Below are 143,765 nucleotides of genomic sequence, written 5' to 3' on the forward strand. Positions count from 1 at the left end.
TGCTCTCATAGCGTGCTGCAAACAACTTCTTTGTAAGTTGTTTCTTTCTCTCTTGTGAACACAACAGCAATTACTTTCAGTGGTTGGCCTTTGCACACCTCCCTTTCGCATTTCTTAGCCTGTCCATTCAGCTGCTTGGAGAAAGGAGGGGATTGTATTGTTTAACTGCAGCGATTTCCCACTGAGAGCGCTCAAGTCATTCATCTTGTGGAGTACAGGTGAAGTCACCCCACAAGGAAAATAATATGAACACTGACCCCGAGCAAACGGACATTTTTCTTCCCAACATTGACTGTGCTGGGAAGTTGAGCATATGAGGGAGATCGAGGGAGACGGAGAAAAAGGATATGTGTCCCAAGTGCACGGTTGGCAGTATATGAAATGTAGGCTACTAAGGTCACTGGGTTTCCAGTAGGAAATGGAAAACCCTAGCATATGAGAGTTATAGATACAATTACATGCTATTGTTGAGTTGAATCATCAAGGAGATGATACTGCAAAATACACTTCCCATCCCAAACCAGGAGAAAATATAAGCAAGATAAACACAAAAGACAGCAAATAATAAACAAAGAGAGCAGCACAGAGAGAGGCTGAAGGGTAGATTACCTCCTGGTGCTCCTCAGGTGTGCCTCTTGATCATGCTGTTGGCCTAGCTTACAGGATTTGATATGGGTAGTGACTGTTTATTAAAGCTGGCAGGTGTTCGGCCTCACATGAGCCTTAGAAACAAGCAGCGTGGAAAACATCCAGGGAACAGCGAGGCCGTAAACCATCATCTTGGCACATATAAAGGCTCACATAAACAGGCCTCTCACTCGTATTTCATCTCTTTATTGGACTCGACTTCATACCGAAGCACACCCAAGATATAAATGTCTGCAAGAAGATAGTCTACATTATCTCTATATCACTGCTGGTTTGTGTTACTGAGCAATTTGATAAAAAGCCAACATCTAAACATTCCTCTGATACAGAGCATGTAAAGTAGGAGTAGCATTAATGGCTCAAATTATTGTTAATCATATCTTCAGTATAATGTTTTATTAAATCTGCTTTTTTTCGATTAACCTTTTCTTCTATTTACATTGTTGCTACTCTATCAACAACCTAATTTACGCAATTCAGTTTACTTCACTAGGCTTGTATACTAGCCTACACTAATGAACATTAATTATTGGTGTGATGCACTGAAAATGACATATTGGGAAATTACATATCTTGCACTTCCTGTGTCTATTATTTGGCGCTAGAAAACACTTAAAGGTGGGGTAGGTAATTTTGGAGAAACCAGCTCGAGTGCGCTAGAATTTGAAAATACACAGCCGGAAAAAATCTGCCACTTCCTTACAGAGCCCCTCCTCCAACACACACGAACGCGCACATGACCAATGAGGGCACGAGATAGGTTTGTGCACAGATGGAAGGCTGACAGGCACGCAGGCCATCCAGTTATTTTAGCCGGCCGGCTAAAATGATAGGTCGTGCTTTTTACAGTACTACGGCTTCCACAGATGACATTTTTTTTTATGGATTTGTTGTCAAAGCACTTAAGATATTCATTGCTATCGGGATGTTAAGAGCATTCCATGGAATATAACTAAATGTATCTCGAGCCGGTTTCTCAAATGTACCTACCCCACCTTTCACAAACATTATGTTGCTTTATAACAGGTGTATTGTTAGAAATTTAAAATCAATGTTTTGATGGCATAATGTACCTTAAATGTACCTTCAGTTTAAATGCTGTTTTATACTGAAAAACCAGAAGTTCTTGTGCACAACCAGTTGTTAAGCTTTTATTCTGAAAATCCTTCATCTCCGGTTAGCATTTAGCATGAGGCTAATATACCATTTCCTATAGAGGTGAATTTAGCAGCGATATGATATGATGTTGCACACCGAAACCTACTAATTTCAACACTACAACTATAGACGTCGAGATATTATTATTGTTGGATATTAAATGAAGGTACAGTTTATTTGAGTACGTTATTGTTTACAGATGTGGGTAGCATGTCACAACATTCCAACCCAGTCTCATGGCATTTCTAGTTCACCAACACGATTTTTAATCTATTGATTCGTGTTCACCAACACGATTTCCCCCTTTTTTTCGTGTTGCACAGCACGATTTTAAAAGCAATGTATTTCTACTGGTAATGACGCTCATGGAAGCACGGCATTCGTTTGTGTCGGCTGCCCTTAAAGGCAATGTGAGCGTCCATTCTCATTGGATAACGGAGAATTGTACACCCGGAAGTAAGTATTCCCCTTACTGTCGATTGATTTTACAGTGATATCTGCACTACTCATCGACTAAAAAACACCAGATTATCCTTGTTAATTACACAACATTGATTGGTTTAAATTGTGTGCAATGCGTTTGTATTTTTCCCCTTCGATTCGGAGAAACAAATATTTTTTCGGAGTAAAGGATAGCAGAAGACACTACACTACCCAGAATCCCCAGCTATCGTTTGGACTACACCATGTGCTCTGTTTGACAAACCCCGTTTTTTTTCACCATTAATTCCAATGGCTGGCGTCTATGTCACGTGATCTTCAAATTTCTCCCTGCAGAAAAAAAAACATGGCCGACCTTCGTTTTATTCTCGGTGGAAAATGCCTATTTTAAAGTTAGTTTGGCCATTAAAATGCGTTTTGATGTCATTTGATGCGAGAAATATGAGTTGTTATTTCAGATTGTGTGCAGTGGATGTACATGATCTTTAGTTTGCTAGTTATGACGAAGATTACTTCAGGAAATTGCGTCCATAGAACGTTTTCATTGTTACCAAGGTGGTTGCTAGGGACGCTGCTATCGGTATTATTTCTGTTATGTTGTGTAACTGTTTAATGGTGTTATCTTTATTGCTACCCCTTCCCCGTCAATGTGTTGGTCCACAGCGCAAACATTTTAGCAAAAATCCGCATCTAAAGATAGCCTACGTTATAAAATACTTTATTCCGAGTGTGCTTGCTTTTCTCTTTGAAAGTCATCACATAACGGCATTGTAATAGCTACACGGTTCGGCTGCATTAAATATTACATATCTGCCGTAGTTCTGTATTTATAGAGCCCTGGTGAGAATACTTCTAGACAAACATGAGGAACTGAAAACGTGACGTGGATCACAAATATATCAGTAGTTAAACAACATCTTACATTTATTTTCACACAATACGTCTCCTTGCAGTATCAACACTAATTCGGCTGACTTTTATATTTGATCCAATTGGTAGATAGGCTGTATTTACACCATAAAGGTGCACAGCTGATATAAAGGGACAACTAGTGGTTAAAGCATGTTATTGAATTTCATTATTTTTATTATTAGATATTAATAGGATCCCTATAAAGTATATTCATTACTCATTATTCTCTACTAATAGTTCATTAAAGACTGTATATAATGACTATTTTGCACATCCCTTTCAAGATTTCAAGATTTTCTAAGGTTTATTGACATATCATATAGGCCTACACAACTATGGTGTAGTTATGCATTGAATGAAAAACTTGGGTCGCAGGTTCCTCAATAGTGCATTACAAGACATCTATCAATATTTGTGCATACCTCCAGCAATGTTAACTATGTTGAAGCACTTATTTTAACTGATATTATACATAATGTATTATACTCTTATAAGATATATGTAGATATTTAATCTCCAGCCTTGTCAGGTATTGAACAATCAATAAATAAAGAACACAGAATTGTTACATATAAAACACAGAATTTGTGTGATTATACTAAATGATTTACAAATAAACACCACTGCATATTTACAACTGTTACACATGCTGATGTAACGCAAATGTTCCAACTTGGGATCAATAAAGTATAGCTTATCTTAAGCTGATCGATGGCTACTGCCATATTTGCAAAATTTGCCTCTGAACCTTGACAAGTGCATGTTTCAGGCTTATCAATTAATGTAATGTAATGTTATCAATTAACAACAGGGGTCACAAACATAAGACCAGCTGTTAAATAAAGCTCTTTTGACCGTAGCTGGCATGTGTGTATATATATTAATGCTGCCCATTATGGGCACAAGCAATTTTCACCCATGTATTAATTATATGTTTTAAATTTGAGTGTTTCCTATCCCCTAAACCTCCAGGGATGTACACAGTTTAATACTGGCAACTTCTTATTATGGGAAATACGAAAACGTCTTTTAAAACTACAACTCCCAGTAGAGACGTGCCATAGATAGAGAACATGTTGCGAAACAGAATAGCCAGCATGTGTAGTTCTGGGGACGGGGTGGACCCGTTCAAATCCAGTTTTGGACAGTCTGCCATGGTTCCATCCCATTTCAAGTGCTGTTCGAGGCTCGGCGTAACCCTCGGAGCACACTCTCCAATCACAGAGCTTGAGGACTATCACGGGGTTTGTCAAACAGAGCACATGGTGTAGTCCAAACGATAGCTGGGGATTCTGGGTAGTGTAGTGTCTTCTGCTATCCTTTACTCCGAAAAAATATGTGTTTCTCCGAATCGAAGGGGAAAAATACAAAAACATTGCACACAATTTAAACCAATCAATGTTGTGTAATTAACAAGGATAATCTGGTGTTTTTTAGTCGATGAGTAGTGCCGATATCACTGTAAAATCAATCGACAGTAAGGGGAATACTTACTTCCGGGTGTACAATTATCCGTTATCCAATGAGAATGGACGCTCACATTGCCTTTAAGGGCAGCCTACACAAACGAATGCCGTGCTTCCATGAGCGTCATTACCAGTAGAAATACATTGCTTTTAAAATCGTGCTGTGCAACACAAAATGCCATGAGACTGGGTTGAACATTCGGAACGACCGGAAACCAAATTGCTGTGAAATATTTCCTGTATTTTTTGGAGTATTGATTACAGCGTTTAGAATGTGTTAAATGAAAAGTCATGAAAGAGTTAAGGAGGAGAAAAGGCGTGTTTAGATATATATATTGAATGTACAATGTCTGTATCCTGTGATATGCGTAACAACGGACATTAAATACGTGGAGAGCCGGCCCCCAGGGAGGAGCCAGGAGAGGATATATAAACAACGAAACCTGAGGGGTCGGGCCTCTTTTTCTCTGCTAGCGAGAGCCAGGGACAGCTGCTTTTCTGTCGAACAATATCCTGTTTGTGACTTTACCACGCTTTTTATTATTAAAGTACCAAATTTGAACCTCCAGAGACTCCATTTATTCTCCTTTTTAAGCCTCTCTTTCCTGGACGCTGAGAATAAGAACACAGTTAACAGTATATATCACATAATGTAGTTTTCATGTGAATCGGATGATGTGTGTCCCATAAGGCTGACTCTCTGTTGCCAGTAAATGTCACTATGACCATGATTCAATGGTAGCCTGTTAAAGGCTTTAGAGTTACACCAACTTCCTGTTTCATGAAGAATTGTGCAGAATCGCTAGCATGAAATGACGAGGGCGTATAGGCTACAACCAAAACAAAGTACTTCAATAACTTTACATCTTTAAGGTCTTCACATGGTACTGACCAAATGTAGATGGATAGAATACTGAACATGGTATTTTAAATAGACAATAAGATGATGACCCTGATTTAAACTTGTAGGCTACTATAGTAACAGTTACAGTATTCAATCAATCAATGTTTATTTATATAGCCCAATATCACAAATGTTACATTTGTCTCAGTGGACTTTACAGTTTGTACAAAATATCAGTATGACAATATGACACCCTCTGTCCTTAGACCCTCACATCGTACAAGGAAATACTTCCGAAGAAAACCCACAGTTTAAAGGGAAAAATGGGAGAAACCTCAGGGAGAGCAACAGAGGAGGGATCCCTCTCCCAGGACGGACAGACGTGCAATAGATGCCGTGTGTAAATTGAAAAGATAATACATTTGCAACATAGGTAGTCCAAATGTTTGGAAATGCATGTGTGTATAATAGGAAGATGAATCCACGAGGATATCCATCCAGGACCTATGATCCAGGACCACAGCCACGACTCGCGATCCAGGGCTCGCGATCCAGGACAGAGGAGCGCAGGATCATCCATGACTCCGGATCCCGGCGTATATAGACACCAAAAAGAAAGACATTTGGGGAAGCTGGGTTAATCGGAACATGAGAGTACACAGGTATAGACAGAGAGAAGGAAGAAGTAAGATGTCCCCCGACAAACTAAGCCTATATCAGCAAAACTAGGGGCTGAATCTAATCAGCCCTAACTATAAGCTTTATCAAAAAGGAAGGTCTTAAGCGCACTCTTAAAAACGGATAGGGTGTCTGCCGCCCGAACACAAACTGGAAGCTGATTCCACAAATGTGGAGCTTGATAAGAAAAGGCTCTGGCTCCCATTGTACTTTTAGAGACTCTAGGAACAACCAACAACCCTGCATTCTTGGAACGCAATGCCCTAGTAGGACAGTAGGGTATAATGAGTTCTTTAAGGTAAGATGGCACCTGCCCATTAAGGGCTTTGTAGGCGAGAAGAAGAATTTTAAATTCTATCCTGTGTTCTATAGGGAGCCAGTGTAAGGCAGCCAGAACAGGAGTAATGTGGTCCCTTTTCCTAACTCTGGTTAGTACACGAGCCGCAGCATTTTGAATCAGCTGAAGCGACTTGACTGACTTCTTGGTACACCCTGATAATAAAGAGTTACAATAATCCAGCCTTGAAGTAACAAATGCATGGACTAGTTTCTCTGCATCGTTTTGAGGCAAGATATGCCTGATTTTTGCAATGTTACGTAGATGGAAGTAGGCGGTCCTTGAAATTGATTTTATGTGGGCGTTAAAGGATAAATCCTGATCAAATATAACACCAAGATTCCTTACAGTCTCACTGGAGGCCAAATTAATGCCATTCATAGTTAGTATATCCTTAGATAATTTGTTTCGTAGATTCTTCGGGCCAAGTACAATAACTTCAGTTTTGGTCGTGTTTAACATCAAAAAGTTTAAGGTCATCCACGTTTTTAAGTCCTTAAGGCAGTCTTGAATTTTATTTAGATGATTAATTTCATCAGGTTATAAATATATAATATATAATATATAAATATAGTTGAGTATCATCCGCATAACAATGAAAGTTTACAGAATGATTCCTTATAATATTGCCTAACGGAAGCATATATAATGTGAACAAAATAGGTCCGAGCACTGAGCCCTGTGGCACTCCATGGCTAACTTTGGTTTGCGTGGAAGATTCATCATTGACACGTACAAACTGAGAGCGTTCAGATAGATAGGACCTAAATCAGCCTAAAGCAGTTCCCTGTATGCCAACTAAGTGCTCTAGTCTTTGCAATAAGATATCATGGTCGATAGTATCAAATGCAGCACTGAGATCGAGCAAAACAAGAATAGAGACACGTCCCTTGTCAGAGGCTATTAGAATGTCATTTGTGACTTTAACCAGAGCTGTCTCTGTGCTATGATGTGTTCTAAAGCCAGACTGAAAAGCTTCAAATAAATCATTGTTTTTTAAGTAATCACACAACTGTTTTGCGACCGCTTTCTCAAGAATTTTTGAGAGGAACGGAAGATTGGAAATAGGCCTATAATTGGCTAAAACCTCTGGATCGAGTTTGTGCTTTTTAAGAAGCGGTTTTATCACTGCTACTTTGAATGATTGTGGAACATAGCCTGATAATAAAGACATATTCATAATATTTAATAAATAAGTGCTAATTAATGGAAAAACTTCTTTCAACAGCTTAGTTGGAATTGGGTCTAACATGCACGTTGATGGTTTAGAAGAGAGAATCATTGAATTTAATTGTTCAAGGTTTATGGCTGAAAATCATTCTAGTTTACTATCTAGTGTAATATTAGAACTTACGTTTCCGGGAGCTGTTGATAACACTATACTGGTCAAAGGCAAGAGGTCATTAATTTTGTTTCTAAGAGTAACAATTTTATCGTTAAAAAAGCACATAAAATCATTACTACTGAGTGCTATGGGAATAGAAGGCTCAATCGAGCTGTGGCTTTCTGTCAGCCTGGCTACAGTGCTGAAAAGAAATCTTGCATTATTCTTATTCTCATCTATTAATGAAGAGTAGTAGGCTGCTCTCGCTTTACGCAGTGCTTTCTTATATTCATTGAGAGTAATATGCCAAATTAAACGAGATTCTTCAAGTTTAGTGGAACGCCATATCCTTTCAAGTTGTCTCGACTTTTGCTTTATTTTGCGGGTTTCGGCATTATGCCATGGAGCTAATCTGTTGTTTTATTTTCTTCTTTTTCAAAGGAGCAACAGAGTCTAATTTTATTCGCAGCGCATCTGTAGCACTATCAACAACATGATCAATTTGGGGTAGTGTACATTTTGTATAAGTTTCCTCCCTTACATGCAGACATGCTATCGAGTTAAGTATTGGTAGAATCTCTTCCTTAAATTTGGCTATAGCACTAACAGATAGGTTTCTGCTGCAGGAGCTTTTGACTAATGCTTTGTAGTCTCGTAACAGTACTTCAAAAGTTACTAAGAAATGGTCGGATAAAGCAGGATTATGCGGTTCGACTAATAGTTGCTCAATTTCAATACCATAAGTCAGAACAAGGTCGAGAGTGTGATTATAGCAGTGGGTTGGTTTATTTACACTCTGACAAAAACCAACAGAATCTAATATAGAGTTAAATGCAACAGTAAGGCTATTTTTATCATCGTCAACATGAATATTAAAGTCACCTACGATAATTACTTTATCTGTTTTAAGAACCAAAGTTGATAAAAACTCAGAGAATTCAGATAAGTATTAACTATAATAGGTGAATAAATAGTGCATTTTTAACAACATGTTAATACTAATTACTTTATTCTTAATCAGTGTTGGTTCTTCACTTGTGTCTCTTCATAAATAAATGTATTAATTACAGAACAGAACAATGTCTCTGCTGGTGGAGCTGCAGTTGTACAGACAAAGTTACTCACAGGAGTATTGCTGAGCTTGAGGCATGAAAAACAATACAGCATTTACAGCAAAACATTATGGTTTAATACATTTCCCTAAACAGTGAGAACTTGGCACAGGAAAAATGCTTTAAGGGACAGGAACTTTTATAAAAGTGTGCACAAATTCAAGTACTAAAAGAAAGGGTTAGACATTACTTTTACTTACTAAAATAACTGTGTTATAAGGAAGGAAACAAGACTCTGAAGTCCCCTCGACCATACAGAGCAGTTTGACAGGTTTCAAGTCATTGCTTTGGTTTTAAGGCTAAAGGCTTTACTGTTTTCATTCTCTCTCTAGTCTCACTGCTATCATCATAGTCACTTCCAGTAACAACAGGCAACCGTTTACAGTAAAAAGCTCTAAAACCCCCACATGCGCTCTATTGCCTAAATTGCGCCCATACAAAAGTGAGTTACAAGCAGGTGAACATAGAGCAGAATTTAGCTGTTATAGAGACAGATGTTTCCCTCAGGAGATAGTGGGGGTCAAACAGAGGTTGAAGGGAAATAAATATTGGATTTTCAATTATCAGGTGGACAGAAGCAGAAGTAAAAATGAAGGATAATGTTGCTCTGTGAAGGCTGTTTGTGTACGCTGGTCACAAACAATCTTTCTATTTCAACTGAATCAAGTTATATGTCAGTGTTCTGCTGTCAGAATGCTTTAAGTACAAACTTGCACTTTCCATTTTTTACTTTCACAACTATTGATCCTCCCTACTGTATGTTTTACTCCACAACATAACAGCCATTATCTTTTCGGTTTCGCACTTTCACATGTAAAAGCGTGTGTCCTATTTATAAGATAAAATGAAAAACTATAGTTTCCAACTACCTTACAGGATATCAATAATTGAATATAAGCTTCACATAAACCAGCTATAACATGCTGCTCAAAGGTTGTAATTATCCTTCGCCTATGCTTTATACTGCATATAAGTATGAGTATTTATTGTTGATACTTTAAGTAGTAAGCAACGATTTGACTGTTTTAGTGATTAAGTATATTAAAACGGTGCACAGAGTTAATGAATGGCATCGGGGTTCCATGTACCAAAATGCCCCCAAATATAATTAAAAAAGGGCCAACCTAATATTGTTTTGTTTACTGCTCCTGCTGAGTTGCCTTGAGAAAACACACCAAACAACTCTTTGCATACTAAAAAGGCCTCTAAACTACACCAAGTATGTGTGGAATAATAAAATCAATTAGGTTTACCCCAAGTGTTTTCTATACTGAGTTGCACACAACAGTCAGCAAATAGATGGAAGTGAACAAAAGCAGCACAGTGGCAAAGGAAGGCAGAGAGTTTAACAGATGCTCTCCGATCTTGATAGGGACTCTTAAGACAGACACCCACAATGAGAGTGAATTAATCATTGTCTGGGGAAATGGGAGACATTGTCCAATTTACAGGAGATGTATAGGTAGGAAATCAAATGCCACAGCATATCAATTAGCTGAGGTTACACCTCTGCAATCCAATGCATGGAGACAAAGGCTCCTGAAAAGGGAATGAAAGGGGTGGAGATGTCACAATTTACTGTAATATAGGACAATATTATTCTATTAGCTATAAATCACTTTAGCTTATTTGTGATTCCTTATGATGGGAATTGAAAGGCAATTTTAATGTGTGCCTTTTTATCAATCGGTTGTGGAGACAGGGGAGATGTACCTCTTTAGGTAGGACTAAGCAACCATTTTTCGTCCAACAGCTTGTTGAAGTCATGTGCCCACTACTCAACTCCCCATGGTAAAATACAAGAGTGCCTATTTCTCCTGCAAAACTCTATCATCTGGCAGGGAAAGCCTCTAAATCTTGTTATATGCTCAGAGAGGATAGAGTGGCACAGCATTTATGAACCCTGCATTAAAGCCTCGGGGATGTTATAAGAATTATTACTGCTTTTTTAGACGCCAGAAAAAACAATCATGACAACAAAACTGGTTTTAATTGTCCCAGGCTTTGCGTTGTCTGAAAGAAGGCGGCAGATACAGAGGTGGCAATCTGGAAGTTTGCCCTTTACCTCAACCTCAAATATGACCTCTTTCCAGAAGAAAAAAGACTACTTATTTTAGATACATTTTGACAGAGTAAAAAGCCTCATGAATGAAATAACCTCAACAATTTTTTTTAAAAGTGGGTTGAAGTCATAGGAGATGCATGTGCCTAACTATTTCTGTCCTGAATTATCTGCTTCTCAAAGTCATTGTGCCTGCCGCTTGGATAAAAAAAGCGTGGCGAACGTGCTTAGGCTGAGCCCTCAGTCACAGGCCCTATGAGGGTTTCTTTGAATGTCTTTCTCTCTATGATTTCACTATCTCATATTCTAACAATGGAAAACGGACTTCCCGGGAGAGAGAGACGAAAATGCTTAATATGTGATCAACAGTCCACAGAGAAGCTATATAAAGAAATGGGCTACAAACAGAATATAAAAAATAAGATGTTGTTTAAATTGTATTATTGTCACAATATAATGCTGTTTTAAGTTTAGGTTTATCAGGACACTGGTATGCAGTGTTATTGATTTATAGCTTGGCAATGCTGCCCTTCAGTGGCAGATGACTAGAACAACTTTTTTTCTGCAGTGTGAGTAGAATATATCACTGATAGGCATTGGCAGCAAGAGCAGAATCAACCCCAAGAAATATATCAATACATTCTCACATTATTATAGCAATCAACTACGTGCTGGCAGCATTTCAGAGTGATGAAATACTTATTCTGATGTTTAAAAGTCATTCTTCTCCATTATTTCCTTCCACAACATCAAGTGAAAAGCAGCGATTAATCAGTGTCTGTCAGCGTAAGCTCGTATCATTAAAGAGTATACCTCTCTGTAGGTCAAGTGCACTCAAATGTCAGGTTTTGTCCCAAAGAAATAAAGACAGATGTTTTGTGGCACTTGCCTGAAAACTAATCTAAGCTGGTGATACATCAAGCACCCAAGTTTCGTGCCCTGGTTTCATCATCTCAAGGCTCAAGGACAGACTGATCCATAGGCTGCCCCTGGTTCCTTGCTTCAGAGATCAAAGTGTCGACATCAGAAAATAACAAAATTAAGGGCGGCTTTGGATGTTCAAAATGTAGAAACCGCAGTGCCACATTCAATCTTCTTAAAGCATTGTCCTCAGCTGGCTTTTTCGTAACATAAATGTCAAAGTAATCCTCGAGTCCAGCTGAGTGACATGTGTTTAGAGTATGTGATGGTGTTGTACACAGAGTGGTGCTGACCTCACTGTGACTCTCTCCCAGGCCCGCTATCATACCGCTCAGCCTGACGGGGTCCAGATGCAAATAAATGTAATTGTATAATGTGTAGTCTGTTTAGTAATGTACCTTGCTATGCTTTGCCACTCTTTGATGATAAGATTAAACCATCAACCGTTGGTTCTTTTTCAACACTGGGAAGTATCTACCAGGGTTCTGAATCAATTGTTCACTCTAGACCACCACTCCATGTGCCACCCACATAACAAAACAAAGGTCCAAACAAAACACACCAATGGAAAATAGCATGTCCAAAGCCTATAACACATGAGTAAACACTCAGTGAATATGTTAGCCAGCCTCAAAGTGCCGCATAATAATCACACAAACACAAATAAAAAGGGGGATACAAAAGGGGGGATACTCTCACACCATCATCTCACAAAAGCTGCAGCTGCGCACTTTGTCCATTAGGTGTCGCTCAATTACTGCACCTGGTGCCTCCAGCCCCCAACCTCTGGCCCGGACTGTCTGGGTTCGTAATTGTCATCGACCAATCACACAAGAGGTAGGCGGGTCTCCATTGTTACTACAGATACTCAGAGAAGTTTGCACCGACCTGTTGCTGCACCTATGAGTCTCCACGTTAATGAATAGCCGCGGCCCGCGCGAGACTAACTAGCCGATTATGCCGAGATAAAGTGCCTCTGACTCGCGCTCTGTCCGATAATGGCATGCGATGGCTCATCCGCGGAGGATTTCCCGGACAAAGTGATGCACATAACAGCTCCCTGCACGTGCAACAAGAAGTGCAGGAGTCGGAGCAGCAGTGTTGTCTTCCTGGGATTATTCCTACTGTCGCTGTCTCTGCACGCTGTCACCCTGGTCTGCTATTTGGACCTGCGCTCCGAAGTCAAAAGGGAAATTATCCACCAGAAGCGGGATTCAATAATGACACTTGCCGGGAGTGACATGGCTGAGCCGGCGGCGCTGCTCTCACCCGGCCACCTGGACTCCGTCAGCAGCCGCGGCGCAGAGGGTCCACAGGTAAAACATATATTTTCAAAGAGTGTAACAAAGATTAAAAAGGCCGCTAATGGAAGGTGACATTGTTTTCATTCCTCACACTGAGGCTGTTCGTGTTCATTCACCTCTGCTCAGTCCTCCTGTTCCCGTATCAAGGTGTCAGGTTCTGTGCTCTGTCATGGCATGTTCCTGGGCAACTTATTTTACAGTAGCCTGTCACGAAGTTTTGCCAGTCTCAGTTTCCAGACAAATATGTTTTGAGTCACTGCTCCCGTGTGCATGATTTCTTGGACAGAGAGGTATAAACGTTAAAGTATGTCACCTGGCCAAAGTCTCATGTTCAGGTAAACGCTTCCAGGGAGGCATATCAATGAAGGTTTCAAATGTTGCCAAAAAACAAGAAACTGCAGAATGAAAACTCATCAGTTAACTCGGTTTTTTCCGAAATGAATTTTGCTGTAATCAAACTGCATTTAACTTGATTTGTCTTGTTTCCAGAGCTCCCTCTGAGCAGACAGAGGTAGATGCTTAGGCAGCCTGCCCAGCTGAATTCACAGAGAGGGGTCAGGCAATGTGCTGCAGCAGGTGGACGGAAAATGAACTGGATCACCAGCAGGTGCAAAGCCCAAGGGCTGATGTAAATTCATCAGGACTTAGATGGGGCAGTTGGTACTTGGAGCTAAGCCAGCCTCGTCTCACATGTGTTTTCTTTTCTGGCAGCGGCCTGATTGAATGTTCATTGTGTTGTCTGTGGCTTTGGCAACAGACCACCAGCCCCCACCAGCCCCCACCACCACACAATCCCTAATTTCATCAGTACAAAGGGACCAAGCGTAGGTCTCAACTCTGTATTACTTGTTCAATTAGCTCACATGTCATCGGTTGTGTAACCTCTTTGCAGAGAAAATGATCCGCTGTGTGGGGTATTGGCTGGACATTCAGCTAAGCAGAGAAATCTACTTGATAGTCACTCAGAGGATGGAGGCATTCATGTCTCTGTAGGAAACATTAAAAAGATAAATTGCTGCAAATGGTCTTTATAACATTTTCCTCTCACAAGTGGGGAGCTTAGCCTATTCATGTAGTTGTCAGTGTGTCCTTTGCTAAGCTTATTTTAGTTTGGTTTCTCTGGTTAGAGCCGAGTGAGATGGGCCTGGTATTCAACCCAGATGGGGACGCTTCATGAGGTGAAAGACTGAGGCCCAGCTGTAAATATTTAACAGCGCTGTGATGCTGTCCTTGCCAGATGTCTGCATTAAACAACTCTGATTACACATCCCACAGTTTACATAGTTGGAGAAACAGGAGCATGTGGCATTTGGACGCAGCGGCCACACTTGTTAGCTTTTGAGGCATTTCCTTTGAAGAATCTGCACTGTAGAGCTAAAGATTGTTTATTGGATTTTTCACACAAGTCTTCATCAAAGGCAGCATCAGTGTGATTGGATGTGATGTGCAGGTATACAGACAAGTGTAACAGAACATGGAAAGACTGTATATATAAAGGCACAAACGTACACCCCACAGAAAGACATACATAAAATAAACATACCAGTGTTTTAATGTAACCTCAGATGGACTTGATCCTCTCTGTATTTTGAAAAAGAAAAGTGTCTCGCTTCAAGGAATAACAGTAGTGAATATCGGATAGTCTGGTCAGTCCTTTTTTAAGAAGCTTTTTAAGTAAAGCACAATAGAAACAAAACTTTTGTTTAGATTATTGGTTCATGGAGGATTGACTTTCCTTTAACTGGAAAACAAAATCTAAAATGACATTGACATGAGTTCTATAACAGAAATATCTTTAAGTGGCTTTGAAACAAGCACAGGTGTTTTCTTTGTAGTTGGCTTAAATAAATTAAAACCCCTGTCCTCTTTTACTCCAGAACTAAATTAAGCTTAACTTTTAGTTATACAACATTTATATTTTGTTCCTATTTTAAGGTTGGTCAAATCTTAAATTCATTTTATCCCATTTTTGTCTTCTTCTATTCATTCATTTGTTTTCAGGAGGAAAATGATATCAAGTATCAAGGCATTTTTCGACTGAAAGCGTATCTCCAGAACAGATCTGAACAAAAGTGATCGTGGCTATTAATGTAAGATAAGGATCTAGGCTGTACACAAAGTGTCTGATCGGTGTTGTGTTTTGTGAACAGAGGAGGGACTGCTGCTACTTTAGTTTGCAAATATGGCAAATCAAACTTGCACATTTGTAACAATATATTTATATTTGAGTCTATCAGGATGTCCAAACTTTTTTTAAAGTGCAGTTTCTTCAGATGTAGATTCAGAATTTGGTAGCAAATTATTGAAATGTTTATAGAAACCTTGTTTATAGAAACCTTCTTTTTCTTTTTTAAATGGTAGGAGAAATGTACCTGTTTCCAGCTTGCACTTAAAAATAACAAACTCCTAAACAGCTCACACTGTGTCAGATCTAACTAGTTGCTTCTTAATGAACGCAGATGATGTGGTCATTTATGATCCGGGCCTGGGGAGTGAAGAAACAATCTTTCCCTCAACATTCACAGTCGGTATGCCGTAAATCCCAGCTGTCCAGCAGATCTGTGCAGTTCCCAACAGTAAAAGCCCCTCCCAGGTGTGTGTAGCTCTTAGGAGTGTGATGCAGGCCATTACTGAATTAGAGCAAGTGTCACTCACAGCCTGACCCTTAATCACCTCAGTGAGTGACACATCGTAAAAGTCAACCCATGGAATATTTAATTGTGTTAGCTCAGATAGCGTTTTATTCTTCAGCCTAACATTTTTCTTATAACCATTATATGAAATAATTTTCTCCTCTGATGTATGCCTTCAAAGTCTCACAGAGAACAGATGCTAAAACATCTGGAGTCTAGTTAACGGCTATTAAAAAAAGTCAGTTTGATGGGACACAAAGTCCTCAGCAGCATACAAACTGTGGGGCGCCGGGGTGGGCTGTCACCCACATCTACTTTAATTGTGACCAGTGCATGATTAGTTAAAACAGCAGTATGATATGAGCAGAATGAAGCAAGCCTCCATGTAAGGAATTAATCAGTATGGACACAAGTGTCATAAAAGCACAATGCAGAGGAGGTCGAAACATCAGAGATATGAGGCTGCAAACTTTTCCATATAAGACTGAATTGTCTTGACAGACAGATGGTGTAGACGCCCAGTAAAGTCCAGAGTCACAAACATCCACCAAAATAATAAATTCTCCAAGCATTCACACCATTCAGCTAGAAGTTGCTTTGCCTGCAGTGTTGCAACAATATGAAATGTGATTGGCTGCTGACAGACAACATTTCCCTTAGGTTGAGCTCCACAGTTTTTTTTAGATGACAATCTATGGATGCTGTTATTAAATTACCCAAGTTATGGTTTAAAACGCATGGCCTTCCAGAGAGCAGTGTCTGATATTGGCTGAGCTGAGGACACTCTATTTAAATGATATTTAAGAAGTGAACACGCTGTTACAGTGACAATTCTAAGCAGTATGCATGCCATTACACTAAGTAATGCTTGTACAGAAGTAATGGGCACCGAGTCTGCATTTGGCACTCGCAGCCACAAGCCCCGAGTTTCACCTCTTCTACTTTTTAACTTTAACCGCAATTACATGAATAAATTTAGTCTGAGACTGTTTCAGCAACCAGAATGTCTGGGAAACAGTATTGGTCCAAAAAACACTGAACCCCTTGCCTCTTATTTTCCTAAACAGCCTGAAAAGTTATGAATGTAAGGGATCTGCTGTGGTCTACGTTCAGGAATGTGTAGAGATACAAGCTATTGTAATAGTGTTAAAAACGTGTTAATAGGGCAAAAGAAGTCTTGTGATGACTAAATTACACATCCCTGGAGTGACTGATTTTTAGTCATATCCTCACGAAACAACAGGGAATCTCGTCCTCTGCGCGCAACAGCACCCCCCACGCTTTGAAGATTTGAAAGCCCTCTAATTAATAGCATTTTTTCCCTTGTGCTGAAAAAGAATGGTTTACTCAATAGTTGGCACTTGGCATACATACCAACACGTTGTCATCCTGATTTACTGTAACTCTGCATGCCTTTGAAGGGTAAGAAGGTTGTAAATGTTGTAATGAAGTGAAATGAAGCAAACAACGGCGCATAACCCCTTCTTTTTTTTTTATCACAGTTGCCTTCATCTGCAACCCCAGGCACACCAGTTTTGGTAGTAGCTTTGCAGATTGCTTGTTTGTTTTTTTGTTGTTCTGTTGGAGCTTAATTCCGGGCCAGAAATTGGCTGTTGAATCATGTTTGGCTGTCAGAACAGACGAAAGTGTAATGCCATATGCCTGAACATACACCCAGAATCCTTTGAGAGGTAAAAGCCCCCTATATGCCAACAGCTGGAGAGGAGATGTGGAGACACCTGCGCACCAAATGAACAGCGAACGTCGCTGCTCGCGGGAACATCTGGCTGTGTGTCGACGAACCGCTCCAACACATACTCCTCCATCAGGCTGGAACTCCCGTGCTTATAAGGTCAGACATCGCTGGCAGCTGGTCAGTGTTGTAGACTTTAACTACTTTGAGCTTGCCAGCGGGGGGTGTTTGACATGATAAAGCTCATCCCTCACCACAATGGCAGGGGGGGGGGGGGGGGGTGTTCCCCACATCTGAGACGAGGTATTGAAGAAACTGGAAACATAACTTCTCGTGTCTGTCTTGTCGGTCCTTCAGTGGCTCTGCCTGAAAACCACACAAAGAGGCACTGGGAGTTCACAGTGCTTTCCAGAGAAATACTTTTCTCACCGTCGGGGTTTAACAACTATGTTTACTTGAGCGCCACAGCTGGAAACGGGGAGTATGTCATCTTGTACGTACTCAACTGGGATAAGAAAGGTCAAAGTGTCTGTCAGTAAGCTTGTCTGATTAATTCCCAGCAGTAAGGAATAAATGATACATCATTATTTATTATCTTTTGATCCATGCTAAGGGGGAGCACGTGTCACTGCTTCAGAGATGTCAGTTATTCAAACTCCAAGCAGATGTCCGGTACAAATATACAAGTTGCCTGGTCGTATGTCCTCAGCTATCGAGAGCTTTATTCCTGACAATATTAATATTATTTATGCTGACTGAAAACTATCTTGTATATTAAGGAGTTCGACGAAAAGAAGGCTTTGGGTGGTCTTGTTGTGTTTCCACAGTGCCGAGTTTCTTTGTCTATCGTATTCTGGGATTCCTCCAAAGATGTGATCAGAAACTGGCAGTTGTAACACAAAGTGACTCTTAAACGATCTTCGTTTTTATACTCTGAATCCTTAGCACAAAACATATTTTGTTGTCAGAGCCGGTCTCGTCTCGAGCGTGCTACAGTCAGGTCAGCACGTCCTACAGAGTTCATGTGAATGTAGGTCGACCATAACCAGTCACTTAAGAACACAGGCATGTGGTTTGTCCCGCCACTCACTCGCCCATGGGAACACCCCACCACTGTAGCAAATCTTTTCCTGTTTTTAGGGATGAGCTCAGACCAGCTACATTAGATCCCTTTTCTTTGCTACCACTGAATAGGGCTGGGACCAGGTGCCACATGAATGGGTATTGCTCTCAGATTAACCACAATTCATGCCCTCCTTTTGTATAAAAAGGTGAATTTTAGAGCAGTCGTGTCCAGGTGACTGTCTCAAACGGCAGAAACACAGACAAAAGTGACTTGGGTTACAGGATGGGTTACAGCCCCAATGGGACAGACAATGACTTGGCCTCAAATGAATGTGTTGGCTGTCAGTGTCTCACATCTTTACAAATGCCCCAAGTTGTCTCTGTGCAAACATTATCCACCAAGAAAAGAAAAGGGCACTTGAAACATGGGTTTCGCTCTTAAAGACTTCTCCTTCCTTTTGTTTGCCCCACAGAATTCATATGGTGTGGTCTTGCCTGCCATTGATATTCTGAAGAGAGTCTTGGTGCATAAAGCTAGTGGCCCTCTTGAATTTTCTGCAAAACGAATTATCCATACTCATTACTATTACCTTTTTGTTTTTCATCAGGAGAAGTTACTGCAAAGAAATAGTGAATTCCACGCCACACAGGACAACAGGGGCATAACTCAGCGAGCGAAAAGAAGTCCCGGCAAGCAGCCAGAAACAGGTATGTTGTTTGGAATTATCCTCATCTACTAATGCCGTGTCTTGTCCTTACGGAAGTTGTATTCAGACATGTAATCTATCCCTTCTGCATTTGTCAGGCTCAAACTTCAATTTCAGTACCCAATATGACCAAAACTACTACTTTCGGGAATTGTATATCTGTTGAGCAACTGTAATTTCCGTTTGTTTGGAGGGGTAAATAACAGATGTTTGAAGGGGCTTAAAGCTCTTAAGTTTTCAAAACGGTTTGTTAATGGTTTCTCACTTTTCGTGGAATTGATTTTTGTTATTGCTTTGTGCCAACTTAACAAAGCAGCTCCACCACAAAATGTTACATAGTTTATAGAGCGAAGGATTAAATGGAATGGGATTGATTATTACTTGGATAGCAAACAAGGGGTTTGGGAGGGTCTCACCAATTTGAAACAGACAGCGGAGCCCGGGTTGAAATAATAATAATAGGTCCCCAAAATATATTTTCTATCTGTCAAATAAGCAGATTGAGAATTTTGTATTCAAAATGTGTTATCGGCCAGGTCTGAACCATCAGAAAAAAAGATGAGAAACAGAACCACTTTGTAGTACATAAAGTAACTTTAAAGAACCAGGTGGCCATTTCTGAGAATTAGATGGCTTTCATTAATCCCTCTGAAATGATTTATCGTAATCAATAGCTCTGCAGCAAACCATATGGCCAATATGTCTGAATTTGCTTTTGTAGTTTTTGTTTAGAATGTGAGCTATGCAAATAAAAAAAGCAAAGCCTTTGAAGTTTCATGTCTGAGTGCAACAAGTGCAGCATGATCACAAGGCATTCCAATGTCTGTGGCGTGACACTGAATACTTGGGGGGAAGTTTAGTGATTGTGTTTAAATTAGAAGAAAAAACTCACCTTTGAGACTTTCTACATAAATCAGTAAAGTCCCGAGCCTCTAAACACTAATCATTCCCAGGTCTCTCCTCTGCGCTCAGCCCACAGACAAAGGCTTTTGTAATCTCAGCCTTAGATGTGTGTTTGTGTGTATAAGTGTGTGTGTGTCCTGTGTTTGTGCGTATGCGTGCGTTCTGGGCACTCCTAACGGGCACCAGATTCCAGATAGGGCTGCTCGTTAAGAGAAATGTATGCGGATGCATCCAGTCATTTAGCCAGAGGAGAAACACTGGCCATATGTTTGAGGGGGACTCAAACTGTGAGGTTTTAAGGTTAAATGGTCTTTGTAGTTGTAATGATATGGTAAACACAAGAGCAGCAAGACGGCTTTTTGAAAAGGATTCTTCAGCTGCACACAGGGCATGCACACACAGACACACACCAAGTGCATTTTGTCTTTTAAGCACTGACATCAATGCCACACCAACATCCATGCACGCACGCACGCAACACACACACTTACACATGGTTGTAAAGGGGAGAAGCACACACACACACACATGTACACACACTTTCATCTACATTCTCCATCTGGGCCTAATTCAAAGAAAAGGATTTTGGCAGGATAAAGTATCTCTCTAATGATCTTCTCCAGTTCCACTGCCTGTGAAAGCTTAAGGCACTTGTTCATACAGAGGAGGTGAAACCACACTTACAAATTACTACACTAGAAGATACCACAGACTGACATACCTCCACTCCAGTGCCGAACATCTGAATCTGTTATTTTAGCCCATTTAGGATGCCTACACAGCGCGCTGGGTACTAGAGATGTTACCGGAGATGATAATTGTGCACGAGACCATTTCAAGTTCAATCACACTGTTTTCATTTCCTACAGAATCTACTGGAAGGGAAAGGAGGAAAGAGAAGAAAAAAGGTAATACATGATGTAACCAACCTTTCACTGATGGTTGGTCATTGATAAGACTGCTACCTGCTCATACTCTGTTAGTTCTCTTGGGATGTGGTCCAAAATCCAGTAACCTTGTACGCTAACAGTGGTTCAATGGTTGATTCAGTCCGTCAAGCATATTTTTCCTGCCTTTTGCCTATCTTCATATCAAGCTGTACAATCTGTATTGATAACTATTGTAAAGTTTGTGTAATGTTCGTTAGTTTGGGCTATATAAATAAAGTTGACTTGATAGTCAAAAGATTATTTTTCTCAGCTTCTTTGATTGCCAACCATTTTGCTTTCTCTCTTTACAGGAAGAAAAAGGTCTGTGCCAGGCCCTCCTGGCCCCCCGGGTCCCCCGGGCCCACAGGGGCCACCGGGCATCCCTGGAATCCCCGGTATTCCAGGAAGCAATGCTGTAGGGCCTTCAGGACCCCCTGGACCCCCTGGGCCGCAGGGACCTCCGGGTACTCAAGGTCCAGCAGGTATTAAAACTTTAAATAGAAATTACACGATAATGCGCTGAGATAGCCAAGTCTCCAGCAGGAGGACTGGAAAACACCCAGGAGTTGAGAGATTGGTTCTTAGATTACACTATTTTCCCGTATGTAGACACGTTCCCACACTAGAAGAGAGCTCAAGTTGTCAAAATCGATGAACTCATTGCCTTCAGTGAGAGTTTCTGATGCAGCATGTCAAACAGTGTGGGAGAGCAGTGTTCGTTCCTTAAACTATTTCACTGTTTGTTTTCTTTTAATCGTCATCCTCTCCTTTGTTCCCCAGCAGTGTTGAAAGCCAGAAATTCATCATGTCTGTCTTTCCATTTTGTTGCAGGGGTTCCTGATAAGACGAAAACAAAAGAATACCAGGTAGAGTATGTCAGCTATTAAAATTAAATGTCCCTGATGAAACAGATGTTCTCTTGTTTTAACTATGTAACCAGATTAGTCACCAGAGATCTTTATGTTTCAGCCTGCAGTGGTTCATTTGCAAGGGCAGGAGACAACCATCCAAGTGAGAGAGGGTGAGTCTTCTATTTTACTCTGTTGCAGTTACACCTCTGCCTTTTTGATTTATGAGGAAACCTAACAAAGATCTGCTACTGTTAGACTATACATAGACTTACACCAGAATACAAATATTGTAAAATATATTCTGTTTAGAGGGCTTAATGTGGTTGTAAATATTTACTTGAGGATTATTTAAGATTATAGTAACCCTAAAGTAATGCTATAGCTATCACAGGGTTAGGATACAGCCATAGGCTTACATTACAAGTCAGACCTGTGTTATCTCGGATTGAGCCTTGCTTGCTAGCAGGCTGCTAGCAGCAAAAGACTGCATGCGTCATTATCAGGTTTATTATGTTCAACTGAGCTCTGATCTGAGTTAACCACTGCTGAAAGCTGTTTATGTTGACCGTTTGCCTCTGGTTTGTTTGTTGTGACGTGTTTAGATCTGTCTGAAGGCATCCTGAGGAACTGGAAGATGGTGTCCATCCATCACCGCGTGTTTAAAATGCACTCTCGCTCTGGAGAGCTGGAGGTGCTGCTGGACGGTGTCTACTTCATATATAGTCAGGTAGAAGTGAGTACGGTCTTTGACGTAACTCTTATAATTTATAGACAAAATAACTGGCAGGTGCTCAGTAGATAACTTAAAAACCTGCTTGCTTTGCTTAAATGTTTTGAGTTATAGCGGAGGCATATTTATTCTCCCTGTGCTATAACTCATAGCCGTGTTGCTACTCTGATATTTCAGCTGTTCCAGCATTACATAAGCTCTTAAATATCACTACCCCTCTCAGTCTTGTGTGAATTTCATGTCTCCGCCAGGTGTACTACCTCAACTTCACTGACATCGCCAGCTATGAGGTGATGGTGGACTCCAACCCGTTCCTTCGCTGCACCTGCAGCATCGAGACAGGACAGCGCAAGTTCAACACCTGCTACACAGCCGGGGTGAGCCTGCTTCGAGCCGGCCAGAGGATTTCCATACGCATAGTGTACGAGGACACGCTCATCAGCATGACCAATCACACCACCTTCCTGGGAAGTGTCAGACTTGGAGAGGCTCCATCTGCTGGACAGAACTGAAAGCTACACAGCCACCAGCCCTCTACGTGAAATGCCCAAAGTCTTGCCCCCGTTTAGAGGAAACTTAAATCCTCCGGGTTTCAAAGTTGAGGACCCCCGCTGCAACTTTTGTTCACTCGTTCACAGTTCTCTATTATAAAAAAGGACAATATAGACGTTTAGGCTTCCCCCCACGAAGGTTCTGTGCAAAGAGATCAGTGTTGATGAGCCTCATCAAACAGACGTTTCTATTTATAGTCTCCCTTTTGTGTCAACACAGACGCTGGCATCTCTCTTTATAACAAGGAAGGACACTGCGCTGACATATACTTAATATTTACATATTTGTAAGTGCTGTTGAATGATAATCTTGTATCTCCAAAAAACTATTCAAAATGTTTTATTTGCAGTTTGTGTACTTGGCAATTTGTATTAATTTAATTATATTAACACTTGTAAGTGGTTTTACAAAAGGTTTTAAGCTCTGTATACCCCTAGGCTATACATTTTTCAATGGATCATATACAAGTTCAAAGAAAGTATAAATGAATCTATGCAAAGTAGAGAAACATTCATAAAACTGGAGTTATAAGGTATTCAAAGAGCAACAGCACTATATATTTTGCACACATTTGCACTACAGCATCCCTGCAGAATATCAGCGATATGTTTTGTTACAGTGCTATTGTTTAGTTATCGAATGAATGAATCCATGTGGGAAAATGATATTGTTGTTAATACGTCTCTGTACATATTGTATATAAAAAGGGATATACTTTTGTAAATGGAGTTGATTGATGGATTAAATGTTACATTTTTTTGTCTAAATGCTTTTGTCTTTCTCTTGTGGTTGTGTAGCGGGTGGTATTGATTTAAAAGGTTAATGCTCCTCTTTCATGTTGGAATCTGCTGGCAAAAGTATTGACAAGAACAAATGATGTTCTTTGGGTGAGGTGTTTGGTTTTATTAAAATGTGGCTTTTACTTTGAGTGCAAGTTTCACAATACACTGCAAATGTGGCTGTAATGTTCATACAATCTAAATGAGTTCCATGTTGAAAGGCAGAGGAAAGATAGTTCCTCATTTAGAAACACATTTTGAAACTGAACATTTAAGGTTTCTGGGGTTAACTGAAGTGACCTCATCCATTTGAATAACTTCAGGACATGCAGTCTGTCTCACGATGCTTTACAATGCTTTATTATCACTCACAGCATTTATGTTTTGTCTTTTCCTGGTGCACAGAGCCAGTGTTTTAGAAAATCATTTTCCAAAACTCCAAGGGGACATCATTCTACAATTAAATCAGCCACTTTCTGAGGGAGTCAATGGGAAAATGGCCAAGATGTCTCAAACAAGGGAGGTATGTCACTGATTATGCAGGATGGAGTCATCTTGGACATTGTACTACTGAGATGTATGCCATTAGTGAGTTCTCAGATAAAGCTGCAATAATAAATAGTCTCCTAATGCTTTGTTTTCTCTTAGGAGATAAAGCCAAGTACTTTACTAAAAGCACAGAGTTCTCTAAAGATGTTTTCTAGGAGAGTAAAAGGGAACAGGGCAGCTGCAGAGGTGGGTTGGAGCTGAGAACTGAACATGTTTCCATTAGTTACGGTCAATTCTGGTGGTGAGAACATTACCAGTACATGCTAAGTAATATGTTTGTTTTTTCTCCTATTGCTAGTTCCAACATCATTCCTGCAGTTAACCGCTAACACAAACAAACGGCCAGACCAGAGCCGTATAATAGAAGAGTTACGACAACGGAAGTCCAAAAACGGTTATCGTCACGTGGTTCATGTAGAAGAGGATCGTTCCCCGGAAGTTCATGGCGGGCAATGTGAATGCATTGATAACAGGAGATAGAACTACGATTTTTGGTAATTATTAGTGAATAAAGGTTTTGATTTGCAATATTTATACAACAAATCGATATGTGTATGTATTTACATCAATATGTTTTAAAAAATAAAATAGAATTTGCTAATATTAAGTGATAATATTAGGATTAGTGTGAACAACTAGTTTACATGTTAGGCTAACAGTGCCTTGGTTAAAGAGCCTGTTGCTGTTTATTTATAGCTTTGAATTCTTTAAAACCAATATTATCTTCTTAAACTTGTATGGTAGTCATGAGCATCACTTTCTAATGTTTATTGATATATTTAGAGGGAGGGGATCTAAAGTAATGCTTTAAAATTCAGATTAGATTAATGTCTACCATTTTCTTAAATTCATGGTAGTTTCAGTAATCCCATGGTAATTGAGGACACAAGTTATCTAAATGACTAATGTCATCTTTATGGCTTTCAGAAAGGACAGGAGACCGACAGGTGACTATCAAAGGACTAGCAGCAGCAGCATGATGATGTTAAATGTGTTGTTTTAGGAACATCCATTGCAAATACATGGAATTCAATAAACATTGAATAGTATATCATGCAGTTTGTCTGTGCCTTTTCCTCCTTGTTGTCCTGGTTTGCTGTGCTGCCTCCTAGTCGCCACCATGGTTTGTTGTGCTGCCTGGGGATGCTCCAATCGCTCCGAGAAAGGAGTACGAATGTACAGCTTCCCCACTGACACAGAGCGGAGGAAGCAGGAGCAATTTCACGACCAACAGCAAAAAAATATGTGATTTATATACAAACACTGCATTTGCACTTTTTCACAAAACGAAAACCACACCATTGGGAAAGCTTAATGTTTTGTTTAATACAAAAAACAGGGAAAGGCTTGAAAAACACAGAGTTGAGACTCAGGGTGCAAGGTGAGGGTCTCAGTGCAGGTATTCAGGCTCCATTGAATCCCCCTCTGGTTCTTGTGCTAAAAGAGGGATAAACAGACAGGTGAAAGGGTTATACACACACAGCACACCTATTGGATGGGAAATTGCCTTGGGGAGATAAGGTGTGGTCTTTGTTCCCAACTGAAGTTATGGAACTTTATTATTTGTGAGTTTAACAAAGTATGACAAATGGCATCAGTAACATATGTGATATGAATTTCTATAAAGTTGTCTCACATTCTTGGTCATATTGTATATACAGTATGTAATGAGTATAACATGTCCAGTAAGTATAAAGTGTTTCCTAATACTGTGTATTCAACCACTATGGAATATGTATGTGGGCAGACAAAACTGAGTTGTTCTGTGTGTGAAGTAACCTCAAGTCACTCCGCAGCCACATTTTGATGCAGACCAGTTTGTCAAGACAAAAAAGGGCAAGACTAGGCTGAGAGCAGAGGCTATACCCACCATCTTCGTGCATCGCCCTGTGGTCAAAAAGAGAAGGGCCCCTGCACCACGATTCACCCCGGGACCTGTATCTACAAAGCCCATAGCTCATGATCACAGCGATAGTGTGAAAGGTGACACAGGTATAATAAGTATGAACTCTTAGTAACAAAAGTAATATTTCTTATTTTTAAGTGGTATAATATTTTAAATGTTCGAACATTTACAGTGCCATGTCTTCTACTTACATTAGTCTCAAAGATTGAGGGAAGAAGGGAAGGGATCACTGCCCTCCACCTGCCAGAGGAGCGCAAACAACAAAAACAAGCAAGGTGTCCCGTCATGTACCTGGAAGTTTGGGTTGGCAAAATGGAGTAAGAGAGGGACTTGAAAAACCTTGGTGGCTCTCTACTCCTGTTGTTACAGTTGTCTTGGTTACAGCTCTCACGTGTTTTTTTGTTGCCATTTCCACATCTTTAGAAAATATGAAATAAAAAATTGAAGTGAAATCAACCTCATCTCTGGAGAACAAACTTTGATTTCTCTGTCTTGTGAGTTTGCAGTCTTGCTCCTCCACCTGTAACATCACTGCCCCTCCACCTGCCATACAGTAGGTTACTAACAAGATTACTTATATAATACAGTGATATAATACATGTTTAGTATGCTTACTTATATAAAACAGTAGTATTAAACTTACCTTGTGTTTTCACACTCACTTAAGTCCCTCTCCCTTTGCCATCAATCCAAAATCAGCTGAGCTGCAACATTATACAGACAGGTAATAATCAACATAATCACAAGGACACAATATGGCTCTGCTAAAAACACTCACTCTTACACGCACCAAAGTTATATTTATCTAATATTTAACTCCCTCCACCCCCGCATACAATCCCGTTTAAAAGCCCCTCTTCTCTAATTCAACAACGTTGGACCAAATGACATTAAGAGAACGGAATTTACAATTAAAAGGTTGTTCAACGTCTGTTGCTAACTTGCTTTGGTATCCTAGCTTGATCTGTTATCTGTAAACGTTATTTAGGGATAATCCACTGACATCCTTTAATACACATGTTCATTTGAATCAGATGTACTGATAATATCCGCAATATAAATCTTTAAACTTCTTCTTACCTTTAAAAGTCCGTCACGAACGGTTATTATGCTGCAACTCTACCGCTCTGCTAGCCTTGGCGCTAACTTCCGGGGAACGAATGAGAGGCTCCACGATCCGCCATTGCTGTAAAAAAGTGGTCCATTGGAGTGAACGGAGATGTCATAACTCTTCTATTATACGGCTCTGGGCCAGACATAAGAGGTAAAACTAAATTCAAGTAGGGGAGAAGGGGGTAAGTTGAACCACCCCCTGTAACCAGGCAACGACTTATAGTTGTAATCAAGTGACCAGAAATTATGCAAGATCCACCCATTTCTCATTGCCCGTGAAAGAGAGATACTCATTGTGGTCTGGTAAGTAAAGATTTTTACAAAAAAACGTTTTTTGCTTGTCAAAGTACATTTTCTAGATGTCAGCTATATCGGCTGTCATGTCAAAAAAAAGTATCCAGGTTTAAACACATATATTGTATTTGATGTGTTGGCAGCGTATTAAACCATGTGAATCATTAAGCTAAAGATGACTGAATTGTAATGCTAGGCTATTTTTTCTAAAATGGTGGCTGTGGGGTAAAGTGAACCATGGGCCTTGGGGTTGGGGTAAGTTGAGCCAGTTTTTCAATGGAGAAATGAATGAAAGTAGGCCAAGTTGATAAGAGCTCAGTGTAGGCTACATTTAAAGTTGAATTTACCCTGTGTTTGATTGGTAAGATGTATGAAATTGTATCACCATTTGTATGATTACTTTTCCTTTTAACATGTTAAAAAAAAATCAATTAATTCAATCGAAATTTATATTAAAAATATTTGAAAAACTAAGCTTGTATTTGGTTTGTTATTTATTGTTTATAGTTACCTTTAAGATTTGTTGTAGGTATGCCCAGGTTTGAACCGTGGTTCAATTTACCCCCTGACCTGGATCAACTTACCCCTACACTGGGGCAAGTTGAGCCACAAGACTTCTTTTTTTTAAGAAGTAATATTTTCACTGCCCTTGATCAAATATTAATTATTATCATTGCCATTGATAGGAGACATCCTGAATTATAGGTGTGTGTTTTAATTTTTACTATGTGTCATTTCTCCTTGCTTAGAGGACAGCATAACTAAAGAATGGCTCAACTTACCCCACTCTCCCCTACTTGGCTTCAGCATCGCAGTGTATGCCATTATTTTGAGTAAGTGTACTTGCCTCCTCCCATAGGAAATATAACAGTTATCCCTTGGACTGTTTCTGCGCAGCAAGGAAATGCAATTTCACAAAAGGAAAACAGAATTGTTGTCCAAGAAGATGGATTTGACTTGGTGTTTGGACAAGTATTGTGTCACTCTAATTCAAGCATAACTAAATTGATATTACATCTGATTTGTTACAACTGTTCCGCTGATGTTCTGCTTAATTCACAGGTTTTGTTCAATAGCCCAAGTACAGTTAAGGGTCATATCATTCGCAGTTGGGCTTTCAATAAAACTTGGACCACATCAACAGAGCTGTTGCGTTGCTTGCAAGAGATGGCTGATGAAACCCCTGCCAATACATGCTACACTGGAGGTCAGTGAGGCGATACTGTCGGCCTGCATAGTGGCAGCTTAAACATATTCTTCAATATTTGGGGGAAATAAATATGCCCTTTTGCTGTCTTGCCAAGAGTTAAACAAGGAGATTCATAACACTTTCATATCTGGTTCTTACATATAACGCTACGGCCACCAGGCTGTAAATCTGTATAAAAAGTTATCTGCATATGAATGTAGAATTGGCACGGACGGATTCTGGTTTCCATTTTCTTTTGCAGTTTGTAGTCCAAGTAGTATCATCGTTCACATAGAGCTGGCTTAAGTTGGATACAGGCAAACAGTCCATGTGGAAAGCAAAAAAGGCTGAAGGCCTTGGCTGATAAGCAATCTCATAATGCATTGGATAATGGATTAAAGCTTTGAGAAATAAACTGTAGCAGCTAGTGTAAACGGACTACTAGTGAAACAATTGGGTTGTCTTTCAATTCCAACTCTGTTCTCGCGTCTTAAGTTTCTAATTGAACTATAGTTAACCCAGCTCTGTCCATAGTTTAAACTACATTTGCAACCATTGTGTTTGATATATTTGTAAAAGCAACACATTGTGGTTGTACCGGACTATTTTGTTGTCACATTGACTCATCGTCACACTGAGGCGAACAGTTTGAATGAATGACATTATGTGCTGCTGGAAGAAGGATTGTGTTGCCATTGGACAGAGCTAGCTGTTTCCATCTGTTTAAACTCTTTGTGCTAAGCTAAACTAACCAGCTGCTGGCTATATTGTTTTATATGTACAGTTCAGGCATCAGAGTGGTATTGATCTTCTCACTGAGCTCTGGGCAGAAATTACGTTTGTGTGTTTTTCCCAAAATGTTGCACTATTTCATCAACTTTTGCAGCCTCTTCACCATTTTCTTTGAGGGGTCAACAAATATATCTTTTCATTGGCTTTCATTCCTCCAGGAACAGCTCCAGGGACTTGAAGAGTCTGTCCTCTCTTGGCCCTTGTCACCTATCTTTTATCTCCTTTGATTCGTTTTTTTGTCCTTTGCCACAGGCATAGTGCAGCTGCAGCTGCATCAGGATGATGAGCTGGAGTTGGTGATACCCAACAGGCAACACACCCTCATCTCTATGGAAGCAGAATCCACCTTTTTTGGTGTCATACAGCTAAACTGAAACAAGTCGGTCTGAAGATGATAACAATGCAGCTCAATGCTGCAGGAAGTGGGCAACTGACACTGAGCTGAGGGGATGCTGATAAAGGACAGAAGTGACAGCAGCAGGAAAACTGTCGGGACATGTCATTAATCTCAGGAAAATGCATTATCAACTTTTAATTAACTGCCCATCTCATGTGTCCTTTTCTTTCACAGTACTTTTTAAATCCTTAGCTCTAAACTCTTATGCTGTGTCTTTCAGGTACACCTGGGCCTGTCCTCTAGCATTGTTTATGTGTGCTACCACCTCCTTTCATCAGTCTATTTGAGTATGGCTCTTTATACCTTGCATGGGGCTGTCCTCCAGCTCAACCTCCGCTCTGTCTGTTTATTTGTTCCTCTCGTCTATTTTAGAATGGTTTCCGTTTTTCCTAAGACTATGTCAGGAACAAACAAAGGTATAAATATATGCAGCTCTGGCGGTGTTGTCCTGGTTAACACGAAGTTCTTAACACTGTAGATATTTAAAAATAAATCATGATCAAATTAAAGTAGTTATAGATCGGATAATATGTCAAAGTACAAATTAATTATCACTTAGTATACAAGTTTGTAACTAAAGATGTAATGTGTATAATTGATCACAATAAATAGAAAAAAACATGTACACACTTGTCTAAGAGCCTCTTTTTTATCAAAATTAAATATGTCGTTACTGAGAGTATTTTTTTTAAAGAAAGCAATATATCAGTGGTCAGGCCTTCATTGTCTAAATATATCCACAATGCCTATCTGGTGTCCAGCTGTTTTCTCTCTCGCTTTTTTTATGAAGCATGGCTATAAGAGGGTGTGTTTGAGCTCTGGCAGCAGTAGTGGTACAGTTGAACAGCAGCAGAAGCAGCAACAGATTGAGGATGGTCAGACATATGTTCTCTAATCTCCTACTTCTCTGGTCAGTCGGCTATGACCTTTATATAACTGGACTGACACATCACAAGCCCAAGGTAGGCCAAAGATTATATCATTCAAATGTTTTGTAATAGCAATTTATTTTCTTTTTGTTTTACTTTGGCTTTTATGGGTCCCTCTTTGATTATGATTACTTTTCCTTTCATTTCAAGGAGCAGTCCTGGAACAATCAACATCTCTATTCTGTCCCTCTGGATTTAGATGTAAGGCTCAGAAGACTAGATCTGTCCAATAACTTCATCACACAGTTGCACAGACTTGCTTTGCCTTACTTGGAACAGCTGGACCTGAGCGCCAACCAGCTGGATCTCATCTCCGAAGGAGCTTTTGAAAACCTGACTCATCTTGAGGAGTTGAATTTGTCCAGAAATGCGCTGAACAACAACCTTGGCAGTAACTTCAAAGCCCTCCAATCCATCAGTGGACTGAAGAGTTTGGACATATCAATGAATGGTTTGAGAAATGATGCAGTGGGACTGTACCTTAGAAACAAACCATCTCTTGGTCAACTTAAAATGACTGGTAATGCTTTAACAAGACTTTCACACAACTTGTTCAAAGAGAGTAAAGGTTTGAGGGCCATTACTATTGATGACAATCAAATATCGGTCATAGAACGGGGGACATTTGAACCATTGAGCCAATTAGAGATGCTTGACTTGGCCAAAAATAACCTTGCCCATATTTGTGATTTTAAATTAACTCAAGTTAAATATCTTAATCTCAGTCAAAATTCAGTTGAGTTCTTTGTTACACGTGACGATGACCAGTTGTACCGGCTTGAAATTCTTGATCTAAGTCACAACAATCTCCTTTATTTCCCAATTGTTCCAAAAATAAACAGTTTGAGGTATCTTTATTTACAGAATAATATGGTTGGTGCCCTAAATTCAGAGGCAACAATGGTATCAGAGGCCAATGATCTATATAGTGAAATTACACGTGAGAAAACAGTTAGAAGAAATATCCTACACTCAAACTGGAGGCTGATGCCACTCATTTATATTGACCTGAGCTATAACCACTTCAGGTCTTTCCCATTGGAGACTTTGAGTCGGCTCTTATCTTTAGAAACACTGAATTTCAGTTACAACTGTTTGCAAAACATCACGTGGAATATAAGAAATGATGAATCAGGACACCATCGGCAGCTTTCTTTCCCCTCCTTAAGGTACCTAGACCTGCAGAGTAATGGACTTAAATACATTTCTCCACTATTTCTCAAAGCACTCACACAGATAGAAACATTAAATCTACAAGACAATTCTGTGCAACCTTGTGCCTCTATGGATCAATCAACACAGCAAAACAATCTCAACATATCCTGTGTTATCTTTGGTAATTTAAGGACCCTTAAAAACCTCAATCTTCAAGAAAACAACATCAAGAATCTTCAAGAAAACACCTTTCTAAAAAACTCTTTGGTTTCTATAAACCTTGCAAAAAATGCACATATGGTTGTGCAGGAGGATGCACTAAATGGTTTACAAGAGACTCTTCAGTCTTTGATAATCAGTGAAACTAACATGACCAGCTCTGATCTGTCTTTACCCTGCATGCCAGCGTTAACTCAGCTAAACATATCCAACAACCGTCTAGATGTGATACCCAGCAGTTTGAGCTGCTCTCCTCTGAGAGAAATCGACATTAGAAATAATAACTTTGCGTCTTTAAACCATTCTTTGATTCTTGCTTTATCTCTGCATCTTAATGTTATGTATATTAGCGGAAATTATTTTAATTGTTGTGACAGTAAATGGCTGATAATCCTAGATGAGTTAAAGATTAAAGTGCTTGATGTCAATGACACTGTATGCTTTACAAGTGGTGGAAATGTTACGGTGACAGGTTATCTGAACAACCGTTCAGTGTACTGTTTGTTTCATATGAAAGAACAGGACATTCACTTTGGAACAGTGATCATAATCATGTTGTTTGCAACTGTAATATTAACAGTGTTCATTTTATTCATCAGGAAGGTGGTTTGCACACAGAGATCATTTATAGTGTGATATTGTTATGTATTGGTTTATTCTGTGTCATATGCACAGCAAACAAAATATAGTGAGAAACAGAAATTATGTAAAAAGGTTTATTCCTGTGGGTTTCATTTTGCCTGACCAATTTGACTATGAACAGAAGTGGGGTTTAATGGCTGCTTGGACTGTTAAAACTAGCTGACATTTAGTTAATAAAATGCATTTAAATCTTCATTGTCTGACATGATTCTATTCTCAACTCCATTCAAGACTTCCTTTTATGACTTCCCGCAAATTATTAGTCTTGTAAAACATGCATCATGCAGCCAAAATGTTGTGATTAAAATTGGCTTTATTGACTCCCAAGCTGTTTTTTATAGTGTTTGCCAAATCAGGCAGAGGTTTTTTTTGCTCATACTTCATTGTGAAATGTTTGTTTGAAACTAAAAGTTTAGCTTTGGCTCAATTTTTTATGACGTCTTTGAGGCCTTGCATAACACTCCCAGAATCTGAACTCCGGAACAAGCCTATTAGATGCCAAGAAGAGACCTTGTACGAGTTTCTGTATAACTATATAGTCTAAAAATATGTTTTGAATAGGTCAGGCTGTAATTTTTTTACAAGATACATTTTATCATATATCACTTTCTGCATCTGTATTTTGTTATGTACATTTGCTTCGGCTCTGACTCTGGTTGTCAAATATAATGCTAAATGTGGCAACAGTACAACGGATGCTGTATGTAATAAACATTCTGTTCCTACCAGAATATGCTGGCAATACTAATTTTTAGAATATGAATCCGTTCATTTACATACCTGCGAAATAGATAATGAGTAAAGTTTTAAGGCATATAGATTACAAATATATTAAATAGGAGGGGCCATTACCACTATACGTGAGATCCATTCTGACTGAATATAGATCTAAAACATTTAGGAAAATAAGACCCCTATATTTTTCAATATAAGGTAAACCAACTGCACTTGAGCTACCTTTAAAATGTCATCCCACAATGCTGATCCACTGAAAAGGAGGGGGCTGATTGTGTGGATAAAACTGTGCAAAAATACCTATGACATTGCAGTGTGAATGAATCCAAAATGTGAAGGGATTGTATTACAATCTGAGCAAGCAGCTTGGGTACACTACAGAGAAACTGCCGTTGCAGCAGGATATCCTGTCAAGCAATCCTCTTATTGTCTTCTTATTGCACATCCTTCTTCTTTAAAACTGATGCAAAGTGCCATTTTGTAATTTCTCGTGCCCATTACCACTCTGGGTAGAGCCAGGTCTGCAATGCCAGTGTTAGAGCCTTGGCAGCCAGATGCATATCAATCTGACTCATGAGCAATATAACTGTAGTAAATGTCTTTGTTGCCCCACCTACAAGATTTAGGTACTAGATCAGGTAGCAGCCTGACAAGTTCAAGCAAAGAGTACTGGAAGAAAAGAACACTGTGTGATTAGTATTAGGTCTAAAACCTTTGCAAGTAGCACATTGCATTCATACTTCTACTTTGTGGTTAATGGTAGCTTGAATTTAGACATTAGCAACAGCTTGTTTGTTAGCACAATAGAGGAAGTCAGACTCGCCCTAGGCTACATTTATTTTCCAGGAAGCATTTCAAGGATTTTCCTCTTAACATTTACAGCTTTTTATGTATTACTTTAACCTGAGACTGTGAAGGTTTCTTTTATTTTACATCAAATCTACCATATGGTAAAAAACAGTATAACTCAAGAAAAGACATTGCCTTGGCTCATAATACAGAAATCCTCAAAGTAATATTATTTACAATACATTGACATGCATCATTTTTTAAAGTGTTATTTATTATTCTTTCTGTGTCTTTGTATGCACCACATATACCAACGCCAATTCCTTGTAAGTGTAAGTGTACTTGGTAATAAAACTGATTCAGGATCCAGACCTCTTTTCCCGAGCCTGTTTTTCAGGCCTCAGGCTCGGAAATGACATTCCCAGAACAAATGACCATAACTTAACTTTTAAAAGGGGTAAATTAATGATATTTTTTCTCAAAGCAATCATAAACCTGTGAGTTGGATGTAGAAGAGTCAGAATCAATATAGAATTGTTTTATTTGAAAGTAAATTCAGATTGAACATATATAGTGTCCGTCCAAAACCATCAAGATTGATGCAAAACAAGTGAAGTTTGACCTTTTTAGAGAGGTTTAGAAGAGAAAAAAACACTTCTGGGGTCATTTGGGTGCATTTTCCATATGGCTGATATGGAATCGCACATACTAGGAATTTGACTTGATGTCATGGTGCAGACATAAAATATAAAAAACAAGAAATCTAATATAAAATAAAAAAATGTTTACACCGTAATAAAATATAGTTAAATAGCAATGAAAATAAAGCAGTAATTTACATGGAAATAGAATGCTATGAATGAATTTTAGAATATGAACTATGAAATGTGAAATAAGAATATTTGCAGTAATGTATGAACATTATGTGCATTAATGTAATGCATATAGTCTAGACTAGTCTACGTTCTGGCTGAGGTAAGTGTCAGTGGGGGGGCCGGGCCTTGTTTAAGAGGCCGGCAGCGGAGGGGAAGAAACTGTTCAGGTGGCGAGAGGTATTGGTCCTGATGGAGCGCAGCCTCCTGCCAGAGGGGAGGGGGGTGAACAGTTTGTGTCCAGGGTGGGAGGGGTCGGCCACTATCTTCCCGCCTCAGGGTTCTGGAGGCGTGCAGGTCGTGGAGGGATGGCAGATTACAGCCGATCACCTTCTCTGCAGAGCGGATGACCCGCTGCAGCCTGCCCTTATCCTTGGCTATGGCGTACCAGATGGTGATGGAGGAGGTGAGGATGGACTCCATGATGGAGGTGTAGAAGTTCACCATCATTGTCTTTGACAGGTTGAATTTCTTCAGCTGCCTCAGGAAGAACATCCTCTGCTGTGCTTTTTTGATGAGGGAGCAGATGTTCTGCTCCCATTTGAGGTCCTGGGCGATGATGGTGCCCAGGAAGCGGAAAGACTCCACAGCAGTTACTGGGGAGTCACACAGAGTGATGGGGACGGGCGGGGCTGCGTTCTTCCTGAAGTCCACGACCATCTCCACAGTTTTTAGGGCGTTGAGCTCCAGGTGGTTTTCCCCACACCAGGTCACCAGATGGTCCATCACCCACCTGTAGGCAGACTCGTCCCCACCAGAGATGAGTCCGATGAGGGTGGTGTCGCCTGCGAACTTCAGGAGCTTGACAGACTGGTGACTGGAGGTGCAGCTGTTGGTATACAGGGAGAAGAGCAGAGGTAAAAGAACGCAGCCTTGAGGGGAACCGGTGCTGATGGTCCGGGGGTCAGAGACGTGTTTCCCCAGCCTCACGTGCTGCTTCCTGTCAGACAGGAAGTCTGTGATCCACCTGCAGGTGGAGTGGGGCACGTGCAGCTGGGAGAGCTTGTCCTGCAGCAGAGCCGGGATGATGGTGTTGAAGGCGGAGCTGAAGTCCACAAACAGGATCCTGGTGTAGGTTCCTGCTGTGTCCAGGTGCTGGAGGAGGTAGTGAAGGACCATGTTGACAGCGTCCTCCACAGACCTGTTGGCTCTGTAGGCGAACTGCAGGGGGTCCAGAAGTGGGTCTGTGATGGATTTCAGGTGAGACAGGACAAGGCGCTCAAAGGACTTCATAACCGCAGAGGTCAGGGCGGCGGGTCTGTAGTCATTTAGTCCTGTGATCCTTGTTTTCTTGGGACCGGGATGATGGTGGAGGTTTTGAAGCATGCTGAGACGTGGCATGTCTCCAGTCAGGTTTTTTTTTTTTTTCAGATGAGATGTGCAGTGGCAGAAACTGTGGAAAACAGGTGTAATAAGTGTGGAGTAATGATTTAACCTTGGTGATCTTTTTGACTCCACCTTCAACCGATTGGATTTTTGTTTTGTTCAAAGCCTACTCTACTTGAGGCAGCAACGTTTTCTTTAAAATAACTAATATAAAGGATCAGCCACTGTGTCAGATAAGTCGAGGGAAGGCCAGGAAACCCACTAACCTTAACGCTATGCCACACCTTTCATTCAAATTCGATAACTACGACATTTAGGGTGCAATAACTTAACTGCTTATCCAACGGCAACATGGCGGATAGGATTGTGCACAGCGTGGCGGTGGTGTAGCTGAAGAAAGAGCAGGATACGTGTCACAGAGAGCACGGCTGGAATTACAAATCCCAGAAGACAAGAAGAAGAAAGAAACTGTGAATAAAGAGTTATGTTAATCCACATGTGTCAGGATATCGTCCATAGACTGTATATATAAGGTGCCGTGAAATCTGGTAATAACTAACAACGTCATTGACAAGTTTCTCTTGGCTAGCCCGAGTCAGCGCGGCGCTGGCCAGTGGTCCGAGTCATTGAGTTGGCTAGCTTCTTAGCTAACATTAGCCCCCATACGACGCGTAGCCCGGTCTCCAGTCTTCTCTGCCGACCATGACTCCTCAGCAGAAGGTTGTCCGCCGCCAGCCGCAGCCCTCCACCATGTCCCAGAAAGTGCAGTTCACTCTCAAGCTCTTCATGCTGGAAACTGCCCGAAGTAAACTCGAACAAGAACTTTCCAACTTCATCAAAAAGGTAATGTTAACACACCAGTTCATTGAAAATGTTCAATTAATGTTGCTAACTTAGCTAGCTCACAGGCCACATGGACAACACACTGCTGACTAGTCGAGAATGGGTGCATGCTAATTAGGCACACTTAGCTATAATAATTAGCATTATTTGGCAGGAACTGCTGAATTGTATACAAACGAAGCACAGTTTAAATATGTGTCAAATCGTCACCAGAGCTACAACTTCTGCACATTATTAATATCGGTTAACACCTTTCACCACTATCTTGATTGATAAATCGGAGTCATCAATGTTTCTCAGAGCCTAATGGGTCTTGTAAATTATTACATTCTCAATTAATGTATGTTACCTAAATTGATGAAGTAATAAGCACAACAGTACGTGTTTCTTGTATATTTGATCAACAAAAACAAATGTTCCTGCTTGAATTAAAGCTGCATTGAATAATCCAGACCCGCCTTAAACCTTGAAGTTAAAGCAGTGTTTTGTGTTCCAACTGTCTTCTGTGCCATGTAAAATACTTCATTGATCTCAATTAAAATTACCTGTTTAAGAAAGGCTAAGACAAAATAATTAGTTCACTTGTTTCATTTTGTTTCATTTTTCCTCTAGGCCTATGAAGAAGTTCAAGGTTTCCTGAATACATCTTTCCCCACAAGTGTCTTCAGTGATCTCACAAAGGCTTTAGATACAAAATATGAAGTCATTGACAAGCTTTCAGCTTCATTAAAATCTCTCACAGTTGGTAAGTAAAGAAATAATCATATAATTTAAGATGCTTATGTGACATTACATATTTTCACGTGTACAACTTTAGGATTTAGGAAAAATTCTCACTTTCTCCTTTTCTTATCTTTACAGAGCCACAAGTGTGTGACCAGCTTATCTCCAAGCCTGCAGCAGTCCAACAGGATGACATCAAACACGGCATCAACAGAGCGACTACGACCTCATCGTCTCACTTAGAGGCTGAAGAAAAAGAACATGCTGTTGTTTTAGATGAGAAACGCCCAACAGATGCTGTGAGTCTTCCACCTGCGTCCCAGAGACCCGAGATCAACCCAGAGAGGCCACCAATACTACTGCCTCCCCTACAAGCTTCATTCCCAGGGATCAGTAACACTAATCCAATGAAAATAACTCCGCTAATGAGCTGGGGATGTAAAGATGATTTCCAGGTGAAACACCAAAAACAAACATCATCTCAGCTGCTTCACTTCCTCAGAGAAAAAGCAAAAAAGATTGGAGTACTGGAGATCACTGTCATGGAGTGGAGTAAAAGTACCGTGAGTTCGCCAGAGCGGCCTGCCATCAAAACACAAAGCTACCAATTCAGACAAGCTGTGACGGATGATCTGACCAACCCACTAGAGCCGAAAACGTTATTTGCAGACATGGAAAACCAAGCCCCAGTCTTCAGAGTGAAAAGAGTGGAAACAAGTGGCTCTCTGACCTACACTTGTGTGATTGCAACAAAGACTGAATTATGGGATATTGGAGACATCTTCACCGAGGTGGGACGGGGAGACTTGAAAGCCATCCCCTTCGAAAATAAAGACTGCACAAATATTACACCTCAGGTGGAGCACAACTGCCTAAACGCCCAGAGGGAAAACCAAAGTCTTCAGAGCACTGATCCCAAACATGTAAGCCATTTTGATGGTGTAAAAACTCCAGCAATGAAGTGCATCACCATTCCTGAGTTCCAGACCTGCAGGTTTGAAGAGATGGAGGTAGTGGTGTCTCACATTGTCAGCCCGGGCAACTTCTACGTACAACACGCAGACTCCATCATAAAGTGGCAAACCCTTGTCCCAGAGTGAGTCGTTCCGAATGAATTATAATCTCTTGTCTGCTTTTTTTAAGCCTCACTGATTCCCTAATCACATTACCAGAACTTATATAGCCACTTATCCTTTAATTCATTTTTGCTTTCTTTGTAGATTTTTTTTTTCCTTCCATTTTTAATAATCCACATGTGTCTGGTTTCCATTTACAGCAGCTGGAAAGCCAGTAGATCATATGCCGCGCAGAACTGCATTCCAGACATTGGAACCCAAGTAATAGGTTGGTTCCCTAAGCAAGAACAATGGTGCAGGAGTCGGGTGACGAAGATATGTGGAGTAAGTGAAGGTGGGTCCAGTTTTGTGTATTGGAACATTCATAGATGTTTGCCAAAGCATACCTCTAGATGGTAGCAGTGTCTCTTTTTTATTTTACTTGCCATAATTTCTGCCTTTTGGTTTTCCTTTATTTATTCCACTGATGGTGGAGGGAGAGAGACATCCATCAAGGTGGAGGTGAAGAGGCTGGACCAGGGTGATACAGCCTGCTTGTCGCTGTCGGACATCAAGGAGCTGACCCCGGAAATGGCCGTCCTACCACTCCAGGCTGTACAGGTCTCACTAGCAAATGTAAGTGCTTCCCTGTTTTGTATGGTTAGGCCTCGTCATTTTTTCACATGTATCTAGAGAACCTGACGAACACGCTAAGATATTCTGCAGCAGGCGTGCAGATCATCCCTCCTAGGATTTGCATTCACGGAAAAGGCAAATATATTGTGTTCCTCTGTGAGAAAGTACGCTTGGTTACAGTTTTGGCGTTTGTCCACATGATTAGTCACAGCCTTATCTATTGGGATGTGATAAAGGAAATGAATTATCTCAGTTCATGGGGTTTTTTGTTTGTTTCCTCCCCCCTAGGTGACGCCTGTGAATGGGAGTGATTGGTCTGAGGAGGCGGTGGGCTGGTTCAGGGATATGGTGGACAACAGGACGCTTTATGCCAGGCTTTACCCACAGGGACCCAAAGTTACAGTCGAGTTGTTCTTGGAAAAAGGAAAGCTCAGAGCTATGAGGTACTCCAGTATGAAACAGTCAGTTGATTTTGAATTGTACATTTAAAAAAGCTGATAAAGTCAAGTTTTAATGACTTATTTACAAGTCTTTTCATTTGTTTAAATTGTATTGCTATCATTGTACAAATTGTGGGTTTTGTTGATAAGTATTACAGTGAGTGAATATATGTTGACTTTATTAAGGTTACAGTGTACAATTTCAAGCTTGCTAACGGCACAATATCCTAACAGTACAATGGTATTATTATTATTTCAGGAGGGGTGCATCACTGTCTTTGAGACTGGCCCAGAACGGACATGCCATCCATAGCAAACTGAAAAGTGTCTGTCTCATGAAAAGAAGTGAGTATAGCTCCAGTTTGGAAGTTGTTTGCCCAAAATTGTGCATCAACAGCAGGTGGCAGTATTGCCTCTGTATGAACAGAGCAGTGCTGATTTTTTTACAAATCTTGTGTTTTGTTTTTTAGGCAAATATCAAGATAAAGTGAAGAAACAGGACTCTGAGTGGAAGAAATACGTAATCTCACGCTAAACTCGTAATAGTAAGCCTTGATACAGAAAGCAGTCAACAAATGTCAAATACAAATGGCAGACAGGCCATGAAGCACTCAAAGCTAAACACCGAGACATTTAGTAAATCATCAGGGTCGTTTGAACACACGGAGGACTTTCAGGTTATACATTGACAAACTGCTTTGCCAGTACAAGGATATTTCATTAAACAAATAAAGTAAATATATATTTTGATTTAAAACCAGCATGTGTTTACATTAAGTAGAATGTATCAGCTTTTGTATATTTTTATGTTGTATCTGGAATTGAAACATTTTCAATATTTTGATTACCTATTTGACATATTAATCAGTTGTTGAGAGCAAAGTCACATACATTTAGAGAGCAAAGGAGGAGAATCACAGAGAAATGGTTTCAAACAGAACCCATGATCGGCCTCACAAATCTTGATTGCAGCCCCCTAAGTCAAAGGTACGTCTAGTGAAAGTTAATGTTACTTATAACAAATGTTTGTTTTTTTTAACACACATTTCGCACAAAATATAACATCTTTGAAGCACTGATCAAAATAATTAAAACATATTTATTAAATCAGGTTGTGCTTGTAAACTGTATGGGGACATGGATACCTAAATGTGGTGCTCTTTGTTTTAGTAGAACAATCCCCCCATGTACTTTAAAAGCAGCCTATCTCAAGTCCTTATCCCAGTCACTACACGTGCCAGTTCAGTTTGTTAACCTGTTTTGCATTAAGTGATACTTGATTTGTCTCTGTGCCACATGCAGAAGGTTTTGTTATTTAATGCCTAATTCCTTTTGTAATAGCTGTTGTTAAAGCCATGTTACCCTGGTTAATATTGAGTTCTTGTATAATGGCACATTTACTATTTTGAATTTCCAGTGTATATAGTTCTGCTTTCATAATAAAACTACAAATCTACTAGTTTGGTCTGTCTTTGTGTTGTAGAGTACTGTAGCTTCTATGAAGGAATAATAATTAGGTTAGTTCATTCAAAGAATTAGCTGCCCCCCCCCCCCTAAGCCTCCCACTCCATATGTCAGACGTGACGCAGAAATGCTCGTTGCACAGTGAATCGCTGTAGGTCATCTGATGGTACATGACAAATGGCCACATTGTGTTTTCACTTGCTACTGTAAATAATCTTTCCTACTGTTATAGGGGGGTGTTCGACAGGAACGAAATGTACAATCTCAGCTCATAATAATCAAAGTTTGAGCTGCAGTTCTGTAGCTCATTGGTTGGGACATTAGTGTTTTATAGCATATACAGTCAATGCAATAAACAACTATAATCAAAACTACTGGATATTTGTCCTAGTGTCTGTAGAGTGTGATTCTATTTGTTCCCACGAAGGGTTATCAAAACAAATCGATAGAATAAAATGTTATTTAAAATTAGTTATGGCCAAGATAATTAGTTCCCAGGCAAAATTTCAGTAAGAAAAGCACATGGCACAACAATTTAATTTAATAACAATTAACATATTTACAGTATTACAACATGTACAAATCAAAGAAAATTGACCTGTATGGTACAATAACAAAAAACATACAAATAAATGCATAAAACACTAAAGGAGAATAAAAGCAATATTCAATATTGGAAGCCATTGAATAGATATCTTTATTTGGGACATGGCTATTTTTGCAAAAACCACTGAACAAGTTGTAAGACAGGTTTTTATCAAATGGTGTGTATGAATGAGATTCACTTTAAGACTGGCTTTTTAATCTTCTCCTACATGTTTTGCGTTAGTTATACAGCTAATGTTCTGTCTGAATCTGCAAACCTCATGCAGGTCAAAATCTTCCTACCCTGACCAGCACAATAAATTGTTTTTCTGGCAGAGGCCTTTTGTGTCCACACAGATTCCTCCTTTTGCCCGGGGTAGGCGGAAGTCAAGGCGTTTGATCTGAATTCTAAAGAGTCTTGTTGCAGCACAATAAAGGCTGCCATTGTATGTAAATAGTTTATATAAGAGCATATGACTGCTACGGTGCAGGGCACTGGCTAGTGGCGGAGGGAGGAATGATTAGCATTTTCCAAACGCAGGGTGTTCTCAACCCAGCCTTTCGGCTTGCTAAAAAACACAATATTTTAATTCATTTCTTCTTTGTACACATTTTTGTGTACCAACACAACTGAAGGTAAAATGTTGATCATTTGTTTCTATTTTATACTAACATTCAGTGTTCAATGAGGTCTGATTTTATGTGAGTGAGGGCTTACACGCCCCATTGCCTCGACTTGACAAATACTTGCCGTGATTGTTAAACCATCATTACTATTTGAAGTGATTTTATTTGAATTAATCAGCTTCTAATGTTCGCACTAGGTAAATCTGGTATCGTCTGTAGCCTTTGTCACAAACAAAAGAGATCTCTCTTGTCTTGTCTTTTTTTTTTTAAATCTCATGAGTTGGTTGTCTTGCTTGTTCCTTGGAGGAATTTGCTGGCAGGATGTCAGTCTGTCTGCTTCTGGGCTGTGGGTCAGTTTGGGAGTACAGTATTAATACAGCGTGAGCAAATCACGTGGCTCGCCGAATCTTTCGCAATTGGCTTCGCCCTGTTGCGTATGGTGACGGCGCACAGCAGCAGGCCCCTGCTTTTATACGGCCAACTTGCTACTTGGCAATTATTTTCTGTTGTTCCTCACTCTGCCAGCTTGATGCTCAGGCCAAACCTCAAGATGGTCATCTTTGGACCCGGCGCTGCTTACGCTGCTTGCACCGCTGGCTGAGCCTGGTAAACCTCTAAAACTACTGTAACATCAGTTAGACTTTTACTAAATTACTAAGTTGTGGCCGATAATAACTAAGTCGTCTAAAGTGATAAAGCCATGTCTATGTAAGTCCCTTTTGTTCAATTTCAAGGACTAATTCCTGCATGTTTCTTTAAACATTAATATGGTTATAAGATTTCACTTTAAGCCAGAGATGTGACTTGGCTTACATTCATACAACCTTTCTTTTCCCGCAGACCTGGAGTCGAAAATGAACTGGGGAGCCTTTTATGCCGTGATCAGCGGCGTAAACAGGCACTCTACCGGGATCGGACGCGTTTGGCTCTCCGTCATCTTCATCTTCCGTATCTTGGTCCTGGTGGTGGCTGCGGAGAGCGTTTGGGGGGATGAGAAGTCCGGCTTCATATGCAACACCCAGCAGCCCGGCTGCAACAGCGTCTGCTACGACCAGTTCTTCCCCATCTCGCACATCCGCCTGTGGGCGCTCCAGCTCATCCTGGTCTCCACCCCCGCCCTGCTGGTGGCCATGCATGTGGCCCACCGACGCCACATCGACAAGAAGATCCTGAGGAAGTCGGGCCGCAGCAGCCCCAAGGAGCTGGAACGTATCAAGACCCAGAAGTTTCAGATCAGTGGAGCTCTGTGGTGGACATACATCCTCAGCATCATCTTCAGAATCCTGTTCGAGTTGGCTTTTCTCTACATTTTCTACTTGATCTATCCTGGCTTTAGGATGGTGCGTTTGGTGAAGTGTGACTCGTACCCATGCCCCAACACGGTGGACTGTTTTGTCTCCAGACCAACAGAAAAGACCATCTTCACTGTGTTCATGCTGGCAGTGTCTGGGCTGTGTGTGCTGCTCAACCTGGCCGAGATTCTGTACCTCATCGGCAGGGCCTGTCAGCGGTGCATACGAGGCCCCGAGGAGGGGGCAAAAGGAGCTTGGATAAGTCAAAGATTCTCTACTTATAAGCAAAATGAAATCAATCAGCTGATCGCAGACCATTCTCTCAAATCTAAGTTATCTGTGACCAAAAAGAGCCCAATTGAGAAAGATGAGAGGTGTTCTGCTTTCTGAGACTCTGCCTCTCCTGATACTTTTAACCTAATCTACAGTAACCACATTCATGGAGCATGTTGCTCTGCATTACTGGCACAACATCTGTATATTTTGGTCAGTGTACATACAGTATACATGATTATTCCATTGTTCATTTATTCATCTGTTTTTTTCTTTCTTACTGACAAGTATAGTTGCTGTTGAAACGTGTCTAAACTATTTGGAGCCGGTGGTGAAAGTAAAAGAGGTGTGTTTTGTTTCGGGTGTAGTGTACTGTCAACAATTTGCCATAGCTTATTTTGGTGTTTTTCGTTGGTATGCAGTATGAGAAGCAACCTGCCAAAGTGCAAAGTATCTTCAGCCAATGAAAAACATGTCTGAGCATCAAAACGTATTCAGTTTACGACGAAGTTGCTTGGTAATTCTATTTCAAATATGGATTTGTTTGAAAAGCGTGCAGGTTTGGTAAGTTGGCACACTGTTTAAAAACCACCAATTCCTGCCATACAGTTATAGATATATGATGTATTAAAATCATCAAACATTGATTTAGAAATATGTTACAGGCAAAGTGTCCCTTTTGAAAGGTTTGTGTTGGGAAAAGAGCTAATGGATCTCAGTTTCTCACCGGCACCTGAATGCAGGCCCAAAACATTAAAACAACACAATTTGGATTAATCCTAGTATTACAACTAAAGAAATCCATAATTTTAGATAACCCGCCATACTGTGCAAAAACAACGCTGGGGTCCGTACTCCGTAGGTGCAAAGATTACAGTAAACATTAATATGCTGGATCAAAAACATTTTTTTAATTTATATCAAACATGTTAATATGTACCATATTCAATTGTAGCCTGAATAAAAGCTGATAGAGTAAATTCCATTAAAGGTCTGTAGTAGCCCTTATAACAGTTGGTTTAAAATAATGTCTATAATTGAACAACTTTTATTAAATATTTTAGTTCAACAAGTGCATACAAAATAATAAAATAAACATTTGGAATTACATTTCCACAAACATCTCTGCTACTGACCCAATATTCATGTATGTATCATTAAGAATGGTGCACAGAGCACAACCGTTTCAATAAACCTTGAAGAATCATAGTACTGTAAATATGTTTTTGTGCATGTATTTAAAGGTGGGGTAGGTAAGTTTGAAAAACCGGCTCGAGATACACTTTTTGTTATATTCCATGGAATGCTCTTAACATCCCGATAGCAATGAATATTACATTACATTACAATATCTTAAGTGCTTTGACAAAAAATCCATAAAAAAATGTCATCCGTGGAAGCCGTAGCGCTGTAAAAAGCACGACCTATCATTTTAGCCGGCCCGGCTAAAATAACTGGATGGCCTACCTGCCTGTCAGCCTTCCATCTGTGCACAAACTTATCTCGTGCCCTCATTGGTCATGTGCGCGTTCGTGTGTGTTGGAGGAGGGGCTCTGTAAGGAAGTGGCAGATTTGTTCCGGCTGTGTATTTTCAAATTCCAGCGCACTCGAGCTGGTTTCTCCAAAATTACCTACCCCACCTTTAATTGTAAATACTGCTGCATACTTACCTTGTAGCTTCTGAGTAGTTGTTTTTGTTTGAGGTTTGCCTACTAACAGACAGTTGCAATTGTTTTCCCTAATATCCCTCTTATTATATTATAAATATACACTGGTATCTGTACGTACAACTGTTTCATTGTTATACACATTGTATCGCATACAAAAATTCAGATTCAATAGTTATGCTTAAATGTAAATATGAATTTACTCCCAGTTATGCAATCCGGTTAATAGGTTATGTGGGTTGAAACTATACTTGTACATTGTGTAATATAATGTAATAAACTGCCTGATAATTTATCATTATTTTAATTTATTTATACAACATTTTAGTTTTTTTCAAAAAGTTGTACCAAATTGTTAAAGAGTGACATCTGTCAAAAGAAGAACAGAAGGTTCATTTAGCATTATATGAACTGTGTTCTCCCTTTGTATACTGGGCCAACTCTCAATACTGAAATGTAGAAACAGAACTTTTCCCTCTCTGTCACTGTGATTGTAACTTGAGGATGCAAATGGCTACTCATCTCCAAATCATGCCCCCCATGATAGGAGAGACCCTCGTGCTATATTTAGATCCACTTGTGGCCAGACAGACTTAGCAGACACCTTCATTGGCCAGCTGCCCTGTCACTCACTCTAACAAGCGAGTAGAGGGGCTTTATTAGTTTACATTAGAGAGTGTACCCTGTGCCAAATTTAACCGCGGAGGGGAGGGGTGTTGGAGGCTGGGCAGCCGGACATGGTTGAGAGAGGGTCCAGCAGGTTACGTGTGTGTTGTGGTCAGTGGAAGACCCCAAGGCCTGGGTCCTGATTCTTGCCTTAGTTGTATTTGAGGCGAGAAGACTGAGTCGGTGGGTCTGTCGGCGTGGAACGGAGGTTGTGTCCAGCAGAAGTCCACTTTTCCGGTCCATTCAAGGGCATTGCTGGGGGCCCGAAGATCAGCTCTGCACTGAGGCCTGTCAGCGAAGCAGGCGGCCTCATGGACCCTCGAAGACGTGTAGGGCTTCACCGCAGGGGATGCATAAGCTGACAAGGTGGGTTTATCCAGTAAATCTGAATTCTCTGTGATTAGGTGTGGTACATTAAGGCACTGTTAGCGGTTAAAGTTTAGTATAAGGGTATAGAGGCTGTCATTGGTCATCAGGCTGTGTTGTAGGAACAATGCTCTGTTTTCTATTCATGTTCATGATCTTTTCTTCTTATAGGGGATTACATAGTCTTAAAGTCTAATATAGAAAGCAAATGTTGGTTTAAAATTACAACCCAGTCTACAGGTGTTGAAACACTAGCTAGATTTATTAGTGGTGGCTCCTAAATATCGTTTCACCTGCCACAGTTTTAGCAGTTATCAGAATTCATTGTCGCTCACAGTAGCAGACCGTGAATGTGCTGCTAATCCACTGCACAGTTCATATCAAATGTAGAATATATTTATAACAATGTGTTACAGGAGCTGACAGGAGCTGACAGGACCGACATTACTCAACTGTTTCTAATTCTCAATCTAACCACATCCGCCCGGTGTTTTATTTCACATATAACTCATGTAGTTGTGGCTTCAGCCACTGAGGCTGGGAGACTCAGAATCATGACTGGAAGCTGCCCCCCCCCCCCTGTCCACACTTGCCAAATATATACCCTCCTAAAGTAAATATAATCCTGTCTGCGTCCACGTGAAATATGCCACTACCTGCCCCCCCTGTTGTACACTTGGTTAGCAGCTTTGCTCTCGTCTTAGTAAGACGTTAAAGAGAATATTTAGATATCAGAAACCCTGTAGCCCACTTCAACCATTAGATTAATAATATTAAATAAGTCACAAATGACATTAAAGAATAATTTTTGACTGTTTTCATATCTCCAGTCCCAGATCTGAGATCACACAGCCATGGGGGACTGGAACCTGCTGGGAAAGCTTCTCGAAAAAGCCCAGGAGCATTCCACTGTGGTGGGGAAGGTGTGGCTCACCGTCCTGTTCATCTTCCGCATCCTGATCCTGAGCGCGGCCACAGAGAAGGTGTGGGGCGACGAGCAGTCGGGCTTCATCTGCGACACCAAGCAGCCTGGTTGCGAGAACGTGTGCTATGACATCACTTTCCCAATCTCACACGTCCGCTTTTGGGTGCTGCAGATCATCTTTGTGTCCACGCCTACGTTGATCTACCTGGGGCACATCCTCCACCTGGTGCGGATGGAGGAAAAGCAGACAGAGAAGGACAGGCAACATGCCTTACATTCAGACAAGCAGGCCTTCATAGTGGAGGGTAAGCCCAAGAAGCCCCTGGTGAGGGACGAGAGGGGCCACGTGCGCCTGCAGGGAGAGCTCCTGAGGACATATGTCTTTAATGTGATCTTTAAAACCCTGTTTGAGGTGGGCTTCATTGTGGCTCAATACCTCTTGTACGGCTTTAAGCTGAAGCCCATGTACAAATGTGACAGATCGCCCTGCCCCAATGTGGTAAACTGCTACATATCCCGGCCTACAGAGAAAACCATCTTCATCATCTTCATGCTGGGAGTGGCCAGCGTGTCTCTGCTGCTCAACCTCATAGAGATCTACCACCTGGGCTTCACCAAGTGTCGCCAGGGCGTCGCCTTCAGGAGGCGCTATCAATCGTTTAAGGGTGTCCACAAGGAACCCAGCGAGGCGGCGGTGGCGTACGCGCCGAGTTACGACGACTACTTTCACCAAGTGCAGCCGCCCTACCCCCCCCGTTCCCAGCTACAACCTCTCCCCTCTGTCCGAGGGCACAGACTCGTCCTTACACCCCTACCACAGCAAGGCGGCATACAAACAGAATAAGGACAACTTAGCGGTGGAAAGGAGCAGCAACAACCCAGAGGAATGTGACCTGAAAGCAAAGAAGGGAGCAGGATCGGCCCCCGGGTCACCTACGCAGGCCAGGCCCGGCCGCAGTGCCAAACACAGCAACAACAAGACTAGAATAGACGATCTGCAGATATGAGGAGGTTTATGTTTCTCTGGGGTGTCTTAAGTTGCTGCGAGGGGATCGTATGTTGTTTGAAAGCATTCACTCATGCTCAACTGACCCCCTTTTAAGATGGCGGATTGACTCATTCCAACTGAGAAAGGAGTGACACTGTAGGGTGCACCGAGCTGTTCAGTAATGTACAAAGACTGATGCTGGTCACATTTCTGATGAACTTCTTCTGTTCCACTGAGAAGTGTCCCATAGCTGGCTTTTGTTTGTATCCCTCCACGGTTCACTTTTGTCCCTGAGAACCTAAAATCAACAACAAATATAGTCGGCTCAGGTTTTATGTGAATTAATCCAAAAAACGCACCTGTGTGTACAAAGCTGCCAAAACGTTGGGAACAGAATCCAGGGTAGAGGTTTGTTCATGTCTGGCCTGACCTCATTTGAGGAAATCAGATAGGGTGAATAGTAACATTTAACTTCCTTTAACAGTTTTGAGGTCACCAGTGTAGTTCACTTGCTTAGGCTTGAAATGAAAAGTCGTGCGAACACATTGAACATTGGAAATACTCGAGCCCAATTCCAGGACGCGCCTCAAAAGAAATTGCACTGGTCTCAGGAGTTCCCACATTTGGGCCGCCTCCTTTATTGTGACAGCCAGCAAGCACATAATTACAAGCACATTGTTTTGTTGATCCTTGTTTATATCTCTGTTTGTGCCCTTTGTTTTTCCGTGAGGCACTTGGTGACAACCATATTTGTAAAACTGCTTGAAATAAATCTGTCTTAAATTTGCAAAGTTAGCAGAGGATTTATAATCTCAAGTCTTCCTCAGCAAAAAAAGGAGAATCACTTCAGTGGAACACATGTTGCAAGTGTTATTTCATACTCCTGGAAAAAATACAATCAACTCAGGAGTTGAAAGAATAATATTGGTCATATGTATAGTCTCTATGAACGGTAGCTCAGATAACTGTACTGTACATATATTAACTCTGAGTCTTTTATTTTTGAATCTCTTAAATGAGCATCTACAGTACCAGGTGTAGTTTGAGTCATCAGTATCCACCCAGAAACATTTGTTGAGCAGGAACAAACATGTCATGAGTAAAGCCTTTGCGGTCTGAATATCCCACACATGCACAACATGGTGTACTGGGAAAGAGGAGCCCCCCCCCCCCCCCCCCCCCATGGAAACCTTCAAATGAATGACATAGCATGTCTCATACCTTCGGACTCCATCATTTTCTGTCTATGATTTATGTGTCAAGGGGAATAACAAATACAATTGTTTCTTTATTTGCATTAAAAACGGACTTCTGAAAAAACAACTCTTTTAGTTGAAGTGTATTAATGTATTGAGATACGATTGAGTATAGTCATACTATTCTATACTTTAGGTTGCTGTGGTGCCAGAAACAATGTCTCTTATCTCCCAGACAAAACAGCAGGATTGTTATGTGTAATGTATGGCTCCATAAATCATAAAGTCATCCAGAAAGTCTCTGATTCTAAAAAACATAATCTTTCACAGATGGAAATAAAACACCAAGATGTTATAATGTGATTCATATCTTAGAAAAAGGGCTATATATGTTAATAAAATGATAAATGAAGATCAATAGATATGAGTTATGAGCGTTGACGGATTTCCAGCACTTTGAAATGAAATCCTTTTAGTGTAAGGCCAACATCTTATATTGCAGTTGCATCAGAGGATTGCAAGTAAAGGTTTTCGGTTTGTATGAATCACGTAATAAAGTCTGTGATTTCTTAACTTTAGATGACATTGAGTAATTATGTATATTTTGTAGCTCTACAAATGAAATGAATAACAGCATCACCATCTCAGACACAATACATTAGTCAATAATTGTGTTTGTCTGAGGTACAAAAATGACTGGTCGGGAGACGGGCTGCACATCATGATGTCTTTTGTAAAAAGCAAGGCCCTTGTTAGTGGTTTCAGTATTTTCTTAGAATCCATACCTGACTTCAGGAAAACTGCAACAATGTCCCTATAATATATAATGCAACACTTGACATAATAATGTAGACTAACTCTTTCAAACTGGCAAAATGTATTGTACTATTCATAGACAAATGTTTAACCTTATTTAAATCCAAATATAATAATGAACACATGTTATTTTACAGCACAACCTAAATGCAAAATAGAATTAGCCATTGACAAAATTATGGGAGAAATACTTAATCATTTTAACAGCTTTAAGTAACACATTCTGTAAAGGTGGAGAGAAACGTGAAGGTGGGGCTGTGGGAGGACATTTAGATTACTCACTACAACAAAACCAACACCCTCCCCCAACATGTTTTGTTCATTCCCTAAAAAGTGAAATTGCCTCAAGGGTCTTAACGTAACTTAGTTATTGAGAAGTAAAAACCATTTAATGGAGATTTGGTTTTATTTCTAGCCTAACTCTGTTCAAAAAACTAAATGTACAGTACATAACAGAAGCCATGCACCTAAACAATCAAAACACAATGGAATGTAAAGGTTAGCAATGTATTTCTAATAAATGGGCTTAACAAAAAATGCTGTAGTATATTGTAAACTAATCTAGAGAGTCAATAGCGATTATACACTTTACATGTATTACTTAATTTACAGTAAAATATTATTGTATCAATAAGAAAAACTGTTGTTCCTTCAGTGCTGTAGCCATTTTAATGGGAAATATAGTAACAGCACAGAAAAGCGCTCCCTTAGTTGTGTGTAATGGTGGATATCATTTGATGAGTAAGTCTATCACTTTATTCTGTTTTGTTGCCTGTGCTTCATAATATTTATCAGAAGCTATAGCACAGTCCTCTACTGCCCTCTCCTTTTGCTTTTACTTTTACACTGACATGCTGCTCCACTGAGGGCACGCCATCTGCTGGGCAAAGGAAATCAAGATACAGATGCATACTGATAAATAACTTCAGGATATATTAAATATCTGTGTTTTCAATTAGGACATATATATATAAACAAAGAGTCTGTACTGAATGTGGATTTCATTGTAGGCCACAAAGAACACAGTCATTGTTGTTGTTTACTTAATCCCTGTTTAAAGTAATTGTTCAGCACACTCCGGCCTGTTTCTCATCACACTCAGCCTGCTAATGTGTGATAAATGACAGCGCCAAAAGCAAAGCCTGCCCTTGCACCAGCTTTATGTTGCTGCTAGGGTAAGCTTTAGAAATATCAGCCAAAAGGAAAAACGAGGCTTCTGATGTTTGCTGACTGACTCAATCTGATTGCTTGCAGGCCTGTCACCTCATCACCAACACCAGCCTTGTTAGAGTCAATGCAGCCCCAGTTTCTGCAGGATAGAGCCACACTAGTGCTGTGGAAGAGAGTCCCACATGGCACAGAGGGGACTGAACAGAAATCAGCTGCTGACACGGTTTCTGAAGCAGAAAACGCCATCATGACTCAGCGTCTGTCACGTCTTGTCTTGGCCTCTGTGTTGGGTGGTCCATGGGGACGGGCTGGGGGTTTGTTGCTCCATGTGACAGCTGAAGCTCGGCCAGAGTCAATGAAGTAGGCCTTTTTTTATTTAATGTTCTTTATTGCAAGATTAATGACAACATTGGCAGAACAACACGAGGAAGGCAAAAGCAGTTGTGTGTGTGTGTGTGTGTGTGTGTGTGTGTGTGTGTGTGTGTGTGTGTGTGTGTGTGTGTGTGTGTGTGTGTGTGTGTGTGTGTGTGTGTGTGTGTGTGTGTGTGTGTGTGTGTGTGTGTGTGTGTGTGTGTGTGTGTGTGTGTGTGTGTGTGTGTGTGTGTGTGTGTGTGTGTGTGTGTGTGTGTGTGTGTGTGTGTGTGTGTGTGTGTGTGTGTGTGTGTTAAATGTACACATAATACATAATGCAGCTATTCTCACACATGGGCTGTTGGGGAGGGGGGGGGGGGTTACTGCCAAATGAATACTTTCCATGCACTTAGTCAGTATGGTGTAAAAATGCCTAGGGATTATATTTAGTGACGAAGAAGTTTTTAGAGAAGGACAGAAATACTTGAAAACTTAGAAGAAAGCTCATGAACTTTTGTTTCAGCAGACTTGAGTAATGTGTGTGTGCATGGCAACAATCTGGAAGTAGTTTGAGAAAGTGATTACAAAAATGTCACTGTGATTGCTGCTTTGAAAGAGGATGAATTAGGTAATCAATGTCAATATTTGTTGCCGTTATTTTGTTTTTGCATTTTAACTATGTTGCTTTAGTGACAGCTGAATTTGCTTCTGGGATAAACACAATAACAAACCTATTTCACAAAGAGAACCGCACAAAGACCATGTGCTTGAATACAAATCATGTTTGTTTTCAATGGAAGCTCTAACATACATGCATCGCTTTGCACACATTTGACTCTGGCTTGCACAATAGTAGAGTAGTCATGGCTTCTTGCGTGACACAGCTTGTTTACCAGCTCATTGACTCATTCATAAATCATATTCCTCCCAAATTCTACTGATTTTATTAAGCCACTGCTATATTTCATACACTGCAGGCATTTCCAGTTAAGCACTTAAGTTTTGTATCAAAAACTAAAAAGAAAATGTAGCAGAAACTTGATGTGACTTGTCACTTAAATATGTGTACTGTATATACAGTACAGTATGTATATATCATAGACTGTATATATAAAGGTATATATATATATATATATATATATATATATCTTGTTTTAACAGTTACTATATGACTTCCTTTTACATTTTTGTATAATTGTTTTACCTTGTGTGAATCTGTACTGTCCTGTTTTTCAGTCTCACTTTGTTGTTACTTTCACTCCTGAATTTCCCAACCGGGATAAATAAGACATAGAAATACTTTATTGTCATTTCAACAAGACACAGAGTGTACTATTAAAACGAAATGTCGTTGTACTGGCTTACAGGAACAGGACATTATAAAAACTTGCAAAAATTGTACATATAAATAAGTGACGTGGTGCTGATAAAATTAAAGATAAAGTGTGCATTTAAAATATAAACTTACTATACATATAAATAAAATAGACATACTATATAAAACATATGTGCTCTTTACACAGCGTAATGTAATCTTTATGTTACTGGTCTACTTGATGTTCAGCAGTCTGATGGCTTGGGGGAAAAAGCTATTGCAGAATCTGGCTGTTTTGCTCTTAATGCTGCGGAAACTCTTGCCGGAGGGCAGCAGGGAGAACAGAGCAAGGTGAGGATGAGTGGGGTCTTTAAACATGTTCTGAGCTTTTGTCAGGCAGCGTTTCTGAGCGGTGTCTCTGATGGGAGGGAGAGACACTCCGATGATCTTCTCTGCTGTCCTAACCACTCTCTGCAGAGACTTCCAGTCTTTGGCGTTGCAGTCAAATAAAGGTCCACCTTATCTAATACTAGCGAATATCTTTAGTAACGAAAGGATATACGTATTTCATGCACATTGAAATTTCATTTCATCCACCAAAAAAATAAGGAACTCCTGTTGTAAAAATAGCACACAAAACGTTTTGAAATGATGAGAAACAACAAATAAGATTGATTTTTTTCTATAGTTTATTTGAGCCAGTCAACATTCTCATCTGCATCACATTTCACAAACACGCCCAAATCACGAAACATCTTCAATACAAAACATTTCTTTAAATATAATTTAATCTTGCAACTATTTTTTCTTATTCCAAGTTCAAAAATATCACTGAACTACAAACACAAAGAAAGAAACAACACAAACGAGAAACAGATGTGTGATTCATTTAAGGACAAAACGTCATGAACATATTGAACCGAAATACAGCATGAAACTTACACACATCATGGGCTTAAATTAAAGTCATTATTCAATGTATGCAGAAGAATGGACATTTGAGGACAGAAGATTATTCAGCAGCGCAAAGAATGGACGTAGAGCATTTTGGAACCAAATTCTTCATACATTCACATTAAAAGCACATATAGTGTGTTCGCATCACAACTGAAGATGTTTTTCTACAGGACCATATCTGACCTGTGCATGGACTTGTAGCACTTATCTTTTTAACAAAGCCTCTTAAAAAGTGGCCTTCCTCCGTCAACAAAAGTAACATTTCAAGAGAACATGAAGTCAAAAAGCGGACCTGCTGAAGCTGGTAAAAAACACACCCAGCACTCCACTCCCCCCGCCAGGGAGTAATATAATGCTTTAACCTTGTGTTAGAGCCTAGACGCGAACCAGATCCCCTAACAGTCTGGTTGGTAGATGGTGCTGTGTTTACTGCTGGAGCCCATGGTGGTGGTGGTGGTGGTGGGGTACGATCCATGCCGCTTCTGTCCGTCTCCTCCGGTCCAACGAGCCGATAAGGACATGCTTTAATCGTGTTTGCCCTTCCCTTTAGGCGTGGTTCCTTCGTTCCAGGCCACATAAACAAACAACGCCAGAACTACATGCACAGCGAGCACTGCGACAATGGCTGCATAGAAGTAGCTGTCAGAGCTGGACATCTTCATGGACCCTGGGAGAGGAAGAGGAGAACAGTTAGCAGTGATGACAAGTAGCTGCCTATAATATGTTTAAAAAAAGACCACCTAAAAAAGAACAAAGCCAAAGTTAGATGAAAGTTGATAATGCAAGTCTCTCTTTAAAATAATCCTGATTCAGTCTTGCGTATATTACAAAATATTTTTGTATCACCAATGAAAGGTTGTAGAGATACACATTGGTACCAGCCTATCATCAGTATTGGCATAATGTTAAATGAAATACATGAATTTGGTTGTCGGTCAACAACCGCCTTTCTGTGGACAAAGTAATTCCATAATATTGACGTTGTTTGTCTTTCTAAAACAAAATCTTTCTTCTGGGTTTTTTCTACTGTTTCGCTTATCGTTACTTCATCGACTAGTCAGGCCTGCTTTGGATTTTAAATAAATTGATCCATAACAACTGTGATAGATCTTACGGTGCAGAGCCTGCATATCAAAACAATTATTTGAGTCAGGGAAAATGTTTTGCATCAATCAAACAATATATTGTGCAGCAGCCCTGAATAAATTGAATTACAGCTAGAAAAAAGAATACTGCAAAACATCTCTTTGCCTTGCACTACCAATGGAGCCTGGCCGGAATTAGTAGGCCTATAGATTTGATAAATGAAGCAAAAATACACACATACTAATAGGTTGGGTTGCAAAGCTTACCCTCAAAGAGGTACGCCTTGGTTGCAAAGTAGAGTCCAATGGGCAGAGTCACCATCATGATGGTGAAGAACAGCAGCGTCTTCAGGGCTGACACCAGGGAGCTCTCATTCCTGCAGAGGAGGGCAAGTGCATGGGTCAGAAAACACGGCAGCGAAATACTACAGGAGCCACGGGACTGCGATATACTGATGCGGGGATGTCCCATGGCTGTGTTTAATGTTATCTTCCAGGAATGTGCCACATTAAGTTAAAGTCAAGTTTCAAACTTTGACACATGTTCAACACCAAGCAGCTCGTCGTGCTACGGGCCGTCACTGCACGGACAGTAATGCTAACTGAAGGCTAGGAAGCTAGCTAGGCTAATATTAGCTTTTCATTTAAAGCAGCAGCTTGTTTTCTTCTCACCCTCTGTTATACGACTGCAGCCCGTCGTCTGCAGCTGTTCTGACAGATCCGTCCATTGCTGGGTTGATATGAGGCGAGATAAAGATAAAACAGTAAGGTATTACCGGTTAATATTAGCGATTTCCTTCACGTCTGCGTTTTGTTGTCGGTGATGAAAACTGTACTTCCGCATAGGATCACGGGACCGTCACATGACGAGATTTGACGACAGTTAGTCTCGCGTTGCTAGACTCGCTAGAGATTCAAACCGTGGTGAATGTCCTGCATTTGCAATAATTATACAAACATGTGTAAGATTGTAATATTGCTTGTTATGGTGTGGTGCTGAAATGTTCTATTATACATAAATAGTTTAACGATTTTAAATGTATAAATAACACATGTAAAATCCTAATATGCAAATTACCTAGAGTTTGCAGGTAAAGGAAATGGAGTAAAAGTAAAAAAGGTAAAACATTTCTACTTTTGGATAGCAAGTATTATAACATGGAAATACTCGGGTAAAGTGATAGTACCTTTTGTCCCCTCTTAAATATTTTATTTCCGGGGCCCCCACTTTTGTCATACACATTTTAAATAATTTTCATTATGTGACTTTTGTTGTTGTTGCATTTTCTGGTTTGGGAGGTTTTGTACTGTTTCTTTGCTAGGATTAGGTTAAAGAAATACCATTCTTGTCAACTGAAATCAAAATTCTTCTGAGTAATTCTAATGTCACTTTTATCTTAAATACACCCCCCCACACAATCCTGGAAAGTGATATAATTTAATTGAGGTCATTAAATATAAACCTATCTATTTATTTTTAACTATACATAAGGCTTACATTCATTTAGCTGACTCTGTGACCTGCAGCCTTACTGAAGTGAAGCTCAGAATCATAAAGTGTCTTCTTTGACCTTGAGGATAAGATGGAAACAATGTTAAGTATGTTGTCTAGACTGTTTATTGAGAATATCTATTAAAGTGAGTGCTTGAGGCAGGGACTTTTTACACCCTTATGGATTGATCATATTTATTTTCTATAATAAACTATTCAAGGTGTAAAAATAAGCCTTCAATAGTTTTAATTGACAATGGCAGATATATAATGCCAAAACATTGGTTTCTTTGTTGTTGATTTTTGCATCTGTTCAAATACAAATTGTTTAATAAAATTACCAGTTTAGACAGAACCTTTTATCAACATTTAAAATAATACAACATTGTAGACCATTTCTTGTTTAATTGCCGATGTAACAGAGAGCCATTTTGTGCCGACTGTACATTTAGTCCTGTGTGCTGTCTGTACTTCTGGTTGAGTTCTTGCTTCCCGAGTGTCGAGGAGTGGCACTTTCTGCTCCAGTTGGCTCTAGTCTCACCGGTCCCATGCTCAGCAGGTTCCACAAAACACATTTCATTTGAAAAGACTCAAAAGGGATCCGCCAGAACCACTTAGAACAATCCAGTGATGTGTGTTCAAAATAACCATTACGCTTTCTTTGGGAATTTTACCCTCATATAGTTAACCAACAAAAAGCCCATGATTGCATGTGTCATAGTGCATCATATTATTCTTTATCCTGTTGCAGAATGAACCACTAAGAGCATTACAAAAAAAATGGTGTAGCGGTATGCCCTTTTTGTCTTGTTAGATGATGCACTTCAGCGACAGGAAGCACTGGAGCTGATGACTTGCAACACTAAAAACCAAATACATGTATTTTTGTTCATCAGCAACACATAAAGACATGATATGGACAAATGATAATGCCTAACGCTATCCTAAATTGGTGCCAGCCAGATCAAAACCTTTAGGACACGAGGCAGTGGTTTTCATAAAAGATTGCCGATTTTATCAACTGGGGCAAAATCAATACACAATGAACATTCTGGGACGTTGCTTTGACTGTGTTTTAAAATGAGATGTTGTTTCATATCAAACACCTTTCTTTGTGTAAAACCCAATGCATGTGAAACAGTGTGTTGACTAGTCGTACAGAATATGTTGCGATAAAGGACTTGATGGGATGGGATAAGGAGGATTAATAAAACCGCAAAGAAAATTAAAGCTTAAAAAAGTTGTGTTCCCAATGGAATAATAGCGTTTTGGATCTGGTCAAGGGGTCTTCTGTTGCATGTTCAATACTTAATTTTCCTTCCTCTTAGCACTTGACCTCTGAACTTCTGGAAGTGTTTCCCATGCCTCCCTCTGTCTGGACTCCCCTAGCTATGCTTTTTGCATTCCATGTGTCTCCAGTGCTCTTTGTCAAACACCAGGCAGCGCACACTGCACACCTGTTGTTTTGACCAGGCAACAGTGTCCATTACAATTCAAAGTAAGAATACATTTGATTTTTTAAATAGTTCAATGCTATTCATGGCTCGTTTACTGTTTTTGCAACTGCTGCTTAGTGTTGGAGGATTGCTATCAGTAGTAATTCATGTTCAAGTATTTTCCATTTGTGTTTTTAGTGTTGAAAATGTACCACATACAATTCCCCAAGTACTGTACTTTATTGTCCAAATTGAATATTTCCCTTTTTAGCTACTTTTACTTCAACTGCACTCAGAGGCAAATATAGCACAATTTATTCATTTATCCTTTGCATGTATTTAACAATTAGACAGCAACAACTTCAGATTATGATTTTCCAATTCCAATTTCATCTGTATTTCCCTGTGTTGGATACCACTCTCTTTAAATATAAAAGTCAAGAAATCTGACATAAATAAACCCCATCATCCCCATTTCCTGTTTTCATTAGCTTACTTGGAACCACAATACCTAAAAGCTCCTGGTAGTTTTGTGACCCATTGCCCATCAGACATGTAGAGACGCATCATATGCATGAGAACACAAGCAGTGCTAAACCATGATGCACAAATCTATTAGGAGACTTGCTTTTGGGGCAACAGGCCTACTGTTGTGAGACCCCACCACTGGAAAATGCAATGATGTGCGAAGCTGTAGAAATTCCTCTGTGCAAAGATGGGAATTAGGGCTTCATCCAGCGGAGCGAAAAACCATCATGTCATGCAAGCCTCCGTCCACACATTGCCTCACTTCTCATCCATTGTGTGTTGGGGAATTAATCTATATCTCCCACAAATGATCACTTATTTCTTCGAGGCCTCTCCTCACACATCACTGAGGACACGAGGAAAATAAGCAAGTAAAGACCCCTGTGGCGGATGTGAAGTATCATATTTACAGACACATTCCAGTTTATGCCTTATTGCTCCTTGTGTGCTTGGTCCAGTTTTGGCAATACATCCTTAGTGACACTCTGTGGACGCTGGAAAGAGCTCTAAAGATCTTTCATTTACTGTGGCCTACAAAATATATATGAAAAATAATAAAAGATATCAGTTTTTTGACAAAAGAGTATTTGATGATATGAAATTCTGACAAATCCCTTTATGACAGCAGATGGGGATTTATGATGTGACTTCGCTATATAAAGCTAAAACACAAAGGAACAACCAAAGTAAAAGCAATCAGATCGGATGTTACAGAGAAACCAGCGAGAGAACGTATGTGAAATGTGTTGAATATTGTCATGAGTTATGATGGATCTTCTGGCATACGTCGGCATAGATACATGATGCTGACCTTGAACATGAACATGAAAGGAAATTGGTCTCTGCAAGCTATTAGCCTTCATATTGACTCACAGGCAAAATGACAGACAGTGTTGGTGGTTAGCAGTCATGCCAGCTTTTCATGGACTTGAATGTTTGTATTTTTGATTTATCCACTAAGAGATATGTGTTGTGTGTCTTTCGTCATTCATTATTGACTAAAACCATCAATCTTATCTTAAGAAATCTGATCTCTTTGCAAAACAAAGCTTGCATTACACAGTCGTGGATATAACATTGCAACCCAGTCTCACGGCATTTCGTGTTATAGTCACGACATTTAATCTATTGATTCGTGTTCACCAACACGATTTTCCCCTTCTTTTCGTGTCACACAGAACGATTTTAAAAGCAATGTATTTCTATTGGTAGTATGTTTCGTGCCTGCAGCACGTCTTTTTGTCCGGTCGGGTCTTGGAAGACCGGAAGCTGTGTGGTTCATAAAAACATGTTCTTACTCAATATCAAGCCACATGTTCTCCACATTTCTTGCTGAAATTCCAGCAAGCCTTAAATCACATTTCTTCTCAATTTCTTCTCAAGTATTTCTTCTCAATTTCTTCTCAAAATGCCCACAAGCTTCATATTTCGCGGACAAAACAGGAATGGTATGGATCCTCACATGAAAGTAAAAAAGGAAAGGTTCAATATTGTCACACTTATCCTTACAGCAGGATCATTCAATAGGGCTACATCTAAAAAGAGCAGGAAAAGGACAGAATGAAGAGAGGTAGGTGAGAGGGGGAGGAAGATGGATGTCCCTGCCATTAGTCTGTGACTCGTTGATGTAGAGCCGACTGTGTCATCTTCCCTCGAGCCCCTTTAGTCACTCATCTGTAGCTGACCTTGCACTGGCATGTGGGCCGCTTCTTTCTTCCACATCAGAGACGCTGTTTCGGGAGGTTGCAAACAGCACTGAACATTTTTGGGCCATTTTGCAGCTCTGCAACATGATATCACCTGAAACAAGTTCTGTTAGGGTTTTAAATTCCTTCTCATATATCTATAATTAATTACTTAGGGTTTAATTTACATCAGGCAGCAAGTCTACGCTTATAAGCACAGACAAAATTGAATTAGGCAATATTAATGCATGGTCTCTTTAACATTCCAGTAAGGATGCATCATTTCAAAAATGTGTCACATTGATTACTCTGAGCCTTCCTGTGAGGTGAACCGCTCACAGTTTGTGTGCTGGACTGGAGTTATGCTGGGAGGCTGTCAGAGCTCATATCTGCCAGGGTGACATGTGCCCAGGCACACTCGCACTAACACATAGTAACATCTCTGGCTCCTGATGTGTGTCATGTCCCCCATGCATTAAATAAACAAGAATGCTATATTTGTCTATCATCTGCTCTTCCCCTTTTCAAAACGGATCTGATTCCTAAATCATACAGGGATGTTTTTGCCCGATAAATTGACCCATGCGATAGTTTAGAGTAGACAGTTCAAAGACTGTAATGTTTACCAGAAAAATGTACTGAAACTTTGAGAGAATAAATCAAGGCACGTCTTTCTCTATTAACACACACAGCCTGATTATATATTTCTTCTCTTTTTTTATTAAAACCGGACCCAAATCTTCCACAATCTTTCCAATATGTTGTGTGAGGACATCGTTGCTCAGAAGACTGAGGGTGGATCAGCATCATGGTGAACTAATACAGGCTACATTCTAGAGAGAAAGAGTCTATGTATTCATATGCATCCAGAAGGATATAAGTAATGCACACTTCACTATAACTTCTACACAAGCTAAAATATGTTTTTGCTTTAATATTTTCGGCCACTAAAAAGTTTATAAATGATAGCGTCGAATCCTTTATAATTGAGCCTAGCTTTAAATAAAAAGGCTGCGGGCTAATATAAAAGTATATTAAAGGCATTTACATACTGGTGGCACGACAAGCATATGACAAGTTGTATTATCCTCATCTACATTATGTTTTTAATGTGTCCGTTCTGCTCAACAAGACTGGAAGATGCTTTTTCCAGCTCTGCAATAGCTTAGAAAAATCAATCTGTTCTGGAAAAAGAAATAGGTGGCTGTTTTGCTGCATAATATTACATTCTGCATGGAAGTATTTATGATGTAACAACAGTTCTTATAAATATATTCATATGTGAATTAATTGCACAGGTGTGTAAAGGCCTAAAGGAATTCATTTAAGGAAAAACAACCCATTTTCCCTCATAAATCCTCCTTTTCACTGTGCAGAAACAGTGGAAAGTGAAAGCTCCCATCCATAAGCAGTGGCGGTTCTAGACCAATTTGACTGGGGGGGCCAGGCTGGGGCCAGTTATTTTCTGAGGGGGCACAATAAATGCAGGACGAAAAAGACAAAGACAGTATGAAGTAATTGCGCATACACCGAAGAAAACAATGCAATACAGTTATTGGTATTTGTTTCATTACACATTATTATACGCTTACCTTTAACCTTTGTGTGCTGTTTGGGTCTGTGGGACCCGTTTTCAGTGTTTACTAAAAGAAAATGTATGCAATTTAATTATTTGAACCTGCTTCATTCGGGGGTGGACCTCACATCCTCTAGGGGGGTTAAAGGGTAAGTTAAATGCATCAATCTGGTGCACTTTGAGCACAAAATGAATTTATGGATACAGCCCTCAACACTCATGAAAGAGAGCTGTATACTTTTCAATAATCAACAAATCTTTAGAATATGATCACAACCAATAACAAATAATTTAAACTAGTTTATTCTTATCTTATGTTACCTATAGTTAGTATTCGTTCTTCTTTTTTACTGTCCTATATCATTGGAATGATTTCTTTATTTTTTACAACACATTACATAGATAAAGGTGTGCTCTCACTAGCTCTCTCTCTCTGTCTCGCTCGCTCACAGAGGCTGTGCGCTCCTCCGTGGCGATGACGGCTTGCGTTAAAAAAACAACAACATATTTGTAAAGTGGGGGCTATTGAGGGCTTGCGAGATACCGGTAGCTCGTGATCGACGTGTTGGAGACCCCTGCTCTAATGGGTCCGACTAGAGTGACACAAATGGTTACTTCCGCCTATTCCGTCAGCCAAGAAATCGTTTAATCATAACCTTTTTATTTTTTCATTTTTAGGGGGGCCACAGGGGGGTCCAAAGTCAGTGTTAGGGCGACACTGCCCCCCCTGGCCCCCCCTAGAACCGCCCCTGTCCATAAGATATACAGTGTCAATATCGTAAAACTCACTGAATAAAAGATTACCCTAAAGGGTCCAAATGTTTTTAGGTGGACACTGACTAGTTTCCTGTTTTCTTGGTGCTTGTTTACCAGTTGGTCTGTATTTAAAAGAGTAAAGGGGTCACAAAGGAATGCAACGTAACGGTGATACAATTGATTATTATGGAACAGTGGCAGTAGGAATACGATGGCAGTAGTGTTTTCTCCAAAATGAAACACATCTTGTGAGAAGGCACTGGGTGAGGTCACACATCCACAATGAGGCTCCACAGAAACTTCAACAAAGTTTCCCGGGAAAACATTACGTTTATACATTTAATTCTGCCACATTGTTGTTCGTTACAGCTGGCGAATGCTTACTCTTCATTCCGTCGGTGGCGCCCCTGGACGTCTCCATGAGGAGCAAACGTGGGATGCAAATAGCAAGAAGGATCGTCTTGTATTCTTTACGGAAGTTCTGGTTTAGCAGTCCATATATGACCGCGTTGAGGCAGCTGTTGAAGTACGCCATGAAGTAGCTTGTGACAAAGAGCCACTCGGGTATGTTGGGCGCAACTTTCACAGGATTTATAGCTACAGCCAGGCCAATGAGGTTCAGTGGAGCCCAGCAGAAGGCAAACAACACAAACACCATAAACATAGTCAGGAAGTTCCTCACATCACTAGGCTGCAGTTTGGCCCTTTGCTCCGGTTTAACTCGATGTTTCACTTGAATTACCAGCACCCATATCCTCATGTAGCAGTAGGACACAACCAGCAGCGGGATCAGAAAGTGAATAACGACCACAGAGATGGTGTAGTATGAGCTAACTGTCTGGGCGAAGGTGCAGGAGTAGATACGGGGGTCGTACTGCAGCGAGCCAACAAAGAAGTTTGGCACGGTGGCGAGTGCGGTGAGCAGCCAGGTGAGGCCCAGGTAGCAGCAGGTGTTCCTCAGACTGTACAGGCGGTCGTAGTGCAGGCTGTGGCAGATGTAGCAGTACCGGTTGATGGCGATGGCCGTGATGTTGAAGATGGAGCCGATGACGCTGAGGCCCATGATGAAGCCGCTGGCCTGGCAGTGCAGGTCGCCCATGGTCCAGTCATCGTGGAAGATGGCTGTCAGGACCAGAGGGTACGGGTACAATGCCACCACCAGGTCTGCCACGGACAAGCTCACAACGAAGATGTTACCTGGGGAAACAGAAGATAAGATTAGATAGTGCTTTATTGATCCCAATTTTGGAAATGTTTTAAGACTAAAAGAGGACCCAAACTTGTATATGATTAAAATTACAGCACAACCTTTCCAGTCCATGCTCCAGAGGAACATCAACTGGGTCAATAAAAGTACACTTACAGTTTATCATCAACATCAAAATCATAAAAGAGCAGCTTTATTGTGACCTCTCTGGATCCTCTTTTTCAGGACTCTAATTTCAGTCGTGCAATTTCTATATTTACGCTCCTGTGGGGTTTGTTTCTCCCCATAGTGTTCCAAGTCACATTTGACCAGTCTGTTTAAGTTGCTCTTACATTAACACAAAAACTGTTATTTCATCACCAAATTTTCATCTGCATTTCATGTGTTAGAATTTTCATTGTGAGAAAGCCAGAGCAAATCAGTTGACTTCTTGTTCGTACAAATGTGTTTCCCAAGACACAAGCCACTAACACTATTAGTCACAGGAACAACAGAGTTGTTGTATTGACAGTGTTTTATTTGGCAGGTCTATTCCCACAAAATGTTCAAATGTGGCTGTGCTTGTTTTAACGATTCCTTGCCCCCGGGACCTCCGAACACTGAGTTTAAGCACATAAATAAAACAGGACATGGGAGGTTTGAGCTTCCAATTACATCCAAACAAGTTCCTGTCCTCCTGAGCTTAGTGCGACACTGGACCTCCTCAAAATACATGAATCATAGAATATGACGTCTGATATTGATATGGGTGGAGGAGAATAGAATAATAAATCAAATGGTATTGTTGTCTCAGATAAGACGATAGATAACAGAAAACAGTTTAGTGGAGCAACAAAATTGAATTGCTGTTTCACAGAAGACGCATTACAGTAGCTTCCCATACGTTCTGAGTAGATGTTGTGCAATAAAGGGTCTTTTGTGTGGCAGCTACACATTTTAGGAGTCAAAATGTGTAATGAAGTGAAGAAAGTGCCCAAATAAACTCATAATTTCCCTCCATTAACCAGCTTTTTAGATTGAAAACTCTTCATCATACTCTACGAGTAGAATAAAGCTGATGGAAATAAACCAGTCCAAAAACATGATTACATTCTGCTTGTCATCACCAACTTTTACCCAGCTTCTCATAAACCATTACATCACTGGTCAGAATATAAACCTTTATGCTTTACGTAAATAATCTGTAAAGGATTATAAATAATGTGCCTCACTTCGTGTCAGATATTGGGGTAATTCCAGGGTTGATATAACATAGACTTCCTTCTGAAGTTGAAAAGTCAGGGCCGAGAGCCATCACTCATTCACCAAGCAGCTGAAACAACAGTAGTGATTGGCAGATGTGATGGGAGTGGATTCAAAACACATGTCGGCTATCAATCTCACCCAAAGCCCGTTCAATCCCTGTACTTTAGGGATAACACAGCTACAGTATGTCTATTTGAATTCCATTGCCTGCATTTGATTAATCTAAAAAGAGAGAAATGAGAAAAAAAAAACATATATTAATATCATCATCATTTTATTCCAACCTAAGTAAAGGGTTGTATAAGAAAAACAAATGTCAGTCACAGACCTGGCACAGGTATAACATTTCTACGTTGCTAAAAAAGCACAATGAGCCCTCTCTCAGGCCTTCTGAAATAAAAATATGAGCATTGTTCTTCATCCTGGAGTCAGCTCAGTGGGCAAATCTGTCAGATTGTATTTGTGACGCTCACAGTGCTAGCTGTGTGCATGTGTCATTGTGCAGCAGTTTGATTCCTCGCTGGCATCATGCGGCTCGGTGTTATCAACTGGCTGGACAGGGCATGCTGCAGCATTAAAGCCCTCTCTGGCTGAACCCTGTCTCCCCCTTATCGTCAAGAGGATGAGGTAAGTGCTAAAACACCACTGAGAGGATTGCTGTGAAGCGGCCAGATGACTGTCTTTGTTTTGTTGGCATCCATTATTAAAACATTGGACGAAGTACCTCTCGCTGTTTAATTAACCAACTTGGCCAGCTTGACGCTTATCACGCCCAAACTGATAGCAATCAAATGATTGTTTAAGTGTTTAACAGCCGACCAACAGAGATGTGTTCACGCCTGGATACCAGAATAGAGTCTTGCCCGCTGACATCTTTGGGAGCTATTATTAACAATGAGTGTGAGTTGAATAGAGCATAACCTGCATGCTGATTGGTTAAAGGCAGTCAGAGACAGCTGACTCGCAGACCTCTTTAATTATCTGATCTTACGGTGCACTCACACAAAACCGTTATCCAAGTATATTGTGGCATCAAATCAACTGATTCTTTAGAGTGCCTTCCTCCCGGGAGTTAACCACCCCATGAATTCCCCCAGAGTCTCCTTCTTTTTGTCGGTGGAATACTACTTTTCAGGCCAATGAAACATAAATCAAATCCGTGCAGCAGGTAGATAATCAGCTCTGCGTGAGTAATCACCCAGCGCACACGATGCTGCAGCACATTCAAAATCATATCACATAGAAACTGCCTCCCACCCAGCATATCAAATCGGTATATGTATCAAAATAGACTTGGAATATAACATATTTATGGCACTGTGCTGCATTGCAGCTTAATAGCTCTGAATAACAAAAGGAACATTATACATATAGAGCAACAATAGTCACATAACAAACATGTTAGGGCAAGAGATAAACAAACCAAAACACAACTTGATGAATTGCATTGCTGCGGATCTGAACATGTTGCTTTGTCAAACCCACCGTCACATCACTTTCACAGCTTGTACAAGAACACATATACACTTCTCTTTTCTTCACATTTCTTTATACTGTATATACACCTGTACATCTTTAAAATGTGTAGGAGGCTCGGCATCTTCTGGACCTGGCTACAAGTGCCCATCTAGTATTAGATTACATTCGACTTAATCGGTCATGTTATCAAAAACAAGCAATCATAAACTCTCGGCAAGGGCATTAACAAGGCTGACAAACTATTAGTGACTACTTCAGTGCTCGTGTTCAAGGGGCCAGAGAATGTTCTGGGAGGAGTTTAACATTCAAGTGACACAAGCTGCCTTTAGGTGATGATGAGCCTGGCTAAAACCATCATCATCATCATCATCATCATCATCATCATCATCATCATCATCATCATCATCATCATCATCATCATCATCATCATCATCATCATCATCATCATCATCATCATCATCATCATCATCATTCTGAAAAGCGATCAACACATCAGATCTTTTAAGCCTGAGAAAAAAAGCCTCACTGGCCCTGAGAGAATTCCGACCATCAGGACACAGGCGGCCTCTGACAGTTTACAGCATTTACCTTATCTAGGTGTGCTTTAGTCAAATAATCTAAATATAATATCCCATCTCCACGCTAACCATACAGAGGGCTAAGCCTCATGTGCTATTTTGTTATAAATAAATAAAACATGTTTAATGTAGTGTGCTAAATAATATTCCTTATGGATATGGGCTTTCAATTTATATTGGCCTCTGGTTTGAAGCAATAAGTCCACTGACTCAATTATCCTGCCTCTGGACGATCTGTTTTTAGGTTTTGATCGTGACTTTAGAGAGACTGAGGGGATGCAGCACATGGTTGGACAGAATGTATTCTCCTATCTGTACACACAACACACAGTTACTGCAAGCTGCAAACACACACACACAAACACACACACGGTCAAGCTCATTTTTTTGAGTCTGCTCCCCATCACCGTTTTATTTCTCTGTCCGTCTCCCTCCCTCTCTCATGAGTGCATATTCTGAGTATAACTCCAGTTTGAACACTGCAGTCGTACAGAGCCATTCCCTTCCCTATGAAGATTCACTGGATAGACCTTTTGACATGCGTACAGAGAACCTGCAAACGTTTGTGCATCAAACATATGGTACCAGTTCTCCCTCAAAACATAAAGATATCGGGGATGAATACATATCATTTATGTCAATTTGACCCTGAATAGAAGAGGTGTCTCATCTCTATTTATCAACATCACCTAATGGAATTTTTTTTTTTTAAATGTAAAGAGTAATTTAAGAAATGTTATGTAATGCAAAACTAATGTATTTTGTATATGGTGTTTTCCATGAACAGAAACATTTGTTTGATTGTGTATTTTTTGGTGAAAAACAAGTGAATGATCCTAATTGAACCATGATCAGTGAGTGGTGGTCAACACCATTGCACTAAATATTGATTGAAATGATAGTGATAACAGGTACAACAAACAAAAAAATATGGATTTTGGGGTTTCTGACCATTTTTGGATAATCCAAAACATTGATCCAGGAATATTTTGGCTGTTACAGAAACGAATATAACAGGAGGGTTAAAAGATGTACCGGTGTCTACTAAATGAGCACAAATGCATGTTTTTTGGGGGGGTTGTGTGGTGGAGAGTGGAGGGATATATGGAGGCAATGCAAGTGTGTTGAAGTGTAGCAGAGCGGAAGGTCCTGCTGCTGTGTGTGAGGGAGACAACCAGCTGTCTGAGTACTGTGCTATGGAGAGAGGTGGGAGGTTTTGAGAAATCTGCCTGACACACATTTAAAAAATAAATATGTATTTACCTGTAAATCCTACAGTATACACCTCACCTCAGTATGTCACTCATGATGAAGTTTGTTGGCCCAAAAGTGTGATTTTTATGGCTGACAGGTCTTGGCCGTTCTTCAGCATGCTTTCTCTCGGAAACTCTGTGTACAATTAAACAATCATACAAATTGAACCGCACCTATAAATATTATGTTAAGAACAGAGCAGAAATTGATGAACAGCAGTAACAGTTTCAGTCACTTAAGGACACACTTGGGAGAGAAAATAAATTCTGCTGCTTCAGGTTTTCTGCTCACACATGCAGATCAAATGTCCACCATGACACTGGCGGGGTCTCTCGTGCAACTGGACCTGTATGTCAGTCCAATTAGAGTCGGGGGAACGCTGACATGAGGTCAGTAATCACCACAGTGTGCATAATCCACTAGCATGAAGAAGACTTTTGAACGAGCCATTTACTCCTGCCCTCTTGTTTGAGACTGGTCGACTGTGGCATTTTTGCAAACCAGATAATCAAATTATTCACCGGGCTCCCTAACTACTTGCCAAACTGCTTCTGGCTGGTGGAATTCATTGGATGTGTTATATAATGTATTTAAAATTGTAATTGAAAGCTCATTATTCTAAACATCGGTTAAGGGGTTCAGATGTCCAACATACACATTTTCGATCTCTCTGCTTGGTTTTCAAAACATTGATTTTTCTCGGTTATAATTGGAAAGCAAAATCATGAGGTTTCATTATTTAATTAAGATGTGTTCTTCACAGTTCTTGTGACTGCAGAATAACATTATGCATCATGGGTGTTACAACTGCTTCGTGTACCCTGCCGGGTGTAGATAAATGTTTTTGGGGAGACTGCCCTGTGAATGTTGTCTTTGACCATTTTCTTTGTCGCTTTCTTCTGAGTATTAAGATATTATTATTTTCTAAAGGGGCACACAATTTGCAACCCAAGATTTTACTGATGATTACATTTGTATAGGAATTGGACAAAAGTGACGCTCTGCCCAGATATATCTAAACCAATAAAAACACAAGTAAAATTCAAACTATGGAATTTTGCATTGCTGTTTGTTTTATCCTTTGATAAAAACAGAGACATATTCATCAGGGACGATTAGAGAACAGATGAAATGTTCTGCATTTGTAATTCAAGTGCAAATATTTACTAACGTTAGTCAGCAAAAGCCGATGATAACCCCATCGACAAATAAGATTGTAGCAGAAAAAGATCTGAGTTCAATGAATTGAGCAAGAGAGCATTTCACTACTTGTGAATTAAGCTTTTTCTTTTGTGAAAGGAACATTTTATAATTTCTTTCAATGTATTTGTCATACTTCAGTAATGATCTTTTTTTTCTTTTTGCCACTAAAAGTAACAGCGAAATAAATAACACTTTTTATATAACTATTTTGATGTTCACTGTAACTGTAAAGGAAGTCTGGAATGAAATATACATCAAGAGTGAGAATAAAGAAAAAACGTCAAACTTATCTAACTCTGCACCCTTTATAATGTATAGCATCCCGTAGTCCATGCAGTTCATAGAGTCAACAGACTAATTACTAGCAGGTATTATATAATAATATAGGGGCACATTTTCCAAGGAAGAGAAAAAACAATCAAGTGACTACGATGAATACCTTCTTCAGCTTCACACTGCTGTCTGCTTGAAATCTAACTAATAGTACACAATAGTGCTTTTAACATTACAGCTATGGCTTTGAAACACCAGCATGTCTCACCTAGCTGCTCATGGGCCACTACACTTCATGATATAAGGAGGCATGATGGGATTTGTCTGCAATGGAGAACCAAGGATAAAGCCAGATAATGGGAAGAGGATATTATTATTATTCATGAAGAAATATGAAGGCAGACTGCTGTGGAAAAATCCAGCACACTAACGCTGTACACTAACTTTAAATAGAAGCCTTACTGTGAGGCAAAGCGGTCACACACTTATATTACACATTTTACAGATATATGACTAAAGAGAGGAAATAAGCCATGCCACATACTGTCATTGAGAAGGGTTGTTTCCCTCTTTTGGCTTCAGAGGAGGTGTTAAACATCATTTTGTTGTTCTTTTTGTGTTCAAATGTCTGGCTGATTGTCCCTAACTTGGATACATTGTGTATATATTCTACCAGCTGTTGGTCTACTCCCAAATCAACACGCTATTGGTTTGTTTATCTCTCACCTGCATTCCTGAGCTTTTTGTTCCTGTATACAGAGAGAATGACGAGGACATTGCCCAGTATGTCCACCACTATGGTGAAGATCAGCACGCTGGCCAGCGCAGTCGACACTCCGGCGGAGGAAGCGCTCAGTCCGAGGTCGCTCTCGTTCCGGGACAAACAGATAGATCCATTGTTGTCCATCACCTCTAAAACCATGTCCCCTCAGGGTGCATCGGTCACGGTGTGAATGCTCAAATGCTTAGCTGGAAACCCATAATATCTATAGACCAAACATTAAAAACGACTTTACTGGAAGGAGTCTTTAACTTTTGGATACTCCTGCACCGCATGTGGAGTAGTGGCAGGAAAGACAGGAACCGTGACATGATAATGAGAATATAAATAGACTTTGTGCACGCATGGACATCTGTGCAGTCAATCTGAAGGGTGATAAAGATGCCATGAGCTCGTGTTTCACTGATGTCCTCAGTGTGGTCCTTTCTGCGCGCAGCTCCATTCTGACAGAACTCAGGAGTCTAGTCCAGCAGGCATGAGAACGCTCTCTTGTGCGGAATGGAAATGCTCCGGATGCGAGACTCAGATACAGAGAAACGGATAGTCTTGTGCTGGCTGGCCATTAATAAAGATTATATGTGTTCCATTCTGTCTTGAAGCGCTTGTAAGATTGAGAGCTTTTTCCAAACTAAAAATGGTGAGCAATCTTTACATCGAAGACCTCTTGAAGGCAGCTTCTCTCATTCAATAACAACAATAGACTGAATGTGTTGTTAGGAAAAATCGTGCAAAGGTTACTGAAGCTTATATGCAGTATATATATCAACAGCCATTAACAACGTGTCAGGTTTACTGACAACAAACAGAGCCTCTCTTGCATGGAAATGGCGCCTTCCAATGGAGACTCTTGCAAACACAAAAATAAACGTTTTACTATTTATTTTATTTTACTATATATTCTGTACCATTCGGTTATTTTATTACACATTCTGTATTTATGTAATACAGAAGGTTAATGTTAAAATATGGACAGTTTCGAACAATAACTCATATTGCTTTCAACTAATACATGTATGTGGAACCTGTTGACATAACACATTTAATTCAAAGGAAATGACAAACACTCACTACAGCAGTTGATGGATTGCCTGACAGAAATGAAGTCCTGGCTGAGCAGACATTTTCTTAACCTTAACGAGAGCAAGACTGAGGTCATCTTTTTTGGACCCCAACCTCCAGCCTCTTCTGTTGACATTCTGGGTCCTCTTAAAACAAACATCCTCCCCTCTGTCATGAATCTTGGAGTGACCTTTACTAACACTTTTAAATTCGACAAGCAGTGAAATCCTGCTTTTTGAAATTAAGAGTATTGGCCAAAACCAAGTCTTTTTTATCTTTTAAAGACCTGGAGAGGGTTATCAACGCCTTTGTGACCTCGAGACTCGATTATTGCAACGCTCTATACGTGGGTATGGACCAGGCCTCAATTAAACGCCTGCAGCTAGTGCAGAACGCAGCGACACGTCTCCTCACCGGCCACAAAAAGCGTGACCACATCACCCCAATTCTGGCCTCACTACACTGGCTTCCAATTCTGTTCCGAATTGATTTTTAAATCCTTTTATTTGTTTTTAAAGCACTAAATGGGCTGGCTCCGGCCTATATAGCTGAACTCCTCCAGCGCTACACCCCAGCCAGAGCGTTAAGGTCTGCTGACCAGCTGCTACTGGTAGTGCCTAAAACCAGGCAAAAAACCAGAGGGCACCGAGCCTTCGCGGCGGCTGGCCCCAGGCTCTGGAACACTCTGCCCCTCCATGTGAGGTCGGCCCAGACCCTAGGGGTTTTTAAATCTAAACTAAAAACTCACTTCTTCACCCTGGCCTTCTAATCAGAGCAGAGCACGACTCATGACATTTCCCTGTGTTTGATTTTTATATTTTATGTTGTAATTTATTGTCTTCTGTTTACATCGGTAGGAATGTGTTATTTATTATCTGCATGTGCAGCACTTTGGCTCGACCAAAAATCGTTTTTAAATGTGCTATAGAAATAAAATGTGATTTGATTTGATTTGAATTAAAGGTCACTCACTGTTTTATTGTGTCAGTGTTCCTGTATTGTTCAAAAATACTATATACCATAGAACAGCATATTTTCCTCTAATGGATAAGAACACCATTTGAAATTGTAATTAGATATTGTATTTTTGGGTGCCTTTAGCTGAAGGTGTGAATACATGTCTAACATTTAGAAGGTCATGGGTTCGATCCCGAGCATGAAAAGGAGGCCATTGATGTTTGAAAGGATTTTGGTTGCACTACTATGTACAAGAAAAGTTTTCCAAAATGATGCAAAAGGAAACATTTCCTAAGCTTTGGTGTATAACCACGAGGACCCTGAATGTGTAAAGTAACTTTGGTTGCAATACACGGCACAACAGTGATTAAATATATCTCCAAACTTATTAGGATCTTAAGCATACCATTAATATGCATTAATGTGTAGCACTGCACTGTGATAACAGTGAGAATTGGCAATAAATATTCAGAACAAATATGCAAAAAAAATGGTTTAACCTTTTGGTGTAGCATGAGCTGCCCTGCGATGGGCCGGCCCAGCTGACCAGCGGAGTCCGAGGGCTCCATCACCATGTTAGCATTTGTGGTCTGAAATGTTCCTAAATAAATTGTGTATTGTGTTTTTCACAATGAACTGTGTTTTTAGCACTTCTTAACACATGGATTGTGTGGTCATTTACATCTTTTATGATTCGTATGACGTTTTAATGCTTTGTCAAGCACTTTTTGACTATGTCTGGGAAAAGCACTTGATAAATAAATGTTACTTACTTACTTGAAGCATGTTCATGAACCTCTTGGAAAGATGCTGTGCCATTTCCAATAGCTAACGTTTTTTTAATGTTTCAGTTTGGCTTCTCATTTAATATACACGGCTACTTACTCGGAATTATAATGCAGTCACTTCCCCACATTATGAAATTTGAATTCACTCCTGACACAACACGCTGTCTAATCACTTTAGCGTGGGGAAAATGTACAAACCTGTCAGTCAGTGGGAATGAGTCTTAAATGAACTGTGGCGTTTTTCAGTTCACACAATCACTGTGGCTGTGGTAAGTAACTGAACTCAACTTGTGTAAAAACTTTGGAGCCCTGGGGATAGATTTTTGCATCACTCAACAGAAAGTGACAGGTCTTTTAGAAACGTAGACATAAACACTCTCATGTTTACAACAGAGGCTTTACAACTGTCAAAACAGTGGGGCCATGTTTGTAGTTCTGTTCCTGAAAAAATATGGTCACACTGCAGATTTTAATGTTGCTGTCACCGCAGGCTAACATGTTCTCATCCCATGGTGTCAGTGAACACAATGTGCAATCATGAAAAAGTACCAATGCAAAGTGCTGATGGATTACATTTGTATTTAAGGTTTACACTGAGAAGCCTGTGTGTCATTAAAAAGTGTTGAGATCACATTAATCAAGCTTAATTGATATTAATAACGAATCAAATGTATTGCACTTGGCATTCTCAACTTCTTTGTAAGTTGATAGCTTGTGGATTCAAGTTTAATATTATGAGTGGATACAAGGGAAAATTGCCTTACCTCCACTTGACTTGACTGTATGAAATGAAACACCCAATGATTATTTTTCCTGCCTATTCATGCCAGCTGAGTGTAATGCGGGAGGTAATAATGACAAAGAGCCAAGTTAGCTTCACTGCCAGTGTCACGATCTGTCTGTGTTGTGTTTTGTCTTGTCTTGTTCTGTCTTTGGTTTCATGTTTTAGTTTGAAAAGTCTTCACCTCCTGTCTTGCCTGTTCCTGTCTGTTTTCCCTCCTACCTAATTACCCGATTGTGTTCACCTGGTGCCCCTGTGTTTTCTCCTCCCTCCTCACCTGTGTCTTGTTTGTGTGATTAGTCTTGTGTGTATTTAAGTTCTGGTTTTTCTGTCTGTCTTTGTTGGTTCATTGTTTGTCTTTGACTGTGTTCTCGTGTTAGTGTTCTGTTTGTGCCTCTAGACCTTGAAATAAAGGTATTTTTTCAGTTTATTCTGCATTTGGGTCCTGCCCGCTTCACTCAACCGTAACAGCCAGCACAATAGTGTTAATAGGTCAAAATGGTCCACTCCCCCCTTTAAAATACACAGAGAAACTTCTGAGGTTCAGCGTTACTGACTCAGACAGTATTGGTTAACCGCAAACATTTAAACCTCTCAGCACTTTAGCATAGTGTTACAACGCCTCAGAAATAGTGTTGGCTGTCTTTCACAATTTACCCTTCTTTATTATTATTTATGTTAGTAGAACTAGCAGTAAATTAACCTACAGTTAACCTTAGTGCCCTTAACAGTTAACACAAGAGCAAACACATGCGGCTCTGTGGTTTTTTTATGTAAATCAACTGTTAATTACAACATTTTAAGAAGAAACCTCCCCCTGACGTGGGTAGCTTATGGCTAACACCTTATTAAAAATTACTACTTACACAGCCACTAAACTTTAGCACCCCATCTAGTCATCTGATAAATGTTAAGTCCAATATGCACTTCCTTTTCATTTCCTAAATATGTTTTGCCTGTGCATTTCCTGCGATGAAAAGTCAAAATGGTTGCTATATGAAAAAGCTTTCAAGCCTAACTCAGTGTGTATATTGTTTATGCCGATAAGAAAAGTCTATAACTGTTGACAAATACAAATCAAATAGAGAATATCTATTAAAAACGTTCTCACCTCAAGGTCAATTTACTATCTGTGCTAAAGGTTTTATCTTCTAATATGGAATTATGCCATGACTTCCATGACTCTTTTATCTTGACCGTGGAAACAACCAAGGTCAGTAAAATTCCATCAGAGTTTGTCATCAAACTTGTTTTAGCAAGGATTATTGTTTCAGATATTCTATCAGAATGCAATCAAGAAAAATATCTGATTCAAAATGTATTAAAAAAAACAACTCAAGTAGTATCATTAATGCTTTCTCTTATCAAAAAACTCACTGTACTAAAAGGTGCCCCTATACCCAGAGCTATAAAGATCTCACACAAAAAAACCTTCAACTCACACACTGTTGACCTGTTTGATCAGCAGTGTATCTATAAGAACCACATAATAGTGATTGACATGAAAAAATAAGTCGTCTTATTGAAACTATTAATAATTGGAATCACACCAAGTCCACTTTATTGACTCTCAAAGTGCAAAACCAGATTCTTCATTTTGTATACCAAACATACCTTTCCGAAAGCACTGAACACACTTACCATCCGGTTCCATCCGTCCACTTACTTTTACACTGCTTATTGCATAACCTTCTTTTACCACATCACTGAACATTAAAACTATGGCTACGATTGTTAGCGTATATACTCGGACACAAAATGTGACAAACATCTAAGGCACTAGAAGTCCACATATTCTGCTGAAGCACGCTATTCTGAAAGTATGACGAGGGTAAGGACAAAATATTCACAGCAGGCTTTTCTGCTCAGCAAATAACGCAAGAGACATCACATTGAAAATACAAAACAAAAGCACATCTCTTGTTTCTGAGTCAAAACATAGGAGCTCATGAAGCAGTCTTTGTATTAAGATGAACTCCATTACAGTTTTGAGTATGAAGATGAAAGTCTATCTCCAAAAACGATTCACCCATATAAAATGGAAATATAGGCACGGTTATGTCCTGGCTTTTCTCCGATTGCGGTCAAGATTCATGTCCAACAAAGCCTGAGAACACAGGTGGCATCCATCAGTCACAGCCCCTGTTTACACATCTGGAACATCATGGTCGATATGTTTTGATTACGTCTTTGATGGGCCTCCTGCATATCGGACAGCACGCATTGATCTGTCTCTTCAGCTTCAGCCCACAGTCGCTGCACAGACACATGTGTCCGCAGGTGTAGATGACCGTGTCCACATCCTGGTCGAAGCAAACGGTGCACTCTCCGCTCTTCCCAGCAGGGGGCAGTTCAAAGGCGCTGAGAGTGGGAGAGACCGGAGGGCTGAGAGGAGAGCTGGGAGCAGTCACTAGATAAGAAGAAAGAAAACATGTGTGAGACCGGAGGAGGAGTAGACGAGGATGCATGTACACATTAAGAAGAGTATGCCAGGTTATGATCTTTAATATTGTTGCTTTTATACTCTGCTTTGGATTGTGTGTGTGTTTTGGAGTGTTTTACAATCTATGACAAATACAAATGTTACAATCTAATCTTTGCTAACACATAAAAGGAGTATGTAATAGGGTTGCAACCAAGAGATATTTCCATAGTTGATTTATCTGTTATCTATTTCCAAGTTAATCTATGTAACATCAGGACATAATTAAAAATGCTCATCTAATTTTCCTAGAACCAATGGTGACACCATGACAATACATGTTTTGTTGAACTCACAACAAATGCAACAAGAATACACATATTTTATTCTATTCTATTTCAACCTATGAACACACTGATTGAACTAGTGGGATTGAATTTCACTGGAATTATTTCCTTCATGAATGAATAGCTTTGCATGTAAATAAGTGATTGTCTTATCAGTTACTTGACATAATGTTGCAGCTTTGTATGCACCAAAACATTGAGGTTTATCTGTTACAAATGTTACATAGAATTCAATAAAACGTCTTTCTCATAACTCATGATGAATAAGAGCCTTCATGCAGCGACTTTCATATATTTTAGCATCAGGTATGCTGTCAACATGTGGTGACCTACCCAGAGAGGATTCAGAGGCGGAGGAGGATCTGTTGACGCTGAACGCCAGGTCTGAGTCACTGTCGTCTGGACTGCTGCTCTGAGAACTGCTGGTGGATGTGGAGGGAGGACTGGACTGCAGAGTTCCTGTGCCACAAAGATAAATACGCATGACCCAGATAATTAGACTCATGTAAGACCTTTAAAGGTGCCATTCAGACAAAGCGTATTTAAAACTATGGATGGCATTACAATTCAGTGACCTTGAACAGTTTGAATGTGACTCTACACAAACCATCCCTAAGCAGCCATATTAGATATATTTGTATTACTTGAAGTCTCAAAGAGAGATTTTCTTTTGCTTTCTGTTTGACGATACTATTGTTGGGTCTGTGCCGAGGGGAGTTTATGTGGGAGTAGTGGGACTAGATCAGATAGGTCACCGCTCTAAACTGAACAGACACATGCAGACATAAACTGCTAAACTGCATTCCTTTAGTCTGGGAAAAATACATTGCAAGGGCTGCCTCGTCTCAAAAATAGACTGATGATTATTGAAGAGCATGTCCTTTTCAGGGATTGTAACATCTAGACATATTTTGAAATGTGTTCACATGCTTTCTTGCAGAGAGTCGGATTGCGAGTGTGTTATCGCTGCAGTTTCTTTTTATTAAATGTGAAGTTACAAACAGGAGTATTAAGCTTAGTTTAGCACAAAGACAGGAAACAAGGTGAAACAACTAGGCTGGCTCAGTCCATAGGGAACAAAACCAGCACCTTACTGGAAAACACACTACAGAACAGACTGAAGACTGATGCAAAAGGCCAAGTTTTTTATAACATTTGTTTTATGCTTTTAAAGATGGCATCCCGACAATTGCTTTTGACAATTCCACCAAAATTGTAAAACTACAGGAATATTTGAGGTTTTGGTTCACATCTCTGTGTTTCTGTAAGTAGCTTACCTAGTATCCTGAGTCTGTTGACGGCCCCATGCAAGGTGAAAAAGGCCCACAGGACCTGAGAGGAGTCCACACAGAGCAGCCTGCCACGTGCCACTCCATTTACCCCATGATGCACCTCTCCACTGGGCAGCAGACTGAAGCTGAGCACGTCTCCAGAGCAAGGCATGGGGAAGCCCCGGTGCACCACCCAATACTCTTTACGGTCCAGGAGAACCTCAGGGTCCGCTGGTAGGTCCCCTGCGTGCAGACTTGCGGGGTCACATGATGTTACGCCAAACAACAGCGCCCCAAAGTAGGGCAGGCCCAGGTGGCCCACTTCCACGTACAAAGTCTCCCCCATATGCAGCGGCCGGTCACTGAACACCAGAGTCCGACTGCTGTCCAGAAAGTGGATGCAGGCTGCCGAGCGGTCTGCGGAGAGAATCACATCGGGGCCACGGACTGGGTGAAAGTGCAAGTCATTGTCCAGCGGGGAGGGAAGGCCCCGGGCCAACCTCGGGGGGCCGAACCCAGTGGAGGCCGAGGAAGATGGTGTGGAGGAGGAAATGGTGGAGGAGCAGCAGGGGATGAGCTGGTTGTAGTTATTGAGCTGGAGGGTGGCCATCTTGGCAGCAGCAGCCTGGTTGTTCTCCAGTTGGTTGTTGTTGTAATTTGCCGAGTCGTGGCTACTCTGGGGCAGATAGGCACTCAGACGGGCCGCACTCAGGCAGCTGGACGCCACACTCTCAGCAAACGCGCTTTCTGTGATGGAGAATATCAACATACAAGTTTCGTGACAAATGTAAGATACGACCAATTTAAGCACAGGTCATTTTTGTTCGCCTCCTTTTTTCGGGAGGACTTTTTTATGATGCCTGAGGAAAAGCTTGTTCCTAAGATACAATCTGCATGAGTTACTGCAGCCTCCTTGATGTTGGTTTCTTGCTCTATGAGCGCTTTTGTTTATATAGGGCATATTAAAGTGTTGCAAATTCTAGTGATTTTACAGATTAATCTGCTGATTGTTTTCTCAATTTATGAATTCTCTATAAAGTATGCCTATAAAACATATGACAAATGAGGAAAATGGAAGCTTAATGTCACACAAGACAAAAACATGCAGAAAATATTTACAGAAAGATTGACATAGAAATTACAAATTCATTTTTCGTCTCATAGATTCATTGAGTAATCGTTGGGATACTATACAGATTTATAACAGGACGTTTTTAAAAATGTATTATTAACACATATAATGTATTTATAATACTGTTTAATCTTGTTTTCCACTGAGACTGACAGAAGGCAATGATTAATGCATGAGAAATGCAAGATTAAACACGTCTTTTAGGCAGTAATCCAAGGTAATGCATGTTAATGGCCACCAGTAAAAAGGTATTTAGCTCTTGTGTTCATTCCCTTTTCTATCCTAAAAGGGACATAATATGAATAAATGACTTTGTTTACTGCCTTTGCACGTACATACTTTTGGGTATATCTGGAGTGCCTACCAACCCACGCAGGTCAGTTTTTTGTGAACGGCCTCAGTCAGAAAACATGGCATGCACCCCACCTCTCAGACACCCTTCCTGTAGGTCTCATGCAGGCTCATTTGAATTTACAAAACCCCATCTGAGTATCTACATCAACAGCTGGGTGAATGAGAGTACGCAGGAGTGTTCTTTTTAGACATTTAAGTATGTAAACATGCTCTATAGTAACCCAAATATACAAGTATGAACCTGAAAATGAGCAGGTTCCTTAAATATGAGCTCTCTAAACTGCAAATAGTACATAGCTGAATTTCTCTATAAACAGGGGGCTGATATAAAGAACTTGTCCCCCTTTGACTTACGATACATTCCTCGATTACTATTTCTAGTGATGCTGGAGCAGTTGAGAGCCCTGGCCCCTCCAAAGCTCATCTGCCGCCTTGACCAAACATGGCCATAGCTCTTGTCAGACTGAAGATAAACATATCCAGTGAGTACGAGAGGGAACCACAGGCGAGAGGGTGATGGAAATGAAGGAAGAGAGAGAAAGTGACAATGCGCAGGAAACTGATAATAAGACAGTAGAGAGCTGAGTGGGCGGTTCAGCGTGGATGAGATTGGTCCACATCCTGTTTATCTCAGAGAGATATGGTTTTGGTTCTCTTGACAAACATTTGTTGTCTCACAGATAGTGGATAATTGAGCCACTTTACTAGCTACTATATTGGCCTTCGCTGCTGCAGAGCTTCTTGGCACAGCTGCTTTCTGAACTCTGGGGAAGCTGTTTAAATTAGCTGTGAATGTGTTGACACTGTATAAATAAGTTCATGAGGTGTTGTGGTTGTCAAAGCCATGGTCAAAAAATACATCTAGCTTACTCTGACTTACACTTACACTGCAAAAACGATTTTACAGGAGCGATTTCTGGAGCAGGTAAATAACATAATGAAGTGCTTACCAAGCAGTGTGACCTCCTGGGTGAGGCCATAGATATCTATGATGGCCCAGAGGGGACAGCCGATGCTGAGCCCACAGTGGAAGAGGATGGGCTCTCCATCGTTGATGCTGTAGAAAACTCTCCCGTGGCGATCGGCCCAGAATGACAACACGTTGTCCTTCAGGGCCAGCCTCTCAGGCAAAGCTTTGGCCCAGTATCCGGGCCTAGTCACCAGGTCTGGGCAAGCGTACTTGGGGATGTCTGTAGTGACCAATTCACTAGGGTCCAAACTGGTGAAACCAAAGCGTAAAGCCCCACTCCATCCGGTGTGCACGCCACTCAGGCGGAGACGCACCTGAATAAAGAGAATGAATTAAGATTCAACTCTATTTAAATCTTTATCTTTTAAAAGCACAATGATTGAGTTGAAAACAAACCTTCTCATAGAGGTGGACCGGCCTGTGGATGAAAGTGATGCCATTACAGAAGCTGTTCTTGCGTGTGGCGCGGCGAAGCTGCCCATCCAGCCTGATGTTCTTGCCCTTGGCGTGGGGGTGAAAGCGGGGGGACTCCACGCTGATGCTGACCGGAGCAGCGGACGTTCTCCTCTCCACACCTGCCCTATTGTTAGGCAGAGTGTAGTACTGCCTGTTGGCCACCGGGCGGGGTTGCAGAGTCGCATCTATGGGTAGCAAAATAGTCAGGGGTACGGTGAGAACAGCGAATGATTGCACCTGATCACCCAAGTTAGAGAGCAAGTGATGATGTGAACAGCAGGTCTGCCTTTGTGTGACTCAGACAAGGTCAACACAGGAATGTTAGAGACACCAGCAGTTGGAAAAAGAGGCAAACATATCAGCACACAATAACTCACTTGCAAGTAGTCCATGGCAGTCGGTTTAGAGGGCAGAGGCCAGTTATGTAAAGGAGCCCACAGTCTCATACACTTCCTTTCCCACACTGACACTAATAAACCTCTGTGCTTTTCTCAACAAGTACATTAAACAGTCTCTTTTAGCATGTAATCCACATTTACAGTATATAAAAAGCTGTCCCAAATCAATCTTCTTACCACATCCGTACGGGAAATGTATATTGCAGAAATGAAACAGGGTAAATATAGACAAGGTCCATGTGCAAATATGACTGGGACATTTGGTTTATGTAAAATCAACATATTTTACAGGTATGTAAATATGAATAGCATCAAAGTAGAGAAAATATAACAAAGCATTTCGACAAGAGACTTGATAAGCGTTCCTCTTATTTATGGGCTACACACACCCTTGGCCTACAGCATAAACAAACCCTGAATAGCCCCTTTCATTCCTCTAGTTATCTTCAGAAGTGGAATGATTCACATAGTGCGCAGTCTGTGAAGAAATATCAAAATGAAAGGCTTAATCTTCGATCTTCCCATGAGTCAGTATCCTACTTTTGAGAATAATTTGTGATGCTCATTTTCACGAGCATCACAAAATATATTAACATGGATCAGAAATCAAACAAGAAAGCAAGACATTGGCTTAAAAGAGACTGAACGCTGTAGAAGTGTGTTTATGGTATAGACTGGCTGAAATCCAAAATGTGAAGGGAGGCTGCGTTAGTATTCGCCTGCAATGTGATTACATTTCTGTTTAAAATTCACTGTGATCTGGTGCAAAGACAATAACTCAGTGAAATGTTCCACAGTATATTTACTAAATTAGACATTATCACTGATTATATTCTAAACTATGAAGCAGCAGGAAGAACATCTGTAACATCTCAAATGATGTTGGGTGCCCATTCCTTTTTAACTCCGGGGAATTCGGCTTTTGAGGAATTAAAATATACTTTGGATAACGAGTATGGAGAAAAATATGTTGAGGATTGGCTTTATAAGCTCAACTGGCTCGCTAGCGGGGGGGGGGACGCCCTGGGATTCTGCAGTTAAAGGACCTACAGTGAAGGCAGATGCTCGCCTGACATTATTCGATGAAAGGCATCGCCCAGCAGTCTTTGCCTTTCGTCGTTTATGAACATTATATTCAAGTCACAGGCAACATTTGAAAAGCAGGTTACTTTTTAACACAAATCAGTGTTCTAACTTTATTTCCAGATCCCTTAATAAAATGTGATGACTTGTTTGGTATATTCGACGTCCCAGATGAGAAAAGTCAAGATCCCTGACTTTGTAATGTCATTAGCACGCAGGCTTTCTATCGTAAATTGAATCAACTCTCAAAAGTTACACTTTATGGTTAAGACATATATATCTTTATAGCATGTTAACTAAAGAAAGTCAGGTTTATACTTAGTGGTTACGATGAAAACAATTGAGAAAGTGTGGCGTACCTTTGTGGACTTGACAGACGCTTTCAATCATTTCATACAGTCATTGCCATTCATTTTAGAACAAAGAGCAAGGAAACTCTACATTTTAAATGAAAGGCAATTTAAAAAACCTTGAGAAGAAAATGGATGATAAAAACATTGTCTTGGTTGGTTCAATGTGAATCAAACTTAAAGATACTTTACAGTGTTTCTCACCCCTAGGAGCACTAAAGGGTATTATTTTAAATAAGTTTTGTTTGCACTGTAAAAAAGTATGTGATGCAATACACAGCTCAGCCAATGGTTTCACAGCATAATGGCAGTAAGGCACTAGGAAATTCAGCAATGGGCCATAAAAGACTGGGAAGAAGAAAACAGCTGGCAAGTAAACCCAGATAATTGGCTACCAAATTTGGCTAAGCAAATGTTTCATGAGGATAGAAATTAATTTGACACTTTTATTAGGCTTCAATTATGCACCCAAAATGTGTTCCTCAATAAAACCGGTTGTAAATGTTGCTCAAGGTTAAAACTCACTTGATGATTCATTTTTGGAAAATCCGTCCCTTTGCTCCATGACTTAAGTGTAATGGTGACATGAGCTGGGGCTGGGTCAATGTCAGCGTACTATAACTACTCAGTTCTACTAGGATTCCTCATATTGGCCAAAACCAAGTCTTACATATATTATGTGATATATATACGCATGATGGAGCATCAAAATCACGATAACAACAAAGGATACGAAAGAGACGGAAATGTGTCTTTGAATTTAGAACTGTAAAGTGATAAGACACACTGAAATCACAGTGAAAGAGATGTGTTCAGTATCCAAAATGTGATCAGCATGCAAAGCTCGGTTATTTCTGCTCCCACATAAGGTGAAATTGTGAGTATAGTGTATTGACGTCTTTCTCCTGATGAAAGAAAATCACAAATAAATGCAATCATAAGACTGCACAAGACACACACTGCAGGCAAGGTTTTTTTTAATGTAAAAGTGATTATGCGCATTCGTCAGGGTTATGTTCGGCCACAAGATGATCAGGCTCTTTATTCCCTCATATCTCTAGGCTGCATGTGTTCATCAGTCATTCACTACGAGCAGGGCATGAGCCTCCGTGGATCTGAGGGGCTGTTTTGTCACATTTTGCCTCCAGAAGTTGTGAACATGAATTTCACCTCAATGGAATTGATACTGTTTCACAGTTGGTCCAATGACTTATTCATCACATAGGCATGAAAAATGACTTTATACTGAGTAAGATAAATCTACTTTCAAAAATGTTTTGCACGTATACAGTAAACACAGATATTCTTTGAATACAGTGTTAATGTAAACCACAAAGTGCAAGCAAGGATCCACACTGCTGCTTCTCCGTGAACAACTGTTCTCAGTCAAAGCCCTATACGTCTCTGGTGGCAGTAACCACATCATTCTGCCACAGCGTGCATGGGGGTGTGGGAGTGTGACGGACATTAAATCAAAGTGATATGGAGAACAGATGATCAAATGTGCTGTAGGTATCATGTCAAAGCGATCTACTGAGAGAATGATGACAGCTTTTTGACAAAAACTGGGGGAATAATTCATTTGAGATTCTTTATATAAAACAGCTTTGATACTTAAGATAAGAGCAGAGTATTACAGATATATTGTGTGCAGAGAATGGTCCTATTATGTATTGTTTGTTCAGATTCTAGTTAGGATTCTAGTTAGTTATTGATGTTATTATTGGACTCTATATGTGTCCTCGTATTTTTTTGTTTTGTGAATCCTATGTGACTTAGCCACAGTGCTTGTATGTCCCATTGGGATTCATTAGTAGTGTATCTATTCATCTATGAAAGAACGTTGTATGGGAAAAAAAGAAAAAATCCTGACTGAGATTAAAGCCAGATAACAGAAACAAGGGAAAACAATTGGATTGTACACAAATCATCACCACAAGTGCTATTTAATGCACAGGCTGCATGGTTTTCCAAATATATTTTCTGTAGAAATCAGGGATGGATTTAGTTAATTCAAAAATAGTAAATATACATTCCAAAAGGTACACTAATATGTTTATTGTGATAGGATATTTGCTAGTTTCAAATAACCTTTCTTGAAAATGTGTTGATGATAATCCTACATCACTGCTTATTATTCTCCAAGTGATGAGTAAAAAGTGAATTTTCGGAGCGCTTGTTTGTTGTCGCTCCCTGGGTATCACGCTCAGCTCCCCCGTGATGGGAAGCGCGTCTCCACGCAGAGCGAGCAGCAACTAGAGAAATCAGAACTAACCATGTGTATCTCAACATATCAACCTCTAACACATGAACAGCTTCGTGTAAGTGCATCGCGAGCCTCCTGTATGACACATTAATATGAACAAGTCTCACCTATTAAAGGCTTGGGTGTCGTATTCCCCATTTTATCCAGAAATTCCTCGCACTGGCTGACAAGTTAATTCCGATTACACTACTTCTCTGTCCATCCATGTATCCTCGGTGTGATGAGTATCTGCCTGGAACCAGTTTAATGTGAGTATCAGTGGCTTCAAATCGCATCTCCGCGCTGAAGCATGGACGCGCTCTTCTAAATGTCAACCCCGAGCCGCAGCGACAGGAGGACACCTCCAACTGGCGCACAGCAGCCCCCTCCTTTCTGTAGGCTCCCCTCTGCACGACTTTAAAGACACAGTGAGCAGAGATCCCCCTCAAGAGCATCACAGAGCCTCTGAATAATATTTAATTATTCACTCAAAGGCTCTGATGAAGACTAATGACATACTGTTGTCTATAGGACAAACATCCTGCGTGTTGGGGATGCTAATCTCAAGGAAATGTGCTTTGTCAATACATTTGCATACAGAAGGGTATGCAGACAGCATAGGGAAAATGTTGATGTACACAATGATAACACGATCATTGATGTTTCCTAAATAATTTGCTTTTGAGTATCCTGAAGATGTGAAACTGATAGAGTAAAGAGATTTACGAGATTAAAGGATTCACTCACTGATCCCAGAGACATGAACACATATGTTTTTTAACTAATATGCTGGACACACAGATACGCATACTTTAATAAAAGTCCATGCAGCATCACATGAGGAAATCCCCCTGATTTCCCACCCTATCCTCTGCCCTCCCACAGCCTTGACTGCTGGGCTTCTCTCAAGCTGTTTCCTGTCTTCTGGACCACGCCACTCTCTGAGGAGCCATGGCCTGCAGTGTTTATAGACTGAGACCATCGGTGAGGGAGTGGAGGGAGTGCCCGGGACAGCGTATCTAACCGTGGTGGACAATTAGAGAGGCCGGGGGCGCTACTGCAGCTGTGTGTCAAACATTCCTGCTGGTTGAGGAATTACATTGTGTGAAAATGTAGATATATGCAAGTTCATTTTCCTTAATGCCTATATATGCTCAAATCATGACTAATTAAAAAATGAAATGTGTTTTAGGTTGACTTTTAAAATCTGTCCAGGGACTACATATGAAAAATAGCCTCTTGGCTAACTCTGGCACATTTACAGAAATGTTCATTAATGTGCACTGTCCCTGTTAAATAAATGAATAAATACAATTAAAAATTAAAAATTAAAAATTGGGAAACAGCAGAACCTTCTGCCTCATGTTTGCACGATGACGATACAGACATCATCCATTTCACATAGAGAGAACAAATGCCTCCCCAGCTGCCAACATGGTCAAATATGATCTAACTCTGTTTGAGGGCAAACAAATCTCGTGAGAGACGGCGTTTGGGTGAAGCCAGTCAGGAACTAAATATAACTCAAAGACAAAAGCATTTGTTTCTACCTCCTCAATGCTGTTTGTTTAAGCAGGATATGGTGGCTCTCTCCAAGTGCCTTTGGTGAATAGTGTTTGGGGTGAAGCATAGCAGAAGTGAAATTCCCCTCACGCCCTGGCTGCTGCGTCAGAAAGAAAGATCTGCTCTGGCAAAAGGGGATTAACACAGGAAGTGAATATGAGGCTGCAATGGAGTCTGCAATCAAGCTTTCCCTGTAAACACAGCAGAGTGCATTAACAAGTGCTGCTTCTCCTAATGCTCACTGTATGCCTGAGTGCAGACTATGGGCTGCTTATGAATGCACAATGATTGGCTGAATATATTTAAAAGGAAAGCTGCTTTCAGGTTAATTTTTAGCACAATCATGCAAAACATTGCTGATTGTCTGCAGAAATAGCAGAGAGCTCAAGGTTTAGGGGAAATCATTATAGATACAATAACAGTTGGTAAATGGACAACAGATAATTTAATGATGACTTCAACACATTTAAAAAAGAACATATTAATTGCTCAATTCCTTTCACAAGCCAACATTAACTAAAACCCTGCTGCACTTCAACCCCTGGTGAAATTTGCTTGATCACTAGTGAACCAGTTATTGTTAAGTATTGAAAAACAAGAGAGAGAGAGGCCAGACCAGGACCAGGAGGATTCAAGCAGACCCTAGGTCAGCTTGATTGGAGTGAGAAACTAAATCTGACCCAACTGCATAAACATCTAAACACAGGGATTGTGGCTGCCTTCACAGGCATGTGTTAAGATAGACAAAGGTTCAGTGGGAAAGGATTGAATTATTTAGAAGTTTGACATTGTTTGACATCTGGGCTGAAGAGAACATAATGAATATGCTGAATAAAATACACAAAAAATAGTGATCTTCAAGTCAATAGAGACTAACTGCAGGAGAAGGGACCGGCGTTTCCCGCCATGATGCTCGGTTAGCATTTCGTTTGTTGATTTTCATGTTTACTTTTTCCAACACCAAATCTCTCCCCAATAGGAATGACTTCAGGGAGTATGTTTCTGGCCCTCTTCCTTCACACACGCCTTTAAGCAAATACTTGTTTTTTTCACTGAACCCCATTCAAACCAACAAAAAGCATACATTTCAAACCGAATATGTTTTTAAGTCACCTTTGGACAGAACCAGGCTAGCTGTTTCCCCCTGTTTCCAGTCATTGTGCTAAGCTAAGCTAAGCTAAGCTATCTGGCTGACAAACCTTTACATTTACATTACATGACGTTTGTTTTTGCATTTAGTTGTCCAATGTGTGGCATTTACCAGGATTAATTAGCAGAAATAGAAAATGTTTTTTTATAAGATTTGATGGTGTATAATCGCCAGAAACTGAGAATCTTTGTCTTTTAGTTACATTTCAATATGCCCTTGATATAATGTATAGTATAGTCTATAAAGCTAACAAAAACACAACAATCACTGGTTTCAGTTGATTATCCACAAATGTAAAACAAATTCTAAATATTATACTTAATTTCTCCCGATTAATCCAAACATACTGGACCATAAAAGTGTACTTGATATTAAAGGTCCCATGTCATGGCCATTTATACTGATCATATTTCCATTGTTGAGGTCTACTAGCATAGATGTATATTATGCAATGTTCCAAAATCACATTGGTTTCTCATACAGCATCTCTGTATAGTGTGTGTATTCACCAGGTATTCACTCTCTGTCCTAAACGGCTTGTTGGAGCTCCTGCCCCCCCCTCCCTGTGAGCCCAGTGTGCTCTGATTGGTCGGGACGTTGCGAGGCTCGCTGCTGCGTGGAGCGGACAGGTTTCCGGGTCGGCGATACAGTGAAACACAGCGAAACTCATCCTGAGCACACACAAACACTCACAAGTAAAAACAATAAGTGTGGCTTGATATTGAGTAAGAAAAAGGTTTATAACGCTGTGAGAATGGGTCTGCGGAGAGCTTTTCTCCGCGATCCCAACTCGTCTATTACCAGCGTTCAGGGAGCTCTATGCAAGTCAATGGGACTCCCTGTTAGTTAGCCAAGGGATCCCGGTGTGTGAGGTGCTCCGTGGATTGGTCCATTTGGGGCAATCCGGTCATTTGTTGTTGATTTGGGTGTTCACACGTCACAGAACCCAGGAAGCAAACAATGGAAAATGAGAAATCTCCAACGAGGCGTTCTGGGGCAGCATAGACAGGTCTTTTCTGTGTTAGAGTTTTACTCGCTACAGGGTGTACTTTGAGGGTTTTTGACTCTGCAGACCGTTTACATGCAGAAAAACCTTCATAACACACAAGGGGACGGGTAATAACTGGAAAAGCATGACATGGGACCTTTAAAGCAAAAAATAGAAGACACACCCAAAAAATACTGCAAAGATAAACTGAACCGTAATTCAATGCATATCATACCATTCTGATAAAAGCAGTCAGAATTCCCTCGTTACATTGTTGTGCCGACAGTGGAATGCTGAATAAAACAAATGAGTTTAGTTAGCGTGTCTGTGGTCTGCTTCAAACTCAGCCACAGTCTAAATTACAACCCGGCACCCCCCGCAGCCCTGACCCCAGGACGCTGTTAACACAGATATGTCAGACTGATTGCTCCGACAGCATGACAGGAGCAAAGACGCTTCAGTTGGTGTGAAGATCAACTGAGAAAGAGCCCACACTGCTGGCTCGACCACCCAAAAAGAATATTAGGACATCTTCTCACTGCAGCATGAGCCTTACATTCGGGCAAGCGTGTGTGTGATGGGTTAGTCTGACAGTGACTGACTGTGATGTACACCAGCAAACTAGGCAGAGAACATCCAGTACAACACACTGCAAGAAAGCTACTTCTATTTAAAGGTCACCCATTATGCAAAATCCACTTTTTCATGTATTTTATACATATGTGTAAAGAGATCCGTAAAGTTTCAGGAACAAAGATTCGCTCTCTTTTTGTCCTGATCCATTTATTTAAAACCTGAAAATGAACTGATCCGATTTTGGCCACTTTGTGATGTCATAATGTTTTTTGGGGTTGTGTAACCATTAGCCAATCACCAACCAAGGTAACCCCCCCCCCTCTCCATCTTATCACCTGCATCTCCTCCTAGAGCACCATTGTGTTCTTTTTAACCAAATATCTCTCAGAGGGGCGTGGGGAGTGGCTCCTTATTTTCATCTAAAGTAACAGGCAGAGAATCAGCACTTTTGAAACAGGGCTGAAACAGAGGGGATTATGGGATGCTACAATGATCTGTTTGGTATTTGGAGCCAAACACTTCATAGACATGTTTTGTATATAACTGAGACCTATTATATATTGATGAAAAAGAGTATAATAGGGGACCTTTAAATCGATGCAAAGAGGAATGATTTGCTCTCAAATGAACCAAAATGCATGCTGTCCCCCTTTGGGTGTATGAAGCGTCTCCAAATGGCTCCTACAGCGAGAAAAGTTATTTCCACAGAAGGAGGGCAGACATGCCTCGTTTGCTCAAGGAAACTTGGCACACAACAGGGTGACTGCTGCCATGCAGAGAGGCGCAGTGACTGGTCCTTGGACAATAAAGTGTTACATTTGCAGTATTTGAATTCTCTTTAAAGATGTACACAGAGTACAAATCCTAAGCAGATGGCTGTTTGGGAGGGTTTGAGTGCGGTGGTCTCAGTATCAAGGAAGGGCTGCTGTCCAAACCCCAGCCACTGATCTAATGGATGATGTGAGTCATACCCACCTTCAATGTGAACACAACCGTCTCCATCAAACACACGTGGACCAGCACAATGAGCCACATTCATACTACACTGTTTTTTTGGGTCACCTCTTTGTTCCGGCCCTGTTTTCTGCTACAGTGCGCTCACATCTGTTTTGGATATACGCTTCTGTCTTTGCATTAGGCCGACTCTTAGCAGGCTATCAGAGTCAAGCACCTGCTTTTCAAAAACACAGTAAGAGTTCAACTATATTGCCTGTGCCGTTGTATCAGTAGAAAGTCCCTCAGGGAGAGGATGAAACATTGCCTACTGAGTTGAAAACGTTAACAGTGCAACAGTGCAGCATTTTCCTTTAATTGGAGCCATTTTAGGGGGAGTTCTTGCCATGTGGTGCCTCACAGATTGTTCTAATTTCCAACATCCTCAGATCATGAGACTGAATGCTGTGGCAAGCCTGAGCTGACAAAATGCATGCATGCTTGGTTTCACTTCTGCAATTTCAGATTTCACTAAATTAAAAAATCACCATGAAGTGAACGTCTGACAAGTGGGAAAACAAAGCCAAACACATTGACAATCTGTGTACTCATGTTCACTTAAAAATGTATTTAAGTATTCACAGTGAAGAGAAAACAACAATACTAACAATATTACTGATTAGGAAAAGCAAGCAGAACATTGCCCAGAAGATCATGCAATACTACGCTAATGACAAAGAAACAACCTCGTGATTTTCTAAATAAATAATATCATTTTAAATATAAAACTCAATGTCCCTTTTCTTGCTTTTATTCAACCTTTTAACGTCAGATCATGTTCTACCATGGTTAATGGATTTCCTTTAAGTACATCTGAAGTGGAAAATGAATTTAAAAAAGATAAAAAATCACAAGTTAGGATCAAAGATGTTAATTCTTTATCTGATCATCCTTCAAAGATCAGTTTCCTCAATAAAACTCCAGTTTGACGAGTTATCGCTACTCCTCACTGACACTGATTCACCTCTTCCTGTTGGCAGGCAGGTTTGTATTCATGGAAAATGATAATGGACAGGATTTTGCCTGTGATGAGTGGAATTTCCTGATTAATTTTCCATTTAAGGAGTCTAAATCATGACATTACGTAACATGTCAGCTCCTGACATTAAATGACCCCTGCTACGCTAACACAATGGAAACAATCAGAGGGCGGCATTGAATTATTATTGTATTATCTGATTGCCTTTTTGCTGTTACTGAGCCTTCTAAGGGATAATAAAATGTCAGTAAATCAATGTTGAACTTTGCTATTAAGAATATCATTTTATAGTGGCACGGCTCCACTAAAGTGTTGTTTTAGGCCTCTCTGTCAGTGGGAGAGATGCTAAAAATGGCCTTTGAATGCATTTAACCAGATGCACGGACGGTGCTCTTCCTCCATCTGTTCTATTGTCTCGGCGTTCTCTGGGATGAAGAGCGGATGCACCACCGAAGGAGATGCAGGAAATGCTCTTGGCCCAGAACAACATAGCCAACTTCTTCAGGCCTTTTACAAAGGGCCTTCTGAAACAAGCATAACATGAGGATATTCACTATCCCTAAAACACATTAAACAAATTATAAGCCACCAATCTTCATAATTGTGATCAAATCATGTGGCACATAATGGATTCCTCACTTCACCATTAAAATGCACAACGTTTCACTATGATATCTTGTTTCAACAGTTACTTTATCACTTTATTTTGTATTATTATTTTAATTTGTATTTTATCTTTATGTTTTGCCTTGTGTGAATCCTGTTTTTCACTCTGACCCTGTTGCTGCTAAACGCCTGAATTTCCCCAAGGGGATAAATAAAGTTCCATCTTATCTTATCTTGTTCCTTTTTCTTTCATCTTTGTCAGCAGTGACTAGACAGTAGAATGTTTGATGCAGTGGAAAATTCATGTTCACGTTGTCAGAGGGTTAAACTCGGCTCTGAGTGGAGTCCAGTCTCCAGCCAAAAGAGGAAGAGAAAGGTCTCACTGGTGTCAATGTCAAGGTCTTTGTCATTTTTAACACAACTTCACACAAAGAGCAGCAGTCCTGCTCAGGGCGGCCTGTCAGACACACTCCACATATAGACATTATGGTCGAGCATTAACATTGACCTGGTGAAGCTGTTTATTTTTAAACACTCTTCAAAAACGGATAAAAATAAAAGTGAGTCTTGTAAAGAGGAGAGGTTTACAGTTCTAAATAGAGAGAGGTCTGTGTACATTTGGAATGAGTTAAATGTGAGTGTGTGCATAACTATATAAAAGTGTGTTTTTGTGGGATAATATTTTAAAAAGGGATGGATGTTGTTGACCCAAAGAGTTTCACTGCTGCACCGCAGTGGTAAAAAAAGTCTAGTGCCATATCGACATTAATTCTGTCAGGCGTTCGGGGGGAAAGCAGTGAATTCTTGTGGTATATATTAAACAACAACCTATAGTTAAGAATATCCAAATTAAACCATCATTAGAATTTACGACACAGTTCAAAAGAAAATCGCTTCCCAGGCAATTTACGTCTTGTCAGAATTTGCCTTCAGGGTCCCTAATTCTAACCTCTAAATTGCTTCACTCTCAAATATTTGGAAGAAAGGAATCCAAAATCTCATTAGCAACCCAGGAGTGGTTTTGGGGAACTGCTGAGCCGCCCAGTTTGGCTCTTTTGAGCTCCAACCATTTAATTTTTCTTTTCATGTGTTGGTGTAATGTTATTTCTCACTGGAGCTAAGGCAGCAGTTTGTTAAAGATAATAATACAGAAAATAGTAGAACGTTTTCAGTCCTTACTCAACTGTGGGCTGTATTATAGTGTGAGGCTGAAAAGTCCTTTTTAAAAATACCCTCACCACGAGACACACAGAAGCAATTAAGAAGCAGTAAACACTCAACCAGCCTACACAATCATTTTAGTTAAGTATTTCCTCTGTTAACCTCAAATGACATCATTGAAAAACACAAACTAAAACATTTGAACAAGATGCAAAGCCTAATTTGACACTTTTCCAAAAATGAAATATTAACAAATGTAAGTACTTGCTTCATGCTGCCAGAGGTAACAAATAATGTTTACACACAGCCCTGTGGATGAAGACCTTGACCGCAAAGGGGCTCAGTGACTCAATGGAGGCCCTGGGGTTGTGACACGAAATACTTCTGCTATTATTACCCCATGGAGTCACTCAGTACGCTTAAAAAGACATCCAAGCCCACTTTCAACAACAAGCTTGGACAAACTCGAGAGCAAAGATTTCAATGTTTCCATGAAGTGAATGAATTAAGCAGCTGTCATATTAAATACTGACCATTAGCGTGTGCCCGTTTTGTCTCACAGTCCCAGAGGAAAGGGCATAGGGATAACAGAGAGCTCCAGGTACTACCTTACATAATAGCATTTCCCTTCCAAACCTCTTTCCAGCTATAGCCTAACACAGGGAGACAGACCTGCGCTGAATGTGTGGGTAACATTCTGCTGCTCTAGCTTTCCTGTTGAATGTTTTTCTAAAAGTTGCCCCTTCTCTGCCCCTCTCTAGAGATTATGAGACTGTCAAGCTACACATTTCCCGTAAAAGGCAGAAAGATTAGACTGGACATGCATTGCTGGTCTTCACATGTCAAAGGTCCTGGAAGTTACGTTGTTTGTCCTCTCAAAACTGAATTTATTGGAGCCTGTGTTCAGAGTTATCAAAATAATGTATCTCCCTTTGGTTTCACCATATGGCTGTTGATGCTTATTATTTCCACGATAACATCTCAGTCTTTGCACTCCAACCATGGCTGGCCTCCAAAAACAGATCCCCAAATCAAAAACAAATGAACTTATGTGCAAACGAACTAGACTGTAACACAAAGCACATTTTGTTCTCCACTGGACAGAGAACTGCTATGAAGGACATATAATTGACACTCTGGGGGACCCAAGTTAGAGCCTCTCCCTCCAGAGCTCTGGGTGCATGAGTCACATCAACTGTCATAAAACATTCAATCCACTAGCAGCTGTATATCAGGTCCGGTATTAACGTGCTGCTCTTCTGGTGTCAAGGACGATTTCAGGGCCTTCAACTATCTTTGCATTGGCTTAAACGAAGAAGGACAGCATTCTGATTCTGATTTATGTAGCATGCCAATAGAGTGGTGCAGGAGCGAGTCCTAAAATCCGGATTTTGGAAAATAGCTCAAAATAAGGTCTGTGTTTGACACAAATTTAAGAAACGGATCACGTTTTGTTCTATGACATTAAATACATCACCAGTGACCCCACTGGTGATTCTTGAAGAGTTTATGTGTCTGTAAATCGATGGTTGTTAACAAGTGGCTGAATAGGACTACAGAAGTTGTGGAGGACGTTGTACGTCATCACGCCGAACACGTAAACACTCCCGCTAAATTTGTTTGCCCTGTTCTGCTTGAAAGCAAGTACCTGCGCTCTTGCACACTGTTAAAACAAACGCTTCAACTTGTACAATTTTGAATTTGTATTTTGAATATCGATCTTACGTTGGCGTGACGTTGAAGTCGCTGCTGTACTCGGCTATAGTTCGTTTATAGCATAACGTTAGCTTTTTGCTTCTGGCGATTAGATTTAAAGGTGGGGTATGTCATTTTGGAACAACCAGCTCGAGTGCGCTAGAATATGAAAGTACACAACCGGAAAAAATCTGCCTCTTCCTTCAGACTTCCTCACAGAGCCCCTCCTCCAACACACACAAACGCACATGACCAATGAGGGCACGAGATAAGTTTGTGCACAGATGGAAGGCTGACAGGCAGGTAGGCCATCCAGTTATTTTAGCCGGGCCGGCTCAGATGATTGGTCGTGCTTTTTACAGCACCACGGCTTCCAGAGATGACATTTTTTTATGTATTTAAAGTCAAAGCATTTAATATATTCATTGCTATCGGTATGTTAAGAGCATTCCATGGAATATAACAAAAAGTGTTTCTGAAATAAATTACATACACCTTTAAGATTCGAACATTATAAAAGTAGGGTAGACATGTGGAGATTATCCGGCTGGACAAAACGTGCATTTATCAAACAGGTTCGTTTTCCACAGATCTTATTTTTTACAATATTCCAAAATCCTCTGGAGAAATCCCATTGCTTTTTTGTCGAGGGAACCCATGCGCAGCTTACTTCCGGGTCGGCCTACAAAAATACGTCATCCCTGTACCACTCTATTATCATGTCCTTAGACTTGAAGCCACAGTAAGGTTTGATAAGCTGACATAATGTCAATCACATGTCCACTGCTTGCTAGCTTTTTATGCTAAATTGATGAATATCATGCAGGACATAGGACACAGTCCTTCTACCACAACAAAAGAGCAATGTCAGCCTTTGTTTTTGAATGTTATTTCAAAGTTTATCTGTCAGCATAGTTATACAGTCATGCCAGCATTGTCTCAAAAGTGCCTGCGTTGTTTCCTTTCCAGCCTTCACATCCTTTGCCGCTGTCCTTTTGCATCTACGCATCTTTCTTCCACAACTATTAAAGAACAAAGGATCAGCATGAAGTTAAAGAGATATACATAATTTCTGTGCTAAGGGTCTTATACAGAGGCAAGCTCCCTGCCTCGCTGCCAACTCGGGTGGGCGTAGGTAATTAGAGAGCAGGTCCTGTTGGTCCCAGGTCTCCAGGGAAACAGCTGCCATCCGCCTGTTCCCATGGAGCTGCTTGAGGCTGAGGTGTGTACCGACTCCTCTGCTCGCTACACTCTGCTCTGGAGGGATGCTCTTCCCTGAGTACATGGAGGCTTCCTTATTCCCTGCTATGCCTGCAGGTATCACTTCAAGATAACATTACATTTATATATTCTAATATTTAATATTCCATCTGTCACATACTTATGGAAATATAATACCTTGTTCATATCTTGTTTTTGTTCATTTGTAAATTCAACATGTATATTTTCTACTCTCTTGTTCATTTCTTGTCTTTTAATTTGTAGTGTACAATGCCATGTCTTTTTATGCTGCTGCAACACAAACATTTCCCACATTGGGATCAATAAAGTTCTATCTTATCTTATCTAACACATTCTGACAATATTAGAGTGAGGTGTACAAATCTGTGCGAGTCAATCACATTTCTTTCTCTCTATCTAAAGCACATGTGTCAAACTCAAGGCCCGGGGGCCAAATCAGGCCCTTGGTGGATTTCATTTCGACACACTGAGTTTTAATGGATGTTTCCTTCTGCACTTTTTTTCTTGCGACAACAGGGCATGTTTGTTTTTTTCTTTGAGGGAAATAGTTTTTTTGAAGCTGTTGAAAAATGTAATCATAAAAAAATGACTGCAGATTGAGCCTAAGAAATGAATGCAACTGATTATTTAATGTTTAATGTTGTTTTTATAGGCAATAATTTAAGCTTTGTTAGTTCCAGGTTTAATATGTGCAATAAGTTCATTTAATTAAGTTTTGCAATAAACATTGAACCAGTCCGGCCCTCCACTAGTACCCATTTTGAAATGTTGGCCCACTGTGTATTTGAGTTTGACACCCCTGATCTAAAGGATCAGGTTAAATAAAAATGGTCTGTAAATCTCTACTTTACTTCCTGATGTTTTGTATTACTGCCTTTGATTTAAAGATTGATGTAAAAATAGAGGAGGTTTTTTAAGAGGATGACGTGACGTGGCGATGTTCTTGTTTTTTCATTACATTTCCAGACTATGAATAAGAACAATTAAAGGAGTACAGAGAGGGCTGATCTTCTTCATGACAGACTTGCCGCCCCACAGCTGCAGCTCCAGCAGGAAGCAGAGACAGATCAGCAGCAGAGGACCAGGCTCCCTCTGTTTTCCTCTGATTCAGATCGGCTTGTTTTGGCTGACCCAGTTCAGTTGGAGTCCAAGTCCAAAATAAACAATATTGTATATATTATGAAAAGTAAAGGGACAGAAAAAGAGCGAGTTCATGTTTGTTTTTCTTCTAAAATATGTGCAATCTCCTGATTATTTTAGGGACATGTTTAAGACATTAGAATGATCTGCGTGGAGTGATAATGATCTGTCTGATGTGGTCTCTCCACGGAAAAGTTCAACTACCTTGTTAAAAATTCTTAAAATTAGATCTACTCCATCTTCCCCCTCTCTATAAATGTGCATATATTTTCAGAAGTTGAAATACACAGACCCAAGATGTCTCCTACTTTACTAACAAGTCAATTTTCAGTAGATTCGCCTAAGCGGCTGTGGCTTCAAATCAGGGGGTAGCAAGTTCGAGTCCCACTGCAGTCAGCATGTCGTTGTGTCCCTGGGCAAGACACTTCACCCCTGGGGATTGTCCACAGTACTGAATGTATGTAAGTCGCTTTGGATAAAAGCGTCTAACAAATGACATGTAATGTAAATGTCAGATTCCAAGTAGTTGTGATAAACTTGATGTGAAAGGCCTTTAGTGTCCACATCTTTGAATACACCATTGTTCACAGAGAAGGTCAAACATCTTAGTGAGGTGATAATCACCAAAATAAATGTTATACTTTAATGAAATGCCTTTGAAGAGTTGGTTTGCCAGTAAGAGACATCAAATGTAACTGATAATTCCTGGGCTGTCAGAATCTAGCAATGTGTTGGATTACACTATTCACTATCTGGAGGCTCAGTCCTTAGACGGACTGCATACCAGACATCAAAGGCAACCGTCATGAACGAGCTTGAGCCAAAGGGAACTTTGTAATTAGATCTCATTGAACACTTTAGATGTTACAATGTACAGTATGCAGCTAACTATGTTGAGACAGGTAAACAAGCCGGGTATTTCATCAGGGGGGATGAAATACCAAGCTTCGAGGGCCGTTAACACCCCGTTGCATAACCCTTGTGTTTGATTTAAGAGTGGGGGAAACCTCAGGGTCAATTTCACAGACACTCGCTTCACCTATAGCGCTTTTACACTGCAGAGTGCTTCCGCCCATCTGTGCCCCTTTTCCTGCAGTCCACGTCCCTCCACTTCCACGAGGTCAACCACCATCCACGCCCTTTGTCTTAACCCCCCTCCCCTTCTCACATGAGCTTTTATTTATCTTCCTCATTATTTTCTTTGCCACTCCTTAAAGCTAATCTTGCCTCTTCCCATTCCCTGGCCCTCTTCCTCTCTCCCTCGCCCCCTTGTCGTGACATTGGCCTGTGACACGTGTGGGAAACTTCTGCGGGGCCCCCGCTTCGGGTAGGACACTGATATACTGAGAGTGCTGGGTGACGGGACTATTTTGGGAACTTGTAAATATGAGAACTTCCTTCCCTAAAGTGTATCTAATGTCCCAGAGGATTATTAACAAAGAGAAGCAATACAGAGGCAAAAATGCAGCGCGTCAAGTATCGCTGTATTACAGCTCTGCTTTGTTTTGGGGTTAAGTTTGAATCATTAAAACCGGTGAACACCACCTTGTTTTTTAGGACTCGAACTTCCAGAAACACATTTACAGGTTGAAGAGACAAGTTGTTTCTCATTTACAAGCTTCCTTTGCCAACAGTTGTTCTTTTGTCTTGATAATAGCATTTTCAGGTGCTTCCACAAATTAGGCCAAGTTTTAGCGGGAGCATCCTGATCACAGTTCTAGGCATGCATAACACTCTCCCTTACTTGGAAGTAAAGAGATAAGGCAGGGAGCAAAACAAGGAGGAAACATTATTGAACTGGAACTTCAGGGGAGGAAGCTGAGATTGCGATAAGAGAGATCTGGGCTCCGCTGCCAGCCTTTAAGCTGCAAACAGATCAGGTTTGATGTGAACAATATTGATTTGCTATCTCTGCATTAAAGGCAATACTGCAAGGCTGGAAGTAGGTCGACTAAGCTGAGACTAATAATAATAAGGGCTAAAACCATTTGTCAGAAAATGTATTGGTGACAGGCAGTTAATCTGTCATTCATCGTTCAAGCATTCCAGCTTCTCTAAAATGAGAAGTTAAAAATAATGGACGTTTGAAGATGTCACCAGCATTATAAAACTGGAATGGTGATCGGAGAGCATGGACCTCTGCCAAGGACAATAGTGCATCACACGCTCCTCGGAGGATCCCATTGCCTGTGTTGGGAAGTCTTTCTGCTGATTTCTGTGTGTTCAGGAGCTTGAAGTCCTAATGTGGAAACCCTGAAAATTAATTATGCCGTAGGTCCACATTATTTAAAAAGGATTTGAGTATTTGCATGACAACGAAGAGCAAAGGAAACATCAGGCAAAACTTGAAAATGTGTCCTAAAAGTTTCTAACTGCAGGCAAGCTTTTTTGTTATTCATCCCATTAAAATAAATCGTTTTTTTTCCAATTACTGACAACAAGCACAGGTGCCCAATCTCGCATTGTTAACCAAAATGGAACTTCATTTGTTTATCGGCTGTGTTTCAGGTCAGCCCAAAAATGTAATGAGTTTTTCCTTGGACCATACTGCACTCTTCCACCTAGTTTCATGAAAATCAGGACGGTTGTTTTTCTGTAATTCTGCTGACAGACAAACAGCCAAACTTAGCCATACACTTATCCTCCATGTTGGACTGAAATATGATCGAGATCACAATCTCAATCTCAATCTCAATCTTTATTTATTTATATAGCACATTTAAAACAACCTTCAGTTGACCAAAGTACTGTACAGGCAGTAACTACAATATTAAATAACACAATGGGAGAATTAAAAACATAATAAAAAGCACAATAACTAGAAACATATAAAAAATAAATAAATAAAAAACACATACAAATATAAAAATGTAATGTTCAACTAGTATTTAATGGATGAATTTGCCCCATATTCAAAAATATCCTCAGCTAAACGACCGCCATGACCTATTCATGAAATTTAAATCAACATTAATAATGTATGGCAACTGCTCTGACGCTTAAAGACAGACTCCCCATCAGTAAAGACGACTAATAGGAGATATTTGTCCTATGAATGTTACTTATTCAATGATGATCTGTTTCATTTTCTTTTAGCTCTTTGTCTATCTCTCACACACACACACACACACACACACACACACACACACACACACACACACACACACACACACACACACACACACACACACACACACACACACACACACACATACCATGTATACATCACTTCAGGGGACATTACATTGACTTACATGCATTTCCTGGAGACTTATCCTAACCTTAACCATAACCAACACATGCCTTACCCTAACCCTTAACCTTAACCTTAACCTTAACCTTAACCTTACCCTTACCCTAATCCTAACCAAGTCTTCACCCTAAAATTAATGATTCCCCTCATGGGGACCTCCAATTTGTAAGGGAGGCGAGTCCCCACATGTGACTATGTAAACAGATTTAGGTCCCCACAAGTATAGTAATGCTAGGCCACACACACACACACACACACACACACACACACACACACACACACACACAACACACACACACACACACACACACACACACACACACACACACACACACACACACACACACACACACACACAGTCTTGAATAATTAAGTTGGTCCCCTTATGCCACCCAAGAGTTCTATCACATGTGAGAAAAATGGCCACGGTCGTACTTGCACTCACAAGTCTTGGCATCTTTACTCTGCAGACACACAGAGGTGCAATGAAGATAATTTCCACAGTATGAACCTTGAGATACGGAGAAACTAATCGTAGATGTGATCTGGAAAGAACAGAAAACAGCGTTCATAAAGATGGATCCTTGTGACAGATAAAGTCTGACCTGAAACTCTATCCTCTGCTTTCTCTATGACTACTTATTTTCTCCACTCTCATCCTCCTTCCAGACACTCACTCTGTCTGATGGTATCAGGTCTTCTGCTCACATCATGGCTGAAAGGATGAGAGCTCCAAAGTGTACATAAGGCATGAGTACTCTTCAAAGGAAGGCCCTGCTGGAGCTTCAAATATAACAACAGATCTAAGCGAACATTACACAACCACACCTGTTGCTCAAGGCTACAAGACACAAGCAACCACTTCCACTGAACCACAGCGTAATCATGTCTTATAACACTGTTGCCTCTCAGACTGGGAGTTTACATTTGGACAATGGATGTTTAAATAGAAACATGTTTAGTGATCTAATACAGTGGAAAATAACGCTGAGATGTGTAGCTTAGCTTGGCTACAATAATCCAATGAACTCATCCCTTTACTTGCCAGAGTCAGATCATGAAGTGCTGAGCTCTGTATTGGCCCTCCCCTCACTTTATGATGTCAAATCAATAGAGTGGCGCCACCTAGTGATACATATGGGTTTGAACAAAAGGAATTTCTTCCAACATGTCATTTAAAACGTTTAGAGGGGGACAGATTTTACACTAAAGCAATCAAGAATTATTTAAATGATGTTGGACTCATTTTAAGCAGGTGTTTCTGAATTAAGCAATACATCTGATTTCTTATTAGAACCAAAGACATATTTCCCCTAGAGGCTTTAATGTATCATCAATTTGCTGTTTTGTTTGGTGTGGAACAAAGTAATAATGTTATCATAAATGGCTTACATTCAAAACATGCCATCTTTCATGCAGAAGAATGCCTCTTACTATTTGAAAACTAGGAATCTGTTGTTTTGTATTGATTTCTAAATGTTAGGTTGTTTTCTAAATTGTAGGTATGGTGAAATTCATTGTAGGTCTATTTTCTTAACACAGATACATGTAATAGTTTCAATTGGTTTTATTAATTTTTTCGGTTGTTTTTTCTTACTTTTTATCTTCTTTACCTGTGTTTATGTATCATGTACACAAACAAAAATGCCATGTATTTGTTAACCCACTTGGCAATACAACCTGATTCTGATTATAAGAGAAAAATAATAGCAAAATGTATTTCTGAACATGGACAACGATGTGGTTGAACAGATACATGGAGCAAAAAGGAGGAAGCAGATAGTAAGGGGCCATCCAAAGGTTTGAAAACACTGAAATAGTTTGTTTTCTTTCCTTCTGGATCACGTTGGTTCTTGTCCAGCGGTGACTTCCCTTTCTATTCTCACAATCATTTTTGTCTTTTTTCCCATCACCCAGCAGGGGTCTGGGAAAATCTATGACATCACCAGAGGCCTCTGTAAACCTTTCTCAGCCACACAGGGCTCAGCAAGCAAATGAGTGACAGGTATTTCCTTTCGGCATAAAACAACAGATACAATTGAATTAATTTGAGATGTGGTAAGATAACTTGATTAGTAACGAAAAACTACCCTTTAGATATTGAGTCTATGTACCAAACGTATGATAGCTCTATGAACGTATAAGAGCTCTGTAAACATTACATAATACGTTTGCAAGAACAGGTGAAAACCAATTCACTTCATTTTATTGTTTAAATCTCATTATGAAGTTTACTGATTATCTCGAACTCTTCTCTACTGTATTTTTACTATCCAATTGTATTTTCCTTTGTCCTTGTTTAAATGTGTTGTAATTGCATTATTTAGTAATACCAGTAGAAGTGGTAGTAGTAGTAGAATCAACAACAGTGGGAAATTAAAACAAATCATTGTCTAGCTTTTACGGGAAGAATAAGTAAAATATACAGCAGCCTGAAAAGGAACATTCAATTATTATTGTTATAATGTTGTTTTTTATATTTGTATTCCAAACTTTTTCTCTATTAATTAAAAATATTTAACAGCCTTAAGTTAAACATTAGACAATGCATTCACAAAGAAACAAGAGGTTTACAATAAAGAGTCTGGCTTACCCTCTGTGCTGCCGTTAAGTGTCCTTTCTTCATGGGGGAAAGATAACTCGCTCAAACCAAAGGCAAAGCAGATGTTTGAAGATTGGTTATTCCCCATGCTGTTTTTCTTTCAAACCGTTTTGAATTTAAGAGTAAATTAGCCACCTAAAATGACGTTTGCTAAAATAACACGTTTGAAGTGTGGTCTGTTCTAGCAGTGGGTCTCGTGTGAGTCAGGAAACTGCGTTATAATAACAAGACCAAATCCCGCCTGAAATTTGAAGATTTGTAAACAATAAGCACGTGGCTATTGCTATCACTTATTCTGTCCAATCAAGTCCAACCTAAAGTGTGTGTGTGTTTGTGCGTGTGTGAGTGTGCGTGCGTCTAACCAGTTAAATATACACATGACAATAAGAGTATAGCCTACTCCTACTGTATGGTGACCAGATTTTCAAAATGAAAACCGGGGACATTTTGAGTTTTGCGGTCAATATATCATTAACATATCCAATTGCCTTCACTGTTAAAGAAAAAAGGGGGACAATTCTGGTTTAATGTAATTCGAACATTTGAACTGTTTGAACAAACAGAAGGAAGATAGCTCATATATGAGACTTCAAAGGTCTTTTATTTTTAAACTCTACATCAGATTGTCCTGATTCTCTCTGAGTGACTAGATGGGGTGTCCTGCCATCACCCTGGAGTGAAATAAGTCTTTGATAATTTGACAGTTTTTTATGTATTCTTGTATAATAACAGAAGGACGATAGCCATATGAGATTTCAAAAGTATTTTATTTTCAAATTCTACATCAGATTGTCCTGATTTTCTCTGATTGACTAGATGGGGTCTCCTGCTATCACCCTGAAGTGAAATTTGATTGACTTCGAATGACTATTATGGACGGTTTCCATTAAATAATAATCAAAATATAGATGGACAATAGATCTAATTTGAGATTTTAAACAGCATACATTTTAAATTGTGTGTTTTTTTAGGTATATTTGTTATTGACCGAGTAAACGCTTTTATTTTGAAGGCAGTTTTTACAGGCCTCTACCGTAATCCATAGGATATTCACGCATCGCAATACAACGTGCTTTTGACTGTGTTTTCCGAAGTGGGGGCTGGCTTGACCACAGTCTGTTTACTCAGTGTTTCCTGACAATAAACGTTTTATTTCACTTTGCTATGTGTTTTTAACGTATATTAAAAAACGGGGACATTTCCAGGGACAGTTTCAACCGGGGACAGGCCATTGCAAACGGGGACTGTCCCCGGAAAACGGGGACGTCTGGTCACCCTAGCCTACTGGTGACTTGTTTCAGGTCACACCGCAGTTTCTAAAAAGGGCAAACTGCCAAATATTGCTGTCCTCGTGAGGTGAGCGCCCGCTAACCAGGAAGTGTCATCATGTGGTAGGTGCATCTTTCTTTTAGTTGCTCATAGCCTAAATTCACCGTGGTAAAGTTAGTTTTAGGTTGGATATTCGAGGAAATTCACTTCGATCCACTCAGTTTAATAGACATAGGCCGTAGAGACTGGCCTTAATGCCCTATCAGAGCCTATATCGATAAGATATCGTTAGAGGACGGGATGAAGGCCTTCGTAGTTTGGTTAAATTAGAAAGATATTGACGGATTCGATTTTGACGAATCAATAACTCAACGTCCGGCCATTCTCTTGTAATTCAAAATATATCTCTAAACTCCTATCAAGTCAAGTGTCTTTTACCAAACAATGGGCTTTGTTTTGAAATGACGCTCCTTCCGGGAGTTCCACCCCTCCCCTCGCTCAAATATATTTAGGCCATTTACTCAGGTAAAAAGCAAAAAAGCATTGCAGTCGCTTTTCTGTTCACTGGTTTAAGAAAGAAACAAATAAGACAAAAGTGCACTGACGTCACACAATAATACGCACCTCTTTTTATTGGATTTGGGGATTCTTTTTTTTTACATAATCATTTAATCAACAATAAGCTATATTGAAAAGTCTCCTTGTCATGGGAACCAGTGACTCCGAATCAATCTGTCCTACACTGGACAAGTAGGCAACACCTGTTTTTGTAATTGTATTTTATTGCATTTTATATTAATTATATGAACGTTCTTATGACAATTCAGCAGTTTTCCATTAATATCTTTCTATTGATACATAGTAGCCTACTTTATGATTCCAAATCAATGTGCAATTGTATTACTGGACTAGAAAAGTAGGACACACCACTTTTTAAAAGCTTGTACTGCTTTTTCTATTTTATATGAATAGTCGTCAGTGAAAATTGTCTATTGGGCATTACACTACAACTTAATCGAGTTGTCATTAAAAACTGAAGTTGTATTGTTATCAGCCTTCAAATTTGTATTTAATGATCTCTTATCTTGAACTTAACATATCAATGTTGCAGTTAGTTACTGATCAGTTAATATAGATTACTTATGTGGTCACAGAATGGCTCCTATAGTGTTACTGATTAAAAATACCGGTCAACAGTTTGAATCAGAGTCCCTTGAGTCAGAGGTGGGAAAAGTACTCAGATCTTGTACTTCAGTACCACGTAGGAATACTCTGTTACAATTTAAAGTCCTGCAATTGAAATATTACTCAAGTAAAAGTAGAAAAGTATTGGCATCAAAATATACTTACCAAAAGTAAAAGTACTCATTATGAGGATTGGCCCATTGCAGAATGATATGCTATCTTTTGATTATAATTATTGATGCATTAATGTGTTTATCAAAGCAGGTAAAGGTGCCGCTAGTTTTAATAACTTTGTATGCTGCAGGGAAGCTTGTGAATTTTACCCCAATGTTTAACTCATCAATTTCACATCATTAATCAAAATCTGCAAAGCAACTAAACATATTAAATAAATGTAGTGGAGTAAAAGTACAAGATTTACCTCTGAATTGTAGTGGAGCAAAGGTACAAAGTAGCAACACATTGAAATACTTAACTAAAGTACAAGTACGTAAATTAGTTACTTTACACTCCTGCCATGAGTTAACCAATAGCAGTCCAGCCTGTCTCTCGATTGATCCAGCTCAGCCATGTGATCTATTGAACCCAGGGTATTTGTTGGACTTTCGGTTAAATTGGAATAGGTCAGGTTAATCTAACATCCTCTCTTGAAAACTCATCGTCTGTGTTTGCCTGTGGGATGTTGATTTTCCTACACACACACACTGATCGTTTCACAACCTCTTTACTGTCAACAGAGACTTTAGATAGCTGGGCCACCTCAGCTCCCTGATAACGTCCATTGATTGAGGTAATATGACAAATTGGTTGTGTAATCAAACCACCGTGCTTTTGGAATCAGCCTTAATGTCGCTGAATGTTAAAAGACAGACATTTTTTGCAGACAGTAAGTCTACTTATTCCCATCAAAGATATATTTTTCTTTTTGGTAACACAATTATACTCCATAAGATGGCGCTCACACCCCTGTCTTTCTGTGGATCAATCTACGTGTATGTGATGCTCTACTGAAAGGGTCTTCAACACTGAGACTGTTTTGACAACTGTAATAGACATCACTGCTTAATGCAGAAACACACAGAACAGAATATAATTACATTTAATAAACCAAGAGATTTTGAAGATCTGTTATCTTTTCTGTATTTTGCTTAACCAGTTCAGCAAAACAAAGGGGACCAAATCAGGTCCATGTATATGTTGGCTAATTAAATGGATGAGTCCAATCTTACATGCTTCTGGAGTGAAAACATTTTTGGATGAGGTATTTAAAAGAAAAACACTCACACAAATATGTGTTTTAACACAATAACTCGTGTCATATGATTGAAATAAAAATCAGATGTCAAAGCACAAATCTTAAAATGATGATTTAAAACTTGAAACATAAGGTTTATATGTAAATGTTAAACTCAACCTGTAGCTTGGTCATCACTAATATAAGAAGAAGATCCCCTTCCTAAGCAAAGATAGAAAAGTTATGATAGCACCATTTCGAAACCCATATCAGAAATTAAATAAATGTGATGTAGAAAAAGGTTGCCATTTTGTTTACGATGAAGGAGAAGAATGACCTCAGTAATGTTGCATGTACCACCAGTTAGACCGTATGCGTGGGGATCATTTCTCAGTCATGTGGGATGTCCCATGAAAGCTTGTGCCCAGGGCCCTCAAGTCACTGAAGCCAGATGTATTCTCTTATTACTGCATTACTTTAGCACTGAATCAGGAGTAAATTACTGATAATTTTCTCTACTTGTTTCCATATTGGGTTTGACCAGAGCCAAGTGGTATTTTGATTTTGGGATAGTTTAATAGTTTATTTAACAGGGCTTGTGCACAACACATCCATTGAGCCCGTTTATATTAGCATATATGGTCTGTGTAGGAATGTATTACAACAAACAATACAAATGAAACAAATAAAAGCAGAACATTTGGAAAAAATAACAAATAGTGAGTCATACATGTAACAGGGAGGCTGTGGCGCTGTGGACTAGTGCGTTGGTGTTCGGATCAGCGGAGCACATTCAAAACCCCACTGCAGTCAGCATGTCGTTGTGAGACACTTCACCCCAAATTGCTCCTGTGGGGATTGTCCACAGTATTGAGTATGTGAGTCGCTTTGGATAAAAGCGTCTAACAAGTGACATGAAATGTAATGTAATAACAAACATAAGTGTCATAGTCTCTGCTGGAAAACAGTTAGTTCCATACAAAGTTTATGTCAGTCATCACATGATATGGTTTGTTTTGAGCCATGTTATTAAGTATTGTTTAAGAAATACTGAAGCATGAAAGCACGTAATGGTCACATCTCTCTGATAAAAGCCAGAAAAACATGTCTCGCCAGTCTTTAAATATGTCATTAGTGCCAATCAGATCCTTTTTCTCAAGATTGCCAAAATGCTACAACAAATTGTTTTTGTTCTAGCTGTCACATCAGTGATTTATGTCTGCTCATGTGTATGTTCTTTGGGTGTGACATCATCCACCCAGAGTGCAGTCAGTGTAGGAGACAGGATGCCAGACATTCCTCGAATACTGCACACAGGATCTCACTGCTGCTTGTGAACACAACCCTGCGCCTCCAGTGAGTGGAAAACTACCGGCTCTGTTCAGACACAGCGTGTTGAACTAGGCTCTGGAGGGATTCATACAAGTCTTACTTCTGGCTTTCAATCAAACATGATTACTTTTTATGATCAGGAGCAACTAAAAGTGACTTTATGCATTTTTATTTTTAATTGACTGAATATTGTTTTAGAATAAATGTCCTTTTTTTCTTTCTTTGTCTTTTCTTTTTCGTTTTGTATTGTCTATATTGTCTATATAATTTGTATCTGTATAAATCCCTTTTGTGAGGACAAAAAAAAAGAATAAAAAGTTGGTCCCAAAAAAAAGAATGAATGTCCTTTAATACTGCATTATTATAGGCGTAGGAGAACTGTTTTATCTGGACTGGTGGAACAACCACAAACACAATGGGAGATTAATATCATGCAACTTCAGTAGAGATACCCTAAAAGATAAACCAGTCCACTGCTTAAGAGCTGACATTGTTTCTCTTTCACTGTCGTCTTACATTCCAGATAGGGTTGTTAAAGGAAGGGGAGACCTGCTCGCAAGGTAAATCCACTCCACTGTGGCCATACGTAATATCCTGACTCCTGACATTCCTTAAACTAGACAAGTCTTTGGTTATCATGCCTCAGATCGGGCCTTATCTGGGCTCCTGTCACGCTAACCAGCGTGTCTGACTTCCTTTGCAGGGTTTCTGCTAGAGCTTTGATCTGGAATCGCATGAATACAAAAGTCTGGTAGAGGTGAGGGCTTCGCAGTCACAGAAAAATTACATAGCAGCTTTCATTCTCTATCATTTTAAGTTATCTGTATTACCCTTTAAACATCGTACCTGCAACATGGATGGTTATTGTAGTCTTAACACGTTTTTTAAAGCAGGTTAGGGCTTTCTTTTCTTGTTTACGAAGAAGCCAACAAAAGATTTTTCATCTGGCACAATAGACGTTATGTGTGTGTTTCTGCACTCTGCATTGATATAAAAGTGTGAACAACAAGACAGTGCAAATTCTAATGCCACAAAATATTATAATAGAGGCCCTGCGGTCCTAATCATAATCCTCTTACAGATTTACTACAGGTAAGTATTCTGCCATGACATCAATGTGTGGACCTAATCTTCTCACTCAGGATATTGTGTGTGTTTGTGAGAATGGATGTGTGAGTGTGTGAGACTTAATCCAGTTTCAAGGTACGATGAAGTGTGAGAGGTGTAATTACCCAGCATCCTAGAGTTCCAGAGTGGCAATCATGTTAACACTTAAGCCCTTCTCACACAGGAAGTCAAGTTATATTCGGTGGGAAAGGTTATGGTCTTTGTTGCTTAGTCTTGTCCGTGTCATGTTCCTAAGTGCGTCTTCGAGTGAGGACAACTAAGTTATTTGATACATTTTTATTGCAAATTGAACACAGAAGTTATCAAGAGTTAGACTCCATAAAAACTCACTGCAATTAGTCTTGATGTACTGTATCGATTTATCAGATTAGCAAACTCTTTACTAATGCTAAAAAGAAATTGCCAAAACAACAAAAACACGGGCCATTCCAATTGAAACAAAATAACACAGGGTTGCGTCCCAATACATTCCTCCTGCTTGTGATAAGAAAGTGTAATGTACCAATGAATTGTGTATGCTTAAGCTCCTCAGAGGTGTTGTTCTTATTTACTACGTAAGGGTGTCCCACCATGGCTGCCAACTCTTTCTCAAAACTGCATATGCATTTCATAGTTCCTTCCTTACTGTCAGGAGAATATGATCTGAGTTATAAAAAATACCAAAATTGAGCAACATTTTAGTGATATAACATGGATCTTATAGAGAGATGTCATATTCTCTTCAAAATATGTCACTGCCATGGTCAGGGCCTTATTTGTTAGTGCTAATGGTTCTATTACATGTTAGGTATTTTTGTTAATGTTTTAAAACAACATGAACAATGGTGAAAAAGACTTGTGTTTCTGTCAGGATTATTATGTCATGTCACGTGTCTAGGTGTGGGTGTTTTTCCGTTCTCCTTGTCATGTTTTCCTCCCTGTATATTGTCTGGTCTCTTTTCCCTGTGTTTTCATGTCTGTCGTTAGTTCCCTGGTGTGTCTAATTTCCTGATTGTTTTCACCTGTCACTCCTTGTGTGTCTCCTGTGCTCACCTTTACTCACCGCTGGGTCACCAGACCCTCCTTCCACCAACACACTAACCTCCTTTTCCCCTCTCTCTCCAAGTGAGGTTCTTACCCTCATTACCTCTGCCCGCCCTACCACCTGTCCTCTGGACCCTATCCCTTCAAACCTCCTTCAGACTATCACTCCTGATATTCTACCATTTCTCACCCATTTCATCAACACTTCTCTAACTTCTGGTCACTTTCCAAACAGTCTCAAGGAGGCAAGAGTAAACCCTCTCCTAAAGAAACCCACACTCAACCCGTCTGATGTTATAAACTACAGGCCTGTCTCTCTCCTCCCGTTCCTGTCTAAATCACTTGAACGCGCTGTCTTTAAACAACTCTCCTGTTATCTCCATCAGAATAACCTTCTGGATCCGCACCAGTCTGGTTTCAAGGCAGGTCACTCCACAGAAACTGCTCTCATTGCTGTCACGGAGGAACTGCACACTGCCAAAACTGCATCCCTCTCCTCTGTCATCATCCTGTTGGACCTGTCTGCTGCATTCGACACGGTGAATCATCAGATCCTCCTTCGCACTCTCCAAAAACTTGGAGTTTCAGGCTCTGCACTTTCCCTCCTCACCTCATATCTGAAAGACCGTACCTACAGGGTGACTTGGAGAGGGTCTGAGTCCAACCCTTGTCAATTAACTACAGGGGTCCCTCAGGGCTCTGTTCTTGGTCCCCTCCTCTTCTCCCTGTACACAAACTCACTCGGATCAGTCATTAGCCCGCATGGTTTTTCATACCACTGCTACGCTGACGACACCCAATTAATTCTGTCCTTTCCCCGCTCAGAGACCCAGGTCGTCGCACGCATCTCTGCTTGTCTAGCTGACATCTCTCAGTGGATGTCTGCTCATCACCTCAAGCTCAACCTTGACAAGACTGAGCTGCTCTTCCTTCCGGGAAAAGATTGTCCCACTCTTGACCTGACAATCAACATCGGCACCTCAGTTGTTTCCCCGACTCAGACTGCAAGGAATCTGGGTGTGACCCTAGATAACAACCTGTCCTTCACTGCAAACATAGCTGCTACAACCCGTTGCTGCAGATACACGCTTTACAACATCAGGAAGATACGTCCCCAGCTGACACAGAAAGCGACGCAGGTTCTGGTCCAGGCTCTCGTCATCTCACGCCTAGACTACTGCAACTCCCTCCTGGCTGGTCTACCTGCATGTGCCATCCGACCTCTGCAGCTCATCCAGAATGCAGCGGCTCGTCTGGTCTTCAACCTTCCTAAATTCTCCCACACCACTCCGCTCCTCCGCTCCCTTCACTGGCTTCCGGTAACTGCTAGAATCCACTTCAAGACACTGGTACTTGCTTACCATACTGCGAATGGATCTGGCCCTTCGTACATCCAGGACATGGTTAAACCGTACACCCCAGCGCGTGCACTACGCTCTGCATCAGCCAAACGACTCGCTGCGGCCTCGCTGCGAGGGGGACCCAAGTTCCCATCAGCAAAAACACGTGGGTTTGCTATCCTGGCTCCAAGATGGTGGAATGAGCTCCCCATTAACATCAGGACAGCAGATAGCTTGCACATCTTCCGGCGCAGACTGAAAACTCATCTCTTTCGACTCCACTTCGAGCGATAGAACTATTAACAAAACACTTATATACGAATAAAGGACTGGCTTATCTAAAGCCAGTTGAGTAGCACTTGAAATGTTTGGCTCTATGAAACCTGATGTACTTATATGATTCTGTTTTCTTCAAGGTTGTGTCTTCCTGGTCGAATGTACTTATTGTAAGTCGCTTTGGATAAAAGCGTCAGCTAAATGCAATGTAATGTAATCAGTGTCAGCCCCGCCCCTGATTGTTCCCACCTGTGTCTAGTTACCCTGTGTTTAAATTCCCCTGTCTCCCAGTGTTCAGTGTCAGTTTGTCTTGTCTCTTGCCATGGTCAGGTCTATGCTCTTTTGTGTTCAAGAATAGTTTTGTTCCTCACTACGTGAGCGATTTTCCTTTTGGTCTCATTTTTTTGTCATCTCATCCTGAGATTAGTTAGTGATCTTTTTTTTTGTTCATCGTGTTTTATTGGAAAAATAAAGTATCTTACCAAGACTTTACCTCTGTCTCCCTGTCTGCAATTGGGTCCAACATCCTAAGTGCCTGAGATCGTAACAGTTTCCCATTTTTTTAATGTTAGACAATTGCTTTGTGATCAAACGCAACCATATGTGGTTTAAACTGTAAATCTACTGGCCACAATGATAACAATTGATATCACAAAGTGAATTAAACGCAATAACAAACTGACATTTTGCTGAAAAATTAGGAAAAATACAAAAACCATTACCTCTTTTCCATTTATCTGTACTGCTAAGCCTTGTTATAAATGGTAGTAACTCATTAATAAATGGGAATGTGTTTTACACTTTACAACAAGGCTCCCTTTTGGCAACTATAAATGTTAGTAACTCCTAAATAAATGGTTATAAAGAGATACCAAGAAACATCAAGGTGGAAGGGGGGTATTAAACTCAGTGAGCAACAGATACCAAGGATGTTGGCTGATGAAGAAGACGAAGTACGCTAGGTAGCCAATATAAGGGTTTGTCATCTTACCAAATAGTGCGCCTGTGTTGTTGTATGAAAACTATGTTAGAATTGGTTTATAAATGGTTCTTAATGATTAATAAAGTGTTTACAACCTAATTAATAACCTAATTATAAACCCTTTATGAATCCTTTATAAGGGTAGTCTTATGTGGTACCTTTGATTCCATTTAATCAACGTTTCAAATCAACTTTTTTGGTACATGTTACGAAATTCAATGCTAATGTCATTGTTATTTGTTGAAGAAGTAGGTATGTGTCATACATTTGATGTTAAAAAAGTCATGAAACTTACATCAACTTCCACATATTTGATCCAAACTGAGTAATGCAAAAGGGGAAGGGTGAGATCATGTTTCCTTGTGTCATGGCAGCAGTGTCTGACACATTATATCACCATTGTTTTAATTCAAATGACTTTGCAGTTGAGACAGAGCTCAGTTGCTAAATGGAACAGCCAATTGACAACAAAGTGAAAATGACATTATGGTCAATTCTGTCTGACTGATATCGACTTAAATTGTGAGCTTACACCTTGGCATTGTCTCACACCACATCAAGATTATCTCTCACACACACAATGCTTGAATGCCCCTGACCTGACAATTAACTGAGGGCCTTCTTCCTCCAAAGCTCCCTCATCGCACCATAAAATATGCATAACGACTTTCACACTCACACAGACACAAACACACACACTGCTGCCAACCTCCCTCCTGACAACAGGAAGTCTAAAGACACAAAGGTAGGGGGCTGGTAAGGGGGGCTGTCGCACATATGTCACCAAAACCACAGCTTGTCTGAGGGGGCTGGTGAGGTCATGAATGAGCCTTTCATCACAGAGTCACTGGTGATGTTTCCCTGCTCAAAAACAAACATTTACAACAGTGAGATAAGAAGTTAAAAGTTTTAAGAATACATTTTGTCATTTGTCAGAACCCATGTATTTCAAGTTAAAGTTATAATAAAGTGTTCTTCTTCTTCTAAATCTTATATACATTAATTATGTCTGGCAGTGAATGCCTTACGGCAGGGTTGTCCAAACTCTTTTCACCAAGGGCCACATACATACAAATATACGAAGGGTTGGACCACTCACTAGAGGTGAGGTATATTGCCTCATAAGTTAAGTTATAAGTCAGCTAAATCAATCAATTATGCTTGTAACTTGAATATGCTTTATGAAAACAAACAGGCTACATCCCACCTCTCTATAGGGTTTCATTTATTTTGTTAGCAGCTCATTCCTTACAACAGAAGCCTCAGATTGCTTATAATAAGAGGAGATATGAAGGGTATATTTCAAACTTGTTATGTTAATAAGTTATTAGGCTTTTTTCTTATCAATTTAGATTTGTTAGAAATTGTTTTCAACTTGAATTGACTGAATGTATTTGAAACATTTGGCTTATTAACTCATGAATCCTACTGTGTAATATATGTTTACATATATATTTGAGAAGTACAATATAAGACAAGCACATATTTCATTTGTGGGCCATATTTCATTATACTTTTAGAATGTTCTGAGGGCCGAATCAAAATGGTCCGTGGGCCGCATTTGGCCCCCGGGTCGTAGTTCGGACATCCCTGCCTTACGGGTATCATCATCCTCACTTCTGGAGGACAGTTTTTCAACTTTTTCTCACACGCCACCAAGGGTCAAGGCCAATGTTTTGGCTAATTTGCAACCTAAACATATTCCTATCCCTTTCACTGGCGTCTCTGTCTCCACCTCCATTGGTGTGGGAGGCAGGGGACACCAGGCCGGTACTTGGATAATCCCTGAATGCTCTTTAGTTGTCACACTTTTCCCAAACGCCTTGCAGCTGCTCCTATTGTGGCCTCAGAGGGAGGGCTCCTCAGCTCATTCTTTAGGCCTCCTGCTGCTGGCCTGCTCTCAGATGGGTTCATAGAGAGGGAGTGTGGCCCAGACAATGGCCAACACCATGACATCATGCTTCTTATGTGGGCAAAAATAATTATACAAATATACGCTTGGATTCCATTGCATGGAACAAAGCTGGGAAGGATGTGCACACAGATATCACATGCCATTAGATCCATATTTTGCAATGGTGTTCCTCGTGTTGCTCTTTTGAGTGTTTACTTTAATACATAAATATATAAGTATTTTAGAAATCACAAGTCCATCAACAGAAAATGTTTCTTTTTTAAAAATAAATTAAAGGTGTTCTTACTATGTGAATGTTTCTGGTTGTATTAGTATCACAAATATTATTACAAATTAAAAGTCTTGGTTTTGGACTGAAAAAAGAAGCAATATGAAAGTTAAGTTTAGCTTTAGGAAATGTTGATGGTCTTTTATTTTATAATTTCTGACCTCTTGGTTGTTCAGTAGTTTCCCTGAACTATTCCTCTTATTGGCCTTATAAATGAACACGTTTATTTACGGATAGAGTTTAAAATGAGTGTTGGGAGACAATGATCTTATGAATTTACTTTTGTATTTTTCACTAAATTACAATAGTGTTTATAACCTGGACATGCCACTATGATAAATACGTTATATGCACTAGCTGCCTCAATATACCTGGCAACCATTAACCAAAAGTGTTGGTTTATTGAAAGACAATCAGTTGTGAAATCAATCATAAAAAGCTGAGTGTGTGTCCTAGAATGATTTGCAAGTCATTGTAGATTATGTCCTGCTCATGAAAAATCTGTCTTCTTTCAAACATAAGATATTAAAGAAGGAGAAAATGTTCCACTTTGTAAAAACGTCATATGAGATTTATTAAACAGTATAAAAACAACATTTAAACAAACAGATGCAAAAATAGATACGATAAAGAAATATATTACTTTAGTTTAATAAATATGTCAGAATGCAGCCTCTGAGGACTACGTGTCCCCATCGTAGTAGCTTTAGGTTGAGTCCGTCTCAGCGCTGCAGTACACAGTACAGGAACTTGAGGTATTTAATGGTCCATTTCCCCTAATGTGTCGGGGTCGTCAAAGTTTCATGAAGTCTTGAAAGGCAGGTATTTGCATTTGGATTGGCAACCATTCCTCAAACTGAGCATGAAGATTCATGAGGGGGGAGGGGGGGGGGATACATTCATTGTTCGTCAAATGAAGGAGTAACTTCCATTGCCATGTTGGGCTTTGGGTTACATTATTACATTACATTACATTACTTTCGTTAAGCAGTACAGAAAGTCAAATGGACATATGAGAGATTCCCTGAGACAAATTGTAGCCCTCTCCATTTTGTTTGCTTACATTTTGATTATCAAAAGCAGTTTCCTTCATAAAAAAATAAAATCAGTCTTTTGAATAAAGAATATTCAGATACTTCTTACTTCCTCTTCAGGAATAATCTCAACCACCTTTTCAGCCATTTCCAAAGTCATCTAGATTAAACTTTGGATGTCTTTCACATTTAGGAGGTACAACATGAATACTGCCTGATGGTAGTTGTATCGTCCTTTGAAATGATGAGGCCATCACAGTCAGAGGAACCGACCCCAAATACTATTCCGCCATTCTGTTCAGTGATACCAGTATCACCATAACATGGTTTAGAATCAGGATTGTTTGTGTGTTTCAAGAGTCACTAGCGTGTTGCAGTTCAAAACAAGTCTGTGCTTCCTTAGCAGCTGGGAGAGGTGGTGATGGGACTGTGGAGGAAGGAGAGCTGCCCAGCTGACTTGTGTACAGGGATGGAGACTGGGAAATTAAAGACTGTGCTGCTGTTGCCGATGGCTGGACTTGCCGCCTCTGAGGAGCAGGTGGACGAGGCCAGGACCTGCGACTCAAACTGGAGGAGCTGACCCATGAAGCTGAAGTTTGGGGAGATGATGCTGCGGCGCTGCTTGACAAACTCAAAGGCCTCGTCCAGCTTCACACGGTTGGTCCGCATGAGATATGCAAGGCAAATGGTGGCAGAGCGGGAGATGCCTGCTTGACAGTGCACAAACACACGTCCTCCTTTATTCCTTACCGAGTCTGAAGGGGAGAGAGAGAAGAGAAAGCAACATTAGTTCACTGTAAACATCCCTCAGGTGAGGAAATGCATTTGCAAAGAATGGAGGTAAAACTCTGGCTGTCACAGGAAGGCAAAAACACAAAGGTCTTTGCAACACTTTCAGTTGCCTTTTAAATTCAACAGTGCTCATTAAGACACAGGAACACAGCTAATAGGGGTGCAGAGTGTGAGTCTGTGGGGGTTATTCCCCAAGGAGGCAGTCTGAATGGACAAAAGAGGGGAACAGACCCCTGCTGGGGGTATTGATCTGGGAGGAAGGCCGACAGCGAGTGAGGGGAAAATGCCTTTTGTTTAGCCGGAACAAAGAGCGGCGTGGAGGGAGCCATACAAGCCCAGCCAGCATACCCATTACCCACTACAAAACTAGTTTGAGGCCGCTGCCTTGCGATTGAATAAAAGGGGGCATCCCTTTATCTACGCCTGGGAGGTTGTGATGATGTAACCACCATTGTGGAGGAGCAAACAGCCTGTGCCGAGCCAGCTGGTCGGTTTTGGAGGGAACTTTTAAAAATGCAAATCCAGGAGTGTTGTGAAGGGAGAGGGGGGTTGGGTGTTTGTGTTTCCTGCCATCAACGGGCTCAGGATAGGCCCTCACATTTGGCAGGGGGTGTGAAGGGGGTACTAAAAAAATGGTGGATGTACTCACCAATAAACTCGATAGCCTCGTTGAACCATGAGCTGATATCTGCTTTGTGGTTGTCCTCAACTGGGATGCTCTTGTAGACGAAGGAGTCCACAAAGTGGTTAGGGCAGTTAGCGGAGACATTGATCAGAGCGGTGATCCCCAGTACGTCCAGCATGTCTTTTCTTGAAGCATGGTAAGCACTGCCAAGGTACAGGAAAGGCAAGATCTCCACAGGACCACCCTAAACAAAAACAAATAAACAAAACCATTGAGTCAACTTCAAAACAACAACAGGAAAGGAAAACAAACAGAATTCAGTGGGAACTCAATCTGATAGTATAAGAAAGATATTAACCTGGTCATATAGAGGAGTATTGCATGGACTACAGCTCGGGTCTGCACTCCCAGGGTGACTGGAGCTCAGGGGCAAACAGAGCCCTTGTGGGGGGGAGGGTTTGTTGCAAGCCTCTGGATACTCTGTAGAAAATGTCTCAAAACCGCCTGGAAAACAGAGAAAAACACATCTATGTTAGATGACAGACGGCACACAGACACATTCAGGTTTAAATATGGGTCTCCAAAAAGGTGACAACTGCTCAGGGGGCTATTTTTGAATGGTGTTTACTCCAACACCAGCTGGTATGGTGACAGCTGTAATCCGCATGTGTTGCCCCGTTGTTAGGATACAGTGACATTATTGTGAATTTATTTTATTTAACCAGATAAAAAAACATTGAGATAAGATCTCATTTACAATGCTGACCTGGCCAAGAAGGCAGCAACGTTATAACACATAACACAAACATGTAAAATACAGAAAACACAACTAAGAAAACAAAAGACGAAAAAGCTGTCACTACATTGTACACATTTAGGACAGTATGGTGCACTACTTATTACTGCAAGAGCAGCTGGTGGTAAGGACCTCAGACAACTTCAATTTAAAAGAGGCTATTATAAACAGTTATACACTCTTCTTACCTTTGAGAATTAAAACCCTGGCTCCACAGGGGTCGCGGCGTAGGGCCGTGACAGCCAGCATCAACGTGCCGTCTTTCTTCGCCTGGCTTAAGTCCAAACTGCGGTCGTCCAGAAGAACAACACACTGGTACTCCCCGGACAGGAGCCGGTTCCTGGTGTCCCCATTGGGGACAATGTGCTCAAGTCCCAGACCACCCCTGGCTCTCCTGCGCACTATGGTGCTGAAGCGCACGTTGGTGGAGCCCGATATGTGGGACGAGTTGAAGGACAGGAAGGATCGGCAGTCCAGCACCAGGCAGCCCGGGCCGGCGCCCTCCAACAAACCACGCAGGGACGCACAGTCGATGGTGGGGACCTCCATAATGACCATAGTAGGGCGGCGGGATAGAAACGTTAAATCCAAATACATAAAGCTCGCTCGGCAGGAAGTGTAGGTTGTTGTGAAAAACGCGTTTCCCCTCAAAGCAGTATTTGAATCGGCGAGTCCTTTGTTCCGGTTTGCTTGTTTAGAGAAAAGAAAAGAAAAGTTTTAGGACTACCAAAGCTTGTCCTTTCCTCTTCTTAAGTGTGTCCAGTAGTTGTGTTTCTTCTTTAAAAGTTTAATTTATTCAACTTTATCAGTCAGTTGCTTCTGTCTAAGAGCGCTTCGAAGAGCCTTATATACCGCTCGTGCTTGTGAATGAGAGGCACCAACGTCAGGATCCCGCCCACTTTGGCTTCCTGCTAGCCTCGCGGACGTCATTCCCCCCCCCCCCCCCCCTTGTGAGTGCAGCAGGGCACATGCGGGACATTTCTGTACATGCGCACAGCACGTAGGCCTACCTGGGCACGCGCGGTGTCAGGAAAGTTTTCACGAGTGAGGTCTAACTCTTGTGTTTATTGTGTCTTTTATAATACTTGTATAATTCATCTCATGTTTCCAAATTATAACTGTTTGCATAATATGTCAGCAAATAAGGAATTTGCCACATTTTCCATGATGTGAGTGTTTAATTAGATTTATATTTTTGCCTTGACTGAGAGTTGACAATAACAAGATAATAAGTAAATATCTGCGATGGGGGCCATAAAAGTTTATTCTTTGTTTTTATTAGTCACAGGTACATAGTGTGCAATGCCCCGAGAGCAAAGGCCAACCATAAAAGCTAATCACTGTATAGAAATCTGAAGTCCAGTAAATTTCCACATGCTGAGAAACAAAACACTGGTCTACCAGGAATAAAACAGCAGATGGAGATCTCTTGGCTTCTCAGATTTTGTTTCATTTGTGATCTTATTGAAGCAGATGAATGACACATTTTGTTTCCCCCAAGAACTTCTGAGAATATTTAAAAAAGCAAACATGGTTACAGTCACTCTGGGATCTACTTTTCATTTGTCTGTGTGGTTTGCTGACTCACAGTGTGCAACACTGCTGTAAGGAGCAGGCTGATCATTATTGACAGACAACAGGCGCCACTGACAAGAGGGTGTGTTGAAACTGCACAGCAGAAACACGCTGAGGTTGTTTTGTTGTGAAAGAAATGCATACAAAGCAGACTTAGAAACAGGTAGTAGGCTACTCAAAGCACCATCTAAAATGACAGTGAATTTCTACTCAAGTGTGTCTCAGATTATGTTATTGTCTTAAACATCGGATTAATTGTAATTAAGTCTTTAGATCTGAACATATCATGCTGTTTGTGGCAAAAGATGCTTTAGGTTTTATTCCTCCAAAAGCTCAGGCCGACACTCACTACTGTATGTAGGTCATAACATCATTCACACTTTACTGTAATCTGAACAATTGAGGACTTTCAGCCCAGTGAATCCACATCCATGCTGTTTTGACTCTCAGGCACAGGGAAATAGATGTGAGAAAGGAAGAGGGGGAAGGGTGGGGAAGTTCTAAGGGCAGAAACTTAACCAATCACAACAAAGTGTAAAAACTCTCTAGCCGGTTTAACTTCACACTCCTGTGAGATGAGTCAATGAGGCACATGCCTCAAAGCAGGAATGTTACGCACTTTAAGGGGAAGGATGGTCGAATAAGGCTCTGAAAACAGTCTGTTCCTAAACACTTTGTCCTCAAATGCGTCTTCACTCCTGTCATGAAGTGAGGGAATTACTCACTGAAGTTTAGAAAAGAAATCAGACAGAAAATGTTCGCTTCATTATACACAGCATTTTCTACTGTGATATGGAGGCTTTCCAAAATGTTATACAAACAGCTTACCTACATTTATTCATATATAATAGTATATTGGACTATATATATACATATGTATTTCAAATAAAAATGTATATTATTATTATGTTTTTATTTTCTGTATTTAGATATTTCTTATTCTACCTGTTTATTATTCTATTTAGGTATCACTTTTGTGCCTACTACTTTATTTAATATCCTTATATTATATATATAATGACTCGGTATGCACATGAAAAGTAAAACTAAGCTTGAATGCACAAGTCAAACAGTATAATATAAGTATAAGCACTCATCAAAGAAACACAGAGATATTTTTTGCTGTTTGGTCTTAATGATCAGCAAAAAGATCAAGAATGAAACCAAAACTTGTCTTTCTAAAAACTCCTGTTCTCTGTATGACAACATTTATCTGTGCAAATCTGTCTCTGTGAGTGAGAATCAAAACCCGGTTTGGCTGTACTTTACGGGACAGAATATTGGAACACAGGTCTGAAAATAGAGCCTGAGTTGTTGCTCTGTTTTGAATTCCCATAATAATAGCCTGTAACCAACTGTAGTTCTCATCCAGAAAGGGAAGTGAAAGAGAGGACGGCAGAGAGGCATTTCCTGTGGTCCATTTTGCTGTCACTTGCTGTCATCCCTGCCTGCTTACTGTCATTGTCACTAGGGGCAACAGCTGAGACATCACTGGGAAAACACAGGGCCTATCCTGTTGTATGTCTCAACAACAGACACGCTATGTGAGCCAAAAAAACTTTTGTTTCGTTAATACAAGAGTGTGGGGAGATCAATAAAAATAGACATGGGAAAAACATAACTAACGGAGTATAATTTGTGTTTCACCACAACTTAACATGACGTATAGCTCCAAGCTTCTGGGTTGTGATGGTACACAAAGTCCAATATCTGATACAGGTCCAAATGGAAACCAATAATGTGAATCTTTTAATATTGCTGAAATTATATTATGCAGAAAATTAATTTACCTGTCAATCAACCATTCTGATCTTACCCAATTTGACAAGCACTACAATATCTTGACTGGTACAAGTTGACCCTGTTAATGATCTATTAGCAGGCTTTTTCTGACATTCTTAGACTTGTTGTATGTCTGCCAAACAGTGTAGTGGATGTGTTTGGGGCCAACAGGGGCATTAGATCAACAAAGTAATTTAAACAAAGATGTTCTCAAAAAGGTTATGGTTTGCTGTTCAAGGCCACATAAACATTGACTCACTGAGCGAACGTTGAAATGTTAGCTGACATCATGTGTATGTTATGTAAACAGTATGAGCAAAAAGTCATGAAGAAAGATCTGTTCTATATAATTTCTCTTTTATATTGTTATTTTAATGTTATTTCATCTGTTCCCTCAAGCCTACACAAATCTAATTTTAAATGACAATTTAGTTGGTAACTCTTTACTTCAAACTAGGTGAAAAATATATACGTAATTCAACTATAGAATATATTATATTATTTGCGTAATTTAATCATTATAATGTATGTCCGTGAATTATCTGTTACTATGTCTATGCTTAAACTGTGTATGTGTATTTATTTATGTACACATGTACAGTAAATAAATACTATATTGTTGAACCAAATGTTTCACTGGAAGAGTAACAGTAACAAATACATTAATACACACTTATACATGACCCAATATGTACCAGTATGATTAAACTGTTCAGGCACTATATAGAAATAAACTAGATATATTTGATTAAAAATCACTCATTCTCTGTGTAACATTGTTATTTTTTGCACACATTCCATTAAAAAATACATTCATACTGTTGAGGAAAACACTATTGCTCAGAAACTCACAGAATATTAATGACCTATTTCTTATTAGAAAAACAAGTTATTTTATGCAATTCAAGTAATTTAGTAGGTAAAATATTATGTGAAATATATTTTTTTAATTAATAAAACAATGTAAAAATGATTGAATTTCAATATCATTTGTTACTTCCATTATTATTTATAAAAGCAAACTTTGTTCAACGACCGCAAAGCCATAAAAACGATACAGTGCTCTCACAGGAAAGAGAATCATTGCGAACAGGAAGTAGCTCGCAGCCAATCAGATTTTGCAAAGCGTCCTAAGCTGACGTCAGCCCGGTACCGATAAACCACCGGTAGAAGAGAGCTGTGTGTTAGCCTGTTGTTTGTAGCTTTGTCTGCTAATCCCCCTGTCAAACGTGTAAACATCATGCCTTTCGATGTTAGGAGGTGAGTACGGAGCTTCCGGTTGTTTTGTGAGAGGTGTGGAGAGGCGGTGGCGGGTTTTTTACAGTCTGTGTGTGTGTGTTTCTGGATGAATTAATGGTTGGCATAGCATCGCCTACTAATGAGCGAAGTTGTAACAGTGTTGATTCACATTTGGCATGAATGGGCTACATTGTCGCGGGGGGGTATAGTTTGTGCACTCATGCTCAGATTTAGTTCAGTTTTTGTGTAGGTTTATGCCTGCGCATGTGCAGATTTCCTCATCCATCCTAACACTTGCAAGTATTGAAACTGATAACGGTAGTGCATTAAGGAACAGTCCACTACAGTTTTGCCATAGCTGCATAAGCAAAAAGTGATGGTCTGGTTCAGTCTTATTCACAAATCAAACCTTGACAATTATCCCAGTACACAACACAAAGCATTAAGATCCATTGGCCACCAATACACATTAAAACAGAAAATGTACAGTCGAAAATACACCTGACTGACAGGACCATTAACCTATAGATACTTGGGCTGAAGGCACAGAGCTAATACTCTCACCTATGCTGTTGAAACTGTCAATAGAGCGCACCCTAATTTAAATGAAGAACAGGATGTTTGCACTCAGTAGTCACTTCATAATCAGGGCTGTTCCAGATACTGACTGCTCTCCTGTCAAACTCACAGTGTTGCAATCATATACACAATCCTTACATCGGAGTGCAACTTAAAGTGTTAGTGCTGCAATCAATGATTTATTTTCATGATCAATAAATAAAATCAGATTTTTTACATCAAATGTCAAAAAGTAGTAAAACACTGCCCTTCACAACTTCTGCAAGTGGGTGTTCTCAAATGTCTTGTTTTTTGTGACCCAAATATATTCAATTCATAATGATAAGATAAAGAAAAGCAGCAAAGCTTCATATTTGATTAACAAGAGACTGCGTAGGGTTTGTTTATAATTGTTGCTTGAAAAACGAGTACAGCAATTAATCCATAATCAATATTGTTTTTTTAATCTTTGAATCGATACATTGTCTATGAGTTTTACCACTATATATATAAACAAGAAATGGCACAGGATTGTCATTCTTGGTAATTAGTGATAGTTGATTTAGACCATAACATGGACAACATAGTGAATTCCCAGGGTGAGATACTAGTGCTGACCCTTTGTTAATTCATTTATAATGTTGGTAATTTATAAAGCAACATATTCCAAACATTCCCTTATAGCTTCTCCAGTGTGAGGATTTTTCTGTTTTATATAACTGTAAATGTTATAATGTCAAACAAGCTGAACACGTCACCTTGGTAACTGCTGTTGAAAATGATGACCATTTGCATAACACAGATGAGCTGTCTGTCAAAATAATTGCATCTTTCTCACTGACCACAGCTGTGTTGTAATAACGAAATGAATTTCAATACAGGCTGTGGCGTAACTCTCGTGTGTGTGTGTGTGTGTGTGTGTGTGTGTGTGTGTGTGTGTGTGTGTGTGTGTGTGTGTGTGTGTGTGTGTGTGTGTGTGTGTGTGTGTGTGGTGTGTGTGTGGTGTGTGTGTGTGTGTGTGTGTGTGTGTGTTGTGTGTGTGTGTGTGTGTGTGTGTGTGTGTGTGTGTGTGTGTGTGTGTGTGTGTGTGTGTGTGTGTGTGTGTGTGTGTGTGTGTGTGTGTGTGTGTGTGTGTGTGTGTGTGTGTGTGTGTGTGTGTGTGTGTGTGTGTGTGTGTGTGTGTGTGTGTGTGTGTGTGTGTGTGTGTGTGTGTGTGTGTGTGTGTTGTAGTGTGTGTGTGTGTGTGTGTGTGTGTGTGTGTGTGTGTGTGTGTGTTGTGTGTGTGTGTGTGTGTTGTGTGTGTGTGTGTGTGTGTGTATGTCCCGTTCACATGCTTATGACTGGATGCCCTGAACATGCTCAACCTGCACTGCAACAATGGAAATGGTTTGATTGACCAAAAAATAGTTGTTTCGCCCACTCAGAAATAGGGTTAGTCATCAGTGTAGCAACATACATTACCGTAGATCTTGTCATTACTATATATGTATTTGGAATGTCTTTTTCCTTGAAACATTACCTAAAATGGCAATTACAGTGACTACTTACTTAAAAGTAGTATCATCAATAGATCAGCTTCTAATATGGGAAACGTCATTCAGAAAGACTGAACAGCAGCTTTGCTGAACCAATCAGTGAATAATGAAAGGGTTTGTATCAGATTATCTCATTTATTGACACACACAGGTATGTGTTTTCGGCTAACCTGATCATTTAGTGTGTTTTTGTTTTGGGGATAATCAGATCATGGAAACTTTAGAGCTTCAGTGAGGATGCTCACTGTCAATAGATGTCATATCATTTCATCTTGGGTGACTGTTTGCTGTTAGATACCTGACGCACACTTTGGTCAGATGAATGGATAGAACCTACGTAAATAAAGTCAGAGGTACATGTGTTGTTTATAGCTTGTGATGTGAGGTGAGCATATGTGAGAAAGAGAACGTTATTCATAAACATCCGCTATGTGGGTTTACTCAGCGAAACATAAAAAGGGCTGAACCACTGACTCGCTATGACTCATTCGTGAGATATGGTGTATTTATTTAGCAAGGGCCCTTCATTGAAATGCGGCCGTGTGGTGTCAACAGAAAGATGCTGGTACAACATGTCCTTACTAAAAACAAAACATCTGAGCCCTTCTTACAGACGACTGAGCAGTGGGAAGTGACCGAGGGACGTGTGTTGACTGTAATTCAGGAAAATACAAACATCGACGAGGGGTCGAGAGGTGAACTCTCAGCAGTCACAATTAGTATTCATGAAAACAATGTGTTCTTAGCAGAGGAAGTAAAACTGAGTTCTCATTCACTCTGAATATGCCCATTTAAATGATGCATCAAAAAATACACTTTACTGGATTCTTTATTTTGTGTTCAACTTACCTTTTTTCTATATTTCAAGTCATTCAGTTTCAGTGATATTTAATTATATACTTTAAATTATATATGTTTAGGTAAGCTAAAGTATATCGATGTCATAGATGAAGATATATTTTCTTCTGCAATAATATAAATGATGATTCACTGTACTTTTAAAATAACTGTATTACATTTAATGTGACTGAAGTGCACAGTGTTAAATCTAGATAGAAGTCCTATCATTCAAATATTTAAAGTATTCCATATATTGTAAAGTTGATATGTTACTTACTCTAATGTCAATACAAAGATAGTTCAGTTATGCCATTTTGTTATTTTTGTCCTTATTTCCAGCCCTTAATTTAAAGTGTAATTCAGACCTTGTGTCTAGATATATCCAGACTGTTGGTGGACAGACGTAAGGTGCATTTGAGACTATTTAGAGTTCCCATGTAGCATCAGTTTCTGTCTCGCGTCTCGAGTGACCAGACGAGCTAGATTTTGTTTCCTTGCTCACATTCGCCATTAGCGGAGGGAAACTTTGTCGCCTAAAAATAAGGGTTTGTGATCCTACAGCAAGATGTGAGGGTCTCTCTAACTATTAATAATCTTGTCTCGGAGATAGACTGCCAAAAACATGTCTCAAAAGTATATCAGCTGTTTGTGCTGTGTGCAAAACATTATATGATTTTAAACGTACAATTAAATATATCTTTGTGGCTGATTGATACTTCCAAGATGTATTCATTTGAAAGCAATACACGTCAAATCCATTTAAACTTACAATCTCTAACGCCGTTCTACGTGGCGTGTCTAAGGTGATAAGCTGTAGTTGCAAGTGTGTTTTGGAATCTTAATTCAAAGTTTACGTGCTTTTACAGATATGTCTCAACAGACACGTCATTTGTAATACTGCAAACAAAGGGCTTTCATCAGTGGGCTTTAGGAGAGACCACTGATGTTTGTAACCTTTTTAGGCAATCGATAGTGATTTAACAGATCATTATTTAGATTTCAATCTTCAACATCATTCCTCAAGTCACTTTTATTTTGAGAAAAACTCAATAAGAGATTATAAACATAAGAGAGGACATCCATGTAATTTGATTTAAATTAATGAAAATGTCTGAATAACTTAATACTAATTGATATACAAATTGGTAATCATGTTCATTTAATCGTTTATTTGAACCGGGACAATGCACATTAATGAACATTTTAAACAAAATAATGCTTTCAAATGTAAATGAGCCGGATTTTAGCCTTGAGCTAATTTCCATCCGTAGTCCCGTCACATACAACGTTCAAAGTATACTTGCTTGATATCATATAAATTATCTCAACATATTGTGTATAAAGCCGTGTATTCGTAAACAGGCTCTAGGTTCTATCTGAGATGCTGGAAAGCCCTAACGTATGTAGTGAATAATCCTTGAACTGAAGAGAGAAAGATGAAAATCAACATGACTTTCAGGGTTTTCACAGGACAGGGGTCTGTATCGCGATGCTCCACCTGTCTGGTTCTTCCGGAGCTCAGTCCTGAGGCTGGGTGGAGGGGACGTGAAGAGGAAAGAGACCCTCCCTCAAGCCTGACATTCAGGAAGTATGTCACTCTAGAAGTGTTTCTGATCCTCAAACAGAGCGACCCCTCCCTGAGTCCCATCTCTGAAGCTCTCTCTGCACCCTGCCAGCTATTAGCACACAGTGACCTCACACCAGTGGGACAGGGACTCAGAAAGTCATCGATGGATGTGGATCAGAGACAGAGGAAGAGTCAAGAGGTGTTTAGGATTGTTTAGATGTAGATGAAAACCTAGGAGTGAAAGCTGGGGCAAAACACGAGAAGCAGCGGGGTCAGGGCTGGACAGGAAGCCCCCCCCCGTACTTCCTCCCCCGCCCATGACCACATCAGCTGCGGTTATTTCACGCTCGGTGGAAGAAATGTGAGCAGATGTGAGTTCTGGAAGGACATGGGGATGGAGGAGTGGGTGGGTGGGGTTTGTGAGCGAAGGGGTTTGGGGTTTAAAATGTTTCACTGCCCCAAAAAGGACATGTGCATGATCTCATGAACTGAAATAGTTTTGGTGTTGAGTCGCAGCTTTTTTCCCACCTTCTCAGCTCCCCCAAATAGGCAACAAGAGTATTTCATAAGAGAGTCGATTGGCGCAGGTTGCAATGATCCTCCTCCGCTTCTGATTCACTGATCTACGTACATCTCAAATGTAGACACGAAAATGTCAAGTTAAAGCTTTAGATGATTACAAAAAACAGCAGTCTTACTTAGGGCTGCTCAATTAATCGCAATTACGATTATGGCTTGCAGCGATTACGAAAACAACGTAATCGAAATAAAACGATTATTTTTTATTATTATTATTACTTTTTATTTTTTTCAAAGAATTTTTTTTTTTATTGGTTTTTCAGTTGAATTAAAGTTCAGGGTAATCAACTGTTAAAAACATACTGTTCACATTTTTTTTCTCCAATAAATTGATGTTTTCAAAGTAAATGGATAATCGTTTTTAATAATCGTGATATCAATTATTGACCCAGCTTATCGAGATTATGATTTTTGCCATAATCGAGCAGCCCTAGTCTTACACGTTCATCCTCCACCTTCACTTCTGGTGTTACTGTTCATTTTTGTATGGTAACAAGAAGATCCAACCCTCTATATTTGAAGCTGTGTTTATGATGTGTGTGTGTGTCTTTTTAGTGTTGTGTGTTAATGTTGGCGTTGTGTTATCATTTGTATTTGTTGAGCGTCAGAGACTTTTGTTAGCGTCAGGTCAGAATTACAGATTACTCATTCAAAGGAAGAGGTGTAACCCTGTCAAAAGTGTGTGTGTGTGTGTGTGTTTTGCGGCTGGCTGTCTGGACCTGTGTGTGATGGCGCTGGTCCAGAGCTAACATTCTTCCACTCTTCCGTAATATTGCACTGCCTTATGGGTACAGCATGTGCCTTTTTCTCAGCACATAGTGTTTACATTCTCTCTTCTTTTTTCTCACTCCCCCCTCCCTTTTCTTTCTTCCTTTCTCTTCTCAGATTCGATATCTACAGGAAAGTGCCAAAAGATCTCACCCAGCCCACATACACAGGAGCTTTCAGTGAGTATAGTCCTTCACCACAACATGATGAGCTTCTACGTTATCAAGTTAAAGATGTCCACCTGTCCACATCTATATGGTTAGATTTGGTGCTATAAGGATATTTTTTTGATTCAAGGTTCTTTATTGTCAAACTAACATAGCTAGTAGTAATAGTAATTATGTCGTTGAAAATCTTAGGTCACAGGCTTCTCCAACAATGCAACACAATTACATTACGATTCAATCACAAACTTAAAATCCCCTCATTGAAGATATTGATACCACACACCATGTTTCAGCAGCTTATAACATATTAACACCACACCAAATAACAAGTTGGGGTTTTATTGAGGTTCTTACACTTTGGTTTATGTGCATATTAAACTAACTCAATGTGATGTGTTAATTTGTAAGAATGAATGTGCTTTTTGCTAAGTGGCTATTGGCTCTAGCCTCATAAAAACATGTTTTGTGTCCATGTCGTGTCTACACTTTTTAAATTCTGTAAACTCCTGTTTATTATTGGGCTTAAGAGGTGTTAATAAGATGATTTATACGGAGCTTGGCTAGCTGTCTCTTTATGCTAAGCTGGCTATAGCTTTGCATTTAGCTTTTAGACATGACAGTGATATACATTTTCTTACCTAGAAAATGAAAGTGTGTACCCAAAAGGTTTTCTTATTTCCTAATGATTCATTATAAAAACATTTTGCAATCTAACTAGCCTTGAGTGGTAGCAAGCGTTTTGCTGTGATGTCACGATATTGTAAAGGTTTTTTTTGGGGGAAAAGAACAGTGAAAAAAACAGGCTTTCATCCATATAATGATATTGATTCAATTGATAGGCGTGTGTTCTATCAAATATCATCCTATATATACTGCCTATTCCTAAATGGCAATCACTAATAACCATTGCTGGACTGAAGACACACTATTTACTTACCTGAGATATATTATATACACACTTATCAATGAAAGGTAAATGGAAAGAGGAACCATTCACTGCTTTGAGAGGTGGATGTATTGAGGAATATTTCAGGCCAGGGCGGAGCTGTAGTTGAAGCGCCTGCCTATCCCAGCGCAGAGGTACGTCCTGACGGAGTCCTTCAGCACAGGGACCAACCTGTTCCAGCACAAACTAGTATGGCAAGAATGTTAAAGATCGTGCTCAGCCATCACCTCGGGCCCGAGAAGTTATCAGTGGAAATCTAAATGCTTTTCCTGTCAAGTCATGTGTTGTGTTTATTCGTCATCCATAAGTCATTGTGTAATCAGTGAGTTGTATTGATTATTCACTGCTTGAGGCAAGACAAAACTCCTGATGACACATTTTTGGCTCCAATCTGTCATTTACTAGCATTACTTATGTATAAATCAATGACAAGGTAGTGTTAACATCAATTTAAACTGATGTCATGATGAATCAGCCGCAAATATGTCAATCTTTTGGTTTCGTTTGATTTCATAAACCGTTTTTGTTCCTGTGTCAAGGAGTGATCATTTTGGGTTCCAATCCAGTCCCCTGTGTGTTGAAAAAAAAAGCCAAAAAAGTTTGGCATTAAAGCTAAATATCTTGTACACAAAACACAGTATCTAAGATTATAGAGTTTTTGGGAAAAAAATGATATATTATTAGAAAAAGTTAACTGATTGTAAATTCATAATCTTAAAAGATAAACATCTTAATATATAATAATCAGTGCATAGTGAGCATTTTTCTACACATTATAAACACTTTCCTGGATGACATGGAAGAAAATGGATTTGCCATCCACATCCGCAGAGTTTTGAACAATGAGGAAGTGGATGGAAGTACTTCCTGTGCACAATCAACACCCTTCCTGTCTCCATCCACTGTCTACAAGTGAGGGCACAGGGTTGATTAGGATTTTAGACGACTGTTATTACATAACCCACCGCAGGTCAGATAACCCACGGCACTCACATTTTCGACTCCCCCTCTTCACAAAAGGCCAAATATTTGACCCCGTCTGCTTTTGTTATTTTCTCTTAGGGCCACATTCCTTTGAGTTCAATTATTACGGTATTTACTGTGAACAATAACTCTGTTTTGGCCACCGTGGTTTCCGAACCTGTAGCTTTGAACATAATGTATCAGTCTGTTGTTTGATGGATTTTCTGTCATCACTTTTTCTGTCCTGCCTGTGTTGATAAAACATTCGCAGCTCTGTGTGCGGTGTGATGGGAAATTAGCCTTTGGGAGTTATATGGCACATCTGATTACAGATATGCACATGTTGTATGTGCCAGACCGATTTGTGGTGTTAGCAGAGGTGGGAGAAGTACTCAGATCTTGTACTTAAGTAAAAGTAGAAGTACCAGAGTGTAGGAATACTCTGTTGCAAGTAGAATACCCGCATTCAGAATGTTAATCAAGATAAAGTATTAGCATCAACATTTACTATTACCAAAAGCACTAATTTTACAGATTGGCCTATTTCATAATAAAATATGATATGTTTTGATTATAATGATTAATCATTAAAGTGTTATCAAAGCTGGTAAAGATTCAGCTAGCTTTAATGACTTTGTATACTGCAGGGTAGCTTGTTAATTTACTCCAGGTGGAACTAAAGTCTGATTTAAGTGTGATGATGATTTATATATTGATTATATTTCACATCAATAATCAAAATCTGTAAAGTAACTAAAGGTATTAAATAAATATAGTGGAGTAAAAGTACACTGTTTACCTCTGAATTGTAGTGGAGTATACACAGTAGCAAAACATATTTCAGTAAAGTATACAAGCACCTCAAAATTGTACTTAAGTACAGTACTTGAGTAAATCTACTTAGTTACTTTACACCACTAGGTGTTAGTGTATTTGATTGTTTCTGTCACAGGTCTGAGAAATATAAATAAGCTACTTTATAATCTTCTTTCATCCCATGTGTGAGCAATCGGAAGGATGAGCTCAAGTTTAAATTAAAACAACTCAATACTCAGTCAGTATTTCCATTACGGAGCTTTTGAAGTCCAAACCATTATTACACTGATCTTTAGTAATCCAGTGCCAGTGTTTCGCCCTTTGAAGCCCGGGAATAATTACTGTACAAGTCTTTTCATCAGCCTGAATTGGTGACCTATGTGTCATAGCGACACTCCCTATTGTTTGTTGGTTAAACGTTACCTTATGTAAAGCCTTCACAGGCCGCAGGTTTGGCCTGCCAACCACAAGGTCATGTGACTGTGAGGTCCTAGGAGGCAGTTGCCACATAAACACGCTACACCTGCTGAGTGAGAGCTTTCTGACAGGCTCTCACCACACCGGATAGACCAATGTTGCGCAGCACAGATCATTTCCCTCCATATTTATCTAACACATGACGACGTTTTGCATGACCCTCTGGCTGATAGGTTAGACAGCCTTCTCTTTTTTAAGCTCAGGCTTTATTTAGGCTCAGACTGAACTAAAATACATATACGTAAAGGTCTATATTCCTAATTTGGTTTCTGTCTAGCTTCAAGTTAAATCCTTAAAACTTCTTTATCAGAGTTGTTCGGTATGAGTGACTAACGGTGTGTGAGTTCGTCTAAGGAAACCTAAAAGGAGCTGTTTGTAGGACTAGCATTAGCTCACCCCTTTAAAGCAGATATGCTGTAATGTCCGCCTGTTTAGCTTATATTTAATGTGTAATGACTCGAGTAGTATTTCAAAACCTGCGTAATGCAGGCTTTACACCGTCAGTGTAACGGCTATTTAGGGACTTTTATGGCCGCTCTGATTTCATTAATATCAATAACTTAGGTCAACCATCCCTAAAGGCGGGAACAGCCCGGCTCATTTGGTCTGCATCATCCTTTGAAGCGCCAGTGTGATTTTGGGATGAATGGGAAATAAATGCCGTCAGAGGATCAGCAGGGACTTAAGTTTAATATTCATTCTAACTTTCTTCCTCTCTGCCCACAGTTTCCATCCTCTGCTGTTTCTTCATTCTCTTCCTGTTCCTGTCTGAGCTGACCGGATTCATAGCCACAGAAATGTAGGTATCGAGAATCACATCTCAGAATAAGGGCTGTATCTTGTAATATCCTGTGGCTGACACACACTGATCGAGAGGACAGTTCCTTTGTTGCCACACGGGCACAGAACGTGCTATCTGAAACTTACAAGACGGGGATTTAATCATGAATGTCAATGCCCTCATTATGATGATGTGTTATAACCAATGAACAGAGGCAGTTTTCTTCTCTCAGGAAATTGGCTTTGTGTGTGCGTCAGCCTCTTAGAAATGTGTACTAAGGCATGACTCCGGCAGGTGGGGTGTAAGCAGGGAGGAAATGACTCTAATTTGGCAGAAGATGTATCCTCCACTGTTAAAGCAGTGTGTATTGTAGGAGGAAAAAGCAGTTTATTTTACTCAAATGATTGTTCTTTCTCATTAAATGTTCAGTTTGAGCTCATCTAACCATTTGTTTTCCTTCTCTGTGCCTTACAGTGTAAATGAACTGTATGTGGATGATCCTGATAAAGAGAGTGGTGGGAAGATAGAAGTGAGTTTAAACGTCAGTTTGCCAAACTTACACTGTGATTGTGAGTATTTACGTAATATATACATATACACTACTTTACACACCTCTTCTCTGCATCACACTTTCTGTTTGTGTGTTTTTCTTTTCACATTGTTTATGCGCTCTCATGTTCTGTTTTTCCCTTTTATCAGACCTTATCATACCCACCATGCCCTATAATTTTACACGGCATATTGGCAAAAGATAAGTGATGCCCTAGACAAAGAAGTAGACTCATAATGGTTTGTTTTTATGTGTGTGTTAGATAACAGCAGATTTCAGGCCTGTTTGATCTGGTTCTGCCACACTGGCGCAATCTGAGTGGCCTCCATTGGCTTCTCTGCTGCATCGGATGTCAGAGAAGTGGGCAGTCATTGGTTATTTTTTACCCATGACTCCCGTCAGAAGCTATGCCCAATGACACACTTTACAGAGGCTCAGGCAGCACAGAAAAAACACACATTTGTTCGATTCAAGCGATATCCAAAAATGGCAACGCTAATAAATGCTTGTGTGAAAAACAAAGAGGTTAGAGGTTTTGGCATGCTGACACACAGCTGTTGGCCCTGTGTTTAGACCGTCTCACTCATGGCATGCCTAAACAAAGGCCTTCTCATGCCGTGTCCAATTAAAGCTCCCTGTGATTGTATGTATGGCGGTTTTGTTTATTTGCACAATTTAAACTTTTGGTTGCAGAAATGTGGGGCCCTCTTAAATCACAGCTTAAACATGTTGCTCTAACCACACTGCAGCTGCATGTAATGAGTAGAAATGTTAGTGTGAGTTAATATTGTACATCAGGTTGTCATCCATTACAAATCTCCCTGACACAAATCTCCCTGACGCAGTTACTAAATCAGCCTACTATCACCTAAAGAACATATCTAGGATTAAAAAAAAAAAAACGTGTCCATGCTTTTATCTTCAGTAGACTCGACTACTGTAATGGTGTCTTCACAGGTCTCACTAAAAAATCTATTAGAAAGCTGCAGCTGATTCAGAACGCCGCTGCTCGGGTCCTCACTAACACTAAGAAAGTGGATCACATCACTCCTGTTCTGAAGTCTTTACACTGGCTTCCTGTGTGTCAAAGAATAGATTTCAAAATACTGCTGCTGGTTTATAAAGCACTGAATGGTTTAGGCCCAAAATACATTTCTGACCTCCTGCTAAATTATGAACCATCCAGATCTCTCAGGTCTTCAGGGTCAGCTTTCTGTCCCCAGAGTCAGAACTAAACACTGGAGAAGCAGCGTTCAGTTATTATGCTCCAAATATCTGGAACAAACTCCCAGAAACCTGCAGGTCCGCTGCAACTCTGACTACTTTTAAATCCAGGCTGAAGACTTTTCTTTTTGTCGCTGCTTTTAATTGAACTATTCACATCTTAAACTGCACTGTAACTTTTATCCATGTATTTTTTTCTTTTAATATTTATTTTATTATCTTTTCTTTTTAATTACTGATTTGAAATGCCATTTTCTTAATGTCTTTCATTTTTTGTAAAGCACTTTGAATTGCCTTGTGTTGAAAGGTGCTATATAAATAAACTTGCCTTGCCTTGCCTTGACGCGAGAAATCTTTTCATCATGGAAAAGCTGGCATTACCATCCCTTTTTTACTACAGTATTTATCAACTCTGCTGTGCTGTTCTGGATCTAGACATTTAAACTTCTCCCTCCACTGACCTTTACGGGTTGCCAGGTCTCGATTTGTGACCTCATGGAAAAGCAGAACCACGTGTAGTAACCTTATAATAATTCCCCCCGCCACCCCCGATCCCGCTTTACATGAACACACTTCCAGTTCTAAATGTCTTAAAAAGGAGAAATAACCAGCTCACAGGGGCAGACTTATCTCATGTCCGCGCGCTGTATTTTGAGACCTTGATAGACGGAGTGGGGGGGTCGAACATGTCTTGAATGTCAAAGGTCAGACGGGCGGCATGTGGAGCTTTTAGTACAGGTCCAGCACACGTCCCCGTCTCCCCCCCTGCACTGATGGCCAACTCACAGCACAGGCCGGATCTGAAAATAGGCCACTGCCAGGGTGCGAACACACGCCGGCCTGCAGGAGGGGAGGGGGGGGGGCTGGATGGAAAAACACAGACAGGCAGGATAGGTGGTCTGTTTGGACTCTGCGTGTTTACTCTGTGGGTCACCCTCTGCAGACTTTCTCTTATTATTCCTCCGGCAAATAAAAGCTGTGTTTGTTTGGTTGTGATGCTGTAAAAGAAAAGCAACTGATAATTCTCATTGTGTATAATTTATTTGATAACCTATTCATCATTTAGTTCATAAAGAGTCATACAAAGATCTGTGAAGTTATGTATTTAATTTCTAGAAAAGCAACATTTAAAAAAAAAAAAAAGTGATTTTGTGTGTGTGAGATCTTGTGTAAGCTCATAATTTAAGTGTATATAATTATTTTGATTTTATGTTTCAATTTACATTTTTATATAAAGATCAGGATTCAAATACAAAACAGCTGCATATGTTTGGTATAGAAGTTAAATGTTGTCTAATCAAAGTGAAAATAATGTATTTATTTTGTACTGAACTATTTTTTACCTGGATTTGGATTTATGCCTAATATTATATTTATATTTTATATGTATTAGTTTATTCCACTCATGGCAATTATAAAACAAAACATGTACACTTTCTTAAATCAATCTTAAATTAATAAGTTGGTTAAGTAATTTTTGTAATGCAGTTAATTTTAGACTCATTTTCTTATCAGTGAAAACAGTCAAAGTTTGAACTAGCAAATAAATTAAATTTTCTTTTGAGTTTATTATTTATTTTGTAATGAACTCCCATGTGTCTTCAGTGGTGGGTTTGGACATCCAGGATGAGATGGGCCGCCACGAGGTCGGTCACATAGACAACTCCATGAAGATTCCTCTCAACCAGGGGGGCGGTTGTCGCTTTGAAGGAGAGTTCACCATCAACAAAGTAAGACCTCCTCATCACACAGTGGAGAGGAAGAATAACACACTCAGACTTAAGAGAAAATAAAGTCAGCTTTTTTCTGTGCCCATTTATTACATGATGATGGATCGGATAAGAGCCCCAGTATGTTGGTGGCTCTTGAAGTATCTGGTTGTTTATTTGTCTTGCACATGAGTTAAACATAGTCTTCCTCCTCCAGTCTAAAATGGAGTTATGCTAAATGGAAGAGCCCTAGGATCAGCTTGAGTTACGTCTGCAGTCTGGGCCCTGTGAAGCCCCGTTTGCCTCCACCGCCATCTTTGTGCGTCAGTCTTTCGTGGCTATTTAAGATGATTAACCCTGCTGTTGTACATTGATCACTCCTGCTCGCTGAATATATTTGGAAATACTTTTTCCCTTCGGAGGTAAAGGCCATTTAGTTTCCAACCAACTGTGTGTGTTCAGACTTGGTCATTAGTTAACCAAATGTGTTGCAGGTGCTCTCATTAAGCTAAACCTAGCTGCCTGTGTGTACGTGTGTGTCTGCAGGTACCAGGAAACTTCCATGTGTCGACACACAGCGCCACAGCCCAGCCCCAGAGCCCAGACATGACCCACAACATCCACAAGCTGGTGTTTGGAGAAAAGCTCCAGGTCAGGACACGCACGACAAACACACCCCAGGAAACAGATACCATATACTGTACCAAGGCTAAACACAGATTCCTTTTGTCACACAGGTCAAAAAAGTCCAAGGAGCCTTTAATGCATTGGGAGGGGCTAATCGGCTGTCATCCAATCGTACGTATCTGCATAGTCATCTAATCCAGTGTGTGACTTTTATGCAAGGGTGATGCAATGAAATGAGACACTGTATCAAATCCTAAGTGGAACCACAGCTGACACTCCATCTCAAATAAAAAAAGGTCCCAGCTAGTTGCGTCATGATCAACACTACATCCATTTTTGGAAATGTTTTACTGAAATGACTCTGCTTCTCTCTTGCAGCTCTGGCGTCACACGACTACATACTGAAGATCGTTCCAACGGTGTATGAAGACCTGACAGGCAAACATAGGTTCTCCTACCAGTACACAGTAGCCAACAAGGTGCCGTCTCTCTCCTATTCTCCATCTTTCCCTTTCCCTCCGTGTCATGCATTGTTTTTGCAAGTGTCAAGGCAGCAGCTTGACCATCCCAGCATATGGCTGGAGCATATATCTCCGTGTTAACTTGTGCACTCACCCAGAAGTGAAAGCGCGCCCCTATTGACTGGAAAGGCTCCCCAGATGTCAACAAACCATAAACACACTTCCTAGAACTGACTGACAGCTGGGTTTGGAGTAATCACCGTGCAGATCAGCTGTGAAACGAGGCAGTGAGCAGAATATTCCCGAATCTCATCGTCAACGTTCAGCTGAGGGACATTTCAATGCTCTAAATGTTCCTTTGGGTGAATTTGGTTGTGTTTTTGCCGTGATTTTTACAACATCAATTGACTGTAGCCTCCTCTTGCTGACTTCATTACTTTAATTCATCCAAGATTCATTTACAAGGAAGCATTTATGACTTTATCTGAAACCAATTCTGTAACGACTCATAAACCCACCACCGCTGGAGATAAGGATGAAATAAAAGATTGTGCTTAATGGATTTCTAAACATAATGGCATTTACCCGTCTCGTGGTTAAATGAATCTGTTTCTCTCCCCAGGCGCAGCTCCAACACTCAATAAATGTTTTGTAACACTTTCCTTTTTGTCATCCCGTCCAGGAATACGTTGCGTACAGCCACACGGGCAGGATCATCCCAGCCATCTGGTTCCGATACGACCTCAGTCCGATCACAGTGAAGTACACGGAGAGGAGACAGCCCTTCTACCGCTTCGTCACAACAGTGAGTGAAGTCTTCTCAGAGCCTTGACAGAATATAAAGATCTTTTGCCTCTAAGTACTAAAATAAACTCAGTTTAATTCAAAGTCTTTGAAAGCTCTTAAATAGTGAAACTGTGATTTGAGGCTTTAAACATATTGCTATTACAAACTTTGGGAATTGGGACATCCTCAAACAACTAAGTTTAAATCAAATCAAATCTAAATGTTTTATAGGCCCAAATCACAAAAAATGCCTCAAAGGGCTGTACAAAGCAAACAACAGAAAAGACAAAAACAAAATACAAACGTCATAGCATAACAATTATAAACACATTATACAACATTATACTTATTTAGACTTTTACTGTAGTTTCTCACATGAATGATTTCTATAGCTATATAGCTAGCTACAGCTATCCCATCTTAGCTTAGCTCAGACACTGGAAACAGGGACAACTCCAACCCTGGCTTTTTTCAACAACTTTACAAAAGAGAAAAACTGTAAAACTATTTCTATTACATTCTAAATTCCTTTCTCTGGCCCCCTCCATACCTGACTTCGTCATTTGAGGAATTTTGGCTGAGCTTGTAACCACCTCACCAGGATGTTTCCTGCTGACTGATACTGCGTCAGGATTAAATTGGCTGCCTGGCTGATGAGCTAAACCGTTATTTGTCTTTTCAGTTGTTTAGGTTTATCATGACTTCAGGCATGAGTTAGGACCTGACGCTGCTCATAGTGGGATCATGAGTCATGGTTAAAGACTGAGACAAGCTGCAGCAGGACTCTTTGCTGGATTCCAGCACATTCCAGTGTATTGTTATAATTACAATGAAATGAGAAGCAGCTGACATTGTAAAAACAGAAGAAAACCTCAAAGATTTGAAACAGCGAGACTGACAGACTTGTTTTCTGTAGATCTGTGCCATCGTGGGCGGGACGTTCACAGTGGCAGGAATCATCGACTCCTGTATATTCACCGCCTCAGAGGCCTGGAAGAAGATCCAGATTGGGAAAATGTCCTGAGGACCGCTCCCCACTCCTCCCTTCAACTTAAATAAAGTGCAAAATAAGCCTGTTAGCTAAATCAAAGCCCACTTCCTTTTGAAGATTGTATCATCGTAACCAACGGCGTGGCTCCGGGTGCTCGATCTAACTACCAGGCTTCAAGACTGCGTCTCCGTTACTGAAGATCCTCTCAGGCTGCATCTGGTGACGCATGGATGCTGACTATCACATGGATGCTGACTATCACATGACTGCTTCTACATCTTTGGTGTAAAGGGAGGAGAGGGAAGCTCTTTTGTTACTGGTAATATGAAGTACTGTGTGTCAAAGTTCAACCGATCTGGGTATTTGAAGGCTGCACTTAAAATGAATTCAAACAAAACAAAAAGGCTGATATTACATTTTCTTTTTTTTATGTGTGTATGACACAAATCTTTAAATGTATTCAATTGTAGTGTTCAGGTTATGGCTGTAAAATGTACAAACAAGACACACTTGTTTTTTTAAAGGATCAGTTCAACCAGTGTATCAGTCAGTTTACCCAGTCACTCTTAATGAGAACAATCATTAGGGAAGTGTTTGGGTACATTAAGCCGGTATGTGAATAGCCTGAACTCTAAAGTGTTTCCATAATTCACACTTTCGATAACAACATTGTGCATCATCTGATGTCACTTTGTTCCATCCAATACACTTTTTTATGGCCAGTTTCTAACCATGTGCCTTTAGGTCACCTCTTCCATGCGTATCCTCAGCTCTCATGTGTTATTCTGTCTGTTTGCAGTGGCTGCCACTAAAACCAGTGTCTTGCATGTTACAACTTTCTGTGTAGATTCACTTTCTAGAGTTTACTTTCAAACCGGTGATCATTGTTTACCTTTCAGTCAATTTAAACCAAATATATCATCAATGCTGTTAACCGTCCTTGCTTTTACCTTTTTCATTCCTTCTCAATTATCTCAGAAAATCTAGAGAATCTCTGTTTTTTTTACGATGGATTTATTGGACTTTTTTTGACCCGGTACAGGAATTTGTTTACTCATTGATAAAGTTGCAAAGAAGAATTGGTTTTGTAAGGAGAACATGTGTAGACCATGATGTTTGGTTGTAAAAAGATCAACGATGGTGATAATCATCAACTGCTCTGTTGAGGTCATCCACTTCCTGTTCCCTCTCAAAGTTCTCTGTAATGTTATTTGTTCCTCGAGTAAAGGTACCATAGAAACCACTGGTGTCTTTATTTGTTCATGTTTCTATAAGCTTGTCACATTCATTCTCTTTTCCTAATTTTTTTTTTTCAGTTTAACAATACGATTTCCAAATTATATTTTATGGTTTACAAAGAAAAATGGAAATAAATGGATAAATAATTGGTTTGAAAACAGAAAATCAACAGCATTCAAGCTGCTTTAGGGTTTAATATCCAAAGCTTCTTTGAGGTGGTGTGTCCAAAACAATCTGGGTCTGCATATTGAATATGAGTTGATTTAAAACTTCACAAGAAGGGAAGGCACATTTATCTCAAGAACTTGTTCCTTGTTTTGGATACATTGTGCCAGCTTGTTGTAGGTTTTAGATTGTCCAACTCAAAAGGAAGTGTTCATCTTCTAGATTGTTATCAACAAAGGAATACTTTTTTATTTCTTTCCTGAAAAAGTACACAATTATTTCCTAATAAAACTAAAGTAGTCAAGTCATGGAGTCAAACCCTGCAGGTTTGCAGACATGTTTCACCTCAAAGGTCTCTGCTGGAACCATTTACACGTGTCACAGTTACACTGAATCTATCCAGTTACCCTTAACAACAATATTATTTATAGAAACTGAAAATGAAGCCTTTGTACCGATTGATTTCTAACTTGAAGCTCTATTGGCTGTACTTGTGTCTGAAGTGGACTTTGCACCCAATTGCTGCAGCTCATTTCCCTCCAGTGTCAACACGCTGCAGGTTGTCATGTGTTGTGGGCGTGTGAGGCTGTCACAGCTGTCATCATGCTTACGTCTAGCTCTGATAATAGGTGCTTAGTCTGACTCACCCCATTTTCCTCACCCCACGTCCCTCTGTTTACCTCCGTCACTTAAACCTTGTTCACCATGTCGCGTATCCACGTGTCTCCACCTCCAGATAATGACACAGATCCTTACATATCTTGCTATTTTCCTTGATTGGTCCACCATGTGGATCATCATTTGTTGACCTGTTTGTTTGTTTGTTTGTTTATTTGGTGACGATAGAAAATTAGCCCTTAAAACATGTATTTGACTGGAGTAATGACAACCTACTAATCAGAGAGAAGAGAGTGAGAAGACAATCATTTTCTTTATTTCCTCCTATATGAGTCATAGTTTGTACAAAATGAAGGAAGAAAACTCTGTATATAAAAAGGTACAAATAGAAATGTGTAAATAGAAAAATACTTAGGGTTTGTTTTTGTCATAATGCTGCCACCCAGTGGCTGGTTAGAGGAACTTCAGGCACATAGAGCTCAGTCTGTGGAGGCAGCAGCCCGAGAGGAAGCGATGATAAGAGGTCTAGTCACACAGATCTACCATTAATAAATGACTTATTACATGTCACAACTGGAACTTTACTAAAGCCTCCCTTACCCTGAGCTTTCCTACTTTTTTTTAAACTCTCCATTCTCTCGGGCTGCCTCTCTGGTAAGGTTACACGTTGGAGGAGGCCAGGCAGTGGGCGTCCGGCGCGGGGAAGAAGTCGCAGAAGCCCTCCTCAGACAGGTGTCCGTACTCATTGTTGTAGAAGGTCTGTCCTGAGAGCTGGCTGAAGAAGGTGGGCCGGAGTCTGGAGCTGCCGGGGTCACTGCTGCGCCCCAAGGAACCATGGGAGGCCGTGAGGGGCTCTGTGCTGCTGCTGCTGCCCATACGGCTGTGGAGAGCACAACATACATCATCTACTGTGGGAGGGTTTAGGAAATCACATGCAAAAATAATCACAAATCTAAATGTGCTACTACAGAAAACCAACATTTAGTTTTAATAACTCACATGCTCGCATATGTTTGAAAGTGGTCGACTTTAAACGATGCAATTAATGTATAAAGTAAAAACCCTTAAAAAATAAACCCAGCTGATACAGGAAGGTATTTAACCTTTTTTTTTTTTACAACTATTTATTCTTGACTGATGTATTCAGTTGGAA

General features: G+C 40.1%; 11 protein-coding genes and 1 pseudogene across 13 annotated transcripts in view; 7 read left to right on the top strand and 5 right to left on the bottom strand.

Moving 5' to 3' along the window:
- Positions 1-12,778: 12,778 nt before the first annotated feature.
- eda (ectodysplasin A) lies at positions 12,779-24,037 on the top strand. Of its 2 annotated transcripts, none has more exons than XM_034232540.1 (8): positions 12,779-13,219; positions 19,207-19,306; positions 21,078-21,116; positions 21,449-21,619; positions 21,969-22,003; positions 22,107-22,158; positions 22,591-22,721; positions 22,970-24,037. In XM_034232540.1, the coding sequence occupies exons 1-8, from the start codon at positions 12,902-12,904 to the stop codon at positions 23,228-23,230; spliced, it is 1,107 nt and encodes a 368-aa protein (XP_034088431.1). In that variant the 5' UTR covers positions 12,779-12,901; the 3' UTR covers positions 23,231-24,037. The 2 variants fall into 2 exon arrangements, with proteins under 2 accessions (XP_034088431.1, XP_034088432.1); XM_034232541.1 differs by lacking the exon at positions 12,779-13,219 and adding an exon at positions 13,244-17,692.
- Positions 24,038-24,392: 355 nt separating this feature from the next.
- On the top strand, positions 24,393-30,803 carry LOC117556924 (annotated as a pseudogene).
- A 326-nt stretch (positions 30,804-31,129) lies between these two features.
- Positions 31,130-33,558, top strand: LOC117556937 (transforming growth factor beta activator LRRC32-like). The gene is made up of 2 exons (XM_034232542.1): positions 31,130-31,251; positions 31,369-33,558. Exons 1-2 carry the CDS (start codon positions 31,162-31,164, stop codon positions 33,226-33,228), a joined length of 1,950 nt encoding a protein of 649 aa, XP_034088433.1. The 5' UTR covers positions 31,130-31,161; the 3' UTR covers positions 33,229-33,558.
- A 3,506-nt stretch (positions 33,559-37,064) lies between these two features.
- LOC117556982 lies at positions 37,065-42,227 on the top strand. Its single transcript, XM_034232632.1, has 8 exons — positions 37,065-37,799; positions 38,412-38,544; positions 38,661-39,618; positions 39,799-39,932; positions 40,065-40,213; positions 40,502-40,656; positions 40,913-40,998; positions 41,124-42,227. Exons 1-8 carry the CDS (start codon positions 37,659-37,661, stop codon positions 41,186-41,188), a joined length of 1,821 nt encoding a protein of 606 aa, XP_034088523.1. The 5' UTR covers positions 37,065-37,658; the 3' UTR covers positions 41,189-42,227.
- Positions 42,228-43,209: 982 nt separating this feature from the next.
- On the top strand, positions 43,210-46,209 carry cx31.7 (connexin 31.7). Of its 2 annotated transcripts, none has more exons than XM_034232613.1 (2): positions 43,210-43,338; positions 44,170-46,209. In XM_034232613.1, exon 2 carries the CDS (start codon positions 44,184-44,186, stop codon positions 45,009-45,011), a length of 828 nt encoding a protein of 275 aa, XP_034088504.1. In that variant the 5' UTR covers positions 43,210-43,338; positions 44,170-44,183; the 3' UTR covers positions 45,012-46,209. The 2 variants fall into 2 exon arrangements, with proteins under 2 accessions (XP_034088504.1, XP_034088505.1); XM_034232614.1 differs by lacking the exon at positions 43,210-43,338 and adding an exon at positions 43,807-43,935.
- A 1,103-nt stretch (positions 46,210-47,312) lies between these two features.
- Positions 47,313-50,663, top strand: LOC117556923 (gap junction alpha-3 protein-like). Its single transcript, XM_034232525.1, is given in 3 exon segments — positions 47,313-47,593; positions 48,424-49,266; positions 49,268-50,663. Coding segments are annotated over 2 exon segments (1,077 nt in total). The 5' UTR covers positions 47,313-47,593; positions 48,424-48,447; the 3' UTR covers positions 49,526-50,663.
- Positions 50,664-55,025: 4,362 nt separating this feature from the next.
- vma21 (vacuolar ATPase assembly factor VMA21) lies at positions 55,026-57,264 on the bottom strand. The gene is made up of 3 exons (XM_034232532.1): positions 57,069-57,264; positions 56,664-56,773; positions 55,026-55,978 (listed from the first exon to the last, which is right to left on the bottom strand). The coding sequence occupies exons 1-3, from the start codon at positions 57,122-57,124 to the stop codon at positions 55,836-55,838; spliced, it is 309 nt and encodes a 102-aa protein (XP_034088423.1). The 5' UTR covers positions 57,125-57,264; the 3' UTR covers positions 55,026-55,835.
- A 6,282-nt stretch (positions 57,265-63,546) lies between these two features.
- mtnr1c (melatonin receptor 1C) lies at positions 63,547-72,162 on the bottom strand. Its single transcript, XM_034232625.1, has 2 exons — positions 71,835-72,162; positions 63,547-65,066 (listed from the first exon to the last, which is right to left on the bottom strand). Exons 1-2 carry the CDS (start codon positions 72,028-72,030, stop codon positions 64,201-64,203), a joined length of 1,062 nt encoding a protein of 353 aa, XP_034088516.1. The 5' UTR covers positions 72,031-72,162; the 3' UTR covers positions 63,547-64,200.
- A 3,956-nt stretch (positions 72,163-76,118) lies between these two features.
- Positions 76,119-86,925, bottom strand: neurl1b (neuralized E3 ubiquitin protein ligase 1B). Its single transcript, XM_034232682.1, has 6 exons — positions 86,631-86,925; positions 82,367-82,611; positions 81,951-82,284; positions 79,521-80,261; positions 78,577-78,702; positions 76,119-77,884 (listed from the first exon to the last, which is right to left on the bottom strand). Exons 1-6 carry the CDS (start codon positions 86,659-86,661, stop codon positions 77,637-77,639), a joined length of 1,725 nt encoding a protein of 574 aa, XP_034088573.1. The 5' UTR covers positions 86,662-86,925; the 3' UTR covers positions 76,119-77,636.
- Positions 86,926-116,945: 30,020 nt separating this feature from the next.
- Positions 116,946-120,507, bottom strand: dusp1 (dual specificity phosphatase 1). Its single transcript, XM_034232680.1, has 4 exons — positions 119,838-120,507; positions 119,212-119,357; positions 118,878-119,097; positions 116,946-118,191 (listed from the first exon to the last, which is right to left on the bottom strand). The coding sequence occupies exons 1-4, from the start codon at positions 120,244-120,246 to the stop codon at positions 117,836-117,838; spliced, it is 1,131 nt and encodes a 376-aa protein (XP_034088571.1). The 5' UTR covers positions 120,247-120,507; the 3' UTR covers positions 116,946-117,835.
- Positions 120,508-124,096: 3,589 nt separating this feature from the next.
- On the top strand, positions 124,097-141,833 carry ergic1 (endoplasmic reticulum-golgi intermediate compartment 1). The gene is made up of 10 exons (XM_034232631.1): positions 124,097-124,266; positions 130,210-130,271; positions 134,188-134,260; positions 134,717-134,811; positions 137,622-137,746; positions 138,272-138,376; positions 138,463-138,523; positions 138,731-138,831; positions 139,496-139,618; positions 140,516-141,833. Exons 1-10 carry the CDS (start codon positions 124,247-124,249, stop codon positions 140,621-140,623), a joined length of 873 nt encoding a protein of 290 aa, XP_034088522.1. The 5' UTR covers positions 124,097-124,246; the 3' UTR covers positions 140,624-141,833.
- A 1,073-nt stretch (positions 141,834-142,906) lies between these two features.
- flt4 (fms related receptor tyrosine kinase 4) overlaps positions 142,907-143,765 on the bottom strand; it is an 80,094-nt gene continuing 79,235 nt past the window's right edge. Inside the window, exon 30 of the mRNA XM_034232627.1 lies at positions 142,907-143,492. Coding sequence (XP_034088518.1) covers positions 143,273-143,492 — 220 coding nt within the window. The 3' untranslated portion in view covers positions 142,907-143,272. The remainder of the gene's footprint in view (positions 143,493-143,765) is intronic.

Source organism: Gymnodraco acuticeps, unplaced genomic scaffold (assembly GCF_902827175.1).
Source record: "Gymnodraco acuticeps unplaced genomic scaffold, fGymAcu1.1, whole genome shotgun sequence".
NCBI lineage: Eukaryota > Metazoa > Chordata > Actinopteri > Perciformes > Bathydraconidae > Gymnodraco > Gymnodraco acuticeps.

Excerpts from the sequence above, each read along its gene's own strand:
- eda (XM_034232540.1), top strand. The coding sequence starts at position 12,902 with ATGGCATGCGATGGCTCATCCGCGGAGGATTTCCCGGACAAAGTGATG. Across the intron at positions 21,117-21,448 it reads GAGGAAAGAGAAGAAAAAAG|GAAGAAAAAGGTCTGTGCCA; the intron begins GTAATACATGAT and ends CTCTCTTTACAG. Across the intron at positions 22,004-22,106 it reads CGAAAACAAAAGAATACCAG|CCTGCAGTGGTTCATTTGCA; the intron begins GTAGAGTATGTC and ends TTTATGTTTCAG.
- LOC117556937 (XM_034232542.1), top strand. The coding sequence starts at position 31,162 with ATGGTCAGACATATGTTCTCTAATCTCCTACTTCTCTGGTCAGTCGGC. Across the intron at positions 31,252-31,368 it reads TGACACATCACAAGCCCAAG|GAGCAGTCCTGGAACAATCA; the intron begins GTAGGCCAAAGA and ends TTTCATTTCAAG.
- LOC117556982 (XM_034232632.1), top strand. The coding sequence starts at position 37,659 with ATGACTCCTCAGCAGAAGGTTGTCCGCCGCCAGCCGCAGCCCTCCACC. Across the intron at positions 37,800-38,411 it reads TTTCCAACTTCATCAAAAAG|GCCTATGAAGAAGTTCAAGG; the intron begins GTAATGTTAACA and ends TTTTTCCTCTAG. Across the intron at positions 40,214-40,501 it reads TACAGGTCTCACTAGCAAAT|GTGACGCCTGTGAATGGGAG; the intron begins GTAAGTGCTTCC and ends CCTCCCCCCTAG.
- cx31.7 (XM_034232613.1), top strand. The coding sequence starts at position 44,184 with ATGAACTGGGGAGCCTTTTATGCCGTGATCAGCGGCGTAAACAGGCAC.
- vma21 (XM_034232532.1), bottom strand. The coding sequence starts at position 57,124 with ATGGACGGATCTGTCAGAACAGCTGCAGACGACGGGCTGCAGTCGTAT. Across the intron at positions 56,774-57,068 it reads CTGCAGTCGTATAACAGAGG|GAATGAGAGCTCCCTGGTGT; the intron begins GTGAGAAGAAAA and ends CCTCCTCTGCAG. Across the intron at positions 55,979-56,663 it reads CAAGGCGTACCTCTTTGAGG|GGTCCATGAAGATGTCCAGC; the intron begins GTAAGCTTTGCA and ends TTCCTCTCCCAG.
- mtnr1c (XM_034232625.1), bottom strand. The coding sequence starts at position 72,030 with ATGGTTTTAGAGGTGATGGACAACAATGGATCTATCTGTTTGTCCCGG. Across the intron at positions 65,067-71,834 it reads CAAAAAGCTCAGGAATGCAG|GTAACATCTTCGTTGTGAGC; the intron begins GTGAGAGATAAA and ends CTGTTTCCCCAG.
- neurl1b (XM_034232682.1), bottom strand. The coding sequence starts at position 86,661 with ATGGGGAATACGACACCCAAGCCTTTAATAG. Across the intron at positions 82,612-86,630 it reads GACACCCAAGCCTTTAATAG|ATGCGACTCTGCAACCCCGC; the intron begins GTGAGACTTGTT and ends TGCTACCCATAG. Across the intron at positions 77,885-78,576 it reads CGCCTCTGAATCCTCTCTGG|TGACTGCTCCCAGCTCTCCT; the intron begins GTAGGTCACCAC and ends CTTCTTATCTAG.
- dusp1 (XM_034232680.1), bottom strand. The coding sequence starts at position 120,246 with ATGTATTTGGATTTAACGTTTCTATCCCGCCGCCCTACTATGGTCATT. Across the intron at positions 119,358-119,837 it reads CAGGGTTTTAATTCTCAAAG|GCGGTTTTGAGACATTTTCT; the intron begins GTAAGAAGAGTG and ends TCTGTTTTCCAG. Across the intron at positions 119,098-119,211 it reads ATACTCCTCTATATGACCAG|GGTGGTCCTGTGGAGATCTT; the intron begins GTTAATATCTTT and ends GTTTTTGTTTAG.
- ergic1 (XM_034232631.1), top strand. The coding sequence starts at position 124,247 with ATGCCTTTCGATGTTAGGAG. Across the intron at positions 124,267-130,209 it reads ATGCCTTTCGATGTTAGGAG|ATTCGATATCTACAGGAAAG; the intron begins GTGAGTACGGAG and ends TTCTCTTCTCAG. Across the intron at positions 138,377-138,462 it reads TGTTTGGAGAAAAGCTCCAG|GTCAAAAAAGTCCAAGGAGC; the intron begins GTCAGGACACGC and ends TTTGTCACACAG.